At 37.7% G+C, this 144,179-nt stretch overlaps 5 protein-coding genes across 7 annotated transcripts in view; 2 read left to right on the plus strand and 3 right to left on the minus strand.

Annotated features, from left to right (window-relative positions):
• Positions 1–9,921: 9,921 nt before the first annotated feature.
• LOC145683075 (uncharacterized) lies at positions 9,922–10,377 on the minus strand. Its single transcript, XM_081754434.1, has one exon. The coding sequence runs from the start codon at positions 10,375–10,377 to the stop codon at positions 9,922–9,924; it is 456 nt and encodes a 151-aa protein (XP_081610560.1).
• A 161-nt stretch (positions 10,378–10,538) lies between these two features.
• LOC145683076 (uncharacterized) lies at positions 10,539–82,797 on the plus strand. The gene is made up of 5 exons (XM_081754435.1): positions 10,539–10,580; positions 11,003–11,189; positions 61,816–62,580; positions 71,904–72,023; positions 82,649–82,797. The coding sequence occupies exons 1-5, from the start codon at positions 10,539–10,541 to the stop codon at positions 82,795–82,797; spliced, it is 1,263 nt and encodes a 420-aa protein (XP_081610561.1).
• Positions 82,798–92,232: 9,435 nt separating this feature from the next.
• On the minus strand, positions 92,233–93,105 carry LOC145683078 (zinc finger MYM-type protein 1-like). The gene has a single exon (XM_081754436.1). The coding sequence runs from the start codon at positions 93,103–93,105 to the stop codon at positions 92,233–92,235; it is 873 nt and encodes a 290-aa protein (XP_081610562.1).
• Positions 93,106–95,128: 2,023 nt separating this feature from the next.
• On the minus strand, positions 95,129–105,497 carry LOC145683471 (uncharacterized). Its single transcript, XM_081754801.1, has 4 exons — positions 105,021–105,497; positions 99,402–99,620; positions 98,367–98,588; positions 95,129–95,745 (listed from the first exon to the last, which is right to left on the minus strand). Exons 2-4 carry the CDS (start codon positions 99,547–99,549, stop codon positions 95,651–95,653), a joined length of 465 nt encoding a protein of 154 aa, XP_081610927.1. The 5' UTR covers positions 99,550–99,620; positions 105,021–105,497; the 3' UTR covers positions 95,129–95,650.
• A 19,018-nt stretch (positions 105,498–124,515) lies between these two features.
• Positions 124,516–144,179, plus strand: part of LOC145683925 (uncharacterized) — a 32,209-nt gene continuing 12,545 nt past the window's right edge. For all 3 annotated transcript variants that reach the window (XR_014131214.1, XM_081755607.1, XM_081755608.1), the window contains exons 1-2: positions 124,516–125,414; positions 137,823–138,621. Coding sequence is in view for 2 of the 3 variants with exons in the window: in XM_081755607.1 (XP_081611733.1) it covers positions 124,704–125,414; positions 137,823–138,621 (1,510 nt within the window). In the remaining variant the exon portion in view is untranslated. The remainder of the gene's footprint in view (positions 125,415–137,822; positions 138,622–144,179) is intronic.

Raw genomic sequence — 144,179 nt, forward strand, 5'->3', positions numbered from 1 at the left:
CGGAAAATTAATTTAAAGTGTCAATCTTAATAGCACTTATTACACGTACAGGAGTTACGAGGAACAAAAACCTAGCAGCGTCTACGCTATGTACAGGAAGAGATCAGTTTGTATAGCTCAGAAGCACATTACACTTATTTCGAAACTGCTCTAAATTAAGAGATGTATTGGAAACGAAAGATACCAATCTCCCACTCAATTGAAAGTATAATGGTTAGAAATTGCAAGAAATAAATAGCAATTAGAAGATTTGAGAAAACAGAGTAGAGGAGGAAGAAAGCAAAAGAGGGAAGTTATAAAACGAAATGAATTCTTTCAGTTTAACGTACCATGATTATGCGACAAATGAATTATGAAGAAAGAATTGGTTGATTAAGAATTACAAGAATACCGCAAGATAAACTATATCCACTAAGAGGAATACGTACGGTTTGGAGTGGTTTGCTATGCAATGCGAGCGGGATCGGAATTTGTGGATTTTTGTGGGGAACAAGGCCAGTTTGGGTGGAAACATCGGACATTTGAGTTACCACAGATTTGCAAGAAATGACTGCAACGATAGCAAATGGTACAGAAAGCGAGCATCAGTAGCACAAATCTTCTCAATACCGATTACCTCACGGATACGTTTTTCACGTTGAAAGGGTGGACATTCCCGAGATTAAGCAGAATGGTCGCCTTGTAGTTGACAAGAAAGGACTTGGTTGCTGCAAAGGCTTCCTCACCGTGATTACCCCTGGCTACAATTCACACAAGCAGCAGCACTTGCGTTACACGACTTGCTGGTGGGCTCGAAGTCTTGACATTTGAAACAATGCAGGAACTGGGAATCCAGCGACGGACTTTAAGTGGATAACAACGAGCTTTCACGTAGTCCGGAAGTGTTGGCAAACTGATAGCAGAAATGAGACTGAGTAGCACAGAGTTCACTTGACTTCTTACTTTGGATGCGAGCTACCTCTACAATATGCTGGTCATCCAGCTCCAATTTAATCCTTGGGGCATTTAGGAGTCCCCAACATGATAACACACCGCGAGAGACGTTCAGTAGACCTTGCGGTTCTACCAACACATTAATTGGTCCAGTGGTAGTCAACTTAGGTAGCCCTTAAATTGGCTACTCTTTTGCTTTTTGTCTACCGTTTCCACGAACAAAGTACCATTTCGTAATTTTTTGATATTTAACATTTTGATGTTATAGGCAATAACTTTATTGATGGGGAAAGTGGACAAGCCCATAATACCACTCGGATGACTTCCTTCACTATTATTTGAAGGGCAGCATCACAACTGTTACTTACACCACTGCTTTGTTGATCATGCACTAAATCGAATTTCATTAAATGTTTGTTAACTCTATGATCAAGTTACGCTTACTGCATGCAGACCCAAAAGTTATAGATTTTATCTCGCAAAGTATTTGAAGAAAGTAAAGATTTTACCTCGTAAATGAAACAAAAGAATATTAATAATGTAATTGTAACCAAGTATACAACAGAATTTGAGCTTTGCGAATAGTTGATAGTTCGACTATAGTATATTTATAATCTGGGATAAAACTTGAATGAACCTGATTGCTAAATCAGGCTATATTCTACTAATAAGTCAATCACTGAACACGAAGTTCTGGTGTCTCGAAGTGTAACATGAAAATTAGTCTTCAAGAAGTGAGATCGAATTTCATTTTGGTATAACGCAAAGCAGAAATATTTAATTAAAAATCTCCATAGGTTGTAGTGCAATATTCCTATTATTTGACAATGATCCGTATTGAGAAAGAAAATATCAGAAATGTTTCAACGAAATATTTGACAGGATATTTTTATACAATAGATATCTTCATTACTCTACGGATATTTCAAACAACAATAGATAAAACCTACTATTTAGAAATGTATGTATATTTAAGACATACGATTAATCAATAAGTAAATAAATAATCTATTTCACTAAAATATAAATTATAAAATGCATAAAATTGACAACAAACAACATGCGAAAATATTTTGTTCCTTTCGATCTTACCAAAACATACACATAAGAGTTTATGTACATGTATGACAGTCTGTTCAGCTAAATGTAAGCAATTAACTGACAAAGAACTCATTTTTAGGCAGTATTTTGTTTCGGCAGAACTTATGGTTGAAATTTAATTATGCTTTCGAGTTTTATCATCTGCGTTGTATTCTAACTTCGGAATTAAAAGGCTAATAACAATGTGCTTCACTATCAGTTTTATCTGAATTCTTAATGTAGTTCTTGTACTGCATGAATTTGTAGGCTTGCAACAATCTATCTTTTCTTAAATTAATTAAAAACTGCTCATGAGCTTCTATATTAAAAGTTTAGTTTTGTTCTTTTCAATGATAGCTATCGTTTCGCATATGCATATGTCGATTAGGCATATTTGTTTCCTTAAACGCTAATGACAAGTACAGTTTCTTAAGCTTCAATAACATGTAACGGTGTACCATTCTTAGTGAAATTGTTGTATTGTTTACTATACACGTGTATTATAATGTATTGATAAAGACAGAATAGAAATAATTCTACTGGTGATTTTCCCTTTAAAACAAACTAAAGAAATCGTTATGATACTCTTTGTTTTCGTTTTTTTTTTAAAAAAAAAAAAGAATTAATATATGACGGCTTTCAAGGTATCTGCCGAAATTCTAATGTATGCTTACAATTCATGTCCTCTTTCTCATATCGCACCTACAAACATTGATTTAATACTTTATTTTATGTGTTTCCATTGTGCGTGTGTTTTCCTAATTTTTTTTAAATATTTTATTTGATTCATAAACAGACATAATGAAAGACATAAGACATAATGAAAGAAAAACTTCAGTAAACTTTACAAATAAATAAAAAATGAGAATGCTAGAAAGTATTTTGAATGCTGTGTGAAGAGTCTGTTGGACTAAGATTGTATACTTATTAAACAAACTGGTGTAATTTACAAGTCAATGCAGAGTTAACTGAAAGTAATTTACACTTAACTCTATATGTATTCATATTATTTACGTATATTTTTAGATTTATATTTAATTACTCTTTTTAATTTTAAATGAGAAAATGATTCGTATGTTGTACACTCCGCATAAAAAAAATGCGACAGCTAACGCCATGCAGCTAAACCACCCAATATAAACCTTCTTATCTCATAATTGTGTGTAGTAAAGAGACCCCCTCTCTTCCCTCCATTCTTCTCTCCCAAACTAAAATTAGCTAACAACATCAACGCAATTCTAATTTCAAACTACACATGAATTAGTATCGATAAAATGAAATAACAAAACCGAGACGAAACAAGGTTCATAAGTTAATTTAGGGAGAAACTGATACACACACAATGAAAAAATTGAAACCAATGGATGTCTATTACACAGAGGTTCACAAATTAGGCAGAGGGAAAAAGAGAGAGAGAGAAAACGAGAGAAGTAGAAAAAGAAAAGGGAGAACAAATAAAAATGTGGAAGTTTAAACTTAGTAAGAAAAAACCTAACATTATAAAGTTCCGTTTCCAGAAATCCAACAGTAATATAGAAATAACGTTTGCTTTTATATGTTTTTTCAGGAATGTTCGAATATATAGAGGATGCTTCAAACATTCATTAAGTCTCTTTCATAAAGAATAACATACTCAATTTCCAGTAGAACAGTAGATCTCAAAAACACATCTAAGATAATGTCAAAAGTTTAACACATGCTTTGTTTCCACGTGGTTCGGTTGTAAATTCGGTAGTGTTCATTGGACGTACTGATTCAAATTACATTCTAATAAACCCAGTAGGTAGCGTAGGTCATATCTTCCGTTCGAGACTACTAACGCAAAGTGAACAAAAAAACGAAAAGAAAAAGGAAGAAAGAAAGAAAGATAAAATTGAATGAGTGCTATTTTACTGCAAAATTTTTATCAGAAGTATTCTACATTAAAAGTCTAAACCGTATCATAATGGAAAGTTGCAAATGTTCAAATGGAAAATTGTATGTTCCTTATAGATGTAGCAGACCTTGCATATTTCAAATTTCATCGTGAAATTACATGAATTATTTCACATTGAATCATAGGATGGAAACAAATTGTGCCGAACTAGTGTAAATAAAATTTTGTTTTCAAATAACCAAAGAGGTTGCCATTTTCTAGACTTTTATGAAGATTTACCTGTTCCAAACATCCAACATCAGTTTTATCTCTTGCGGATATAACGTTTTGGGTGGGGATATATTTGCACAGATAGAATGAACACGCTAGAGCTCAAACGGATCATAGTGTTAATCGGATGATGTTGGTTAGCTTATGGACCACCACTGGGTCGAAGATGCAAACCCGTGATGACCCGGTAATTCCACTGAGACTCGGTACCCCAGATGATAAAAAAATTATTTTGCTTATTCATTGCGTTTAAACAGTATTTCTTTCAGAGATGATCAGGACCGGAGATATTATGCCCAGAGCATGAAAACTCGACGCTGAAGTTGCCAGCTAATTACATTCTCCAGACCACGTCTATCGGTCTCTTGCTCAGTTTTAACTTTGGAACACGCGCCGCACACCATGTGCGTGTGTACGTGAGAAAGAGAGGGAGAAGTGAAAGATGAAACGACAGGATAAGGAAACGTCAAGAAAGACAGAGAGAGACGAATATAAATGTGAAACATACTTATCATTACAGTGTATGATGAAGAACGCACACACTATTTATTCGAATTCTCGCCAGTGGTGCTATGTAAGTTCAACAGAAGGTAAATCTCTGTTTGCAGCCATTATTTTATGCGAAAAAGTTATACTACCTTACGGGGAATCAAACCCACATTTTCCGCTTGGAAGTCTGATACTTTACCACTACACCACCGATTACATCACCTAAACTTTTTTCAACAAATGTTGTAATATTTCATTTTGAGAACGATAACACGAAAAGTGTTTACTGCAGATCAATGAAGTGTTTCGAATATCCTGGTAAATCCATTGCCCTCTCCCAACCAACATTCGTAGTTCATCTCTATCATGATAAAGGTGTTTGCTTCCACATTCTTAAGCATTGCACGTCTAATATGAGAAATCGATTCTTCACTATCACTTTGTAAAAAATGCAACTTCTTCTTCTTCTTCTTCTTCTTCTTCTTATTATTATTATTATTATTATTATTATTATTATTATTATTATTATTATTAGCATCAATTGGCCGCTTTGCTGGGCTAAATTGAGGATAAATAATTATATCCTCCTTTATTCAGTCACGTTTTACTATAAGTAAAGCGCTCTTTGATATCGGCCATTTTCGATGAGTTTTATATATCCTCTCCTCTTGCCATGTTGCGAAGCACTGCATCTTCACTGTCATTTTTCATCTCAGCCACTCCGAAAACTATGAATTTGACAATGATATTGATTATTTTGATCATTTTTATGTCAACTCCTCCTCCATGTTGCGGGCTGAATTTCGATTTAAATAACATCAGATGTGTCACGGTTCATCTTAGCGACTCCAAAGATTATAGATTCGATACTAATATTGGTAATTTTTCGTTCTCTTTTAAATGTTGCTATCCTTCCCACTTCCTTTAGTTACACCATCAAAATGATACGAGGAAAAACATCTCGGGTTCGAACTTCATCTAGGTTGAACATTTTTTCGAGAATGGTAGTGGTTCAAGACTTATTAAATTTTATTTATGTTTATACTCTACGTTCTAGCGTCAAAGTGAAATAATAAAAACCATATGAGGCCCGAACCTCATCTATGATAAAAATTTGATTGAGATAATTCGCGTGGTTCCAGAGTTATTAAGTTTTATTTATTTTTATATATATTTCCCCTCCGCTCCACTCCCCTAAGTTTTACCGTCAAAGTGATATGATGAATACCACTCCAGGCCCGAACTTCATCCATGTTAAACATTTGACGCAGATCTGTCCGTTGGTTCAAGACTTATTAACTCATTAACATAGGCACTTTTATGTTTATTTACATTGATCTTTGTATATCTCCCGTCTTCCCCCTTATCTACATTCCTCCATCAAAGTGAAATGATTAAAAACATTCCATGCACAAACGTAATCTATGTTGAAAATTTCATCCAGATTGGTCGTTTGATTCAAGACTTAATAAGTTTTCTTTATTTTTTATATTTTTCCATCCTCCCCCTCCCCTAAGTAACACCATAAAAAAATAGATAAAAATACCCCCAGGTTCGAACATTATCAAGGTTGAATATTTAATCAAGATCAGTCGCGTGGTTCAAGAGACTATAAGCCACAATCACTTTCAGCTCTATAATATAGGTTATTATTATTATTATTATTATTATTATTATTATTATTATTATTATTATTATTATTATTATTATTATTATTATTATTATTCGAGTACTTTTGAATTTGAAGGGCGAAATGACTGCATAATATGTTCTGTATCTATTCCTGGATTGAATGTGGTTTCCTTCATTAGTTGGCACTAATTTCTCTCTAGGTCGTAGAATAAATGAATTTCGTTGTGCACTTAGGTGCAAATAACCTTACATGAAGAAGCTTGATCGTTCCCATGATCAAGGCTAAAGTAAGTAATATGTGGCTTCTAGTTTCAGGCGCCATGATAGTGTAACGGTAACGTAATGGAGTTACAACTACTAAAGCTATACAGCAGAGGTTCTAATCCTTTAACGCCCAAGTTGCATTTTTACAAAGTGATAGTGAAGAATCGATTTCTCATATTAGACGTGCAATGCTTAAGAATGTGGAAGCAAACACCTTTATCATAATAGAGACGATTTACGAATGTTGGTTGGGAACGGGCAAGGGATTTACCAAGACATTCGAAACACTTCATTGGTCTCCAGTAAACACTTTTCTTGTTATCATTCTCAGAAAAAATATTACAGTATTTGTTCTACAAAGTTTGGGTAAAGCAATCTGTGGTGCAGTGGTAAAGTACCAGACTTCCAAGCGGAAAATCTGGGTTCGATTCCCCGTAAAGTAGTATAACTTTTTCGCATAAAATAATGGCTGCAAACAGAGATTTATCTTCTGTTGCAGAACTTAGAAAGTATCACTGGCGAGAATTCGAATAAAGAGTGTGTATATTCTTCATCATACACTGTGATGATATGTATGTTTCATATTTATATTCGTCTCCATCTCTCTCTCTCTCTCTCTCTTTCTCTTTCTCTTTCTCTTTCTCTTTTTGACGTTTCCCTATACTGTCTTTGCATTTTTCACTTCTCTCCAATTACTCTCACCCACACGCACTTCATGTGAATGTGAGTGTTCCAAAGTTAAAACGGAGCAAAAGACCGATAGACCTGGTCTGGATGATGTAATTAACTGTCAACTTCAGCGTCGAGTTTTTCGTGCTCTGGGCATACGAATATCCAGTCCTGGTTATATCTGAAAGAAATACTGTTCAAACGTAAGGAATAAGCAAAATATCTTTCTTATCATCAGGGTCACCGAGACTCAGTCGAATTACTGGGTCACCACAAGTTTGAATCCTCGACCCAGTGGGGGGTCTATAACCTAGCCAGTATCATCCGACTGACACTATGATCCGTTTGACCTCTACCGTGTTCATTCTATCTGTGCAAATTACAACGTTATATTCGCAAGAGATGAAAGTGATGCTGGATGTTCGGAACAGATAAATCTTCGGAAAAAATTAGGAAATGGCAACCTCATTGGTTATTTGAAAACAAAATTTTATTTATAATAGTTCGACACAAATTTGTTTCTATCCTATAGTTCAATGTGATTTATTCACGTTGAAATTTGAAATATGCAAGGTCTGCTACATCTATAAGGAACATACAATTGATTGATTGATTGATTTTTGAGTTTTACGTCACGTTAAGCAGCGAGGCTATATGAGACGTGGACCTACTGATTAACGTGGAATCCGAACCACATGAGCTCCAACCGGGAATCGAACCCGTGTCTAAGGAACATTCAATTTTCCATTTGAGCATTTGTAACTTTTCATTTTGATACGGTTTGGACTTTTAATATAGGATATTTCTGATAAAAAAAATAGCAGTAAAATGGCACTCATTCAATTTTATCTTTCTTTCTTTCTTCGTTTTTCTTTTCGGTTTTTTTGTTCACTTTGCATTAGTAGTCTGGAATGGAAAATATGAACTACACTACCTACTTGGTTTATTAGAATGTAATTTGCATCAGTACGTCCAATGAACACTACCGAATTTACAACCGAACCACGCGGAAACAAAGCATGTGTTAAACTTTTGACATTATCTTAGATGTGTTTGTGAGATCTACAGTTCTACTGGAAATTGAGTATGTTATCTCTTTTGAAAGTGACTTAATGAATGTTTCAAGCATCCTCTATATATTCGAACAGTCCTGAAAAAAACATACCGGTATAAAAGCAAACGTTATTTCTATATTACTGTCGGATTTCTGGTAACGGAACTTTATAATGTTAGGTTCTTTTCTTACTAAGTTTAAAATTCCACATTTTTATCTGTTTTCCCTTTCCTTTTTGTTCGTCTCTCCCCCCCCCCCCTCTCTCTCTGTGCATAATTTGTGAGCCTCTGTGTAATACATATCCATTGGGTTCTGTTTTTCATTGTGTGTGTTTCAGTTTCTCCCTAAATTAACTTATGAATCTTGTTTCGCCTCGTTTTTTTTTTTTTTTTCATTTTATCGATACTAATATATGTGTATTTTGAAATTAGAATTGCGCTGATGTTGTTAGCTAATTTTAGTATGGGAGAGAAGAAAGGAAGAGAGAGGAGGTCTCTTTACCAGACATGATTATGAGATAAGAAAGTATATTGGGTGGCCTAGCTGCACGGCCTTAGCTGTCGCAATTTTGTTGATGTGGAGTGTACATAGATACTACTTCCAAAATATTATTTCAGCGAGGGACCAATGCTGTTATATCTGAGACTGCTCGATTTTAATAAGAATCATCGGATCAGTTAAATAATAGTTTTTATTCACTATAAAATTGCGAAGTATAATACAGTTTGTAAAAAAAATAACTGCATCACTTAGATTTATGGCAATAAATTTTCTTATTTTCTTATCATATAAATTGTATGATACAGCATAACATATTTAAAGTTTAACCAGCATGTTACTGGATGTTTATTGTAACTGCTAAATTAGTTCAAACACATTTTGTCTATAATTATTCACAAAATTAATGTAAAATGAAGTACCTCTAGAACACACATAACTATATTACACGACTATTTTGCAATAAACTAGTTGAAAAAATTATCTTATGAGGTAACATTTAGCAAGAAAAAATATTTTTTCTTGATTTCCAAGCGACTGAATAACACAATATCATCATTTTAAATACTGTCCTTCATTTAGTATTTTGTATGGCCTCCTTTAGCCTTCCTGACAGCCTGAATTCTTCTGGGCATACTAACATGTTAAGATTACGGCATGTTAACATGTCTAAATCATGGTACCAAGTATGTACAATTGCTGCCATTAGCTGGTTCCTGTTTTCAAAACACATTTTCCGCAGTTTCTTGTTCATAATATGTCACAGGTTTTCGATAGGATTTAAATCTGGTGAATTAGGAGGCCACCAGATTATCTCTCTATCCATCTCCTTAAACCAATTATTGACTGAACGAGATCGATGGCATGAGGCATTGTCATCCTGAAAGTAGAATTTCTTCAGATTTGCCCCTGTAAAATAAGTCCTAGCTGTTGGAATTAATTTATGATCAAGAATTTGTATGTACTTTTCGCTGTTAACTGAACCATTACGAAATTCAATTTTTCCAATTCCTCTCGATGTTAAGCAACCGCACAACATAACAGTTGCCGAAAACTTCTGTGTCTCGGATATACAATTATCATTTAATTCCTCCCCCCTACGCATCCAAAGCTTCACTCCTGCAACGTTTCCAACAATATTAAACTTCTTTTCGTCCTAAAAAATCACACGATCCCAGTCTTCCTCTGTCCATTCCCCATACCTTTGCACAAAAATGTTTCTTGCATCCTTATGTTTCTTTGTCAATTGCGGTTTTCTTCGCGGCTTTTTCTGGCCAAATCCAAAAGACTTCAGTCTAGACACTACTGTTGAATGGCTCACTCTAATACCTAACTCCATTTCCATTTGTGCAGCCAGTTGACGTGAACTCATGCTTCTTTTCTGCAACACTAGTGACTTCAGTTTTTGATAAACCCACGCATATGTTTTCTTCTTCCTTCCACACCTGTTTCTAAGCGAACAGTGTCCAAATTCTAGCTGTTTCTTAATGATTCTTGACATTGTAGACTGACGAACGTTAACTTTTCTACCAATTTCTCTTGGACTTACTCCTTCCTTGTGTAGGGCCAATATTTGTCCTTGCTTGCGAGGTGATGTGTCTTTCAAGCTCATTATTCGTCAAATCGATAACAATCTATTCGCATTAAGTACACTGCTTATATATTTATAAACTTCAGAACACTATAAAAGCAAACATTGCAACACCAATCAGGCAAACAATCATGCGATAAGAACAATGAGCATTACTTTATCAGTCTCCACCCGAGCTGCATATGGAGTTTTTCAACGACACTAGCCAACAACAGACCCACCTGGTGACAAAAAGTGGAAACAAATAACAACAAAACAAAAGACTGTGTAAGAGAACCACACGAAATTTGTTTTTATGAAAATCTATGAATGCATATCACTACTAAAAGTAACTACTGTTATTCTTTACATGTCCTGCCATACTTTTAGCAAGTGATGCAGTTAAATTTTTACAAACTGTACTACCAAGGTGTTTGTTAACGACGGAGTTTTGAGCTTTATCTAATTATATATAGCGAATTAAACACTGTCGCTTCATTTAATCTGTTTTCAATACATTGTTCAATTACAAGTTCATTACGAATACAGTTCTTTTAAAAAAAATTTCCTATTTGTGACAACTTCATTTACAATTTAACAAGAATAAAATCTATTTGTAATATATAAGGCTCATCCAATTATTAAAGTATAATTTGCATCCTTTCAGTGCTTTGGATATTCTCAATACCCACCGTTTGAACCTTATGAGCCGTACCAACCACAACCATACCCAATTAGTCTGTATCCAGAAAGACCATATAAACAACCAAAGCATCTACATAAGTTGAGATACAATTTGCGGAGACCTGGACCAATGCCACATAGATACATGCAAATGAGGCCTCACTACACAGGTAATTAATGTATAAAATGTAGCATAATATTATAAAGAGAGTGTACTACCAAAATGAATGCCATTTCTTGTATTAATCAAAATGTTTCTTAGGAAATATACATAAAAATTGCAGAAATCAAAGTTTTAACAATTAGATACAAAATTTCATTTTCCAAGTAAACATATGTTCATACGCTCTTCGTGTTATATTTATGAAATTGAGTAGCAATAAAGAAATGTTCACAGATTTACTACCGTAGCTAAAAATGTCAGTAGTGATGCATTCTTTATGTACGTCATAAACTGTTCTTCATGAGAAGTGCATTGAACATACATATCATATCCAGTGCTATTTCATCCAGAGGAAGAGAAAACAGCTCACCGAAAACAGCCATTCAGTACACCTAGTCTGATATACGATGAACATCGTTTCTTGAGTAGTTATCTACTGTGCTTTAACTGAGAACATGGTATTATAAATCATGCTTAGCATTTCTTTGTGCCACAAGCAAGAATTATCTAGCTTACTTCACATTGCCGAACCATTATATTATACTGTTTGCATACAGTAGGCTGAATTTTGTGACGCGTATTATCATTTAATATTCATAATTGACAGAAACTTTGTAATTTAATAATCTTGAAGGATGTCCGTTCCAAACAATTTTCCAGATCAAGTCTGATTACTCTCTGAACGTACCCAGAATGATCTTCTTTTGACCCTTAGAAGTCGCACCTCCTTTTGTGTCGTAAAAGCCGAGTGGGTTACATTTTGTACTCCTACTAATTTTTACCCTATTATTCGGGGAAAATACTAAAATTGTTATTTTCTTTACTTGCACAGCTTTTATTGATAATAGTAATAAATTTAAATAATATGATACCATATTTTGAAATGCAATAACCCCGTGTACACGGCATGAAACAGAATTCGATCAGCATCGCACACACTTATCTGTGACATGCTTTGTAAAATGCTGTTTTCATATGTAACGACCATATGTATCACACATAAAATGAGTTTTCTTGTCTATTTTTCTTTCGTGTACACTGCATGAAACAGAATTCGATTAGCATCTCACACACTTATATGTGACATGCTTGGTAGAATGCTGTTTACACAGGTAACGACCACATGTATCGCACATAAAATGTGTTTTCTTGTCCATTTTTCTTTCGCACAAGTAGCAACGTCCGCGCTTCATGCATCTACGTTCCTCTGTTGGGCGTGTCTCATTTCCCTCAGAAATGAGAAAAACCTTCATAGCCTTCTGCACTAGGAGAGGAAGTTGCGTATTCTCAGCATATCTTCTTTCTATGTACGGCTGCACGAATCTCCTAGACAACTGGAGCAAAAATTCTCTTCTCCTGTTTCGATATTCCGGTTTGACATGTGACCACAAGACGTGGGCATTGAGGGCAGCTGTATACAGTCTGTTGAAAAATAAGCGTAATGGCCGCTTTCTGGTCGACCTGCTGCACGTATATTATCGGATCATTTGATCGACATCTACATCAGTTTTTTTTTATTATAGTGGTCCCTAATTTCAGGTATTTTGTTCTTGTGATTCTCAAGAATAGTGGAATCGTGATGCTGTGTGGAAAGTAAAACAACACACTTATTAGGCTTTGGCACGAAAGATACAAGGGTCATGTCTTTTGTAAACGCAAATGTTGACGACTTCTCTTTTCTTTAGATCCATTAGTTCTGGGGGGATAATTTTCTTGTCTTTCCTTACAGTTCCAGTCAAAGTAAATTATTTGACAAAAGATCTTTGGCTAATTCAACACTTGTAAAAATGTTATCTGTGGTCACACACCTACCAGTACCTATCAATGGCTCCACAAATTGGTTCACTACACGACGACCTTGGCCTTTCTCAGGTTGGTGACCTACTTTCCTTGGGTAAACTTCGAAATTGTATGTGTAATGGTTAGTCACATCTGCTGCTACCCAAACTTTGATGCCGTATTTTCCTGGTTTCTTTTCATATACACTCTGAAGGGACAATTACTCCGAATGGAAACCTACTGTTCGTCCACTGTGACGTAAGGACCTGGCACAAAACACTTATAACAATTTCGGGCAAAATATTGACAAATATCGTCAATTGTTGCAAGTTTGCTATGTTTTCTTAGCCGAATTATCCGATTATCCGAACGTCGGTCAACCGAACGACCGCTTAACCGAACTGTGTACTCGCTCGCATCTGTTACTCTCCCACCCTACCGTCCATCATCCCCCTCACTCCCAAACCAAGTTTCCCACAGTAGTCGCCGCACTGAGCCACCGCTGGCGGAACATTGCTTCTAATGGGGCCTTCATAAGGCGCTGCTGACCGGCCAAGCCGCCAGTCGCTGTGTTTCAACAATCAGCAAACTTCTGTCGGTTTGGCACTGGCTGTAGAAGTAGTGGCAGTATCAAAGCTGTTCACAGCAACAGCTGCGCCAGCTTAGAGTTGAGGCGTGCCGCTCCGCGAGGTTTGAAGGATTATAATACTTAAAGAGATGCCTGTTTTTATGAATAAATTTACTGTACAGTACTTCTTTTTGGCAAATAAATATGTACAGTTCGATTATCCGAACAAACCAGTTTTCCGAACACCCATGTCCCCCAATTACTTCGGATAATCGACGGTCTACTGTATTTGACTTAGGACGTCACGACGACTTAAGATTCCTGTGCCATACTGTATCATCTCTACATTCAAATGTATCACCTACCCAGACAGCACAATGCACGTACAGTATCCGTATAGTACATGTACAATTGCACGGATGCAACATGTGCATCATCTGTATAAATGCACGCCTGTACATGTGATGCACATATACATGGCAGGTTCTATTCAACATCTTCACGTGCACAGAACATGTGCAATGCACACGTACACGTCCTGCACAAGTGATTTACACCTACCGCGCAGGTGGTTTACAAATAGCACGTATTCGATTTACATGTAGCACACAGGTGATTTACATGTAGCACACAGGTGATTTACACGCAGTAACCAGGTGATTTACATGTAGGACAGATATGATTTACACGTAACACACAGGTGATTTACACACAGAACCCAGGTGATTTACATCTAGGACAGAGGTGATTTACACGTAGCACATAGGTGATTTACACGCAGTACCCAGATGATTTACATGTAGGACAGAGATTATTTACACGTAACACACAGGTGATTTACACTCAGAACCATTTGATTTACATCTAGGACAGAGGTGATTTACACGTAGCACATAGGTGATTTACACGCAGTACCCAGATGATTTACATGTAGGACAGAGATGATTTACACGTAACACACAGGTGATTTACATGTAGGACAGAGGTGATTTACACGCAGTACCCAGATGATTTACATGTACGATAGAGGTGATTTGAAGCAGTACCCAGATGATTTACATGTAGTGCACAGGTGATTTCCTCGTAGTACAGAGGTGATGTAAAAGCAAATTCGAGATGCAACGAAAAAAGGAGTTTATATATTTGGTGTCTTACGCAGTAACACCATATATAGCACCAAAGACATCACCTTCAAAGTATATAACAAGTAACTAATAATTGTCAGTGAGAATTTAGGTTTGGAGTTTATTATTTGCAACGAGCAAAGCTTTAGGTAGTATCTTTGACATGTTTGCCAAGTAACAAATAACGCAACATATTCTGCTGTAATCGGTCACTACAATAATTTTGTAAACCTATGAAGTGCCTGACTGTAGTTACATCAGTACAATGCTGCCACCTGTTTATCTTGTATCCTAGCTCAGTGGACGTTATGGAGTTTTTACAATCATTCAGCTGTTATTCGTCGAAAAGTCTCTATAACACCGCCTGGAGGAAAAACGACACCTACTAAAAATGGAGGTTACTTTCTGTTGATGAGAATGAGAGTAAAAGAATGAAAGTAAAAGTATACACTTGCACGGTATTATGGACGTCTCATACATACGTGCAGTAGCCGTGCAAATACCCATGTGCACACAACGGCTTAAGCACCGGTAATTTAAATGTGCTTCATCCAAAAAATGCACATGTGCATATGCACGGCTCAAGCATGGGTTATGTACATGCGCTGCATCCACGCAAAAGCACATGCATACATAACGGCTACAGCACGGGTTATATAAATGTGTGCTTCACCCATGCAAATGCACATGTGCACATAACGGCTTAAGCACGGGTTATATAAATGTGTGTTTCATCCATGCAAATGCACATGTGCGCATAACGGCTTAAGCACGGGTTACGTACGTGCGCTGCATCCATGCAAATGCACATGCGTATATAACGGCTTAAGCACGGGTTATATAAATATGTGCTTCGTCCATGCAAATGCATATGTGCACATAACGGCTTAAGCACGGGTTACGTACGTGCGCTGTATCCATGAAAATGCACATGTGTACATAACGGGTTATATAAATGTGTGCTTCATCCATGCAAATGCACATGTGCACATAACGGCTTAAGTACAGGTTCTGTACGTGCGCTGCATCCACACAAATGCACATGCGTATATAACGGCTTAAGCACGGGTTATATAAATATGTGCTTCATCCATGCAAATGCATATGTGCACATAACGGCTTAAGCACGGGTTACGTACGTGCGCTGTATCCATGCAAATGGACATGTGTACATAATGGCTTAAGTACGGGTTCTGTACGTGCGCTGCATCCACACAAATGCACATGTGTACATAACGGCTTAAGCACGGGTTACGTACGTGCGCTGCATCCACACAAATACACATGTGTATATAACGGCTACAGCACGGGTTATATAAATGTGTACTTCATCCATGCAAATGCACATGTGCACATAGCGGCTTTAAGCACGGGTTCTGTACTTGTGCTTCATCCACGCAAATGCACATGTGTATGTAAGGGCTTAGGCATGGGTTATGTAAATGTGTACTTTATCCATGCAAATGCACATGTTCACATGCACGACTTAGTCACTGGTTATGTACGTGTGCATAACCCACGTAAATGCACATGTGCACATACAAGGGTTATGTATGTGTGCTTCATCCACGCAAATTCACGTGTACGGCTTATGCACGGGTTGTGTATGTGTTCATCATCCACACAAATGCACATGTGCAAATGTACTGCTTATGCATGGATAGTGCACATGTGTCGTAAACGTACGTGTTGTCTGGATATATTATCATTATCACTGTCACTTATACAAAACTCCAACTTCATCTCCACTCTCTATATTGTCGTCTTCTTCCGAACTCTCAATGATAACATCTTCGTCTGTTTCTTCTAATGTCGCTTCAATCTCGTCCTCTATCTGCTTGCCATTTTTATCACCACAGTTATAAATAAAATAGGCACCTAAATTGTTTGATTTCAAATTTAACGCCAAATAACCAGAGAAGGGACGTGAATGATAAGAAGAGGTTTTGTTGACTAAATGCATGTACCTAGAAAACTAAACTCCAGGAAGCAAACAAAAGGCAAAAGTCTGAAGGAAATAACCACTTACATTAAAATTTTATAAAGTTCTCAAATGTTTGCACTACTGGTGAATAAAATCTTAATGTCACAAAAATCAGAGCCATCTGTTGTAAACAAAAATAAACACATTCCAGGAAAAATTAAATGGAAGCCCAGAGGGGTACATTTTGGACCCCAGCAGTACAAATCTCCAACTATTGCAAAACTGAAATACTTCCACAGCAGATTTCATGTGACAAACGCAGAAAGGCCAAAAATATTCAGCTAGAAAAAGAATGGCTAAAATTGCGGGAAAAATACAGAAAAGAAAGTAAATCACAATGTTTTGGCATTTGAGATACGAGTGGTACAGTATGTAGTTGGGGTCTTGGAACCTTAGGTGAACGGATAGTTTGGTATAATGATTGCAATAATCAGTTTGATGTTTTATAGCTGTTTGTATTAGGAATTCTTATTATATAAGCGTTTATTTGTTATCTCGTCAGTTTGAAGGGACGCATCCCACTCTCAGTTCCAGGAGAATCTCTCTCTCTCTCTCTCTCTCTCTCTCCTTCTCTCTCTGTATGCATGTATATACAGAGAGCGGAAGAGAGACAAACTTTGAAAGTGAGAGTGGTTTTCGTCTCAGAGGGTGATGATCGGCAAAAGTGCACAGAAATGTTGCGGCGTTTCAGACATGATGGTCTATGCAATAGGCACATTTCTTAAGAAATTTTCCTATTGTAGAGACTCACATGTGCGAAACTCGGGAAAATTTCGTTTTTCTGATCACTGCCCTTTGAAACGTATCCTAGATTAGATATACCTGCTTCCTCGTATTCATTGTTTCACTTCTCTAATAAATGTCACTGGACTTTTTACCTCGTTTTCACTTCACATATTAAATGGACAATACGCTCTCTTTTGCCACCTCTCATGTGTTGTATGCATTATTAACAAATATAAAAAACACTCCATGGAACTGACGTTCTTTTCACTTATAAGGTAGCGTCTTAACCTCTACACCAAGATCCTTGCTTGTTAAGTATTCAGATGTTGGCATATTTGTTCGCATTTGTATTTTATGTATCCACTTCGAGAATTTTTACTTTTTTTGTTTACCTTATGTTTCTGCTTTTCTCTTTCGGTGTTGTCCTTTATTTACACCACGCACTATTTGTATTCACAGTTTGTACACATCTTCAATGTTTTATTCAGATTAGGCATTTCTCCTTACCCTTCACTACAATTTTTATTAATTTAAATCTCATATTCTCCACAGTTAGTGTGCAGAATGCCAGACTTAAAAGGAGGTGTACATTTACTATTCTGACAGAGTACGTACTTCGGAAAAATCGATTATCTATTCCCATTCCGCTTTAAATAGTAGTCCCGTTTCGATTCTGTAGATGTTTGAAACGACACTAAAGTCAACAAATTAAAATGCCAAAATATGTACTGTAAGGACACCTCGGTTAGTCTTAAATGTTGCTTCATATGCAGTAATTTAACTACTTACAGTTAGAGTACAATTTTCAAAGGTTTGTTTGCTTCCTAGCATTTATAAAAATTAAAACAAAATACAATTATGTCTCTTGAAAATACAATAACTCTTACAGGTCATTAGAAATTTAATGAAAATAATTGGAGTTAAAAATATGTTAGATATCTAAGTTGGCGACAGTGATGGTGTCAGGGCAACATTCGTCCTACGTGAAGAGCAGTAGAAAAGCAGTGTGCAATAAACTAAGAAGTTAATAGTGTCAAATGGGCAACGCATCTTATTTCCAAAGGGGGCAAATTGTTGGTGTTCAGTTATCATGTATGGTAGTGAAGAAAGTGGCAAATGTATTGAATGCGAGGGACAGCATCCAAGCTGACGCCATTCTACGAAATAACAACGAAACAACATCGGTGAAGAGAACAATGGTGGAAAAAAACCTTCAATGATAAGACTTACCGACCATGAATGTAGGTTATCACTCAGAACTGTCACATGGTAAAGCAAAAACTTTTAAAAGATATATATTTTTTTCACCCTAGCATATTAGCTGTCAATCGGTGTCACCTGAATCAATCGAACTCGAATTTCATAAGTCTATGCTGATTTCAATACCGTGAGAGTTGTTACGAAAAATTGGGGGAAACTTTCACAATATTTAGTATACATTCAAATAAAATGAAGTTTCGATTATTTTCTTGAGTTAGTTATGAGTCAATATAATTTGCCATAGTCAAAGTATAATACAAGAAGCGAGAAAGGAAGTTTTCATACATTTAAAAATATATATAGTTAGAGGCAGAACTGAAATATTGTTAGTTACAGGATTTGCATTCATTCTACAATTCTCGTACCTCTTCATGTCTTGTTCATGTGACATTCAAATTCCACTTTGAAATGTGCATACGGAGCCTCTATTGTGATTAGATGCACAAATTTTCACCCAGAATACGAAATATCGTATAAGCACGAGATATCTGTTCGCGTTCTCGGTATATAGTTAATCGGTCGGAGGAGGAGATGCATTCCAATGCATCACTGAGAACCCAAATAATAATTGATCAGTTGAAGGTGATGGAGCTGGAGAAACCGCAGCACGCCACCTAGGACTTTCAAAACTAAACCTATGCCAATCGTTTGTGCTACGTTTGTACCGGAATGTACCTCAAAAATTTTCGTTTGTACCACTTCCGGTACGAAGTTATAAGCGTTTTAAAGTGGGGGGCTGGAGAAACGGAAGCCTCCAAAATTGGAATTTCGAAACAAAAACTATGCCAATCGTTTGTGCTACGTTTGTGCCGGAATGTACCGGAAAAATTTTTGTTTCTACTACTTCCGGTACGAAGTTATAAGGGTTTTAAAGTGGGGAGCTGGAGAAACCGCAGCCCGCCACCTAGGAATTTAAAAACTAAACTTATGCCAATCGTTTGTGCTACGTTTGTGCCGGAATGTACCGCAAAAGTTTTTGTTTGTACCACTTCCGGTACGAAGTTATAAGGGTTTTAAAGTGGGAGGGCTGGGGAAACGGCAGCCCCCCACCTAGGAATTTAAAAAAAACCTATGCCAATCGTTTGTGCTACGTTTGTGCTGGAACGTACCACAAAAATTTTCGTTTGTACCACTTCCGGTCCGAGGTTATAAGGGTTTTGAAGTGGGGGGCTGGGGAAACGGAAGCCCCCTCCTAAAAATTTCAAAACAAAACCTATGCCAATTGTTTGTGCTACGTTTGTGCCGGAATGTACCGCAAAAGTTTTTGTTTGTACCACTTCCGGTACGAAGTTATAAGGGTTTTGAAGTGGGGGCTGGGGAAACGGCAGCCCCACCTAGAAATTTCGAAACGAAACCTATGCCAATCGTTTGTGCTACGTATGTGCCGGAATGTACCGCAAAAAATTTCGTTCGTACCACTTCCGGTACGAAGTTATAAAGGTTTTGAAGTGGGGGGCTGGGGAAACGGAAACCCACTAAAGTGAAATTTCGAAACAAAACCTATAGCAATCGTTCGTGCTACGTTTGTGCCGGAATGTACCGCAAAAATTTTCGTTTGTACCACTTCCGGTACGAAGTTATAAGGGTTTTAAAGTGGGGAGCTGGAGAAACCGCAGCCCTCCACCTAGGAATTTCAAAAAAAACCTATGCCAATCGTTTGTGCTACGTTTGTGCTGGAACGTACCACAAAAATTTTCGTTTGTACCACTTCCGGTGCGAGGTTATAAGGGTTTTGAAGTGGGGGGCTGGGGAAACGGCAGCCCCCTCCTAAAAATTTCAAAACAAAACCTATGCCAATTGTTTGTGCTACGTTTGTGCCGGAATGTACCGCAAAAGTTTTTGTTTGTACCACTTCCGGTACAATGTTATAAGGGTTTTGATGTGGGGGGCTGGGGAAACGGCAGCCCCCCACCTAGAAATTTCGAAACGAAACCTATGCCAATCGTTTGTGCTACGTATGTGCCGGAATGTAACGCAAAAAAATTCGATCGTACCACTTCCGGTACGAAGTTATAAAGGTTTTGAAGTGGGGGGCTGGGGAAACGGAAACCCCCTAAAGTGAAATTTCGAAACAAAACCTATAGCAATCGTTCGTGCTACGTTTGTGCCGGAATGTACCGCAAAAATTTTCGTTTGTACCACTTCCGGTACGAAGTTATAAGGGTTTTAATGTGGGGGGGCTGGAGGAAAGGAAACCCCCTAAAGTGAAATTTCGAAACAAAACCTATGCCAATCGTTTGGGCTCCGTTTGTGCTGGAATTTACCGCACAAATTTTTGTTTGTACCACTTCCGGAACTAAGTTATAAGGGTTTTCAAATGAGGGGCTGGGGAAACGGAAACCCCCTAAAGTGAAATTTCGAAACAAAAACCTATAGCAATCGTTCGTGCTACCTTTGTGCCGGAATGTACCGCAAAAATTTTCGTTTGTACCACTTCCGGTACGAAGTTAAAAGGGTTTTAAAGTGGAAAGCTGTAGAAACCGCAGCACGCCACCTAGGACTTTCAAAACTAAACCTATGTCAATCGTTTGTGCTACGTTTGTACCGGAATGTACCTCAAAAATTTTCGTTTGTACCACTTCCGGTACGAAGTTATAAGCGTTTTAAAGTGGGGGGGCTGGAGAAACGGAAGCCTCCAAACTTGGAATTTCGAAACAAAAACTATGCCAATCGTTTGTGCTACGTTTGTGCCGGAATGTACCGGAAAAATTTTAGTTTCTACTACTTCCGGTACGAAGTTATAAGGGTTTTAAAGTAGGGAGCTGGAGAAACCGCAGCCCGCCACCTAGGAATTTAAAAACTAAACTTATGCCAATCGTTTGTGCTACGTCTGTGCCGGAATGTAGCGCAAAAGTTTTTGTTTGTACCACTTCCGGTACGAAGTTATAAGGGTTTTAAAGTGGGAGGGCTGGGGAAACGGCAGCCCCCCACCTAGGAATTTAAAAAAAACCTATGTCAATCGTTTGTGCTACGTTTGTGCTGGAACGTACCACAAAAATTTTCGTTTGTACCACTTCCGGTGCGAGGTTATAAGGGTTTTGAAGTGGGGGTCTGGGGAAACGGAAACCCAGTAAAGTGAAATTTCCAAACAAAACCTATAGCAATCGTTCGTGCTACGTTTGTGCCGGAATGTACTGCAAAAATTTTCGTTTGTACCACTTCCGGTACGAATTTATAAGGGTTTTAAAGTGGGGAGCTGGAGAAACCGCAGCCCGCCACGTAGGAATTTAAAAACTAAACTTATGCCAATCGTTTGTGCTACGTCTGTGCCGGAATGTACCGCAAAAGTTTTTGTTTGTACCACTTCCGGTACGATGTTATAAAGGTTTTCAAGTGGGGGCTGGGCAAACAGAAACCCCCTAAAGTGAAATTTCGAAACAAAAACCTATAGCAATCGTTCGTGCTACCTTTGTGCCGGAATGTACGGCAAAAATTTTCGTTTCTACCACTTCCGGTACGAAGTTATAAGGGTTTTAAAGTGGGGGGGCTGGAGAAAAGGAAGCCTCCAACCTTGGAATTTCGAAACAAAAACTATGCCAATCGTTTGTGCTACGTTTCTGCCGGAATGTACCGGAAAAATTTTCGTTTGTACTACTTCCGGTACGAAGTTAAAAGGGTTTTAAAGTGGAGAGCTGGAGAAACCGCAGCACGCCACCTAGGACTTTCAAAACTAAACCTATGCCAATCGTTTGTGCTACGTTTGTACCGGAATGTACCTGAAAAATTTTCGTTTGTACCACTTCCGGTACGAAGTTATAAGGGTTTTAAAGTGGGGGGCTGGAGAAACGGAAGCCTCCAAACTTGGGATTTCGAAACAAAAACTATGCCAATCGTTTGTGCTACGTTCGTGCCGGAATGTACCGGAAAAGATTTTGTTTCTACTACTTCCGGTACGAAGTTATAAGGGTTTTAAAGTGGGGAGCTGGAAAAAACTCAGCCCGCCACCTGGGAATTTAAAAACTAAACCTATGCCAATCGTTTGTGCTACGTTTGTGGCGGAACATTCCGCAAAAATTTTCGTTTGTACCACATCCGGTACGAAATTATAAGAGTTTTGAAGTGGGGGGCTGGGACGCGGCAGCCTCTCACCTAGGAATTTCAAAACAAAACTTATGTCAATCGTTTGTGCCGTAATGTACCCCAAAAATTTTTGTTTGTACCACTTCCGGTGCGAGGTTATAAGGGTTTTGAAGTGGGGGGCTGGGGAAACTGCAGCTCCCCACCTAGGAATTTCAAAAAAAACCTATGCCAATCGTTTGTGCTACGTTTGTGCTGGAACGTACCACAAAAATTTTCGTTTGTAACACTTCCGGTCCGAGGTTATAAGGGTTTTGAAGTGGGGGCTGGGGAAAGGGCAGCCCCCCACCTAGGAATTTCGAAACTAAACCTATGCCAATCGTTTGGGCTACGTATGTGCCGGAATGTACCGCAAAAAATTTTGTTTGTACCACTTCCGGAACTAAGTTATAAGGGTTTTCAAATGAGGGGCTGGGGAAACGGAAACCCCCTAAAGTGAAATTTCGAAACAAAAACCTATAGCAATCGTTCGTGCTACCTTTGTGCCGGAATGTACCGCAAAAATTTTCGTTTCTACCACTTCCGGTACGAAGTTATAAGGGGTTTTAAAGTGGGGGGGGGGCTGGAGAAAAGGAAGCCTCCAACCTTGGAATTTCGAAACAAAAACTATGCCAATCGTTTGTGCCACGCTTCTCCCGGAATGTACCGGAAAAATTTTCGTTTGTACTACTTCCGGTACGAAGTTAAAAGGGTTTTAAAGTGGAGAGCTGGAGAAACCGCAGCACGCCACCTAGGACTTTCAAAACTAAACCTATGCCAATCGTTTGTGCTACGTTTGTACCGGAATGTACCTCAAAAATTTTCGTTTGTACCACTTCCGGTACGAAGTTATAAGGGTTTTAAAGTGGGGGGCTGGAGAAACGGAAGCCTCCAAACTTGGGTTTTCGAAACAAAAACTGTGCCAATCGTTTGTGCTATGTTCGTGCCGGAATGTACCGGAAAAAATTTTGTTTCTACTACTTCCGGTACGAAGTTATAAGGATTTTAAAGTGGGGAGCTGGAAAAAACGAAGCCCGCCATCTGGGAATTTAAAAACTAAACCTATGCCAATCGTTTGTGCTACGTTTGTGCCGGAATATTCCGCAAAAATTTTCGTTTGTACCACATCCGGTACGAAATTATAAGAGTTTTGAAGTGGGGGGCTGGGACGCGGCAGCCTCTCACCTAGGAATTTCAAAACAAAACTTATGTTAATACTTTGTGCTGGGTTTGTGCCGTAATGTACCGCAAAAATTTTTGTTTGTACCACTTCCGGTACGAAGTTATAAAATTTTTGAAGTGGGGGGCTGGAGAAACGGAAACCCCCTAAAGTGGAAGATCGAAACAAAACCTATGCCAATCGTTTGTGCTACGTTGGTGCCGGAATGTACCGCAAAAGTTTTTGTTTGTACCACTTCCGGTGCGAGGTTATAAGGGTTTTGAAGTGGGGGGCTGAAGAAACGGCAGCCCCCCACCTAGGAATTTCCAAAAAAACCTATGCCAATCGTTTTTGCTACGTTTGTGCTAGAACGTACCACAAAAATTTTCGTTTGTACCACTTCCGGTCAGAGGTTATAAGGGTTTTGAAGTGGGGGATGGAGAAACGGCAGCCCCCCACCTACGAATTTCGAAACTAAACCTATGCCAATCGTTTGTGCTACGTATGTGCCGGAATGTACCGCAAAAAATTTCGTTCGTACCACTTCCGGTACGAAGTTATAAAGGTTTTCAAGTGGGGGCTGGGCAAACGGAAACCCCCTAAAGTGAAATTTCGAAACAAAACCTATGCCAATCGTTTGGGCCACGTTTCTGCCGGAATTTACCGCAAAAAGTTTTGTTTGTACCACTTCCGGTACTAAGTTATAAGGGTTATAAAGTGGGGGGGCTGGAGAAACGGCAGCATCCAAACTTCGAATTTCAAAAAAACTATGCCAATCGTTTGTGCTACGTTTGTGTCGAAATGTATCGCAAAAATTATTGTTTGTACCACTTCCGGTACGAAGTTATAAGGGTTTTAAAGTAGGGGCTGCGAAAATGGCAGGCCCCCTACCTAAGAATTTCGAAAAGATACCTATGCCAATCGTTTGTGCTACGTTTGTTCCGGAATGTACCGCAAAAATTTTCGTTTGTACCAGTTCCGGTACGATGTTATAAGGGTTTAAAGGGAGGGCTGTTAAAACGGCAGCCTCCAAACTTGGAATATCGAAATAAAGTCTATGCCAATCGTTTGTGCTACGTTTCTACCGGAATGTACCGCAAAAATTTTCGTTTGTACCAGTTCCGGTACGATGTTATAAGGGTTTTAAAGAGGGGGCTGTTAAAACGGCAGCCTCCAAACTTGGAATATCGAAATAAAATCTATGCCAATCGTTTATGCTACGTTTGTGCCGGAATGTACCGCAAAAGTTTTTGTTTGTACCACTTCCGGTACGAAGTTATAAGGGTTTTCAAATGAGGGGCTGGGGAAACGGAAACCCCCTAAAGTGAAATTTCGAAACAAAACCTATAGCAATCGTTCGTGCTACGTTTGTGCCGGAATGTACCTGAAAAATTTTCGTTTGTACCACTTCCGGTACGAAGTTATAAGGGTTTTAAAGTAGGGGCTGCGAAAATGGCAGGCCCCCTACCTAAGAATTTCGAAAAGATACCTATGCCAATCGTTTGTGCTACGTTTGTTCCGGAATGTACCGCAAAAATTTTCGTTTGTACCAGTTCCGGTACGATGTTATAAGGGTTTAAAGGGAGGGCTGTTAAAACGGCAGCCTCCAAACTTGGAATATCGAAATAAAGTCTATGCCAATCGTTTGTGCTACGTTTCTACCGGAATGTACCGCAAAAATTTTCGTTTGTACCAGTTCCGGTACGATGTTATAAGGGTTTTAAAGAGGGGGCTGTTAAAACGGCAGCCTCCAAACTTGGAATATCGAAATAAAATCTATGCCAATCGTTTATGCTACGTTTGTGCCGGAATGTACCGCAAAAGTTTTTGTTTGTACCACTTCCGGTACGAAGTTATAAGGGTTTTCAAATGAGGGGCTGGGGAAACGGAAACCCCCTAAAGTGAAATTTCGAAACAAAACCTATAGCAATCGTTCGTGCTACGTTTGTGCCGGAATGTACCTGAAAAATTTTCGTTTGTACCACTTCCGGTACGAAGTTATAAGGGTTTTAAAGTGGGGGGCTGGAGAAACGGAAGCCTCCAAACTTGGGATTTCGAAACAAAAACTATGCCAATCGTTTGTGCTACGTTCGTGCCGGAATGTACCGGAAAAAATTTTGTTTCTACTACTTCCGGTACGAACTTATAAGGGTTTTAAAGTGGGGGGGCTGGAGGAAAGGAAACCCCCTAAAGTGAAATTTCGAAACAAAACCTATGCCAATAGTTTGGGCTACGTTTGTGCCGGAATGTACCGGAAAAATTTTAGTTTCTACTACTTCCGGTACGAAGTTATAAGGGTTTTAAAGTGGGGAGCTGGAGAAACCGCAGCCCGCCACCTAGGAATTTAAAAACTAAACTTATGCCAATCGTTTGTGCTACGTCTGTGCCGGAATGTACCGCAAAAGTTTTTGTTTGTACCACTTCCGGTACGAAGTTATAAGGGTTTTAAAGTGGGAGGGCTGGGGAAACAGCAGCCCCCCACCTAGGAATTTAAAAAAAACCTATGCCAATCGTTTGTGCTACGTTTGTGCTGGAACGTACCACAAAAATTTTCGTTTGTACCACTTCCGGTGCGAGGTTATAAGGGTTTTGAAGTGGGGGTCTGGGGAAACGGAAACCCACTAAAGTGAAATTTCCAAACAAAACCTATAGCAATCGTTCGTGCGACGTTTGTGCCGGAATGTACCGCAAAAATTTTCGTTTGTACCACTTCCGGTACGAAGTTATAAGGGTTTTAAACTGGGGAGCTGGAGAAACCGCAGCCCCCCACCTAGGAATTTCAAAAAAAACCTATGCCAATCGTTTGTGCTACGTTTGTGCTGGAACGTACCACAAAAATTTTCGTTTGTACCACTTCTGGTGCGAGGTTATAAGGGTTTTAAAGTGGGGGGCTGGAGAAACTGAAGCCTGCAAACTTGGGATTTCGAAACAAAAACTATGCCAATCGTCTGTGCTACGTTCGTGCCGGAATGTACCGGAAAAAATTATGTTTCTACTACTTCCGGTACGAAGTTATAAGGGTTTTAAAGTGGGGGGGGGCTGGAGGAAAGGAAACCCCCTAAAGTGAAATTTCGAAACAAAACCTATGCCAATAGTTTGGGCTACGTTTGTGCCGGAATTTACCGCAAAAATTTTTGTTTGTACCACTTCCGGAACTAAGTTATAAGGGTTTTCAAATGAGGGGCTGGGGAAACGGAAACCCCCTAAGGTGAAATTTCGAAACAAAAACCTATAGCAATCGTTCGTGCTACCTTTGTGCCGGAATGTACGGCAAAAATTTTTCGTTTCTACCACTTCCGGTACGAAGTTATAAGGGTTTTAAAGTGGGGGGGCTGGAGAAAAGGAAGCCTCCAACCTTGGAATTTCGAAACAAAAACTATGCCAATCGTTTGTGCTACGTTTCTGCCGGAATGTACCGGAAAAATTTTCGTTTGTACTACTTCCGGTACGAAGTTAAAAGGGTTTTAAAGTGGAGAGCTGGAGAAACCGCAGCACGCCACCTAGGACTTTCAAAACTAAACCTATGCCAATCGTTTGTGCTACGTTTGTACCGGAATGTACCTGAAAAATTTTCGTTTGTACCACTTCCGGTACGAAGTTATAAGGGTTTTAAAGTGGGGGGCTGGAGAAACGGAAGCCTCCTACTTGGGATTTCGAAACAAAAACTATGCCAATCGTTTGTGCTACGTTTATGCCGGAATGTATTGGAAAAAATTTTGTTTCTACTACTTCCGGTACGAAGTTATAAGGGTTTTAAAGTGGGGAGCTGGAAAAAACGCAGCCCGCCACCTGGGAATTTAAAAACTAAACCTATGCCAATCGTTTGTGCTGGGTTTGTGCCGTAATGTACCGCAAAAATTTTTGTTTGTACCACTTCCGGTGCGAGGTTATAAGGGTTTTAAAGTGGGGGGCTGGGGGAAACGGCAGCCCCCCACCTAGGAATTTCAAAAAAAACCTATGCCAATCGTTTGTGCTACGTTTGTATTGGAACGTACCACAAAAATTTTCGTTTGTAACACTTCCGGTCCGAGGTTATAAGGGTTTTGAAGTGGGGGCTGGGGAAAGGGCAGCCCCCCACCTAGGAATTTCGAAACTAAACCTATGCCAATCGTTTGTGCTACGTATGTGCCGGAATGTACCGCAAAAAATTTCGTTCGTACCACTTCCGGTACGAAGTTATAAAGGTTTTCAAGTGGGGGGCTGGGGAAACGGAAACCCCCTAAAGTGAAATTTCGAAACAAAACCGATGCCAATCGTTTGGGCTACGTTACTGCCGGAATTTGCCGCAAAAATTTTTGTTTGTACCACTTCCGGTACTAAGTTATAAGGGTTTTCAAATGAGGGGCTGGGGAAACGGAAACCCCCTAAAGTGAAATTTCGAAACAAAACCTATAGCAATCGTTCGTGCTACGTTTGTGCCGGAATGTACCGCAAAAATTTTCGTTTGTACCACTTCCGGTACAAAGTTATAATAGTTTTAAAGTGGGGGGCTGGGGAAACGGCAGCCCCCACCTAGGAATTTCAAAAAAACTATGCCAATCGTTTGTGCTACGTTTGTGCCGGAATGTACCGCAAAAATTGTCGTTTCTACCACTTCCGGTACGAAGTTATAAGGGTTTTGAAGTGGGGGCTGGGGAAACGGCAGCTCCCCTCCTAAAAATTTCAAAACAAAACCTATGCCAATCGTTCGTGCTACGTTTGTGCCGGAATGTACCGCAAAAATTTTCGTTTGTACCACTTCCGGTACAAAGTTATAATAGTTTTAAAGTGGGGGGCTGGGGAAACGGCAGTCCCCACCTAGGAATTTCAAAAAAACTATGCCAATCGTTTATGCTACGTTTGTGCCGGAATGTACCGCAAAAGTTTTTGTTTGTACCACTTCCGGTATGAAGTTATAAGGGTTTTAAAGTGGGAGGGCTGGGGAAACTGCAGCCCCCCACCTAGGAATTTAAAAAAAAACCTATGCCAATTGTTTGTGCTACGTTTGTGCTGGAACGTACCACAAAAATTTTCGTTTGTACCACTTCCGGTCCGAGGTTATAAAGGTTTTGAAGTGGGGGGCTGGGGAAACGGCAGCCCCCTCCTAAAAATTTCAAAGCAAAACGTATGCCAATTGTTTGTGCTACGTTTGTGCCGGAATGTACCGCAAAAGTTTTTGTTTGTACCACTTCCGGTACGAAGTTATAAGGGTTTTGAAGTGGGGGGCTGGGGGAACGGCAGCCCCCCACCTAGAAATTTCGAAACGAAACCTATGCCAATCGTTTGTGCTACGTATATGCCGGAATGTACCGCAAAAAATTTCGTTTGTAACACTTCCGGTACGAAGTTATAGTAGTTTTAAAGTGAGGGGGCTGGGGAAAGGGCAGCCCCCCACCTTGGAATTTCGAAAGGAAACCTATGCCAATCGTTTGTGCTACGTATGTGCCGGAACGTACCGCAAAATTTTTCGTTTGTACCACTTCCGGTACGAAGTTATAAGGGTTTTAAAGTGGGGCGGCTGGCGAAACGGCAGCCCCTCCACCTTGGAATTTTAAAACAAAACCTATGCCAATCGTTTGTGCTACGTTTGTGCCGGAATGTACCGCAAAAATTTTCGTTTGTACCACTTCCGGTACGAAGTTATAAAAGTTTTAAAGTGGGGGGCTGGAGAAACGGCAGTCTCCAAACTTGGAATTTCGAAACAAAACCTAGGCCAATCGTTTGTGCTACGTTTGTGCCGGAATGTACCGAAAAAATTTTCGTTTGTACCACTTCCGGTACGAAGTTATAAGGGTTATAAAGTGGGGGGGCTGTAGAAACGGCAGCATCCAAACTTGGAATTTCGGAACAAAACCTATGCCAATCGTTTGTGCTAGGTTTGTGCTGGAATGTACCGCAAAAATTTTCGTTTGTACCACTTCCGGTACGAAGTTATAAGGGTTTTGAAATGGGGAGCTGGAGAAACCGAAGCCCGCCACCTAGGAATTTAAAAACTAAACTTATGCCAATCGTTTGTGCTATGTTTGTGCCGAAATGTAACGCAAAAATTTTCGTTTGTACCACTTCCGGTACGAAGTTAAAAGGGTTTTAAAGTGGAGAGCTGGAGAAACCGCAGCACGCCACCTAGGACTTTCAAAACTAAACCTATGCCAATCGTTTGTGCTACGTTTCTACCGGAATGTACCTCAAAAATTTTCGTTTGTACCACTTCCGGTACGAAGTTATAAGCGTTTTAAAGTGGGGGGGCTGGAGAAACGGAAGCCTCCAAACTTGGAATTTCGAAAAAAAACCTATGCCAATCATTTGTGCTACGTTTGTGCCGGAATGTTCCGCAAAAAGTTTCGTTTGTACCACATCCGGTACGAAATTATAAGAGTTTTGAAGTGGGGGGCTGGGACACGGCAGCCTCTCACCTAGGAATTTCAAAACAAAAATTATGTCAATCGTTTGTGCTGGGTTTGTGCCGTAATGTACCGCAAAAATTTTCGTTTGTACCACTTCCGGTACGAAGTTATAAAAGTTTTGAAGTGGGGGGCTGGAGAAACGGAAACCCCCTAAAGTGAAATTTCGAAACAAAACCTATGCCAATCGTTTGTGCTACGTTTGTGCCGGAATGTACCGCAAAAGTTTTTGTTTGTACCACTTCCGGTACGAAGTTATAAGGGTTTTAAAGTGGGAGGGCTGGAGAAACAGCAGCCCCCCACCTAGGAATTTCAAAAAAAAACCTATGCCAATCATTTGTGCTACGTTTGTGCTGGAACGTACCACAAAAATTTTCGTTTGTAACACTTCCGGTGCGAGGTTATAAGGGTTTTGAAGTGGGAGGCTGGGGAAACGGCAGCCCCCTCCTAAAAATTTCAAAACAAAACCTATGCCTATTGTTTGTGCAACGTTTCTGCCGGAATGTACCGCAAAAGTTTTTGTTTGTACCACTTCCGGTACGAAGTTATAAGGGTTTTGAAGTGGGGGGCTGGGGAAACGGCAGCCCCTCCTAGAAATTTCGAAACGAAACCTATGCCAATCGTTTGTGCTACGTATGTGCCGGAATGTACCGCAAAAAATTTCGTTCGTACCACTTCCGGTACGAAGTTATAAAGGTTTTGAAGTGGGGGGTTGGGGAAACGGAAACCCCCTAAAGTGAAATTTCGAAACAAAACCTCTAGCAATCGTTCGTGCTACGTTTGTGCCGGAATGTACCGCAAAAATTTTCGTTTGTACCACTTCCGGTACGAAGTTATAAGGGTTTTAAAGTGGGGAGCTGGAGAAACCGCAGCCCCCCACCTAGGAATTTCAAAAAAAAACTATGCCAATCGTTTTTGCTACGTTTGTGCTGGAACGTACCACAAAAATTTTCGTTTGTACCACTTCCGGTGCGAAGTTTAAAAGGTTTTTGAATTGGGGGGCTGGGGAAACGGCAGCCCCCTCTTAAAAATTTCAAAACAAAACCTATGCCAATTGTTTGTGCTACGTTTGTGCCGGAATGTACCGCAAAAGTTTTTGTTTGTATCACTTCCGGTACGAACTTATAAGGGTTTTGAAGTGGGGGGCTGGGGAAACGGCAGCCCCCCACCTAGAAATTTCAATACGGAACCTATGCCAATCGTTTGTGCTACGTATGTGCCGGAATGTACCGCAAAAAATTTCGCTCGTACCACTTCCGTTACGAAGTTATAAAGGTTTTAAAGTGGGGGGGCTGGAGAAAAGGAAGCCTCCAACCTTGGAATTTCGAAACAAAAACTATGCCAATCGTTTGTGCTACGTTTCTGCCGGAATGTACCGGAAAAATTTTCGTTTGTACTACTTCCGGTACGAAGTTAAAACGGTTTTAAAGTGGAGAGCTGGAGAAACCGCAGCACGCCACCTAGGAATTTCAAAACTAAACCTATGCCAATCGTTTGTGCTACGTTTGTACCGGAATGTACCTCAAAAATTTTCGTTTGTACCACTTCCGGTACGAAGTTATAAGGGTTTTAAAGTGGGGAGCTGGAGAAACCGCAGCCCGCCACCTAAAAATTCAAAATCTAAACTTATGCCAATCGTTTGTGCTATGTTTGTGCCGGAATGTACCGCAAAAATTTTCGTTTCTACCACTTCCGGTACGATGTTATAAGGGTTTTAAAGTGGGGGGGCTGGAGAAAAGGAAGCCTCCAACCTTGGAATTTCGAAACAAAAACTATGCCAATCGTTTGTGCTACGTTTCTGCCGGAATGTACCGGAAAAATTTTCGTTTGTACTACTTCCGGTACGAAGTTAAAAGGGTTTTAAAGTGGAGAGCTGGAGAAACCGCAGCACGCCACCTAGGAATTTCAAAACTAAACCTATGCCAATCGTTTGTGCTACGTTTGTACCGGAATGTACCTCAAAAATTTTCGTTTGTACCACTTCCGGTACGAAGTTATAAGGGTTTTAAAGTGGGGGGCTGGAGAAACGGAAACCCCCTAAAGTGAAATTTCGAAACAAAACCTATGCCAATCGTTTATGCTACGTTTGTGCCGGAATGTACCGCAAAAGTTTTTGTTTGTACCACTTCCGGTATGAAGTTATAAGGGTTTTAAAGTGGGAGGGCTGGGGAAACTGCAGCCCCCCACCTAGGAATTTAAAAAAAAACCTATGCCAATTGTTTGTGCTACGTTTGTGCTGGAACGTACCACAAAAATTTTCGTTTGTACCACTTCCGGTCCGAGGTTATAAAGGTTTTGAAGTGGGGGGCTGGGGAAACGGCAGCCCCCTCCTAAAAATTTCAAAGCAAAACGTATGCCAATTGTTTGTGCTACGTTTGTGCCGGAATGTACCGCAAAAGTTTTTGTTTGTACCACTTCCGGTACGAAGTTATAAGGGTTTTGAAGTGGGGGGCTGGGGGAACGGCAGCCCCCCACCTAGAAATTTCGAAACGAAACCTATGCCAATCGTTTGTGCTACGTATATGCCGGAATGTACCGCAAAAAATTTCGTTTGTAACACTTCCGGTACGAAGTTATAGTAGTTTTAAAGTGAGGGGGCTGGGGAAAGGGCAGCCCCCCACCTTGGAATTTCGAAAGGAAACCTATGCCAATCGTTTGTGCTACGTATGTGCCGGAACGTACCGCAAAATTTTTCGTTTGTACCACTTCCGGTACGAAGTTATAAGGGTTTTAAAGTGGGGCGGCTGGCGAAACGGCAGCCCCTCCACCTTGGAATTTTAAAACAAAACCTATGCCAATCGTTTGTGCTACGTTTGTGCCGGAATGTACCGCAAAAATTTTCGTTTGTACCACTTCCGGTACGAAGTTATAAAAGTTTTAAAGTGGGGGGCTGGAGAAACGGCAGTCTCCAAACTTGGAATTTCGAAACAAAACCTAGGCCAATCGTTTGTGCTACGTTTGTGCCGGAATGTACCGAAAAAATTTTCGTTTGTACCACTTCCGGTACGAAGTTATAAGGGTTATAAAGTGGGGGGGCTGTAGAAACGGCAGCATCCAAACTTGGAATTTCGGAACAAAACCTATGCCAATCGTTTGTGCTAGGTTTGTGCTGGAATGTACCGCAAAAATTTTCGTTTGTACCACTTCCGGTACGAAGTTATAAGGGTTTTGAAATGGGGAGCTGGAGAAACCGAAGCCCGCCACCTAGGAATTTAAAAACTAAACTTATGCCAATCGTTTGTGCTATGTTTGTGCCGGAATGTAACGCAAAAATTTTCGTTTGTACCACTTCCGGTACGAAGTTAAAAGGGTTTTAAAGTGGAGAGCTGGAGAAACCGCAGCACGCCACCTAGGACTTTCAAAACTAAACCTATGCCAATCGTTTGTGCTACGTTTCTACCGGAATGTACCTCAAAAATTTTCGTTTGTACCACTTCCGGTACGAAGTTATAAGCGTTTTAAAGTGGGGGGGCTGGAGAAACGGAAGCCTCCAAACTTGGAATTTCGAAAAAAAACCTATGCCAATCATTTGTGCTACGTTTGTGCCGGAATGTTCCGCAAAAAGTTTCGTTTGTACCACATCCGGTACGAAATTATAAGAGTTTTGAAGTGGGGGGCTGGGACACGGCAGCCTCTCACCTAGGAATTTCAAAACAAAAATTATGTCAATCGTTTGTGCTGGGTTTGTGCCGTAATGTACCGCAAAAATTTTCGTTTGTACCACTTCCGGTACGAAGTTATAAAAGTTTTGAAGTGGGGGGCTGGAGAAACGGAAACCCCCTAAAGTGAAATTTCGAAACAAAACCTATGCCAATCGTTTGTGCTACGTTTGTGCCGGAATGTACCGCAAAAGTTTTTGTTTGTACCACTTCCGGTACGAAGTTATAAGGGTTTTAAAGTGGGAGGGCTGGAGAAACAGCAGCCCCCCACCTAGGAATTTCAAAAAAAAACCTATGCCAATCATTTGTGCTACGTTTGTGCTGGAACGTACCACAAAAATTTTCGTTTGTAACACTTCCGGTGCGAGGTTATAAGGGTTTTGAAGTGGGAGGCTGGGGAAACGGCAGCCCCCTCCTAAAAATTTCTAAACAAAACCTATGCCTATTGTTTGTGCAACGTTTCTGCCGGAATGTACCGCAAAAGTTTTTGTTTGTACCACTTCCGGTACGAAGTTATAAGGGTTTTGAAGTGGGGGGCTGGGGAAACGGCAGCCCCTCCTAGAAATTTCGAAACGAAACCTATGCCAATCGTTTGTGCTACGTATGTGCCGGAATGTACCGCAAAAAATTTCGTTCGTACCACTTCCGGTACGAAGTTATAAAGGTTTTGAAGTGGGGGGTTGGGGAAACGGAAACCCCCTAAAGTGAAATTTCGAAACAAAACCTCTAGCAATCGTTCGTGCTACGTTTGTGCCGGAATGTACCGCAAAAATTTTCGTTTGTACCACTTCCGGTACGAAGTTATAAGGGTTTTAAAGTGGGGAGCTGGAGAAACCGCAGCCCCCCACCTAGGAATTTCAAAAAAAAACTATGCCAATCGTTTTTGCTACGTTTGTGCTGGAACGTACCACAAAAATTTTCGTTTGTACCACTTCCGGTGCGAAGTTTAAAAGGTTTTTGAATTGGGGGGCTGGGGAAACGGCAGCCCCCTCTTAAAAATTTCAAAACAAAACCTATGCCAATTGTTTGTGCTACGTTTGTGCCGGAATGTACCGCAAAAGTTTTTGTTTGTATCACTTCCGGTACGAACTTATAAGGGTTTTGAAGTGGGGGGCTGGGGAAACGGCAGCCCCCCACCTAGAAATTTCAATACGGAACCTATGCCAATCGTTTGTGCTACGTATGTGCCGGAATGTACCGCAAAAAATTTCGCTCGTACCACTTCCGTTACGAAGTTATAAAGGTTTTAAAGTGGGGGGGCTGGAGAAAAGGAAGCCTCCAACCTTGGAATTTCGAAACAAAAACTATGCCAATCGTTTGTGCTACGTTTCTGCCGGAATGTACCGGAAAAATTTTCGTTTGTACTACTTCCGGTACGAAGTTAAAACGGTTTTAAAGTGGAGAGCTGGAGAAACCGCAGCACGCCACCTAGGAATTTCAAAACTAAACCTATGCCAATCGTTTGTGCTACGTTTGTACCGGAATGTACCTCAAAAATTTTCGTTTGTACCACTTCCGGTACGAAGTTATAAGGGTTTTAAAGTGGGGAGCTGGAGAAACCGCAGCCCGCCACCTAAAAATTCAAAATCTAAACTTATGCCAATCGTTTGTGCTATGTTTGTGCCGGAATGTACCGCAAAAATTTTCGTTTCTACCACTTCCGGTACGATGTTATAAGGGTTTTAAAGTGGGGGGGCTGGAGAAAAGGAAGCCTCCAACCTTGGAATTTCGAAACAAAAACTATGCCAATCGTTTGTGCTACGTTTCTGCCGGAATGTACCGGAAAAATTTTCGTTTGTACTACTTCCGGTACGAAGTTAAAAGGGTTTTAAAGTGGAGAGCTGGAGAAACCGCAGCACGCCACCTAGGAATTTCAAAACTAAACCTATGCCAATCGTTTGTGCTACGTTTGTACCGGAATGTACCTCAAAAATTTTCGTTTGTACCACTTCCGGTACGAAGTTATAAGGGTTTTAAAGTGGGGGGCTGGAGAAACGGAAGCCTCCAAACTTGGGATTTCGAAACAAAAACTATGCCAATTGTTTGTGCTACGCTTGTGCCGGAATGTACCGGAAAAAATTTTGTTTCTACTACTTCCGGTACGAAGTTATAAGGGTTTTGAAGTGGGGAGCTGGAAAAAACGCAGCCCGCCACCTGGGAATTTAAAAACTAAACCTATGCCAATCGTTTGTGCTACGTTTGTGCCGGAATATTCCGCAAAAAATTTTCGTTTGTACCACATCCGGTACGAAATTATAGGAGTTTTGAAGTGGGGGGCTGGGACACGGCAGCCTCTCACCTAGGAATTTCAAAACAAAACTTATGTCAATCGTTTGTGCTGGGTCTGTGCCGTAATGTACCGCAAAAATTTTTGTTTGTACCACTTCCGGTACGAAGTTATAAAGGTTTTGAAGTGGCGGGCTGGGGAAACGGAAACCCCCTAAAGTTAAATTTCGAAACAAATCCTATGCCAATCGTTTAGGCTACGTTTGTGCCGGAATGTACCGCAAAAATTTTTGTTTGTACCATTTCCGGTACTAAGTTATAAGGGTTTTCAAATGAGGGGCTGGGGAAACGGAAACCCCCTAAAGTGAAATTTCGAAACAAAAACCTATAGCAATCGTTCGTGCTACCTTTGTGCCGGAATGTACCGCAAAAATTTTCGTTTGTACCACTTCCGGTACAAAGTTATAATTGTTTTAAAGTGGGGGGGCTGGGGAAACGGCAGCCCCCACCTAGGAATTTCAAAAAAACTATGCCAATCGTTTGTGCTACGTTTGTGCCGGAATGTACCGCAAAAATTGTCGTTTGTACCACTTCCGGTACGAAGTTATAAGGGTTTTGAAGTGGGGTCTGGGGAAACGGCAGCCCCCCTCCTAAAAATTTCAAAACAAAACGTATGCCAATCGTTTGTGCTACGTTTGTGTCGGAATGTACGCAAAAATTATTGTTTGTACCACTTCCGGTACGAAGTTATAAGGGTTTTAAAGTAGGGGCTGCGAAAACGGCAGGCCCCCCTACCTGAGAATTTCGAAACGATACCTATGCCAATCGTTTGTGCTACGTTTGTGCCGGAATGTCCCGCAAAAATTTTCGTTTGTACCAATTCCGGAACGATGTTATAAGGGTTTTAAAGGGGGGGCTGTTAAAACGGCAGCCTCCAAACTTGGAATTTCGAAATAAAATCTATGCCAATCGTTTGTGCTACGTTTGTGCCGGAATGTACCGCAAAAATTTTCGTTTGTATCACTTCCGGTACGAAGTTATAAGGGTTTTAAAGTGAGGGGGGCTGGGGAAACTGCAGCCCCCACCTAGGAATTTCGAAACAAAACTTATTGCAATCGTTTGTGCTACGTTTGTGCGGGAATGTACCGCAAAAATTTTCGTTTGTACCACTTCGGGTACGAAGTTATAAGGGTTTTAAAGTGGGGAGCTGGAGAAACCGCAACCCGCCTTCTATGAATTTCAAAACAAAACCTATGCCAATTGTTTGTGCTACGTTTGTGCTGGAAGGTACCTCAAAAATTTTCGTTTGTACCACTTCCGGTACGAAGTTATAAGGTTTTTAAAGTGGGGGAGCTGGAGAAACGGAAGCCTCAAACCTTGGAATTTCGAAACAAAAACTATGCCAATTGTTTTTCCTACGTTTGTGCCTAAATATACCGCAAAAATTTTCGTTTGTACTTCTTTCGGTACGAAGTTATAAGAGTTTTAAAGTGGGAGGGCTGGGGAAACGGCAGCCCCCCACCTAGGAATTTAAAAAAAAACCTATGCCAATCGTTTGTGCTACGTTTGTGCTGGAGCGTACCACAAAAATTTTCGTTTGTAACACTTCCGGTGCGAGGTTATAAGGGTTTTGAAGTGGGAGGCTGGGGAAACGGCAGCCCCCTCCTAAAAATTTCAAAACAAAACCTATGCCAATTGTTTGTGCTACGTTTCTGCCGGAATGTACCGCAAAAGTTTTTGTTTGTACCACTTCCGGTACGAAGTTATAAGGGTTTTGAAGAGGGGGGCTGGGGAAACGGCAGGCCCCCACCTAGAAATTTCGAAACGAAACCTATGCCAATCGTTTGTGCTACGTATGTGCCGGAATGTACCGCAAAAAATTTCGTTCGTACCACTTCCGGTAGGAAGTTATAAAGGTTTTGAAGTGGGGGTTGGGGAAACGGAAACCCACTAAAGTGAAATTTCGAAACAAAACCTATAGTAATCGTTCGTGCTACGTTTGTGCCGGAATGTACCGCAAAAATTGTCGTTTGTACCACTTCCGGTACGAAGTTATAAGGGTTTTAAAGTGGGGAGCTGGAGAAACCACAGCCCCCCACCTAGGAATTTCAAAAAAAACCTATGCCAATCGTTTGTGCTACGTTTGTGCTGGAACGTACCACAAAAATTTTCGTTTGTACCACTTCCGGTGCGAGGTTATAAGGGTTTTGAAGTGGGGGGCTGGGGAAACGGCAGCCCCCTCCTAAAAATTTCAAAACAAAACCTATGCTAATTGTTTGTGCTACGTTTGTGCCGGAATGTACCGCAAAAGTTTTTGTTTGTACCACTTCCGGTACGAAGTTATAAGGGTTTTGAAGTGGGGGGCTGGGGAAACGGCAGCCCACCACATAGAAATTTCGAAACGGAACCTACGCAAATCGTTTGTGCTACGTATGTGCCGGAATGTACCGCAAAAAATTTCGTTCGTACCACTTCCGGTACGAAGTTATAAAGGTTTTGAAGTGGGGGGCTGGGGAAACGGAAACCCACTAAAGTGAAATTTCGAAACAAAACCTATAGCAATCGTTCGTGCTACGTTTGTGCCGGAATGTACCGCAAAAATTTTCGTTTGTACCACTTCCGGTACGAAGTTATAAGGGTTTTAAAGTGGGGAGCTGGAGAAACCGCAGCCCGCCACCTAGGAATTCAAAAACTAAACTTATGCCAATCGTTTGTGCTATGTTTGTGCCGGAATGTACCGCAAAAATTTTCGTTTCTACCACTTCCGGTACGATGTTATAAGGGTTTTAAAGTGGGGGGGCTGGAGAAAAGGAAGCCTCTAACCTTGGAATTTCGAAACAAAGACTATGCCAATCGTTTGTGCTACGCTTGTGCCGGAATGTACCGGAAAAAATTTTGTTTCTACTACTTCCGGTACGAAGTTATAAGGGTTTTGAAGTGGGGAGCTTGAAAAAACGCAGCCCGCCACCTGGGAATTTAAAAACTAAACCTATGCCAATCGTTTGTGCTACGTTTGTGCCGGAATATTCCGCAAAAAATTTTCGTTTGTACCACATCCGGTACGAAATTATAAGAGTTTTGAAGTGGGGGGCTGGGACACGGCAGCCTCTCACCTAGGAATTTCAAAACAAAACTTATGTCAATCGTTTGTGCTGGGTTTGTGCCGTAATGTACCGCAAAAATTTTTGTTTGTACCACTTTCGGTACGAAGTTATAAAGGTTTTGAAGTGGCGGGCTGGGGAAACGGAAACCCCCTAAAGTTAAATTTCGAAACAAATCCTATGCCAATCGTCTAGGCTACGTTTGTGCCGGAATGTACCGCAAAAATTTTTGTTTGTACCACTTCCGGTACTAAGTTATAAGGGTTTTCAAATGAGGGGCTGGGGAAACGGAAACCCCCTAAAGTGAAATTTCGAAACAAAAACCTATAGCAATCGTTCGTGCTACCTTTGTGCCGGAATGTACCGCAAAAATTTTCGTTTGTACCACTTCCGGTACAAAGTTATAATAGTTTTAAAGTGGGGGGGCTGGGGAAAGGGCAGCCCCCACCTAGGAATTTCAAAAAAACTATGCCAATCGTTTGTGCTACGTTTGTGCCGGAATGTACCGCAAAAATTGTCGTTTTACCACTTCCGGTACGAAGTTATAAGGGTTTTGAAGTGGGGGCTGGGGAAACGGCAGCCCCCCTCCTAAAAATTTCAAAACAAAACCTATGCCAATCGTTTGTGCTACGTTTGTGCCGGAATGTATCGCAAAAATTATTGTTTGTACCACTTCCGGTACGAAGTTATAAGGGTTTTAAAGTAGGGGCTGCGAAAACGGCAGGCCCCCCTACCTGAGAATTTCGAAACGATACCTATGCCAATCGTTTGTGCTACGTTTGTGCCGGAATGTACCGCAAAAATTTTCGTTTGTACCAGTTCCGGTACGATGTTATACGGGTTTTAAAGGGGGGGCTGTTAAAACGGCAGCCTCCAAACTTGGAATTTTGAAATAAAATCTATGCCAATCGTTTGTGCTACGTTTGTGCCGGAATGTACCGCAAAAATTTTCGTTTGTATCACTTCCGGTACGAAGTTATAAGGGTTTTAAAGTGAGGTGGGCTGGGGAAACTGCAGCCCCCACCTAGGAATTTCGAAACAAAACTTATTGCAATCGTTTGTGCTACGTTTGTGCCGGAATGTACCGAAAAAATTTTCGTTTGTACCACTTCGGGTACGAAGTTATAAGGGTTTTAAAGTGGGGAGCTGGAGAAACCGCAACCCGCCACCTATGAATTTCAAAACAAAACCTATGCCAATTGTTTGTGCTACGTTTGTGCTGGAATGTACCTCAAAAATTTTCGTTTGTACCACTTCCGGTACGAAGTTATAAGGTTTTTAAAGTGGGGGAGCTGGAGGAACGGAAGCCTCAAACCTTGGAATTTCGAAACAAAAACTATGCCAATTGTTTTCCCTACGTTTGTGCCGAAATATACCGCAAAAATTTTCGTTTGTACTTCTTTCGGTACGAAGTTATAAGAGTTTTTAAAGTGGGGAGCTGGGGAAACCGCAGCCCGCCACCTAGGAATTTCAAAATAAAACCTATTGTAATAGTTTGTGCTACGTTTGTATAGCACCTACACTAATGAAGCACAAAACTTAGGTATTGGTGCACTAGGAAGCACTAAAGTTACAAGGAAAGAAAACTTTCCAAATTATCGTGAACTTAGCCCCCACTACAAGCACTAACGAAAAAATTAGTTTTATACGTTAGTGCATTGTTAATACTTCTAGAAGATACAAGTAGTTTCGTTAGTGTTTCACCATTAGTGTAGAAATGGCCAATTATAAGTCTCAAAACTCCCATAAGAAACACATGGGGAATTATTCATTGTATCAAATTCCCATCGCATTCAAAAGCACTAATTACCTCTGTTAGTGCAATTGTTAGTGCATCGTAATTGCTTCTTAGAGCACAAACACCTAACGTTAGTGCTTCATTAGTGTAGGTGTTACAAGTAGAAAAAAACCTATGGGGAAGTCAGCGTGAATTTCGCACCGACACTTTAAGCACTAACGGAAAAAAAAGTCCAATTCGTTAGTGCTTCTATAAAGCACTAACAATTTCGTTAGTGCTTCACTATTAGTGTAGTTATGGCCAATTACATATCACGAGACTCACAAGAAATTTAGGCAAATTTTTCATTGAATCAAATTTCCGCCAAATTCAAAATCACTAATGATCTCTTCTAGAGCGATCGTTAGTGCATTGTTAGTGCTTCTTAGCACATCTACACTTAAGGTTAGTGCTTCATTAGTAAATGTGCTACAATTAAAATACCTTTTGAGGCCAGAGTGAACATAGCGCCCCCACTTCAAGCACTAACTAAAAACTTAGTGCCATTCGTTAGTGCATTGGTAGTGCTTCTGGAAAACACTAACAATTTAATTAGAACTTCAATATTAGTTAAGTTATGGCCAATTACATGTAACGAAACACATAATAAATTTATGGGAAATTTTTCATTGCATCAAATTTCCGTCAAATTCAAGAGCACTAATGATCTATTCTAGTGCAATCGTTAGTGCATCGTTAGTGCTTCTAAAAAACACTAACAGCTTCGTTTGTCCTTCAATATTAGTGTAGTTATGGACAATTACATGTCACTAAACTCCTATAAGACATTTATTGGGAATTTTTAATTGCATCAAATTTCCGCCATATTGAAAAGCACTAATGATATCTTCTAGTGCAATTGTTAGTGGTTCTTAGTGCACCAACCCCTAACGGTAGTACTTCATTAGTGTAGGTGCTACAGGTACAATATCTTTGGAGGGCACGGTGAACTTGCGTCAACTTCAAGCACTAACAAAAAATTAAAGCCATTCATTAGTGTATCGTAAGTGCTTCTAGAAAGCACTAAATGTTTGTATGGAATTTGATATTTCTGAAGTTGGCCCCCATCTAAAATCTTGAATAAATCCCAAAATATTGTAGCACTAACGTCAGTGTTTAGTATTTTAAGTGCACTAACGATGCACTAACGACTGCCGTTAACTCTATGTTCCTATCTCTATTTGTATAGAATTTGAAATTACTGAAGTTGCCCATCCCACCGAAAATATTGAATGAATTCCAAAATATGGTAGCAAAAACGATAGTGCTTAGTACGTTTAAGTGCACTAACGATGCACTAACGTTTGCCATTAACCCCATGTTTCATCCCTATTTGTATAGAATTTGATATTTCTGAAGTTGACCACCCCACCAATTTTTTGAATAAATCTCAAAATATAGTAGCACTAACGTTAGTGCTTAGTCCTTTTAAGTGCACTAACGATTGCCGTTAACTCAATGTTTCTGTCTCTATTTGTATAGAATTTGATGTTTCTGAAGTTTGCCCCCACTTTAAAACTATTTAACTTCGTACCGGAAGTGGTACAAAAGAAAATTTTTGCGGTACACTCCGGCACAAACGTAGCACAAACGATTGGCACAGGTTTCGTTTCGAAATTCCTAGGTGGGAGGCTGCCGTTTCCCCAGCCCCCCACTTCAAGACCCTTATAACTTCGTACCAGAAGTGGTACAAACGAAAATTTTTGCGGTACATTCCGGCACAAACGTAGCACAAACGATTGGCATAGGTTTCGTTTCGAAATTCCTAGGTGGGAGGGCTGCCGTTTCCCCAGCCCCCCACTTCAAAACCCTTATAACTTCGTACCGGAAGTGGTACAAACGAAAATTTTTGCGGTACACTCCGGCACAAACGTAGCACAAACGATTGGCATAGTTTTTTTTAATTCCTAGGTGGGGGGCTGTCATTTCCCCAGCCCCCCACATCAAAACCCTTATAACTTCGTACCGGAAGTGGTACAAACGAAAATTTTAGCGGTACATTCCGGCAGAAACGTAGCACAAACGATTGGCATACGTTTTGTTTCGAAATTTCACTTTTGGTGGTTTCCCTTTCTGCAGCCCCTCATTTGAAAACCCTTATAACTTCGTACCGGAAGTGGTACAAACGAAAAATTTTCCGGTACATTCCGGCACAAACGTAGCACAAACAATTGCCATAAGTTTTGTTTCGAAATTCCAAGTTTGGAGGCTGCCGTTTCTCCATCCCCCCCCACTTTAAAACCCTTATAACTTCGTACCCGAAGTGGTACAAACGAAAATTTTTTTGGTACATTCCGAAACAAACGTAGTACAAACGATTGCCATAGGTTTTGTTTCGAAATTCCAAGTTTGGAGGCTGCCGTTTCTCCAGCCCTCCCACTTTAAAACCCTTATAACTTCGTACCGGAAGTGGTAAAAACGAAAATTTTTGCGGTACACTCCGGCACAAACGTAGCACAAACGATTGGCATAGGTTTCGTTTGGAAATTCCAAGGTGGGGGGCGGCCGTTTCCCCAGCCCCCCCCACTTTAAAACCCTTATAACTTCGTACCGGAAGTGGTACAAAAGAAAATGTTTGCCGTACATTCCGGCACAAACGTAGCACAAACGATTGGGATAGCTTTCGTTTCGAAATTCCTAGGTGGGAGGGCTGCCGTTTCCCCAGCCCCCCACTTCAAAACCCTTATAACTTCGTACCGGATGTGGTACAAACGAAAATTTTTCCGGTACACTCCGGCACAAACGTAGCACAAACGATTGGCATAGTTTTTTTAATTCCTAGGTGGGGGGCTGTCGTTTCCCCAGCCCCCCACATCAAAACCCTTGTAACTTCGTACCGGAAGTGGTACAAACGAAAATTTTTGCGGTACATTCCGGCAGAAACGTAGAACAAACGATTGGCATAGGTTTTGTTTCGAAATTTAACTTTTGGTGGTTTCCGTTTCTGCAGCCTCCCACTTTAAAACCCTTATAACTTCGTACCGGAAGTGGTACAAACGAAAATTTTTCCGGTACATTCCGGCACAAACGTAGCACAAACGATTGGCATAGGTTTTGTTTCGAAATTCCAAGTTTGGAGGCTGCCGTTTCTCCAGCCCCCCCCTCTCACTTTAAAACCCTTATAACTTCGTACCCGAAGTGGTACAAACGAAAATTTTTTTCGGTACATTCCGACACAAACGTAGTACAAACGATTGCCATAGGCTTTGTTTCGAAATTCCAAGTTTGGAGGCTGCCGTTTCTCCAGCCCTCCCACTTTAAAACCCTTATAACTTCGTACCGGAAGTGGTACAAACGAAAATTTTTCCGGTACATTCCGGCACAAACGTAGCACAAACGATTGGCATAGGTTTCGTTTCGAAATTCCTGGGTGAGAGGGCTGCCGTTTCCCCAGCCCCCCACTTCAAAACCCTTATAACTTCGTACCGGAAGTGGTAGAAACGAAAATTTTTGCGGCACACTCCGGCACAAACGTAGCACAAACAATTGGCATAGTTTTTTTTTAATTCCTAGGTGGGGGGCTGTCATTTCCCCACCCCCCACATCGAAACCCTTATAACTTCGTACCGGAAGTGGTACAAACGAAAATTTTAGCGGTACATTCCGGCAGAAACGTAGCACAAACGATTGGCATACGTTTTGTTTCGAAATTTCACTTTTGGTGGTTTCCCTTTCTGCAGCCCCCCACTTTAAAACCCTTGTAACTTCGTACCAGAAGTGGTACAAACGAAAATTTTTCCTTTACATTCCGGCACAAACGTAGCACAAACGATTGCCATAAGTTTTGTTTCGAAATTCCAAGTTTGGAGGCTGCCGTTTCTCCATCCCCCCCTCTCACTTTGAAACCCTTATAACTTCGTACCCGAAGTGGTACAAACGAAAATTTTTGCGGTACACTCCGGCACAAACGTAGCACAAACGATTTGCATAGTTTTTTTAATTCCTAGGTGGGGGGCTGTCGTTTCCCCAGCCCCCCACATCAAAACCCTTGTAACTTCGTACCGGAAATGGTACAAACGAAAATTTTTGCGGTACATTCCGGCAGAAACGTAGCACAAACGATTGGCATAGGTTTTGTTTCGAAATTTCACTTTTGGTGGTTTCCGTTTCTGCAGCCCCCCACTTTAAAACCCTTATAACTTCGTACCGGAAGTGGTACAAACGAAAATTTTTCCGGTACATTCCGGCACGAACGTAGCACAAACGATTGCCATAGGTTTTGTTTCGAAATTCCAAGTTTGGAGGCTGCCGTTTCTCCAGCCCCCCCTCTCACTTTAAAACCCTTATAACTTCGTACCCGAAGTGGTACAAACGAAATTTTTTTTCGGTACATATCGACACAAACGTAGTACAAACAATTGCCATAGGTTTTGTTTCGAAATTCCAAGTTTGGAGGCTGCCGTTTTTCCAGCCCTCCAACTTTAAAACCCTTATAACTTCGTACCGGAAGTGGTACAAACGAAAATTTTTCCGGTACATTCCGGCACAAACGTAGCACAAACGATTGGCATAGGTTTCGTTTCGAAATTCCTGGGTGAGAGGGCTGCCGTTTCCCCAGCCCCCGACTTCAAAACTTTTATAACTTCGTACCGGAAGTGGTAGAAACGAAAATTTTTGCGGCACACTCCGGCACAAACGTAGCACAAACGATTGGCATAGTTTTTTTTTAATTCCTAGGTGGGGGGCTGTCATTTCCCCACCCCCCACATCAAAACCCTTATAACTTCGTACCGGAAGTGGTACAAACGAAAATTTTAGCGGTACATTCCGGCAGAAACGTAGCACAAACGATTGGCATACGTTTTGTTTCGAAATTTCACTTTTGGTGGTTTCCCTTTCTGCAGCCCCCCACTTTAAAACCCTTGTAACTTCGTACCGGAAGTGGTACAAACGAAAATTTTTCCGGTACATTCCGGCACAAACGTAGCACAAACGATTGCCATAAGTTTTGTTTCGAAATTCCAAGTTTGGAGGCTGCCGTTTCTCCATCCCCCCCTCTCACTTTGAAACCCTTATAACTTCGTACCCGAAGTGGTACAAACGAAAATTTTTGCGGTACACTCCGGCACAAACGTAGCACAAACGATTGGCATAGTTTTTTTAATTTCCTAGGTGGGGGGCTGTCGTTTCCCCAGCCCCCCACATCAAAACCCTTGTAACTTCGTACCGGAAATGGTACAAACGAAAATTTTTGCGGTACATTCCGGCAGAAACGTAGCACAAACGATTGGCATAGGTTTTGTTTCGAAATTTCACTTTTGGTGGTTTCCGTTTCTGCAGCCCCCCACTTTAAAACCCTTATAACTTCGTACCGGAAGTGGTACAAACATAAATTTTTCCGGTACATTCCGGCACGAACGTAGCACAAACGATTGCCATAGGTTTTGTTTCGAAATTCCAAGTTTGGAGGCTGCCGTTTCTCCAGCCCCCCCCTCTCACTTTAAAACCCTTATAACTTCGTACCCGAAGTGGTACAAACGAAATTTTTTTTCGGTACATTTCGACACAAACGTAGTACAAACAATTGCCATAGGTTTTGTTTCGAAATTCCAAGTTTGTAGGCTGCCGTTTCTCCAGCCCTCCCACTTTAAAACCCTTATAACTTCGTACCGGAAGTGGTACAAACGAAAATTTTTCCGGTACATTCCGGCACAAAAGTAGCACAAACGATTGGCATAGGTTTCGTTTCGAAATTCCTAGGTGGGAGGGCTGCCGTTTCCACAGCCCCCCACTTCAAAACCCTTATAACTTCGTACCGGAAGTGGTACAAACGAAAATTTTTGCGGTACACTCCGGCACAAACGTAGCACAAACGATTGGCATAGTTTTTTTTAATTCCTAGGTGGGAGGCTGTCATTTCCCCAGCCCCCCACATCAAAACCCTTATAACTTCGTACCGGAAGTGGTACAAACGAAAATTTTAGCGGTACATTCCGGCAGAAACGTAGCACAAACGATTGGCATACGTTTTGTTTCGAAATTTCACTTTTGGTGGTTTCCCTTTCTGCAGCCCCTCATTTGAAAACCCTTATAACTTCGTACCGGAAGTGGTACAAACGAAAAATTTTCCGGTACATTCCGGCACAAACGTAGCACAAACAATTGCCATAAGTTTTGTTTCGAAATTCCAAGTTTGGAGGCTGCCGTTTCTCCATCCCCCCCCCACTTTAAAACCCTTATAACTTCGTACCCGAAGTGGTACAAACGAAAATTTTTTTGGTACATTCCGAAACAAACGTAGTACAAACGCTTGCCATAGGTTTTGTTTCGAAATTCCAAGTTTGGAGGCTGCCGTTTCTCCAGCCCTCCCACTTTAAAACCCTTATAACTTCGTACCGGAAGTGGTACAAACGAAAATTTTTGCGGTACACTCCGGCACAAACGTAGCACAAACGATTGGCATAGGTTTCGTTTGGAAATTCCAAGGTGGGGGGCGGCCGTTTCCCCAGCCCCCCCACTTTAAAACCCTTATAACTTCGTACCGGAAGTGGTACAAAAGAAAATGTTTGCCGTACATTCCGGCACAAACGTAGCACAAACGATTGGGATAGCTTTCGTTTCGAAATTCCTAGGTGGGAGGGCTGCCGTTTCCCCAGCCCCCCACTTCAAAACCCTTATAACTTCGTACCGGATGTGGTACAAACGAAAATTTTTCCGGTACACTCCGGCACAAACGTAGCACAAACGATTGGCATAGTTTTTTTTTAATTTCTAGGTGGGGGGCTGTCATTTCCCCACCCCCCACATCAAAACCCTTATAACTTCGTACCGGAAGTGGTACAAACGAAAATTTTAGCGGTACATTCCGGCAGAAACGTAGCACAAACGATTGGCATACGTTTTGTTTCGAAATTTCACTTTTGGTGGTTTCCCTTTCTGCAGCCCCCCACTTTAAAACCCTTGTAACTACGTACCGGAAGTGGTACAAACGAAAATTTTTCCGGTACATTCCGGCACAAACGTAGCACAAACGATTGCCATAAGTTTTGTTTCGAAATTCCAAGTTTGGAGGCTGCCGTTTCTCCATCCCCCCCTCTCACTTTGAAACCCTTATAACTTCGTACCCGAAGTGGTACAAACGAAAATTTTTGCGGTACACTCCGGCACAAACGTAGCACAAACGATTGGCATAGTTTTTTTAATTCCTAGGTGGGGGGCTGTCGTTTCCCCAGCCCCCCACATCAAAACCCTTGTAACTTCGTACCGGAAATGGTACAAACGAAAATTTTTGCGGTACATTCCGGCAGAAACGTAGCACAAACGATTGGCATAGGTTTTGTTTCGAAATTTCACTTTTGGTGGTTTCCGTTTCTGCAGCCCCCCACTTTAAAACTCTTATAACTTCGTACCGGAAGTGGTACAAACGAAAATTTTTCCGGTACATTCCGGCACGAACGTAGCACAAACGATTGCCATAGGTTTTGTTTCGAAATTCCAAGTTTGGAGGCTGCCGTTTCTCCAGCCCCCCCCCCCTCTCACTTTAAAACCGTTATAACTTCGTACCCGAAGTGGTACAAACGAAATTTTTTTTCGGTACATTTCGACACAAACGTAGTACAAACAATTGCCATAGGTTTTGTTTCGAAATTCCAAGTTTGTAGGCTGCCGTTTCTCCAGCCCTCCCACTTTAAAACCCTTATAACTTCGTACCGGAAGTGGTACAAACGAAAATTTTTTCGGTACATTCCGGCACAAAAGTAGCACAAACGATTGGCATAGGTTTCGTTTCGAAATTCCTAGGTGGGAGGGCTGCCGTTTCCACAGCCCCCCACTTCAAAACCCTTATAACTTCGTACCGGAAGTGGTACAAACGAAAATTTTTGCGGTACACTCCGGCACAAACGTAGCACAAACGATTGGCATAGTTTTTTTTAATTCCTAGGTGGGAGGCTGTCATTTCCCCAGCCCCCCACATCAAAACCCTTATAACTTCGTACCGGAAGTGGTACAAACGAAAATTTTAGCGGTACATTCCGGCAGAAACGTATCACAAACGATTGGCATACGTTTTGTTTCGAAATTTCACTTTTGGTGGTTTCCCTTTCTGCAGCCCCTCATTTGAAAACCCTTATAACTTCGTACCGGAAGTGGTACAAACGAAAAATTTTCCGGTACATTCCGGCACAAACGTAGCACAAACAATTGCCATAAGTTTTGTTTCGAAATTCCAAGTTTGGAGGCTGCCGTTTCTCCTTCCCCCCCCCACTTTAAAACCCTTATAACTCCGTACCCGAAGTGGTACAAACGAAAATTTTTTGGTACATTCCGAAACAAACGTAGTACAAACGCTTGCCATAGGTTTTGTTTCGAAATTCCAAGTTTGGAGGCTGCCGTTTCTCCAGCCCTCCCACTTTAAAACCCTTATAACTTCGTACCGGAAGTGGTACAAATGAAAATTTTTGCGGTACACTCCGGCACAAACGTAGCACAAACGATTGGCATAGGTTTCGTTTGGAAATTCCAAGGTGGGGGGCGGCCGTTTCCCCAGCCCCCGAACTTTAAAACCCTTATACCTTCGTACCGGAAGTGGTACAAAAGAAAATGTTTGCCGTACATTCCGGCACAAACGTAGCACAAACGATTGGGATAGGTTTCGTTTCGAAATTCCTAGGTGGGAGGGCTGCCGTTTCCCCAGCCCCCCACTTCAAAACCCTTATAACTTCGTACCGGAAGTGGTACAAACGAAAATTTTTCCGGTACACTCCGGCACAAACGTAGCACAAACGATTGGCATAGTTTTTTTTAATTCGTAGGTGGGGGGCTGTCGTTTCCCCAGCCCCCCACGTCAAAACCCTTGTAACTTCGTACCGGAAGTGGTACAAACGAAAATTTTCGCGGTACATTCCGGCAGAAACGTAGAACAAACGATTGGCATAGGTTTTGTTTCGAAATTTAACTTTTGGTGGTTTCCGTTTCTGCAGCCCCCCACTTTAAAACCCTTATAACTTCGTACCGGAAGTGGTACAAACGAAAATTTTTCCGGTACATTCCGGCACAAACGTAGCACAAACGATTGGCATAGGTTTTGTCTCGAAATTCCAAGTTTGGAGGCTGCCGTTTCTCCAGCCCCCCCCTCTCACTTTAAAACCCTCATAACTTCGTACCCGAAGTGGTACAAACGAAAATTTTTTTCGGTACATTCCGACACAAACGTAGTACAAACGATTGGCAAAGTTTTTTTAATTCCTAGGTGGGGGGCTGTCGTTTCCCCAGCCCCCCACATCAAAACCCTTGTAACTTCGTACCGGAAGTGGTACAAACGAAAATTTTTGCGGTACATTCCGGCACAAACGTAGCACAAACGATTGGCATAGGTTTCGTTTGGAAATTCCAAGGTGGGGGGCGGCCGTTTCCCCAGCCCCCGAACTTTAAAACCCTTATAACTTCGTACCGGAAGTGGTACAAAAGAAAATGTTTGCCGTACATTCCGGCACAAACGTAGCACAAACGATTGGGATAGGTTTCGTTTCGAAATTCCTAGGTGAGAGGGCTGCCGTTTCCCCAGCCCCCCACTTCAAAACCCTTATAACTTCGTACCGGAAGTGGTACAAACGAAAATTTTTCCGGTACACTCCGGCACAAACGTAGCACAAACGATTGGCAAAGTTTTTTTAATTCCTAGGTGGGGGGCTGTCGTTTCCCCAGCCCCCCACATCAAAACCCTTGTAACTTCGTACCGGAAGTGGTACAAACGAAAATTTTTGCGGTACATTCCGGCAGAAACGTAGAACAAACGATTGGCATAGGTTTTGTTTCGAAATTTAACTTTTGGTGGTTTCCGTTTCTGCAGCCCCCCACTTTAAAACCCTTATAACTTCGTACCGGAAGTGGTACAAACGAAAATTTTTCCGGTACATTCCGGCACAAACGTAGCACAAACGATTGGCATAGGTTTTGTTTCGAAATTCCAAGTTTGGAGGCTGCCGTTTCTCCAGCCCCCCCCCCTCTCACTTTAAAACCCTTATAACTTCGTACCCGAAGTGGTACAAACGAAAATTTTTTTCGGTACAAACGATTGCCATAGGCTTTGTTTCGAAATTCCAAGTTTGGAGGCTGCCGTTTCTCCAGCCCTCCCACTTTAAAACCCTTATAACTTCGTACCGGAAGTGGTACAAACGAAAACTTTTCCGGTACATTCCGGCAAAAACGTAGCACAAACGATTGGCATAGGCTTCGTTTCGAAATTCCTGGGTGAGAGGGCTGCCGTTTCCCCAGCCCCCCACTTCAAAACGCTTATAACTTCGTACCGGAAGTGGTAGAAACGAAAATTTTTGCGGCACACTCCGGCACAAACGTAGCACAAACGATTGGCATATTTTTTTTTTAATTCCTAGGTGGGGGGCTGTCATTTCCCCACCCCCCACATCAAAACCCTTATAACTTTGTACCGGAAGTGGTACAAACGAAAATTTTAGCGGTACATTCCGGCAGAAACGTAGCACAAACGATTGGCATACGTTTTGTTTCGAAATTTCACTTTTGGTGGTTTCCCTTTCTGCAGCCCCCCACTTTAAAACCCTTGTAACTTCGTACCGGAAGTGGTACAAACGAAAATTTTTCCGGTACATTCCGGCACAAACGTAGCACAAACGATTGCCATAAGTTTTGTTTCGAAATTCCAAGTTTGGAGGCTGCCGTTTCTCCATCCCCCCCTCTCACTTTGAAACCCTTATAACTTCGTACCCGAAGTGGTACAAACGAAAATTTTTGCGGTACACTCCGGCACAAACGTAGCACAAACGATTGGCATAGTTTTTTTTAATTCCTAGTAGGGGGGCTGTCGTTTCCCCAGCCCCCCACATCAAAACCCTTGTAACTTCGTACCGGAAATGGTACAAACGAAAATTTTTGCGGTACATTCCGGCAGAAACGTAGCACAAACGATTGGCACACGTTTTGTTTCGAAATTTCACTTTTGGTGGTTTCCGTTTCTGCAGCCCCCACTTTAAAACCCTTATAACTTCGTACCGGAAGTGGTACAAACGAAAATTTTTCCGGTTCATTCCGGCACGAACGTAGCACAAACGATTGCCTTAGGTTTTGTTTCGAAATTCCAAGTTTGGAGGCTGCCGTTTCTCCAGCCCCCCCCCCTCTCACTTTAAAACCCTTATAACTTCGTACCCGAAGTGGTACAAACGAAATTTTTTTTCGGTACATTTCGACACAAACGTAGTACAAACAATTGCCATAGGTTTTGTTTCGAAATTCCAAGTTTGGAGGCTGCCGTTTCTCCAGCCCTCCCACTTTAAAACCCTTATAACTTCGTACCGGAAGTGGTACAAACGAAAATTTTTCCGGTACATTCCGGCACAAACGTAGCACAAACGATTGGCATAGGTTTCGTTTCGAAATTCCTGGGTGAGAGGGCTGCCGTTTCCCCAGTCCCCCACTTCAAAACCCTTATAACTTCGTACCGGAAGTGGTAGAAACGAAAATTTTTGCGGCACACTCCGGCACAAACGTAGCACAAACGATTGGCATAGTTTTTTTTAATTCCTAGGTGGGGGGCTGTCATTTCCCCACCCCCCACATCAAAACCCTTATAACTTCGTACCGGAAGTGGTACAAACGAAAATTTTAGCGGTACATTCCGGCAGAAACGTAGCACAAACGATTGGCATACGTTTTGTTTCGAAATTTCACTTTTGGTGGTTTCCCTTTCTGCAGCCCCCCACTTTAAAACCCTTGTAACTTCGTACCGGAAGTGGTACAAACGAAAATTTTTCCGGTACATTCCGGCACAAACGTAGCACAAACGATTGCCATAAGTTTTGTTTCGAAATTCCAAGTTTGGAGGCTGCCGTTTCTCCATCCCCCCCTCTCACTTTGAAACCCTTATAACTTCGTACCCGAAGTGGTACAAACGAAAATTTTTGCGGTACACTCCGGCACAAACGTAGCACAAACGATTGGCATAGTTTTTTTTAATTCGTAGGTGGGGGGCTGTCGTTTCCCCAGCCCCCCACATCAAAACCCTTGTAACTTCGTAGCGGAAATGGTACAAACGAAAATTTTTGCGGTACATTCCGGCAGAAACGTAGCACAAACGATTGGCATAGGTTTTGTTTCGAAATTTCACTTTTGGTGGTTTCCGTTTCTGCAGCCCCCCACTTTAAAACCCTTATAACTTCGTACCGGAAGTGGTACAAACGAAAATTTTTCCGGTACATTCCGGCACGAACGTAGCACAAACGATTGCCATAGGTTTTGTTTCGAAATTCCAAGTTTGGAGGCTGCCGTTTCTCCAGCCCCCCCCCCCTCTCACTTTAAAACCCTTATAACTTCGTACCCGAAGTGGTACAAACGAAATTTTTTTTCGGTACATTTCGACACAAACGTAGTACAAACAATTGCCATAGGTTTTGATTCGAAATTCCAAGTTTGGAGGCTGCCGTTTCTCCAGCCCTCCCACTTTAAAACCCTTATAACTTCGTACCGGAAGTGGTACAAACGAAAATTTTTCCGGTACATTCCGGCACAAAAGTAGCACAAACGATTGGCATAGGTTTCGTTTCGAAATTCCTAGGTGGGAGGGCTGCCGTTTCCACAGCCCCCCACTTCAAAACCCTTATAACTTCGTACCGGAAGTGGTACAAACGAAAATTTTGGCGGTACACTCCGGCACAAACGTAGCACAAATGATTGGCATAGTTTTTTTTAATTCCTAGGTGGGGGGCTGTTATTTCCCCAGCCCCCCACATCAAAACCCTTATAACTTCGTACCGGAAGTGGTACAAACGAAAATTTTAGCGGTACATTCCGGTAGAAACGTAGCACAAACGATTGGCATACGTTTTGTTTCGAAATTTCACTTTCGGTGGTTTCCCTTTCTGCAGCCCCCCACTTTTAAACCCTTATAACTTCGTACCGGAAGTGGTACAAACGAAAAATTTTCCGGTACATTCCGGCACAAACGTAGCACAAACGATTGCCATAAGTTTTGTTTCGAAATTCCAAGTTTGGAGGCTGCCGTTTCTCCATCCCCCCCCACTTTAAAACCCTTATAACTTCGTACCCGAAGTGGTACAAACGAAAATTTTTTCGGTACATTCCGAAACAAACGTAGTACAAACGATTGGCATAGGTTTTGTTTCGAAATTCCAAGTTGGGAGGCTGCCGTTTCTCCAGCCCTCCCACTTCAAAACCCTTATAACTTCGTACCGGAAGTGGTACAAACGAAAATTTTTGCGGTACACTCCGGCACAAACGTAGCACAAACGATTGGCATAGGTTTCGTTTCGAAATTCCAAGGTGGGGGGCTGCCGTTTCCCCAGCCCCCCACTTTAAAACCCTTATAACTTCGTACCGGAAGTGGTACAAAAGAAAATTTTCCGTACATTCCGGCACAAACGTAGCACAAACGATTGGGATAGGTTTCGTTTGGAAATTCCTAGGTGGGAGGGCTGCCGTTTCCCCAGCCCCCCACTTCAAAACCCTTATAACTTCGTACCGGAAGTGGTACAAACGAAAATTTTTGCGGTACACTCCGGCACAAACGTAGCACAAACGATTGGCATAGTTTTTTTTAATTCCTAGGTGGGGGCTGTCATTTCCCCAGCCCCCCACATCAAAACCCTTGTAACTTCGTACCGGAAGTGGTACAAACGAAAATTTTTGCGGTACATTCCGGCAGAAACGTAGCACAAACGATTGGCATAGGTTTTGTTTCGAAATTTCACTTTTGGTGGTTTCCGTTTCTGCAGCCCCCCACTTTAAAACCCTTATAACTTCGTACCGGAAGTGGTACAAACGAAAATTTTTCCGGTACATTCCGGCACAAACGTAGCACAAACGATTGCCATAGGTTTTGTTTCGAAATTCCAAGTTTGGAGGCTGCCGTTTCTCCAGCCCCCCCCCCCCCCCCGTCTCACTTTAAAACCCTTATAACTTCGTTCCCGAAGTGGTACAAACGAAAATTTTTTTCGGTACATTCCGACACAAACATAGTACAAACGATTGCCATAGGTTTTGTTTCGAAATTCCAAGTTTGGAGGCTGCCGTTTCTCCAGCCCTCCTACTTTAAAACCCTTATAACTTCGTACCGGAAGTGGTACAAACGAAGATTTTTGCGGTACATTCCGGCACAAACGTAGCACAAACGATTGGCATAGGTTTTGTTTCGAAATTTCACTTTTGGTGGTTTCCGTTTCTGCAGCCCCCCACTTTAAAACCCTTATAACTTCGTACCGGAAGTGGTACAAACGAAGATTTTTGCGGTACATTCCGGCACAAACGTAGCACAAACGATTGCCTTAGGTTTTGTTTGGAAATTCCTAGGTGGGGGGGGGGCTGGCGAAATGCACCTCTTTAATGATGTTATAATATTTTCAATTTGATCTATTTTAATTAGAATTAAATTTTTATTTTGTTATTCTTGGAGAAAGTATTATATTGTTAAATATATTTAATTCGAGTAATAAAAATCTTGGGAGTAATGTGTTGAAAACACATCAAACAACTAAAGCTCAGCTAGCTGAACATAGCTTTTGCAGACTGTAATGACAGAATTTAATTTAGTTTTCAGCTGTAAGGAGTTTATGACTGAGTCAGTTGTGAATTGTTAATGGAAGTTTGAATAGAATATCTACCTAGGTATTGGAATTATAGACTCAAAGACTGATAAGAAACTTACATCGTTTGGTCCAAAACTTCCCCTTATGCTCAACAATGGTGACGCTAGATGCAAATTTAAGGCAAAACCATAACATGAGCCTAAAAGTCTGGGGCCTTATACGGATGGTAGGACAAGCTAATTATTTCTTTGTGCCAACATTGGAAGGCCCAAAAATCATTAGTCCAATAAAGTAAAATCACTATTGTTTAGTGTGGCGAAACGTAAGGTGCGTGAGTGTCAATCAGGCGATCAGAGGTCAATAACCAGCAAGGATTTCATTGTTTTATTATTTCAAGTTTCACTACTTTAAGATTCGAAATATTACAGCAAGTTAAATATAAATGGAAGCAATGAAACAATGTAGGTGTAGCTCGAAGAAACAAAAATAAGTAAATGTTCGTACTTGTAAATGTATGAACATCTTCAATTTGGACTATAAAATGGAGTTTTGGATCCATACAGTATATACATCCTCGAGCTCCAAACGGCTAGGAGACTTACCTTCAATGAGCATGAACTCTCTTGTGGCTATATGATTAACATACATGCCTTTGGTGTGGGAGACCAGGGATCCATTTTACACTTTAATATGTAGGTTTGTGTCTCTGCAGCTTCGGAACTAACAGAATGTTAAACTGAACTACAATCAACCAATTTAGAGCACGAGTCTGGGACCGATATTGGCATCTTCATATATTTATATGGCAGGGTTTGTCCTTAATGTACTTATTTTTTCTTCACAAAATTCTTACATTGTGTCCTTGTTTCCTTTCGCAATTGCTCGCAATACTGTTTTGCACCTTTAAGTAGAGCAATTTATGGTGAGTTTTGAACACAAATGAACGACTCGTCAGCCACACACGTTACATTTTTTGGACACATATTGATATTTTTTTCCTCTGTTCGTTACTTACCTCGTAATGTGCTATGAAGTGCTGCCGATTTGTCATATCTTTATCGAGTCCTCCTATGACCGAAACAAGGCTACGTAGGTTAAAGAATACATTATGTTTTGTCTTCTTTGTTTCACCTAGCATTATCTATGCTGAGCACGGCCGCAAGGTGTATACCACTTGAAAAATCAAAGGAGAGTTACACATAGATGTTGTTTCTTGCCAACATTATTTAGTATATATCTAGGGGTATACAATAAGAGAATATTTAAGTAAGACAGAACAATCATTAGTTGAACATTGTTTGCAGGTGATATGCCGCTTGTTAAGGAATCTGAAATGAAAATTATTGAACTATTTAGAAACTTCAAGGAGGGCAGCGAAAAATGTGAGATGAAAATAAACACTAGAGAAGCAATGGTGATTGATAAGTGGCCTATAAAGGATTGGAAAAACATTTACAAAGAAGAAATGTCTATTTAACGGGATCTGGGATGAAGATAGACATTACACGAAAGCAACAAAAAACATAGGAGACTGTCAAAATAAAGGTGGAAAGAAGAATGGAAAGAATCAGCTTGGTCCAATGAAAAACAATTGAGATATTATAAGTAGTAGGGACGTACTTGAAAAGAGAAAGAATATCTAGTATGGACGTTAGCTAAGAAGGAACGTTTCGTGATGGACATGGCGAAAAAAAACATTCTGACATGAAAAGGAGAGAAGGGGGTTAAGATGCTATAGTTGGTGTACGATATTAAAACAAAAACTGTACGTGAAGAGGAAGACATTTATTGAAGACGGTGCGTGGGAGAGTCCCAGTTTGCACCAACTACCCTGCCAACAATGATGGAACACCTGTGATGATAATAATGTAAATATATCACTCTAGATTGTTAATACAGACATCTAGAGATATATTTTTTGTTAAAAACTTACTTCACTCAATATACTTAGAAAAGAAAAAGAAAGAAAAACAAATCAGGTCACTAAAATAATAATAATAATAATAATAATAATAATAATATAATGAAATAGAGAACTGAACACAGACGAACAGTTGTGATCTAGTTTGGATCCTTTACGCCACAGAAGAACTGATGCTCATTGTGACTATGAAATATGATTCTGCTTAAGTTGTGAGAGAATATAATAACTTATTGGATTTGCTTTTACTTCCCTTGATTTTTGTTTGCATTAGTATTATTTTTACTTTGAGCGACAATTGCAGAAAACGAAATGTAGTCATATTACGAAAATTGAAACTCAACCGATTTACACGTTTCATGGCCTAAAATATATGAATAGAGGGTACGTGCTACACACTAATTATCTCAATCCTATCTCTTAAATTAACTTGTGTCATGCCAAGGTTATTAATGAAACATTACTTTACGAAATAAGAACAAGTTATTGTAGTACGAGTTTCCACAAGACCGTCCGAAGGAAACTCATCCCAGGAAAATTATTTATGGAATACTATAATATAATTAGATAAATGTCTATGCATGAAATAATAACAAAATCAACTGATCTGTTTTCCAGAATACTGACCAGAAAGTATTCACTCATCATCCCTTTCATGAATTTATGAAATACGGGGTAAATAAACTAAACAATCTGTCAAAAATAATCCGAGGAACTCAAAACAGGCAAACTGACATCAAAGAATCATTTTTGGTATGCAAGGGCAATAAAGCGTGTAATTTCATAAAAATCCTAAATTCGTTTTATCTACTATTAGTATACTCTTTTTCTTCTATTGTCACTAGAAAGTAAAAATACATTTTTAGATATAAGCCGTCCTTTTTTCGTCTCGATGTATGAGTAGAGAGCTACATTCGTTTTAAAATCATAATATTCAACATATCGAGACAATGTTTTCATAAGTTTATGCAGAGGAGAGCTTCGAATTGTCTTTCCACTTCCCAAAACAAAGGAAGTTAATTAAAGGATAAAAATCAAGTTTTGCAATTTTGTCCTAAACTACTGTTACGATTTGGTTCATATTTCACGAAATAATATTCGATTAACAGCCCTATAATACTGTATTGTATATACTGTTTTTCTAATAAAATTCAGAATAGGCAATTTTCTTTGGATAATTTTCATAAATGTTATTCTTTCAATATTGTTCATATTTCATAAATAAATGTTCCATTAATAACTCTCTAATATGAAGAACGTCACTCTTATGATAGTGTCTACAATAGTAGCTTACGTTAGGGGATGTTTTCATAAGAGTTTTTCGTTCAAAAGAAACATCTACCAAATTCGTTTATGTTTTTAAATATATATTTTATTATTAATACTACAGGGTGGCTTAAATATTGTCTCAGTTACAAATTTGCAAAGGGTAGATTATTTTTAAGAGTATGTTTTTTACAACATGATTTTCTCAAAAAAAAAAAAAAACATTTTGACTATGTTGTTCATATTTCATAAGGTGTATATTTACTTGTTAACACTATACTTCGATATAGATGATTTCACTTCAAAAAGTACACAAGGGGATACTTAATAATAGCATATTGATTGTATTGTCAGTTTGCTGACATACAACACAATTCTATGATGTAATTAGAGGAAAATTAACAAAAAAGTTGATAAATTCGAACAAATGAGTAAGTGTCCAAGAGAAAAAATGTCACCAAAGAAAAGGAAGCCTTGGTTGATAGGATTTTCCTGAACGCTGTAACTCTAGTTTTTTTTTTTTTTTTTTTTTTCATGTTAACGAAAACCTTTGGTTCGATGTAAGAAATTAGTTACAAAGAAATGAATTCTATTGGAAAATATGGAAAAGGTTACATGCCTGTGCGACTTCTTATTCTTAGTTTATTTAGAAAATTCTCAATCGTCCCGTGTTATATATATAAGAAAAACTGTCTAAGAAAAACTAAAAGACAAAATATGATAGCACAAAACTTAGTAAAAATAATATATCGCAGTGAAATTCGAACCATGTCCAAATGAATTGCATCCTCAGAGAAAAGAGAACTTAACACGCATGTCTATCAAAGCAACAGTAAAAAATTGCTTCAGTTGTATTAATAGATAATGAACTTCATAACCGACTGCATTGTATTTGTACAATTGTTGTCCGGGAGAAAGAGTGTGTGTTTCCCTTAACTGTAAGAGAGCGTTCTGTATTTACTAATATACTATTTTGTTCTAAAAGTATCATTGTAATTTGTAAGAAAAGAATAGCTAAATATTTTAAGCAACAAATTTTCAGCTGTTTTAGAAAGCCTGGTTACTCTATTCTCCTACTACATCCGTTCTTAATACTTCTATTGCGTTGTTGATAATCTAGAAATTTTAAGAGATTCAGAAAAATTAAAGTATGGCATTATATTTTGGAGAAGTATGTATAATTGCTTACTATAATTTGTACTTAAATATTCATCAATGAATATTGGAGCCTTCACGAAGTAGTTAGATACACATAATTATCAGTACTGAAAAAATAATTTGTGCTAAATAATTATGTATATACATAAAATGCAATTTAATAATTATCAAAAATGCTCAAATATCTTACTCGACGTCATTCATTTGCGCACATACATTTTCAACTCTGCACAGTAAGGAAAAATGCAAGATTATAATATTTCCAACTGAAACTGACATTTATGGTTTGAGAATTACAAATATAGCCTTTTAGCAATGATATGATGCCAGCGCCGCCTTACAATACATTTAAATACATCTATTGAGTAAGATATTAACATCAAATTTCAATGAATAGTTACGTAACAGAAAAACGAAAAAATATATTACAGGTAGGAAGTAACTGTGAATAAAATTTACACTTGTGTGTATGTGTGTGTGGAATTAAAATGTACAATCATATTTTTTTTCTCACATGACCTTATTTGGCCTTAATTTCTTAATGGATCTGCTACAACAGGACGCAAAATGTCCGGTCGCCAGGTCGCCATTGGCAACTAGAAATTTAGAGCTGGCGACCAGTACTCAGTAGCAATTATTCCTGTGTAAACTCATAGGGATGCAAAGTTTCTGTTTCGCATGAAAGTAATTCTGACTGGGTGACAAAATAATTGTCACTGATATGAATTGTTCAATCCAATCCTGATTAAAATTGTCTGTTTTTTTTTTTTTTTTTTAATTTTATGCCCTGATGTAATCTCTTACTTTGTTAAACAAGAAGGCTGGGGGGCAGGGATTTCTCATAATTTGTACGTGAGATATACTGGCGACTTTCATTTTTGGATTTAGGAGTGCTTCTGACTTTGAAATGTTGCGCCCTGCGCCACAATGTATATTTGTGGTAGGTTACCGACTAATTATATTAACTACTCGATAGGTTTATTTCTCAGTATGCTATTACTAACTCACTAAACAAAACTCCAGATATTAGTCCCATTATCTTAGTTTTTTTTAGAGTGAAGGAGGATATACTACGCTAATATAAGTACTTCACGTATCCCATTTGTAAAGTGTCTTCTATTGATTAAAACATAGACTGTTTGGATGGATACTGGTGTAACTCCAAAATATAAATTTCCAGGAAACAAACTTTCAACCTCATATAAATCGCATCAAGAGAATGTTATTCACTATCAGCATTAAAAAACTCATAATTATATTTTAGATTGCAACCATAAAAGAAATATGATTTTTTCGTGAGAAATTGAAGTTCTAAGTTTTGCAATGAAAAATTATCATTTTTAGTTACACTACTTGAAGTCGAAGTAGTTCATATACCTGATATATACCTTTCAAAATCAGGGACCGCTATTGATTCCACTGTCTACCCTAAGTGACGCTCTGTAGTATCAATTTGGAAACTTGTCTAAAAACATATACTGCATATTTTATATGTCAGGTTTTGTTCAATGAGTACCTAATGTTAGAAGCAATTTACATCTTTTGGTCCAAAAGATCGACGGATGATTCTTCAAATGCAGTTATTTAAACAAAAAAGCATGAACTAGTTTTAATCATTAACAGAAACATGGCTACCTACGTATTTTAATGAAGTAATTTTACTTGATAACATCAAACATTTTTACTTTCAGACACATATCATCAACCATATTACGTAATACATGAAAAGGAGTTTTATTTGTTTGTGCTTATTTCACTGAGATCATACTTTATTATTTTTATTTATTTCAATAATATGTTTATTTCCGTCAGAAGTGACCACTGCTAATACAAACTATATCAAATGTAATTAATTTAAACTTGTCTCATTAGACTCTTAGTACGTTAGATCTAAATAGTGTTTATATATATGTGTGTGTGTTTGTGTTTGCAATGAGAGGTTTTGGTGAAAACTATTCCAATACTTTATTTTGCAGATTTCCTTCCATGGATATCAGATGATAAAACAACTTCACCAAAAGTATCACTACTCCCATCAATATTACCTGGATATCCATATTATAGTCCACCGATATCTTCACCTTTTTCTCCTCCATCAAAAAAGTCCACAATATCCACACCGAAACGTACAAGAACAATGCCGACAAAACTACCATTTACATTTCAAAATAAACTACCATCTATAGTTTGCACAAAGAAACCATTTCCAATAATGCCACCAGTTACAGTTCATACAGAGAAACCATTTACAATTCCGAAAAAGTCACAATTTGTACATTTCCAAATTAGTACAGTGCCACCACTTAGAAGTAAGGGAAACCCACCATTTATATTTTCGACAACTTCACCATTTTCAACTAAGACAATGCCATCACTTACATTACTCACAATGCTACCATTTACAATTAAGGAAATGACACCATTTGCAATCTTGATAATGTCACCAATTACAATTCTTTTAATGCCACCCTTTAAAATTCCAACAAAACCACCGTTTACAATTCCAACAAGGCCACCACTTACAAGCCCCACAATGAAAACATTTACATTGCCTGCATACCCCAAAATCACAATGCCAACATTTACATGGCCTACATTCCCAACAATCAAAAATCCAACATTGCTAACAACTCGAAAGTCGGCAATGTCATCAATTACATTGTCAACAGTATCAACAACAGGTAAACCTCATACGCTTCCAACTGCGGGACCTGATTATTGTGGTGATTTTTTTCAGTGTTGTAAGTAGAAACAATTTCAATAAAATTCAAACGTTAAAATTAGTTAGCATAATATATTAATATTATTTGATAGTCTGACTCCGTAATAGGAATGTGGGTACTTCTCTTCTGATTTGATATATAGGTTTCTACATTACTTCCTCTAACTAGTAATGAGTAGTACTTTTCCTTTGATGGATATAATATTAAAAGTAACAACCCACGAGGAATGTCTTGCTTTGGGAAACGTAATGTGTTAAATGTTATTTTAAATTTCATAAACATGGATTTGTTGTAAGCAAATGCCTCAAATCACTCCATAAATCTTACTCATCTTAATAATTTTCAAGTGAGATTCACTTTGGATCTATTTTGTTGCAATAAAAGTGTTTAGGAATTACAATTATGCTAACATAAATGCATTTTGCTATTCAAGAGGAATAATGAAATCATATTGTTTTTTCTCACGATATTTAAATTAGTGACTACAGATTTTATTAATTTTTCAACATGTCATTCATTCGCTAATATGCTTAATGTAACATTCAGGTAGCAACATCTGTAGTGTTACTAACAACTTAAAATATGAACCAATATTTAATATTATTTTTAAGATATAATCATTTTAAAGCTTCGTTCATTAGAAACGTGTGAAATACGAATAACATTTGCGGTATCAAATACTTGTTTCACGTTGGGTAGTTTGCTTTGAATGCTACAGTCTTGCTGGAAGTCATCTCAGGAGAAATTACCTGACATATGTGATATAAATAATTAAGAAACAGCACGAACTTCAGATTGAAATGTTCAAATACAAATATTTGAAAAAGGTAGTGTAAATTTAGTTCATAATAGTTACAAGTGGTTCAATCAAGTTCCTTAATTAAGTGAGAAAATAATATTTCAGTTTTCAGTAACACGACAGTAGAGTATCCCATAATGAAAAAGAATATAAATAAAAAGATTTGTAATGAATATTGTAATTATAGTGAAACGTACAACAATTTTAAAAGAAAATTTAGATTAATTGTTTACATTACTTTTAGATCATCACAAGGAAAGAAATATTCTAAATGTCCCAAGATGGAAAGCAAAAAATATACACATCGAAATAGGAATAAAATTCATAATACAATTTTTGCTATACATTTATTCAGATTTCATAATATATCGCTTTCCTCTCAATCATTCATCTGATTAAGATATGATTGGAATTTTGATCTAGGTACCGTAAGTGTGAGGAAAACTTGGCCGCATTTCATTAGTTTGGTTAATCCATATTATGAGTTCTAACTATATAATGTTGTGCAATAGATATAATTTTCTACGCTGTAAATTATTTATTAAAAACTCATAGACTAGTACTTGCTGTCCGTACCGAGTAGCACAATAAATATCATATTGATGCCTTTTGAACAAGAATGCACATTTGGTTGAAAGTACACTAAATATTATTTGATTGAAACCTTTTTTTCTTTCTTTGAAATATGGCTAATTGAAATATGATGGAATTAAATTCATATATCAAACGACTACATGCCGTATGAGTACATACTTTACCTAGTAGAAAACAATTTAGTAATAGATAATATGAAGATGTTCACCACCAGCAGACCATAAAACAATGACCCGCGTTTAGGAAAGTTAACATTATAAGTCCTCAGAAGTCAACTATAATATCTTGCTGATAGCTTCAATACAGCCATTTTTTTTAAAAAGTGCCACCTTACATTATTAAAAGAATCTTTATGTGGATATACACACTCCTGCATTGAGCAAAGCATTATCATTTACTATCGCACAATCCAATGGCAGGTCGGTGTATACACAGCAACACGAAACATGGCTCTTTATCTCAGTCGTTGTTCTCATGGCACCAGGAATTTGAATATTAGTTTGCGCAGAAAGTACTCAATGAGGCGCACTCAAACCGTAGAGAGATAAATAATTTTATTTAGTTATGATAATTTTATCTTTAAGGATGTAGCTGAAATATATTTCTGATTGACAAATCTAGTACGTAAAGAATCAAATTTGCGTACATCTACATATGATAGTCTGCTGTACTAATAGAGAATTTTTAAGGAACTTTGTAAACAATATGAGATATCTGACTCCGTAATTGGCTACACTTAACATTGCATTAGCATAAATGTTTAAAGAATTTATGTTAATATTCCACAGTACTTAGTAAGTCCTGCTTAGGTGAGACTTGTTTCATCACTTCGAGTGAGGTGTAAATGTTGACCGTTAACGATCAACACAATTTCATGCAACCGAAAATTTTGCCAAAACTAGTAGTCCGGATGGTGCTAATCATATACAAGAACTTTCTGTGAATTCAAGTCACTCGCAATAAACTTCGAGTTGAACATAGGCATGATTAAATTAACAGAACTAAAATCAAGACTAAGAAGCTCACAATTTCACTAAAAAATGTCATCAAAACTGAAAGCTCATTTAAAACATTAACGAAGTGGTAGCCAAGGAGTTAAACAGTCTTCACTTTATCTGACACACTTCATTTTATGGTAGTTTGATTCAACTTACGATCGATCACGGTGTATGCACTAGGGATGGCCACATTTTCCGGAAAGACGGAAAACGGAAAATATTTTTTCCGGAAACCGGAAAATTGAAAACGGAAAACGGAAAATTTTCCGGAAAATCGGAAAACGGAAAATTTTCCGGAAAATCGGAAACGGAAAATTTTCCGGAAAATCGGAAGGCGGAAAATTTTCCGGAAAAACGGAAACGGAAAATTTTCCGGAAAATCGGAAACGGAAAATTTTCCGGAAAAACGGAAACGAAAAATTTTCCGGAAAAACGGAAACGGAAAATTTTCCGGAAAATCGGAAACGGAAAATTTTCCGGAAAATCGGAAGGCGGAAAATTTTCCGGAAAAACGGAAACGGAAATTTTTTCGGAAAAACGGAAACGGAAATTTTCCGGAAAACGGAAGACGGAAAATTTTCCGGAAAATGAAAATGTTCACTTGGAATAGTGACATTGGTCGTCTTACATTAAGAAATATAACGAAAAATGCTACGCGAAAACAACCTGTAAATGAGGCAATGCTCTTCACCATCTAGTGCTAAAGAAACGCAACTCAAACTTAACATTGGACAGGAGAGAAAAGGTCGAGTAAATCAGCGACGAAACATTCCTTCCTCCTACATCTATTTGTACACTTGCTTAATCATGTACTTTTTTTGTTTGCGTGAGGGCTTGCAGATCATTCGTTTGCACCGGGAAATTCCCATCATGCGTGTGTTTCGGGGAATCCCCGATTATGCGTGTACCTGAGGGCAGAACTCTGGCAGTAGAGCTGGCAGTGTGTTATTAATACAACTGGTATGTTCATATTCCAACCATTTCTTCATTGCTTATCGTGATCACGGTGATCTGTCAAGGTCACAGATCCTGGGGGGCAGCCCCCTCAAAGTTCATGTGGATCCCGCATTCTATTTATAAATATACAATATTTTGCACAATTTGAATTCAGTTTGTCTTAAAACCCTCATATATACCTTCTGCATCTGAATGGATCCCCAAAGTTACAGAGAAATTGGTGCCCTAGATTGATTCTATAGAATCCACACGCAGTAGTATTGGCGGGAGTACACTACGTATTCCAACTGAGCTCAGACGTTAGAACATCGGATTAACATTCAGAAGGCCGATGTTCGATTCGAGCACCCTATCGTCCGATGTTTTTTTTTTTTTTTTTCTGTAAGTTTATTACTCAGTTACATCCGACCTGTGCCATAGACTTTTCAACCCTAAGATAAATTTAATTCTACTGATGTAATTAAATTTTACACTTTACCCTAGTGTTACCATCTTGCAACTATAAGCGTCACAAATTCCAAATACCAGTACTATTGAGATAAATACCATAGTATGTAGCACTACTTGAAACTAGCGCCAGCTATTCATATAATGATCTATTCCACATAATTCTCTTCGTAACTTTTTCCGCTACTTTCTCTTAAACTGAAGGACGATTCCACCTAGTAATCGATACATCAATTCAGTTCTCAATGATGACTTATTATCTATGATTCTGTATGCATTTGAAAGTTTTACTTATTATTAGAGCAACCCAAAAGCATACAAAAGCATAAAAAGCATTATAGCTATTTACACATATGGTTGGTACCTTGAACATGGTTGTGGCTGTCTAAGGGTCCAGAAGAAACTAATTTTAAAAGCATAATTTTAGAAAATAAAGCATAAAACATAATTTAAAAGATATAGCACAATTCTTTAAAAAAAATCTCTTTAACTTCAAGTTTAACATATTGTATTAATATTTTTAAGAAACAATATCTACAGTGCAAAATCATTGAGAACATAACAATGCAACAATGAAAAGCTTATTTTTATTTTTGTAAACTTTTTGGTCTAATCTTTTGACGTGGAGAAAAGAATAAAGGACAAAAAGAAGAAAACTTCCACCAACAATGAATAGTACACAAGAACTCCACACTATAATGTTATGTGTACCTCTTGAAGTTGAGCACTTTCTGTACTTATTGGTGGCATCTTTTACTTTCCCTTTCTGTATATATGCACCTCTAAGGCGCACACAAGTGATTAAAAAAAAAAAACTGACTCGAGTAAAGCCTCTCTTTACAGTGCATTAGGTAGAAAGTTCATTAAATATGAAAGAAACTGGTTGCATAAAATATTAATAAATAGATCAAGATATTTAGAATATTTAATGTATAGTAAATATTATACGTTATACACGATTGATGTAAAACAATGATTGAAATTAATAATAAAGCATAATAAAGCATAATTTGGAAAAAAATAAAGCATAATGTGGGTTGCTCTACATATTATTCTACATTCATGTTTTGTTACTAAATTGTGAACTCCTAATGCAATCAAAGTGTTTTATTATTATTATTATTATTATTATTATTATTATTATTATTATTATTATTATTATTATTATTACTTATTATTATTATTATTATTATTATTATTATTATTATTATTATTATTATTATTATTATTATTATTATTATTTCATAAACGTAGATGATAATCTAGGTGCTGCTACTTCTATATCTCAGATTATCGCTTCACCTGGCGCACGCTCAAATGCATCTAAAGTAACAGAAAGATCCCAGAAAAAATGTTTTACAAATAAGGGAACATAGTAGTACGTAAGAAACAGAAAAGAATTCTGTCTTATCTCAGAGACCCTAAACCTTGTTCTTCCGCAAGAGCAGAGGTGCTTGATAGTAAAATAAGTAATGTGGTACCAAAGGATTCTTCTTCCTTTGTCTTTCGTTGAAGCAATTCGGTTTCTTGAATTTATGAATGAAGTAGAACCAAGTTACCACTCACCATCCAGGCAAACTGTGACTCGCCGTATTGAGGCCTTGTTTTCTAAGGAGAAGTGTGGCTGCGGAATCGATTGATTTGACAACAGATAGCTGGGCTTCGCAGGCTACGGAAAGTTATATTACAATCACAGTCCACTATATGCTTCCATCTAAGTTCAATAAGTTCAGTCCTTCAAATAATTGAAATAGAAGTGAGGCACACAAGGGTAAACCTAACTCAGCACTTAGCCCATGTTGCAGAGTAGTGGAATATTTTAGATAAAATACATGCAATTGTCTATGACAATGCTAGTAATATCACAAGTGCGGTACGAGAACTTCCGTATGCAAGCATATGTTGTTTTGCTCAGACCCTAAACTCTCTATAATTAAGGGACTTGCAATAGAGAAAATCGAGAAAATGTTAACCCTATATTGCGCAGTGTTAATCCAAATTAACAAACCATGTTGAGTGTGATACTTTGAAAGTCATACCGTAGGTGGTGCCACTTCTGTTTCAGATGGTTTCCTTTATGCCGTGCCATCTGTTATGCACACTCATAATTGCATCTCTTTCGGAATGAGAGGTTTTCCAGCAGTTTCTGTTGCGAGGGCGGATACAGCGTGGGTGAAATGCATTGCTTTGTTTATTTTTGAAGCAAGAGGAGTCGAAAACAGGGAAATTTTTCTTTGAAAAAATATTTTTCTAGAAGGTATGTGTCTGTTGTTTATTTTAAGTGCTTGTAACTTATCACACTAATTTCGTTTTGTATTTGATCGTCCGAAATATGTTTGTATATTCTGATTAACATTGAGCAACTACGAACCTCTTTTACTAAGAATCAAACATTTCTTTGATAGGCCTAATGGAAAGTTTTAAAGGTTGGTTTCTTACCTTCTTTTCTTTGACTTTTGTTGGAATTTTTATTGGCTCATGGAAAGCATTGTTGCGTGTAGTGTATGCTTTCAGTGTTACCAACTTATGAATAAAAATAATATGAAGTTGAACCCGAAAAAAATACTAAACGTAACAACGTCATTTCAGACATCTTTCTCTATTTTTTTTTTTTTTTTTTTTTTTTTTTTTTTGGATTTTGTGTTACTTTGAAAACCTCAGTTACTCTTTCTCTCTCTTTCCTTTCTGTTACTCTTTAGTATTATTTACCGATTTATTGCCCGATAAAGATTCTTGAAGACTGTAAAAGCTTATATTACTTTAACAGATGAGCAAGAATATATTTCGGAAAAACGACTCGTTCAGCCATACATACCTCCTGACAACAGTGAGGATGAGCAGCTCCAGGTAAGCGATAGAGTTAGGAGTTCTAGATTCAGACGATGAAGAATGGCGTCATAAATTTGAAACTTCAAATGGATCAGAAGATATGTTCAAAACTATTGTACTCCAGTATTTTACATTGATTTCATTGAAATAGATACTTTTAGATTAGTAAATTGAAAGAATCATTTGCTTTTTTTCTTTCTTCAGATGAAATAGTAAATGCCAATTCCAGTCAGGCTACAACTGCTGCCAGTCGTCAGCCCCAATGGAAAAGAATAACAAGAAATTATCCACCTCTTCAGTCACCACAATAGAAATCGCGTTTGTCTTCTCCAAATAAAATCAGATCTCTAATTGAATATTTCCAAATGTTTTTAGTGCTGATATTCTGGATGTAATCGTTCGTGAAAGTATTTTATATTCTAACCAGAAGGACCCCAATAAATCTTTGGTACTAACTAAGTTAGAATTAGAAATATTTAAGAACCGTAATGTTCATGTCCATTTTCGCATACCAAGGACAAGATTGTATTGGAGTTCGTCCTATAGAATTCGCCAAGTTGCTAATAACATGTCTTACGGCATTGTGTTTCACTTCAAAGAAAAATTGTTTACTGTCATTCTATACATAATAGGTGTGATCCACGAAAGATATGTTAGTAATTTCAGATTAAACATACAATGTTTCAGCATACCTTAGAATACATATTGTTTACTAAAGCATGTTATGAAAATGTGCGCAATACTATGTGTAAAGAAAGTCTGTAACGTCTAAAAAAATTCTGTATTGGATATCAATGAAAAATTAAACAAATAAAGTTCATAATTGCGCAATGTTAATTCAAATACACAATTCTCCTGACGTCATATGGTAAATGTGAAAGTCAAAATTTATTATTAGTTCGGTTTAGATACGCGAATGCAGTAAGAAAAAACATCTAAATATTTTTTCTCGAAACAATTAATAAATTGCGCAATATAGGGTTAAGTGTTGTTAGTCGGAATGTTTCCCACTTTAAATATAGTACGTTGGCAACGTCAGAACTGGGAAAACAGTAAAGGTTATTAGGATTGGAAGTACATTTCCTTATACAGCAAGTTAAAACTCGGTGGAACAGCATACATGAAATGCTTGAGAGATTGATAGAAAAAAGAAGAGCTCTTAACAATGAATTATCAGATAGAAATGTAACAAAGACGTCAGATTGCAAGAAATTTAACCCTTTAAGGATGTCCAAAATTTTAGACTTTCACTCAAACAGCTACTGTTTCCTTACTATTTATCATAGAATCATGGTTCATACCTCGTTTTTCTCACGATAGAGCATACTTACCAACGGTACCACGTGTCGGTATCATAAACCTTAACCGGAAAATCGAAAAAAGCGGAATTTTTCTGAAAAAATCACCCCTTCGTAACACTTGCGCCCCTCGGGCCCGTCCCCGGTTTCACGTAGGGATCTAAAAAAAATTGATAAATACCCAAAGGTAGGTCTACACATAATCCTTATGCAAGTTTCAATCTGATATCTTGAAAACTAAAGGCGTGAAAAAGTTTTGAAATTTGCCTTAAGACAAAAGTCACGTCCCTTCGCACCACTTGGCGCCGCCAAGTTGACTATCCGGTTCCAAAACGCATCTGCGGTGTTCTTTGGTCCATCCTTGACTTGAAAAATAAAAAAAAATCCCGGCTTAAATACCTGTTATAGAACCTAAATAAGCGGTCAAAGACGATAGTACGCCATGGTATATAAATATACCAGAACTCTTTAAAAGGTTAAACTTCCTACAGACTAGGGATGACTACATTTTCAGGGAAAACTGAAAACGGAATATAATTCTTCCGGAAACTGGAAAATTAGAAAGACGGAAAATTTTCCGGAAAAACGGAAACGGAAAATTTTCCGGAAAATCGGAAGACGGAAAATTTTCCGGAAAAACGGAAACGGATAATTTTCCGGAAAATCGGAAGACGGAAAATTTTCCGGAAAAACGGAAACGGAAAATTTTCCGGAAAATCGGAAAACGGAAAACTTTCCGGAAAAACGGAAACGGAAAATTTTCCGGAAAAACGGAAAACGGAAAATGTGATTTCCGGAAAATCGGAAGACGGAAAATTTTCCGGAAAATCGGAAGACGGAAAATTTTCCGGAAAAACGAAAACGGAAAATTTTCCGGAAAACGGAAGACGGAAAATTTTCCGGAAAAACGGAAACGGAAAATTTTCCGGAAAATCGGAAAACGGAAAACTTTCCGGAAAAACGGAAACGGAAAATTTTCCGGAAAAACGGAAAACGGAAAATGTGATTTCCGGAAAATCGGAAGACGGAAAATTTTCCGGAAAAACGGAAAACGGAAAATGTGATTTCCGGAAACCGGAAAACTCTTTTTCCGGAAATGGCCATCCCTAGTATGCACGAGCATCCTCTTGGAGATGTGCAAATATTTTTAGCCACGTTTCACATATTTTGTAGTTATTTGATGTATATAAAATATACAATGTTTTGTGGAATGAGTAATTATCTCCAAAAGAGTACATGGAGGCTTAACGTGTGTTTTTGTGACACACTAAGAAAACTATAAATTTATATTGTATATATTTTTGTCATAACCATAAATAAAAATAATGGTATCTTTAGATGTAGTTACAACTAAAACCTTGCTGTTAACAGTCTAATAACAGTATTATTTAATAGTAACATATACGAATATTATTACAGTAAAAAGATGTGAAAAACCATACAATGGTACGACAAATAATAATAATATCTGCATAATCATTGGATGTGATGCTGATAAAAATCCGACTCCACGTTATCCTAAAGAAGTATGCGATTGTGGTAAGTTTATAAGTATTTGTTTCTATGTTTTATACTTTTTTTATTATGTTATATCTTGAACAGGAAAACTTTATGTACCCTTGATGGATATAATTCCATTAGGTTGTGTGCCGTATAAACAAGTGGATAGCTGCTTAATAATATGCACAAAAAATTTCTCTGAACAGAAGAATTCGGTAATACAGAATAAGGCCTTTATGCTGCGCGCGTTCATGTTGCACAGAACAATTCTCTACTCTAAGGTGAATCTGCATTATTTGGACAGTGTTTTTCAATGAGCACTGTATATCAATGACATTATAACTTGTTGTACTCGTAATGTATTATTTCATTACATACTGCATGTGAAAAAAATAATACTGATCATATATGAGTTATAAACAGGTTAAGTAAACTGAAAATACTAAATCAAGAACAGTTGAAGGATATAAGCATGTGGTTTGGGTACAAAACCTCGCGGCCAGAACCTCGCGGCGACAACCTCGCGGACCAAAACCTCGCGTGGCCAAAACCTCGCCTCCCAAAATCTTGCCGGGCCGAAACCTCGCCTGGCCAAATCCTCGCCGCCCAAAACCTCGCGGGACAAAATCTCGCCAGGCCAAAACCCCGCCTGGCCAAAACCTCGCCGCCCAAAACGTCGCGGGCCAAAATCTCGCGGGCCAAAACCTCGCCTTGCCAAAACCTCGCGCCCCAAAATATCGCCATACCCAAAATCTCGCCTCGTTGTAATGATCTCGCGACACAGAATCTCGCCTGGTCTAAATTAAGCGAGACGTAGTGTCGCCTGGGAAGAAATGTCGTCAGGATAAAACTTCTTCACTACGATTTCTTCAATGTAGAATGTTCTATCGCCAGATTTACAAAACTTATTAGGTTTTGAAACTTGACATTTTGTATAAATCTTCTTGCTCCACAAGGGCACAAGCTCCAGATAAGACAATATTTTGCGAAATGCATGCCCTAAGGAGGAATGGAATGGAAGGCCTTAAATGAATTTTGCCGTTCTCCAGATCTAAAAAAAAAAACTACTAAGCATAGAACCTTTACGTTTTGGTACAAATCTTCTCCTTGTACCATAAGAAGGTATGTTGCAAAATGCTCCTCGTAAGAAAGTGTTGAAGTTTGGATAATTCTTGAGCGTTGGCTTGATCTCAGGACCCACGAGGTTTTGGCCACGCGATGTTTTGGATAGCGAGGTTTTGGCTCGGCGAGATTTTGGGCGGCGAGGTTTTGGCAACGCGAGGTTTTGGCCCGGCGAGATTTTGGCCCGCGAGGTTTTGGTCGGCGAGGTTTTGGCCACGCGAGGTTTTGGGCGGCGAGGTTTTGGCCACGCGAGGTTTTGGCCCGGCGAGATTTTGTCCCGCGAGGTTTTGGCTCGGCGAGATTTTGGCCCGCGAGGTTTTGGGCGGCGAGGTTTTGGCCACGCGAGGTTTTGGCCGGCGGGATTTTGGGCGGCGATGTTTCGGCCGCGAGTTTTTGTCCGTATCCCTAAGCATGTACATATTTGTTTCCAATTATTAGTCTACTCCAATTCTCCTTTGTTATTGCACTTTGAGCACCTTTTTCCGTCTCCAAATAAAGATAGATCGCTTAAGCAACATTGAGTAGTGATTGTAATTTAAATTGAAACGTCTTAAAAATTTATAAACGGGTTGTGTTCGAAGGTAGGTCACCCGACTGAGAGTTCAGTGTAGTAACTGTTTACCTAACGCTTCTAACCATTTGGTTTGAATAAAATACTTAAACTAGTTAACCTTTTAAGCAGAGGCGAAGCTTACTATGAGGCTCTGAGGCCGGGCCTTCCCTGTTTCTTACCGTATATTTTTTTTATCTTTGGTTTCTTATAAAATAAAGTCAAAACTTCAATATTTCTGTTTTTTCAGTAACAAAATAGTGGGTTGGAAACACTCGAAGTCCCTTCCATCTGAGCCTCACCAGCACGCTAGACAGGTTTACGTGTTATGCTGCTCAGGGAGAGAAGCTTTTTTCGCTTTTGACTGCACGCATTGTTGGGAAGGTGGAAAGGCTCGCCTCTGGGAGCTTAGTTTTAATGTTGAAAGCATCTTTCAATACTCATATGTTATAAATTGATTCTATTAACAATGACTAAGAAGTCTGTGTAGAATTACGTATTTCTGTTAGTGATAACTTGTTTAACTTAGGTATGTACTCTCAGGAGTTATTCATAGTAGCTGTTCATTTTCCTACATGGGACATGGTCCATTATAGCATATGGAATATAAGTCTGATCCATTAAACATATGTATAAATTTACAAACGCTACTGTACCGGTAAAATAATTATATTTGTGTGTAATTTTAGTTGAGTTTTCCATTTCATAGAATCAGTGGAGTATTTACGATTTTGTTTCGGGTGGTTTTGGTTGTTTCGGGAGGGGCTTATTCCTGGAAATGTGAAAATTATGTAATACTGTATGTATAAAACAATAAAAAGTTGCTACAAAATTTCGATGAGTGTTTAAGTCCAGAAGCCACCCCTTTAAATATGCCACTACATAGAATACAATATTAAATATCTTGGTTTGATTCAAATGAACTTCGTTCTGAGCATCAACATTTCTAGTGAAGTCATTATCACGTGATGCATTAATTAATTAAATGCAGTATTGTACTTATTTTAAAGTGAGAGATACAAGTAACAAACGCTTATCAACAAAATTTGAGAGTCAACTGTAAGATTGTACTTTCTCTCTCCACTTTCAATATGCAGGAAATGAAAACATTCAGTGAGGAGAAAATTCCCCTCATCCACCATGCAAATCCTAGCCAAAAAATATGAACTAAATTTCAAAATATTTGTAGTAGAGCTAAATGCGAATATTCCATTAATACATATTGTTTGTTTTCCTCATGTAAATATTTCTTTCGTAATAATAATAATAATAATAATAATAATAATAATAATAATAATAATAAGTATTATTATTATTATTATTATACTGTATACTACTTTTCCTTATATAAATATTTACTTTTTCTTGTTAAACAGCAACAAACCTACTATGTATGCATGCACATAAATTCAACTCTAAACAGTATTAGAAATACAGCTAAGAAAGTTCTTTAAAATAAACAGGTTTGGTATTTTTTGTTTAACTCAATAAGGAAAATATAATTTTGAATGTAATTTTAAACATTTTATGATACATTAAATGTTATTTGTGTTATTAGTTTGTTGGGCCTACCGTACTTGTGGGATTACGCTTCGCCACTACTTTTAAGTAACATTACACGAGACACTAGAGCTGTTTGAAGACACTTTCATTTGTTGAATTATACAAAGAGTTACTCATTATTTTTCTTCAAGTTAGAAGTAGGTTATATAGAAATTCTTCAATGCAGGAGATATCTTAAAAACTTTCTGAAGTTGAGAACGAGATTTTGGAGTTGGTACGAGAGCCTAACTTTTACTTTAAAAAAAGCAAATGTTGTAGATATTTTTGACTTTATGTATTCTGTCAACGTACAAGAAAGTATTTGTGGAAATGTTTTATTGCATTTATTTATTATACTGAACGTCACGAAAGGTTAAAGCATGTCAAAATATTCAATTAGTTTCAGTTCATATAGGTTTTGTAGATTAGTGAGGATTTGTAACCTAGGTAGCATTAATCCTGTGATTCTTTTCACAATCATAATAAATATTAGATCATTTAGCTAGTGTTTACTTTCCTCCAGGACGAAGCGCTAATATTTATTGTTTAAGAAATAAATGAACGCCAACATTGTTTAAAAATATTTCCTTACTTGTAGGATATTAAGTACTAATCAGTCAATACATGTATATAATAAAGCTAATATTTGAACTTTTAACTTTTTTCTTATACGTTTAAGTATTAATTTTGGAAAAGATAGTAAGATTCAAGTGTTGAATTGAGAATAAACTACTGAATGTTTGCTGTTACTGTCATTGTACACTCATGTCCAAAATGATTATCGCATATCTATAACTGTCTTCTTGTGAGAATATAATTTGATAATGATTTTGCAGGGTATTTTAATACTGATACTATGTGTATAATCGGGAAATGTATATGTGTGGCAAATTTCATAGGAAAAGAATTATAAATACGAAAATTAGAATGAGTAAAATAAAATGTTGCTAAATAGACAAGAAAATTTTATTATCGTTTTATTGTTCTTATTTACTGCTCTTTTGACATAAAATTTACCACATACGTGTCTTTGTCGATTATACACAAACTAACATTATAAGAAATACCGGGCGAATTCGTTATCAAATTATATTCCTAAAACAATGTATTTATAGACATGCGACAATAATTTTGGACATGAGTGTACATAACTATGAGTTATAAACAACACCGTTGAACTCATGATATGCATTATATTTTACACTTCTAATGATATTTATTTATTTCCATATCTTAAACAAGAAAACCTTATGCTAAGTTGCACCGGATTTTGTTTAACTCATTTTATGGAGTACAGATACAAAGAAAGGATTATTTCACTTACGTCACATGAAGCTGTAAAAGAATGCACGGAGGCTCAATTGTAAGTAATTCACCTCTGGTGTGAAGGATCCTAGTTCGTTTTTCTTATTCTTTCACCAAAGAGGAAATCAAACAAATGTGTTGATTTTGAGTTTAACGTCCCGTTCAGTGGCAAGGCTATATGAGATGTGAACTCACTGATTAGGGTGGAATTAGAACCACATGAGCTCCCGGGAATCGAACCTATGTCTCCCATGCCAAAGGCGCCTTCGGTAACAGTTTAGCCAGAAAGAGCTTTTCAAGCAAAAGAATCTACATATAGTTACTTAAAAGTGTTTTATTGATTGGTATAGTGAGGTTACAAATAAAAAAGTTTATGTTCTAAGTACAATTAATTACCATCAGCCAAAAAGGTGAACAGTAAAAGGAATCTTAAAAACACAATTAGGCCTCCTTCTAGAAAATGTTGTCTGGTTTGGCATACGGAAAGCTTGAGAGAGTTGCTATTGAGCACTTCAACCCAGTAGTCGATTCAAGGTCGAAACGGTTCAGTATTTACGCAGTCTAAACGATAATCCATTTACAAAAATGCATTCATCCAATACACATTTAAAAGATGTTAATAACAGTAAAACCAAGGTAGGGAAATTTGAATGGAAAAATATTTCCAAATGCTAACATAAGTACACATGTTATTACTACTATTTTTCTACTATGTAGGCGTACCGTGTCTAATTTATTGGTATGTTTTTTTGAAAAACTGATTAAATAATTAAGTACCACGTTCGTTTTAATTTTAGCCTTTTATGTCAGACGGAATTTGTTTTACTGCGCAAACTGAACTCTACTCTTCTTTAAACTAATGTACGTAATTCCACCAATGTAATACTCTTTATTAATGTACACAAAATTTACAATTTTGCCTTTCAATATATATGTAACAAGAAACAAATGAAATATTGAAGTATTAATAAATATTTTATAATATAATATGAACCTAGTTAATTTTAGTTTTTTCAGCAATAGCATTTAGAAATATATTCTTATAATATTCATTCCTAACTGAACTCTGAAAAAAACGAAGTTACTACATGGTGATTCGAAAAACTTATAACCTCCAGGATAAACATACGGAAAAACATATCTTTCTAAAGTGTTATAACAAAAAAATCAACAGACCATTCACTCACACCTCTTAACAGTTTTTTTTAACTAACTTATAACCATAGTTGACTTTTGTATAAATTGAATTTCTGCTAGACAATAGCCTTAGTTTATACTCTAACATGGCTTAATTTATAGCAAATAATTAAAAGTTATAGATTTTAAACTGTATAAACGTGCTTGTCTTACAAATTACATTTTGTTTTATGTCACAACCTATTGTGTAAAGCAGGTTAATTCCTTAAAGTGATTTGATCTTGAATGGCCGTAAATAATAACAATAATATATTTCCATTAACAATTACATAAATATTAAAATTTATTGATGATAATTAATTGATACGATGAAAATCGAAACCCTGTTTTCTGACTTGGAAGTATCGTACAGTACGATTGTGTCTTAGATCTTTCATTTAAAGCTAACAGATTAAATATTAGTAGTTTGGAACCACATGCTTTCGCTAACTATATATTTTACCTTAAATACCTAACTACTCTTCCTGCACAGATTTAAAGAATTTTTTTAAAAAATCTAAAATTTCGTGTTCATTTCTCAAATTCTACTGTGGAATTCACGGTGTGTGACCAACTCTAAAATTTCATCCTAAACTTCAGGTTTATTTCGAGATATTTTTCGTATTGATGAAGTTATATGTAAACTATTTCTAGTTGAAGAAAAAATGATCAGTAAGTCATTGGCTATCTTAACTAAGGAATATCTCTTCATATTATTTCGTCTAGCACTATAGGAAAGGTTTCTCTACCTAATCGTTATGAGGAATACCAAGTAACTGATTGGGGTAAGGTAAAAGTTAGTTGTATTGTAGTTGCAGTCGGAAGACATGGCTTTGCATCCTACACCAAGTCCAAACCTTTTCACATGTTTCAATCTAAATTTCAGATCGTAGTAGTGTTGTAAACAAGATATATATATTATATGGAGAAAGGAAAATATATTACAATGAAAATAATGAAGGGGAATTTGCATAGGCAAATGAATGTAGGAAAATTAACAAACTTATTTGCTTCCATTGTTTTACTTTAGATATTTTCAGTTTATTTTAATCATTTTAGTCATGTGCGTGTAATCGTGGTTCTAATATAAAATATTATTTCTCATCACAGAATATCTAGTGAAAAAATATACTTAACATATTAAAGTTATAAATCATTCACATATAACGTTAGTAAGACAACATGCTCCAAACAATAATGATTCATCATAGAAAAGTGTTATGTAAATCATTCACTGTGCAGCATGGAGTTTGTTCAGTATTAGCAACTCGTTTAGTTGACAAGAAATATATTGTGTGTGTTGGGTGTCACCTATCCAGGGTTTTTACAGCGATAGCTAAGACAGTAAGAAACTAATGGAATTAGAGCAGTCAGTGCGAACCAGTCTTTTTCTCGGGACTGGTTTATGTATACTACTTTGAATATGACATTACAAATAAGTGTAAACTAACAGGTCTTAGACCCACAATAATGTTTTGAATGAATAATCATAAATCTGATTAATTTTACGGTAAGATTTAGTGTCTTTCTAATTTAGCTATTCCTAATTTGGTTGTAATGTTTATTCAGTACTAAGAGAAGTCGAGGTACACTGTCTGATTCTGAATGTTAGTAAATTTCGACCAATTAATCATAATATTTGGACCATAGACTGCTTGTCCAGGAAAAGAGCTATTGTTACCTTAATAGTTAGAATGAGACAATCTTTGTAAAATGTGAGGTAATTCAAAGTTGTTTATCACAAAGAAGAAATGGTGATCAAAGTGTAAGTGTACTATATTGATAAGTTTCTCGGAGGTAGAATTCACATTTCAATGCAATGTAAATTTTGAATTTCCAACAATGTAATAATATATAGCGCTAAAATAATATTATAATTTTATTAATTAATGTGTGCGAACTATGTTCTCGAAAACTATAGTAAATATCCTGGATATCAAAAAACTAAACACAGAAGCTCTTTTTGTATTAACTATGAATGTTGTTTTGTGAAATATTGATATAGTACGTTAACGTAGTGTTCCTTGTTACATATGTTCGTATTACGTATGTATTAACTCCCAGTTATGTTTTAAGCGTATTTTCAATTCGCGTATATTTCATTACTGCGATTGTCTTAGCAATTCATTATACTACATTTCTTAGTATAAATTTCCACAGTACGTTATCGGAACTATAAAGTATTAGTTGCTTATTACGGCAATAGCATACAGTAAATCTACGAACAATTTACTTTGAACTTTCACACTAAACAAACTATTAAATTCATAATTTTTGAGTTAGCTATTCCAATAAATATGCTAAATTCATGAATATAGTTATAGAAGCCAAACATTATTAATAAAATTGAGCAGCTGTTTATTCTCGACTTATCGTTAAGACTGTTTCAAAATATAAGGAATTGCAGATATTTAAAATAATATTATATCCAGATATGCATATTTTTACATATAAATATTTATATATACCAATATTATATGTAAATATTTAATCATTCCGAATATACTTTTTACTGTAAATGTTATAGTACCTAGAAAGCACATATATTTCAAGTTTCGGTTTTAAATTATTCTTACGCCAACATAAACACAAAGTTCATGATATTCAAAATCGTCTGTAAATGAAAGGCCTGGTAGGTAGTTCATAATTTAATTTCCGATAGATCGTTTTGTACTTGATATTTAACATAAATGTTCTTATGTAAGATAGTATGTCATACCATTGAAATATTTAAAACCTTGTTGAATCTTCGTTAGTGATATGGAAACAAGGACAATTTGTAAGTAGACTTTTCATTTCTAACAGTTACGTCCTACAAATGAAAGGCAAAGTAAATGTAACAGCTTTCTTGTTAAACTTTAAAAGTTTTCAGACAGTAGTAATATTAATTTGAAAACCTAATACTAAGAAATAGGTATATGAGTTTTGAGAAAGAAAATAACTAAAAAATAATCGTTTTCGTTTCAGTATATGATTGCGTAAATAAAAAGTCGAGAGGTTAAAGTATATGCATATTGCAGCGTAAGTAAGTAAATATTCTTTAATGCTTTAACAAGTTTAGCGTGTTCTAATTATAAAGGAGAAAGGCTTCAGTCTGACAATCACGCTCAATTCCAATTGTAAACACATAATAATGGCGCAATCTTTTATTTATTTATTTATTTATTTTGCCTGCCTAACTCCTATAGATGCTGGTGGCTCATTTCAGTCCCCGATGAAAATTAATGACTATTAAATTCCAACTCAATTATTGTATTATAAAGATATAATTACTTTAAAATAACAAAAGAGCAGTAGCCAAATTTAGATTTGAACATTAACATTTATATAAACTACGTTATTAGATACTGAAACTGAAAACTCTAAATTTAAACATTCAGGTGTTTACTTAAGTAGGGTTTTAAACTATTGTGTACAGTGTGACTGATAATAAGTGACAAGTACTGGTAATAATATTGAGATATGATTATAATAATATTGTGATATATGCTTATCTTTTCACGATCCATACCAAGTAACGGGGGGTAATCACAACTTACTGGTGAAAAACAGGAGTATAAAATACGCATTTAATTTAAGCAAAATAAATAATTTGTAATTAACTACATAATTGCTATACGTGTACCAAAATGCCAAAAGTCATAGGATACCGGTGGTGTACTAGTTCTTGAAATATCGCAGAAACAGCTCGGACGGCTCAAAGAAGCTTTTGTGTTGTCAATTGTACTTCTTTGGGTGTAGTGAAAGGTTTTGCACTGTAATAATTGAAACCTGATATTAAGTAATGTCGTTTGTACATGGGACTATAGGTGCTGCTAGATGAATGGGAAATTCCGTTTCAACATCCATCTTTCCATTGAGCATTTCTCTCCCCAGAATGACAAGGATAAGCATTAAGCACAACATTGCGGGCACTAGGAACTATCAGGGAGAATGCGGTGGTTATCCACGTGGTTTGAAAGACCGAAACCGGCGACGTCTGTATAGTAGCTAAACAGACAAGCAACAGAGTATGAAATGAGAACAGAAATCAATCCACAACGCCATGCAGCGTGTCTCGAAGATTAACATAATGATATTTCTTCTACATGTATATCACAACCCTATACCCACGTTCGACTCACTACTAACAGTTGACTATCAACAGTGACAAATCGAGTAGGCTCGGGAACATAAGAATTGAGCCTTACATGACTGCCAACGTGTAGCATGGATAGATGAGATACGTTCCACTTTGAGCCTATAAGTTGTATGGTCCAGTTATTGTGCAAATATCACGAAATTATGGACCAAAGTTTTCAATAGGTGAATACTATAAAATAGAAAATAATCATTTTCTTAGCAGCTGGTGACTCCGTAATGATTTGTGTCTTGTTTGGGTCCTATGGTCTACTTGAAAGAGACATTCCGTGTCTATCACTACGTTCAGCTGCTTAGCGATTATCTCCAACTCTTTATTAATTTTCTGTACTCTGCTTATAGTAACACTTTTCATGGTAACTGTACTGCAATCGTGCCCGACTGAGTTGACAAACTTCTGGTCTCATCTAACAAATAATTTAGTCCTCTAAATTACCCAACAGAACTTTGTTAAGCACGTGGAAGATACTCTTGAACAGACAATTTTACTCTGGTCACTCCACCTGCATCAACGACCGAATAGAGGACGTTTATTGAGGCTGCAAGACTGCACACCATTCCAGCGTATTATTAAGAACTGGCAGCGTTCCTGTCATGTGGATTTGTTGCACTTCTCCGTGCTAGAATATGTCCCACGTATCATTAGGTATCGTCACTTTTGGCACACTTATGTTTTGTATAAATCATGTTCAACTCAAATTATTTTTCAATAGGATAGCATACAAAATGTATTAAAACATTATCCAATGCTACTGTCGTAACACATTCATGCAGACTGGAACTAAATTATAATTTGTTAAATATAAGGTATTCTTGTATACCCCTATAGATCCAAGAAAACTTAAAATCGATGGTCTCATAGACTGGATTAGTTTCAAACGGATTGGATTTAAGTTTAGTTCCCTTTCAAAAGCGAGACTATATGATACGCAGATCTACAGCTTAAAGTGGGACCCGAATCACATGAGCTTCCGCTAGGAGACCAACTCAGGTCACCCAAATGACCTCCTACAGATAGCCCCATTCTGTATTATCTATTTTCAAAGACATCAAGCACACATACATCACGTACGACAGTAAAATTACAGAGAAGGAAATTAGGATTTATTATAAAAGCTAATATTTTTAAATTTATTATTTAAATTTTAAATTTGAGGAAAATCATTAACTAAATTCAGCAACAAGAAATAGAAAGTGTCAGGAATCAGAAACATTCGGAAACAACACATGTGCCAGCCACCAATAACCAGGTCGAAGGTCATGTGTCCCTTCATGGAAATAATGATCAACGGAAAGTAGTAGAAGCGTCTGATTCTGTCTAGGAAGCTAGCTTCGGGTCCCAAAACCGAAAAGAGCGATTAAAAGTAACGGATATGCCCCGGTGAAGGATATACAGCAAACTTGGAACGAAGATCCAACTAGTAGGGACAGTGACCAAGGGTAGATGAGAAGAATTAAACATAGGAAGTAGAGTCACAAAGTTCATCACAGTAATTCTAATAAGAAGAATAGTAATTTACGCTTAAAATTAAATGATATTAAGTCATTTACTAAATTTAGTGAAGTAGTAGACTATATCCCAGCGAGCTCACTTTTAGATAAATTTGATTCTGAATGTAATGTATTAGAACTAAGTAAGGATAAATATCTTAAATTTATCCCACATATTCATATGCCACCTAGTTCCACTTGGTTCGATTCCGTAAAAAGTACACTATGTTCATACGAAGATTTCAAGTTAATATTTTGTGTACTTTCGCAAATGATTATGTTAGCGAATAAAGATGCTGAGATAAGAAATCGGAAATAAGATCCCACGATTGACAAAAGTATCACTGATTTTGTTGTGTCTGTATATAATAATTTAAAGCGAATTAATCAGCATCAACTTGACTCAAGAATTATCGCATGTATCCGCATGTTGTTGCCTTTTAAATTACAGCAAATGTTGTTGACTAGACAATGCATGAGTTTCAGTCACCTCTTATTAATAGTACAGACATACGTAAGCATGTTGATGCACAATACTAACTTTTCTAGGAATCAGCATACGAATAAGGCGGTAAAAGGGCAATCCAATTTTACAGTACGTAGCATTAAAGTCTCTAGTTTGGACTAATAATTCGGGTTGCGGAAGTAATATTGGATCAATGTGGAATTGTAGTAATATTAAAAATAATAGACCGAATCGGCATAGTTCACGTATGTATTACAATCAGAATTGTATGTTGAACGTCCCAAGATTAACTGAGATATGTAATAATGAAGCCAGATGTAATACAAATGTATGGTCTGCACCGGAAGGTGGAACACAATATACATTTATTGATTGTTCTGAAAATACCTCTTTAAACTAGTAAATGTTGGCTGCAACGAGGATAATTCCAGGTCAGCAGATATCAGAGATCATGTAGATTCCTTGAGGCGAATGCATGATTCAGGAAGAAAGAATATGATAGATAATTATAATAATGACACTATTCCTAAAGTTTTAGAAAATATTAACTCAATATATATCTATCCGTAATTGTTTTGGGATTTTGACAATAGTGTTGAAGATGATAATATCACAAATAACGACTTGGTATTTTTGAAATCGTATAGTACAGCCCGAATACAAATTATGGTAAATTGTAGATACACACAAACATTAATTGATACTGGAGCTTCTGTTTCATTGTTGTCATATTCATTTTGGCTAGAATTAACGATGAATATTTCTAATCCTACCTTACAAAAGGTTGATAATCTGTTTCTTGTTGACTATACGGGTAAACATAAAAAAGGAATAAAACGAAAACAATTAATTATCACGTTCCAAAGTTTAGATATGAATATCCCTATATTAATAATTTCTGTATGAAAGGAGAATTTATTATAGGCTTTACATTTTCTTACACAATAAAAGGCAATTTTAAATTTCCAGAATGAGACATTTTCAGTTCATACGATAACAGATTAGGTTATTCTGGATTTAATTCCAGAAACAGAGAATCTTATAGGTTCGGTACAGCTGATGGTAATATTACATATACATGTTTTTCTCTAGAAGGTAATCCAGTAAACAATAACTCTGGATTTACAAGAAATAATATGACAAATAATGATACAAGTATAAACCTAACAGACAATCAAGATTTTTATTTTATGAAACTGTTTACAAAATTGCAAAATCTTCATGTATGAAATATCGCCATCATTTTATTCCTGAATTTAAAGTTATCCTTATCAAGCATCAAAATGTATTTTCTAACCAGCCGGGATGTCGTGAGGATTTCTCATACTCTATCCAAGTGGAAACTTGTTACCAGACCCTATCTTATACCTTACAAATATAGAGAAGAAGTTCGAAAGCAAATTCAAGAGATGTTAGATAACAGAATAATACGTCCATCTCAAAGTACACATTTGAATCCGATTCATGTCGTACCTAAGAAGGATGGAAAACGTACCCGGATAGTTTTAGACCTCTGAAATTAAACAGATATAAAAATTACAACAGGTTAGATATCCTCTTATTAACGAAATATTGAGCTTGTTGCAGGGAAACTCTGTATTTGGACATCTTTACTTGGTATCAGTATATAATCAGATATTATGAGATGAAAATTCGAGATAGTATACTGCATTCTCTTTCGAAGGTCAATTGAATGAGTTTGATCGAGTAGTATTTGGTTCAAATAATGGAAGTGCTGCGTTAGCCACATGTTTAAATCAAGTATTAGGACGAGGCATGCGATTAAATGTGATAAGTTATGCTGATGACATTTTAATAATGGGCAAAGCATCAAATGAGTATTTGAGATGTTTGAATATCTTGCTAGAACGTTTAGAGAAAGCTGGCTTGAACATTAATTTAGAGAAATCAGTATATTTTAAAGATTCTATTGAATTTTTGGGGTATACTATTAATTCAAAAGGGGCATGTTTTTCAGAAGCAAATTTCAAGCTATAAAGAATTTGCCTCAACCTACTAATTTGAAACAGACACGTCAATTTCTAGAACTATTCAATTGGTTTCGTAAAGCTATAAGACACTTCGCTGAAATTGCAGAACGCTTATTTAGTATTAGTAGAAAGGAAACTCCCGCGGCGTTGGTGTAAAGACCAGGAACATAGTTTCTAAAAGTTGAAAACCTGCATAGCGAATAATATATTTTAATTCATCTGAATTTTGATCGTATATTTTATGTTCAGTGTTATGGATCTCTATCCGGAATATCTGGAATATTGTGGCAACCTAATCTTACCAATAATAAACCTGCGGTCATCTATTGTGTAAGTAGAACTTTGAAAAACTCAGAAAGGGATATACAACAACGGAAATTGAACTATTAGCAGTTCATTTTCCCCTCAGAAGTTTGATCCTTACCTAATCGGCCGACACTTTCTTGCCCTGACTGATCATAATTCGTTCAGATACATTAAAAAAGTACAAGGATATAACATATGTTTATTCCGATGGTCTTCGGAATTGCAAGCTTTTGATTTCGAAGTTAGGAACATAAAAGGAAGTCTGAATGGCCCAGTAGACGCACTGTCTAAATTCTTTCCGAATGAAGGGCATAGAACTTTGTTCATACATACACTGAAAGTACTACAGAACAAGATAGCGCAGATTTCTATCGAGGATTTAATAGATCAACAGAGGAAACGTGAAGAATATGCACAAATCATAAGCATCTGACATCATGTGCGAGCAGATGTAATTGTCCTTGCAATCGGATTGTACTGTATTCGATGGAGAATAATGTACTTTTAATGAAAGATTTTAAATTTCCATCTCGAAAGAAAATATGTGTACCACCAAAATTTGTACCTCATATTCTCAAGGCATAGCATAATGATTTTGGACATCTAGGATTCTTGAAAGTTTATGCACTGATTACTAAATCGTTTTATTGGAAGGGAATGCAAAGTCAAATAAAAACATATATTAATGATTGCCAAGAATGTATAAAGATTAAACACAACTGTCAACCTATTTATAGGCCAATATTATTTGAGTTATCGGTAAATTCTCACGATTGAATTTCTGTCGATTTATATGGGCCATTACCTAGAGCCAAGACTGATGACACGTATCTATTTACTGTTATAGGCAACTTTTCAAGATATTTGGTAGCTTATCTATTGAAAAAGGCAACTTCTTCTGCTAAAGTGCATAGAATTTTAAATATCTATGTTCCTCATTGTGGTCCAGTTGAGTATAATAATTGAGATAATGGATGCCAATTTCGTTCTAATGTATTTCTTACAGCCATGAACAATGCTAATATTAAAGTGCATTTTGTGACACCAAATCATCCGCGTAGTTCACTCGTGGAAAATCCAAATCGTAGCCTGGGAATGTTATTTCGACTTTTATGTAAGTTAAAACACTCAGATTGGATTAGTCATGTGACAGAAGTCACATATTTTTTTAATTAGTCTATTTCTGAAACTCTCGGTGTTGCTCCAGCAAATCTTCATAACGGTACAATTCATTAACTGCCGTTGAACAGCACTTCGGAATTAAGTTTGATGAAACGAATGAAGTCGACTATTCAAAACTAATTAGTATGGTACAGTATCGTCAAAAGACAAGGTTTGACTGTCGTAACAAAAAAATGAGCAACAAGAAGATAGTAAACCATAAATCACTGTCAGTGATGTATTCTCCCTTTTACATCCACAAAGCGACGCATCTTTGGGGAAAGTTTTAAAATTTTGCGATTTATATGCAGGGCCATATACTGTATATGCATGAAACAGATTAATCTCGAAGCATTCGAATTATATGATGCACAAACAGGAAAATGTTTTGGTCTACGTAATGTCGATGAATTAAAGAGATGAAAGCACACGAAGAGTTCCAAATGTAAATGGCTACAACTTGTTAGAAAGTTATCATAGAAGACATACTAAATAAAGTAGATCTGGAGATAGATTAAACCACTACTTATATTAATAACCAACAGTAACAATGTCCTTTTGTTCATGTTCATATGGTTTGTTATGTCTTAAAACATTTTAATTATAATGGTTTATATGTAATTTTAAACGCGTTTATACATTGAAAGACAATATTTGGTAAATATTTCAAATCATTCATGTATTATTATACGAGGTTTGATCAATTTTTGAAATTACTTGTATATTAATATACGAGATTTAGTCAATTTTTAAATCACGGTCCAGGATAGCTTGTAAAAATAGTATTTCGGAATATTTTAAATACATTTTATACAATTTCCATCCTTTCGGGAGCCATCTATATAACGATAGGTAGTACCCGTTGGCTACACGTGCCCGCATATAATTCATGTAGTTAGAAGATGAACAAATATATTCTGTATGAATATAGAGGTTAGTTGTTGAAATTGGATGATATATAAAAACGAGTGTAATATCTAAATTATTAATCTATAGATCAACTCACATTCTGCTTTATTTTTTGTGTAAATATGCTTTATTTTTCCCAAGTTATGCTTTATTATGCTTTATTGTTAATTTTAGTCATTGTTTTATATTAATAGTGTATAATGTAAAATACTTACTATACATTAAATATTCTAAATATCTTGATCTATGTATTAATATTTTATGCAACCAGTTACTTTCATATTCAATGAAATTTCTACTTAGTGCATTGTGAAGAGATATGCTTTACTCAAGTCAGTTTTTGTTTCACTTGTGTGCGCCTTAGAGGTGCATATATACAGAAAGGGAAAGTAAAAATATCATCAAAAGATACAAAAAGTGCTCAAGTTCAAGAGGTACACATAACAATATAGTGTGGAGTTCTTGTATACTATTCATTATTGGCGGAAAGTTTTCTTCATTTCCTTTTTTCTCCACATCAAAAGATTACACCAAAAAGTTTACAGAGATAAAATTAGCTTTTATTTCTCAATGATTTTGCTTTGTAAATATTGTTTTTAAAAAACATTAGTATAGTATGTTAAACTTGCAGTTAAACAGAATTTTCCAAGAATTGTGTTATATATTTTAAATTATGCTTTATGCTTTATTTTCTAAAATTATGCTCTATTATGCTTTTAAAATTAGTTTCTTCTGGATCCTTAAATAACCACAACCATGTTCAAGGTACATACCATATGTCTAAATTGCTATTATGCTTTTTATGCTTTTGAATTGTTCTATATATTAGAGGTGGAATATTAAATAAATTAATTAATCAAATCTGAAATTGTGTTGCCACGTTTAGTGTTAAAAAATAGTAGACTTGGGAGTATAATGTATAACGAAATTAACGTTATAATGTTATGGTTCCTTGCATATTAACTACCTAAAATATGGAGAATTGTTAGTTACGTTCAAGTAGTAACCTAAAATAAAAGGAAATAATTTGCTGAAAAATAAATAAAATTATTGATAATTCTATAAGAAACTTTAATAACAATGGCAAGTTTTACATGGTAACCGCTATATTAATCAGTTCTTCGTTTCCTTCTTTCAACTTCAAAACAAATATTTAACAGAAAACTTATAAGCAGAAATTCGATTTACAATATGAGCGAAAAAATCTGTAAATATCTAGAAAGAAGTGTGGCTCAGAAAACACTTTCTAGGACCTAGGCATATCTAAGGAATTATATTCTTTCTTCGTATATATTTGTGATTAAAATACTAGTTTCGAATTATACAATCGCCATTGCGAAAGCTAGTTGGTACTTGGATACGTTAAATTAATTTCAAATTTGCATACGTTTTTAAATAACAAGGTTATAAATGTTATTTACTCCTTTTTCTAAGTTATATTCTTCCTTTAAGTTGAAGTACATCAAGAAATCCAGTGATATTGATAAATAAGTTAACTAATTATGCATCAACAACTCAAGAAATAGTATTATAATACCTTAGTATAAATTAAATATAATTTAATGAAAAGTAGTGGACAAGTCTCATTTAGTCATACTTTTTTTTTAATTTTAGGTATTACTGTTCCGAAGCAATGTTTGAAGTTGTAAGATAAAAATTATATAATCAGCATGTCTTCAACTTCATAAATAAAATATTTAAATGCAACATAACGTATGAACTTTCATTACAATTTTCTTTAAAATACCTATCTTATATATAATACACGTTAAATATAAGTTTATGAATAATTTTGCGGATTCCATTAGTTAAGGAAGTTACATTTGTCATCTAGCACTTTCAAGAAAAAGAACAAAACAGCAAGCATATTGGTATATTTTTCTCGTACCAACTAACGTACATATCCTCATTTAAAATAGTTTTGAGACATCCAGAATATAAACGACATATCCAACAATTTGTATATAAGTATACTTTATGAGACTTACATTATAATCACTGATCACTTCATTGGTTCATATATTGCGAACACAAGTGAAATTTTCACTCAAATACTAGCACGTGAAACTTATCAACTGCTTAATTCTTCATTTGTCGATTTAAGGTTGTCTGTAATTGATGAACTTATTCTTTCCGTCAACTCATACATTAATGTACCAACAACAAGAAAATAATCATTCTTTCTGTCATTGGCTTTGAGGATAAGCATAGCTTTAATTTTTATTTGTATTTTTGGTCTACAGCAATCATGGTTGCTGTTCGTACGAGACGATCACTGTTGAGCGCCCTATCGGGAAGGAAGACGCCTGGCGGAAGAGGAAAAACCCAAGAAAATCTATCCGTATATTTTCTCACATTTTAGACTGATTGTACCCTCTAAGAATTGAAAGTGGATTCGCTTGAGCGGAAACCAAGATCATTATCAAATTGCGCTACGGAAGATCCCAACGTAGAAAACACACTATTGTAAATAAATGTTATGATAACAATGACAATAAATTGTGCAATCAACAAATAAATTGTGCTAACCTCAACTACTAATGGTTTTCGGTTGATTAAAATTTTCGATATCTTAATGGTAACATTATCCGAAAACATTGGAAGATTTCACAGCACAAAAAAAAAAAAAAAAAAAACTCCTAACGGAACTATCTTACCACAAAAGGAATCGATAATTCGATGAATTTCATAACAAAAAGTACTCGCCCAAAAGTCAAAACAATTTTTCACTATGAACAGCAATACGAACAACCATTGCTAATCGAATTAGGAATGAATTTTTCCTTTTGAAAGCATTATACAAGAACGAACTAATTACTCTACCATGGTAAAAAAAAATAATACGTTTATTACTTATGTAAATTTAAGGCTTCTTTTTTGAAAATGATCATTTCCTGGTAGGTTGCTCAGCCTACGTTTGGCCGATTTCGGGCAGAATGGACTCATCCGACCTGGCTCGTGGCGTCCTGCAATGTTGTGCAGTGGCTTCCTGAAGTTGCCTAGAAAGCGGGAATGCGCCAAGGCCACCTCCAACATACAGAAGAAACTTCGCAAAATTGCAATGCATGGAAGTCCGCCAACACAAATTTGTATGGATAATCGTCTTGACCTGTCTTTGCGGACCGGACGTTACACCATCAACTCAATCTGGAAAGAGTCATGAAAGCTCGCGGTCATCTTCTCACGGATGCTCACCAAAAGGAACGAAAGTGTAACGCCCGGAAGCTGTACGAACGGGATCTGGCAAAACAAAGTTGGATGTACGTCGTAACGCTCGATGAAGCATGGATTTACCTTTCCGACTGCGGCAAACCGAGAGCCATCATGTACCAAGATGCCAAGAGCTTCAGAAGGTGGGTCCGTGTCTGTAAAGAATCCTTCTCAAAAGGGTTCATGGTCGTTACTGGCTACTGTTACCGAGGTAAACTGAAGATTCGTAGGGTGGCGAAGAACTGCAAAATAAATTCGCAGTATTTTCAGGAGCAGATCATGCAGCCGATCTACGAGCATGAGATTCCAACAACGTACGGAAATGACGCCAATCTGGTGCGCATTCACATGGACAAGGCCTCATCACATACCTCACGATCGTCCCTCGCATTCTACAGGTAGATGGAGGAGGCAAGTAGTATACAGGTGATATCTTTCAATGAGGTACCTGTTAAATCTCCAGATGCAAATTCTATGGACTATTGTGGATTTGGATTGCTGAAGCGGGCTTTGGGGAAACGGCGTGTGACAACTGTAGAAGGACTTTGGAAAGCTGTGCAAAGAGAATGGGACAAGATTCCCCTCCCAGTTCTTCAGAAAAGCCTATTACAGTGGTAATTACGCTGTCGGGCTATTGTTAAGAACCAAGGGAAACACATCGAACACTTACGGACCTCGCACCATGGATTCTTCTAAATTTAGGTAAGTCGAAATTGGCGAAATGTAGACAACAACCTCTGTAAAAATGTATATATAAACACCAAATGTTCGAAATGTTTAAGATACAGTAGAAGCTGTTTATACATAAAAAAAAGTCACGAATTATATCACTATCATTCGCAGTTCCCAACACACCATATATACACAATAGTTTTTGCTTCAGAAACAACCAAATGTTTTTTTTATTATTATTATTTCTGTCTTTAATATGAATTCATTTGCTATATCACGCAGATTTAATTTTTCAAGTCTTTCCTGGTGAATCTGAAGAACAGCAACATGATTAAGTCTACTCTGAGTCATAGTGCTTCTAAGATTGGTCTTTAATCGATGCAGAGCTGAAAACGTTCTTTCAGCAGCAGCCGTTGTAGCGGGTAAAAGTAAATGTAGTTGCAGCAAAGTTTTAATTTCAGAGAAGAGGTACGACATATTCCGCATGCTACTTAGGATATCAACGACGTCTTGCACTGAAACAACATCTCTGGCATCGTTTATAACGACATCACGGAACATTCTTAGCTGAACTCGAAGTCTACTCTCGTCTAAATCATCGTTATATGTATCAAGTGCATATCTCAGTTCTTCTTCATATTGTATATCACATGCTGTTTTCACAATAAGTTTCTCTGTGTGTAACGCTATATTAACGTCCTGTTGGTCAAACCGTCTTTGGATTTCACCACAAACTGTATCTAATAGTCTATACCAGATTTCTACTTTATACAAGTGTTTCACATCATTAAAAATGTGGTTTGCAGAGCCATCGTCCAGTCGTCTCGGAATTTTTCGCTGACGCGGCAGATTTGGTTCTTCCACGCCTAACAACTCTCTTTTTGTCGTAGCATTAGCCCAAACTCTGTTAAAATGTTCATCTGTTCGAAGATTGGTGAGAGTATCTCTTGTTCGTTTCGCTGCTTCAATAGCCTCAGAAAGAGACAAAGCAGGATATTGTAGAAGTTTACACAGTTCTTCACAAAGCTCAAATACAATCCTGACACCCTCCATGGAGAAAAATGTTTTAAAATCCTTCATGTTACGCATCAAGCCACCAGCGATAGACCCACCAGTACTTGTATCATCATCATGTATATTTACAGGGTTTCCAATAACGGCGCGTAGTTCTTCAGAACACTGTCAAATGACAGAGCTTTTACAGTCCATCTGTTCGGACATAAAGGTCTAAACGAGACACTTGAAGAACAACTGTAATTAGTTTCCGACAACAACTTCTGAATATTCGTAAAATTAGCTAAACGCTTCGGTGAGTCACGTATTAAATTTAGAAGCGCACGCATGAATTCGAGAACATCTCTAATACAAGGAATTTGTCGTGCTGCCCACTGTAAAGCTAAATGTAAGGAGTGGGCAGTACAGTGAATATAGAGCGCCTTTGGTTGCACTTCTTTTATTTTAGCTTGTATTCCACAGTAACAACCGGATATATTACTAGCTCCATCATAACACTGTCCCCTGAAGTTTTGTAATGATAGATCAATTCGTACAAGCACATCTGTAATCACTGCTGTTAATGTAGATGCATCCCCCTTAAAGAATTCTTAAGCAGGCCCAGGTTGGACCACCAAACGTATTCGTTGGCCCGACAGCGACGGCCGCCTACGGCCCACCATACTTTTTTGTAAAAAAAAACCCACCTATTGAGCCGCCATGGCGGCTACAAGTAGGCAAGCCACCATGCAATAGCGGCTACAAGTTGGGATGTCATCATGCAGCTGCGGGCCTATTTCGGGCCACCACATTGCAATAGCGGGCCTGCTTCGGCCCGCCATCGGCCTCACAATGTTGCCACTTTCAAGCCCCCATGGTGAGATGGCGTGCCGCCTTCGAGCCGCTCTTCAGCATATTTATGGAATCCTTTAATAAACTCATTAATCCTTCCTCTCGCATTGTGCATACTTTTTCTCCATACTTTTATAACCTACAAACCTGTATCAGGGGAAATACTTTTATACACTACTCCATAAAGGGTTAAAGTTTGAATCGAAGGAGCCTCTTTAAATGAAACTTCGATTCAAACTTTAAACTTTATGGAGTAGTGTGTGTAGAAGTATTTCCCCTGGTACAGGTTTTTAGGTTATAAAAGCATGAAGAAATAGTATGCACAATGCGAGAGGGAGAACTAATGAGTTTATTACGGGAGATTTACAGCACAAGAAAAATATCTCATGTATGAATTACATACGTGAATATGTGACAGAATTTGGTGCTAGACTAACTGCATTTACCGTAATCTTAACATAGCACACAGTAATTATTTGTAAATCTATTAAATTTTAGCAACAATAACATTTTTTTGCCAAGTAGCTAGTGCGCGTATATGTAATGCACGATATTCGTCTCGGTGCGAAAATTGAGTGTACTATTGTGGCCGGGTGCGACTTCAAATGTAGGTCTGAGTTGCAGTGCTAAACAACAAATATAGGTACAGATAAGATGTTTTAATCAGTAGCGTCGTTTGAGATTTGTTTTTTTTTGGGGGGGGGGGTCAAGACCTCTTGATATATGTAAAATTTCGCGTTTTTCACTGACTTACTACTATTCTGTTAGTAAAATCTATATAAATCTCAAACTCATGGGGGGCAAATGCCCCTCCCTGCCCCCCCTAAATGACGCCCCTGGTTTTAATGAATTAACAATTCAAGTAAACATCACTATGGTGGCACAAATAAATCATAAAATGATGTAATAAAGTGTTTCTCAACCTTTGTCAAGCAGTAACCAAGAAAGTGAGACGTCCCACTAGTAGTATATAGAACTACTCTATCTGTATTACATGTGTTGACTACTATAACGTTGCAATGTTTTTTTCCCATATTAATTAATATTGAATTTCTATATTTTCTATAAACGTACACATACCATGAACGTTGGAAGGAAATTGTCTGTAGTGGACAAAGTCGAGCGACGTTGAACCCAGTTATAAACACAGTACTAACTACATTAAAAATATTGAGATGGTATAATAAATAAAATGCATATTTCTAACTACTGTATTTTTTATTAACACATACATATATAAAATAGTAATATACACAGCTGCCATCTTTCAGTGGTACAATGATTATTTAAATACGTATATACATTCTCATAGACTTTAGGCCTATGCTACAATAAAAAAAAAAAAATTCGTCGTCTGAGTGTTACACAAACTAAACTAAATATATGACTTTAATGTAAAAAGAAGACAAACTGGGAAAACGTTTCATATCCACATTGGATGAAAATGAAACGAAGTCTCTAGTTATACGTCTCACGATTATGAACATTAGAATAAAGGAGATGGGTGGTCAATGAATGTTAGTGATGCTGAAATAATTGGTGAAATGAGAATGCGGGAGAAAATGAGAGGCGAGAAAATCCACGGATACGATATTCTCCACCATAAACTCGTGCTACAGGAGACTGAAGTAGGGACTCCTAGTGCCAGAGGTAAGTGCTTTACTAGGACTCATCATGGCCTCTATAGCTAAGTGAAATACCTCATTCAACATAATATCAACGTTTTTCGAAAAACCTCCTTCATGTTCAAGAACACGGCGGACGTTTGTGGGAGGCGTTATCAGAATGTTGCAATGTCTCCAGTGGTATGCTCATACACTCGGTTCATGCTCCAAAATCTGGTTAGGGATCTGATGTGCTTGCGTGTGTTTCTACCTGTTAAAAAAAATAAAATAAAATAAAATAAAATAAAAAATAAGAACAATCATCAACATCATATGAGCTGTACCTGCATAAATTTGAAAGAGAATTCGTTTTTAATTTTGTGAAGGCTACACAATGCAAAAAATGAAATAGTAAAAATCTAAAAAGTGAAATTAGCAATGCAGAAATGATCACTGACTCAAGATGGTTCACGACATTACATGTAATTTAATTCTTCAATATTTCTGAGATTATCTATGTTAGCGATCTTATCTTTTACCGAATCTTATACATAAAATAACTACAATTTTAAACATATGGAACATTGTAGAGTACCATAAATAATTCATTATTCCTTCTTCATTAGGAAAAATATTTTTTTATCATAAATATATCTGTTAAAAGCACATAAAAAAATTCGAATTTCACTTAATGTGTTAAATACAAGTAACCAAACAAGTTCTTGCTGTTTCAGAATAAGGATATACAAAGTGCAATACGCTGGATGGTACGTATCTTTAGGTTTCGAAGTAATTTCCATCAGCATTCAACACCTTATGCCAACTTTCCCGGAGAATAAGTGATCTCAAATTAAAAAAAAAAAAAAAAAAAAAGAAAAGCGTACCCGACATCGTGTTTTGTCAAGAGGAGATCCAAATCTTTCTATGAGTACAATCAGTACACTATTCATATTTTATACTTATAACAATATGTGCACAATGTACAAAACAATAATCATTGTACTTCACTTAATACGTAATTTATCATAATACAACTAAATAACGACAAAACTTTCTCATGCAATGACATGGCATGGATTTCTTTAACATTGTTTTGCAACGATAATGCCGTGCCCCTCTAGCGGGCTTTAAATTGTTAATTAATCTAAATGCTACATACACTGAACACCGTGCTGTGCATAGCACACTGCCCTACTAACCCACTAACCGTTAGTGCTTTATTCGGATTTTGGACAGAATGATCCAATAATGACAGAGTGATTTTTTAATAGTTATTTATCGGCATTAATATGTGAATGAATCTGATAGTAAAATCTTGCTACAACAAGTACAATCCGGAGAAATCGTACCGAAACCCGGAGCCCGGAGATAAGGTGTTCAAACCCGGAGAGGTGGTCACCCTACCTGGTGATAAAAGTCGGCGACCTTAGATGCAAGTCCGTGAGTGCGTTACGCAGATCTTCCTAATTAGCGAATGATCTTCCACGGACATAGTTCTCGAGGAAATGAAGCAGATGGTAATCAGTTGGCGCAAGGTCTAGTGAATATGGTTCATGCAGTATCTCCCAGCCAAGTTGATTAAGGACCTCCCGGGTCCTGCTTGCCACATGTAGTTTGGGATTGCCATGCAGGAACAACATAACATTGCAACATATAACGCTGTGTGTTCACATTGCCTACATTACTGAAGGTCGATGGTTAGACTAACTCCCGATCGCTTGGCAAGCACGTAAGTCATTTCGTTTCCTCTCTGTGAGCGCATGATGAATGGAATGTCAAAAACGGCAAGAACTTTTTTGGTTACCTTGTAAAATGACTACACTGTTAGTCAGGGATGTTTACTGTGTATCAGTTTTAGAAATAACACAGGAATTCAATCTGCTTCTAAAAATTCATATTTTTTTAAACTATTGCTCTTTTTACTATTACGCACCATTTATCAAATTGAAAATGTTAAAACTCCCCGCCCGCAATTGTTGAAATAGGTTCTGGATTGCTTTTGCGAAGCAACTACAATAAACAGTTGAGTACTCCTTTCAACATTCAACATTCTAGTGGTTACCTTGTGTTTATTTCCAGGAATCAGGAAGACGCATATTTTTTTCTATCTTCATCTGACCCTTCGGAGATAAACTGAACGAAAAAATATCCGGGTATTGGCTGTGGCAAATGTCAAATCTTTAAAAAAAAGAAAAAAAGAAAAAAAGTAAGTTGCAGTGAACAAAACAGGGCCTTTCTAAAATAGTTATTATGAATCTGTTGTCTTCGCAAGGAAGCTCGACAATTTTTTTTTTCTGAGTAATGATTGCAATCTGAAACTAGGGGGTGTTAAAGGTGTGTGGAGTGAATTTCTTTGGGGGGTGTCCATCAAAATTTGGGGGTGTTAGGGGGATGTAGGAAAATCCCTGCACACTGGGACATTCCCATGGTCAGAATCTCATCCCTGAAACACACTAAAAGATCAAGGCTTCATATAGTGGCGGAGTAAGGGCGGGGCGAGCGGTGCCTCCGCCCCGGGAAGAAAAATAGCAGTGTATAAGCCGATAAGGGGGCCCATCTACTTAACTGGCCCCGGGCACCAATTCACCTTACGCCGCCACTAGCTTTATACACTCGGCGCCCGAAAATTTCACTGCGGACAGCACAGGTAAATATTTCCGTTTTGCAATGTAATGAACAAACTAGGGAATCCTAACCTGAGCTAATACAACCTATTTATAGCGCTCGTAACGATTTATAGAGCTTATCTGAGCATGGTAGTCTATTACCGAAAGTTAAATGCAACGATTTCACAGAAATGCCTTGTTTCCGTGTAAAAAATATTTAATTTCACTAGATAAATAACAATCATGGGCATAGCAGGAAAACGTCACATTTAAAAACTGAACTTACGGGTGCAATGTCCATAGGATTCAACTACATGCTGATGAATTATTTGATCTATGTTCTCATATTCTCCAGATCTAGAAGGCGTGGTATCATTGTTAGGACTCCTCCGTTTAGGGAGTCTTTTGGTTATATATGTGCCTTCGGTACTCCTAGTCTCCTCCGGTGTTGTTATATCAGACGTTTCTCCAGAAAGTCTTTCGCTTACGTTGACTGTCACATACGTAGCTATAATGGAAACAAGAAAATCAATCAGGTAAGAATTAATTGTATTTCTTTAAAGAACTTCCTGTAATTGAAATAAAAAAATGAATGAGGTGGGAATCAAGTGCAATTAAAAAATAAAATAAATAAAAATAAGAAATAAGAAAATGAATGAGGTGGGAGTCAAGTGCAATTAAGAAAAATAAATAAAATAAAATTAAAATAAAAATAAATAAAAAATCAAAAAAGCTTTTTCCATAATATCAGGAGATGGAAGGATATATTCCTAAGCTGAAATACCAATAAAAATCCTTTGAAATGCGGCATCTATTTATATTCTTTTTGTACTGTGGTTGGAAAAATATCATTGGACCTTTCGATAGAAGAAGCGGCTTTTCCTTCCGTACTTATTTTCTTTCCAAACCATAATCCATAAACATATTTCAGTTTTAATTCACCAAAACCTTTAGTCTGACTAATTTAACAAAGGAGAATGAACATTCTGACACACTGGGACATTCCGGTAATCAGAATCTCATTCCTGAAACACACTAGAAGATCAAGGCTTTATACACTCGGCACTGGAAAATTTCATTAAGGAGAGCAGAGGTAAATACTTCCGTTTTGCAATGTAATGAACAATCTAGGGAGACCTAATCTGAGCTAATACAACCTCACTATTTATAGCGCTTGTAACGACTTATAGAACTTATCTGGCGCAATGGTAGTTTATTATCAAAAGACAAATGCCGTGTTTCCATGTAAAATATTTAATTTACTAGATAAATAAAAAAATGTGTATTATACGAAAAAGTTAAATTTCAAATATGAACTTACGTGCGCACTGTCCATTGAATTCTACTGAGAGCTGAAGAATTATCTGATCTAAGATCTCATACTCTCCAGATACACAAGGTGTGGTTTCATTGTTAACACCTGCCTGTTCTGGGTGTTTTTTGGTTATACAAGTGCCTTCCGTAGTCATGATATCTTGTGTTTTTCTAATATCAGACAATTCTTTAGAAAGCCTTTCGTTGGCATTGCCTTCACACAAAGCTGTAACGGAAACAATAAAAATTATAATGGAAAATTTACATTACAAATAGTCTACATTGGCAGAACAATTTCTAAACAACGTGGTAAGAGAAAAATTGAGTGAAAGTAATTTTTGCTCAACGTCGTGGAAGAAAAATCTTGTGAAAGTAATTTTTGTTAAGTTAATATGAATATTAACATATAAAATATGTGAAATCTGCATATAAATCTCACATTACACAAAAAATCTTTACATGACATAAAAATACATGTTTTACGTTAGGCACCTCTTCGCAACACTTCTATGATTATTTAATGTCACCTGATAGAATTGGTTATGGCCAGGTTAAAATCAGTTGGCTATTTGGGGAGGGGGCGGAAACTCCTCAACTATATCGTTTGTCTTAGTACAGATTCCCTGCAGCCAATAAAAGCGCATCAATATGGAGTGAGATAGTATTATCTAAATGCAGATTACGCATACATTACAAACATTTAAACTAATCAATCTGCTCACAAAATTTTCTACGAATCCATTTCCGCGGAATAAAAGCGCATTTCGCACTGTCGTATGTGTATTTATATCCCTAAAGGCCAGGGCACGCCCTCCTAAAGTAAACCTGAAAGCTCCAATACTATGGGACCCACCCTAGTCAGATCAAGACTTCACTTACGAACTAATATGTGCGTTATCCAAAAATATATGTTTCAGAATTCTGCGGTACTTTCGCAGGAATTTTTATAGAGGAAATTGATGAGTACTTCAAATTCCCTCTAGAAAAAATGTTGCTTGAGTACCTTAAGATTCTGAAACATGTATTTTTGGATAGCGCACATATTATTTATTTATTTACCGAGCGAAGTAGCTCAAGTGGTACATCATTGGCGTCGCATTCGGGAGGTCGTGGGTTCGAGTTCCGCTGCCGACCATCCTGACTGAGGTTTTCTAGAGTTTCCGTCAGTCCTACCAGGCAAATGCCGGGATGGTACCTACTCAACAGGCCCTGGCCGATATCTTCCCAAATCCTTTCCATTATTATTGTTGTTGTTGGATATCCAGTGTAAAATGGCCTCGGAACTGTATCTGGTGATTGTTAAATAAATAAATAAATTGTAAACACTTTTTAAGGGACTTAGAGTAAATCTTTTGATAAAGGAAATTAAAAGTTATAAAATTATGCTAATTTTTGCACCAATATTATTAGCACCCCTTTGCGAACGAAAGGCCTGACTTATGATAGAAAGTAGTACGTGGTGGACAACATCATGACTGTGGGTTTTCTCGGGTTTTTCCCAACTCCGCCTACTTTCTCATTCCACCATTTCTTTCATCATCATCATTCACTTGTTATTTCATCTATCTCCTTTGGCACTTCGCTTGCGTAAATGTGGGACGTTAACTTACAGATTTCATTTCATTTCATTTTTATGGTAAGGTTGGACTCACACGTGTAATGTTCACTGAACTGAAGTGACGATGGAGGAACTATTTCCTCTTCACTTTCATCTTCATCAGGTATAGGTGTCGCTATCGTAACGGCGTACCGGTCTACGGCGTCTTCTTTTCGTAAAAGTGTCTTTTCTTACACTACTTTCATTCACTGTTGCAATATCAGAAGTATCTTCAGCAAGTCTCTCTTTTTCTTTGGCTTTCAAATAATAATCTTTCAAATAAACAAGAAAAAATGTGAGGTGAGAAGCAAGTACATTTCTCTACCGCTGAGAAAAGAAGATACCGTATTTACTCGAATATAAGCACTCTTCAAGTGTAAGTGCAAGTGGCCGGCTTTGAGAATTCATAAGCATTCTTCATAAGATTAGTAAAGAGAATTCACACAACTAGCAACTATCATCAGCTGCAAAACCAATGACTAGTAGGTTCAAGCAATACCTTTAACTTGCATGCAATGTTATGAATGAACTGAAAAGCAATAAATAAAGGAATTTACATTGTCAAATTGTGGTAATGTTAGGCCTATTGTTGTTAAAGGCTATTTACTATCTTGGGAAAAAAAGTCAGGACACCTTTTGGCAAGACTAAATTAAACAAATGTTGATTTTCTTTGCCAAATGAAGATTTTCATTTCATTTAGCCTTACAATGGGGCCTGTAGAAGGTAAAATTTGGAGGGCCAGCCAGATTGCAGATTATAATAGGTATATCTTGATTTACGCAAACCATTTTAATTTTAAAAAGATTTATAACTGATAGCTTCGATTATTTTTGATGTTCAAAACTTTGGGGAGCCTAGGCTCCCCGGCCCTGGGCTAGATCAGCCACTGCTGTAGATCTTGGCATTAAAGAAAAAAAAGTTGATTTTGCTTGTGTGCGAACTTTAGTAGAGTCTTTTTAGTTAGTAGCAAAGGATAGTATATATCAATAAAATAAAAAGGCAGAACAACAGCAACAATAAAATAAGCTTAAGAAAAAGGTAACAATTAAATAGCATATTCAGGTATTTCTACCACTTATACCGAAAAACGTTTTATGCGATTATACGTGCATATCACGAATTTTACGCTTAGACTTTAATAAATGTGGCACTTATATCCATGTAAATAAGGTATGTTAAATGTTACTCATTAAGGGTTGTAAATATACATCATTGTACGTATTTTAATTTCAAAACCGTTCTACCTCCACTGTGTAAAGAATCTTCTGCTACCTAAAAAATTGTGATTGCTAATCTCACTTGTGAAATAGATTTATCAGCTGGAAAAAAGCACAGTAAAGCAGTTATGTTTATACGTAGCGAAGCACGAAAAAAGGAGCTATCAATTGGTTAAATGATGCCACTGTTACAAAGAATTATTTGCTTGTTGCAGTTTAACATCCCATGGTTATGCCTTGGTAGCTAGGACGACGTGGGCCTTACGGAATTCGAACCACTTTTTTCGTTCAAATATATTCCACCGGGAATCAAATCTGGGACCTCGCGCACTTAAGGCAAGTGTGCTACCTACTAGACCAAGCGGGGGTCCTTATTTATTTGACACTCATCAGGAGGTACAAGAGAATTGAGCTCTCTTTCCTTCAATAACATCAGCAGTACGTCATGTCTTTCAGAAAATTGTTGGTCTTTTTTGTGTATAAAATCCCTGCACCTACGCTTGGTCTAGTGGCCAGGACGCTTGCCTTCGGTGCGCGTGGTCCCGGGTTCGATTCACGGTGAGGGTACGGTTCAACGAAACAAAGTGGTTCGGATTCCACTATAATCAGTAGGTCCAAGTCTCCTTTAGCCAACATGGCATAACCATGGGACGATAAACTCAATACCATATCGATAAAATTCTTATTCAATGCACATATTTGCATAATTTAATATTGGTACCAAAATAATTATTGGGGCCTTAGAATTAGCGATCGGTTTGATTCCAGGCTTTAGACATTGTAGTTTTTGTGGTCCTCATGTTCGATTCCACCTTATCATTCCACTAATTATACCATGATCATCTGTCCCATTTAGCCTACAAGACACATTGGTGGAACATAAAACGGCACAAATTTACTTTGGATCACTCAGTGACTTCAGCTCCAGCCCTTCGGCTGTCAAGGATGCCTTTTTTTTGTGTAAACTGTGATAAAGGTAGAAAACAACGAGCCCTGCGGAGCTTCTAACCTCCTTCGCTAGCTCAGCAACATTTTGTTAAGTATCACTGGAGATCTTACATGTGCCACCTAGAGTTACCCATAAAACTGAAGGAAATAGATTTTATATTAACGTTCCACGTTTTATGCTCCGAGGCTAAAAGAGACGGCGCTAAATACTGAATGCTGCAATGAATAGTGGAAGTAAATGGGAGGACCCCCAAAAAAACTCACACATCGGCGTTTGTCCACAACGAATGGGATCGAATCAACGACTGAATACTGGATCTAAACTAACCTGCTACTGCAAATACTACCATCACTATTGCTACTACTATCCCTAAACAGGCCCTACCTTTCAGGGGAGATTGGAGCATGTTATCTTTGGTAGGTGGAGTTCTAGAACACTGGTCCCCCTCTCCATTGGGTTGTAATTTAATATTGACAAAACAACGTGCCCTGCGGGGCTTCTAACACGCCTTGTCTCGCTGTCGCTCGCTCGGCAATACTGTGTGAATTAAGTAGCTATAGAGCTGTGATACACAAAGAAATCAACTGGCTATTAATCTGTATGTTGGGATCAAGGTTCTAGAACCTTCCCGTAATCTGTAGACGCAAAATAAGGTTTTAACGTTAGCAGACAGCTCCGTAACTCTTCACTTTGGGTTATACATTAGAAACAGATTACGGGAGTAGTAGTAGGGCGAGTTAAAAGAGCCGCAGTACTGGGTTGTATTCTATTCTCGAAATTAATTGCACCAATAGTAGCAGTAGAAGTAGTATTGGTAGCAGCAGCAGTAATAGTAGTAGCAGACGGTACTACCAAATTAAAAATTTATGTGTTAATAAATCTTATTTAGGAATGAACATACAGAGAAAAATAAATATTTTATGGTGGAACTATTTAGTGAGGCGGAAGGCAGAAGAATACCAATAGGGAAGTTGCGTATAAAAATGGCAGGAACTGTCAGTAACCGCGATTATTTAACAGAACAAACCCTACCAAAACCTAGGCTAACTGAACCTTCTTCTCCTACTACTACTTCTACTTTCTATCCCAATAATATTCTCACCTAACGTATGGTAGATCTCTCTGCTACCATAATGCCAAAATAAGTTACTGAAGAATGAACAACGTATGTCAGATTGTTAAGTAATTAGGACTTTCTTGTCCAGAGAAAACTGCATTTGGATGGCATTTAGTATCTCCGAGTACCTTGTTTTTGTCTAAATTGTGATAAAGGTAGAAGGACAAGGGCCCTTGGGGGCTTCTAACTCCCTTCGCTAGCTGTCCCTAGCTCAGCTATATTTTGTAAAGTAACACACTGTAAATCTTGTATGTGCAAGATTGGGGGATATACTAAATATCATAGCCACTGTATTTATAGTCATCCTTATTACGTACTTCTAAATACACCTAATCTGACCCCTGCAACATCGCTTACAAAATACAGTTTTGGAGGTAGGCCCTACTAACAAATAAACTTTATTCAAATAGTAAGATATGATCTACTACTGTGTACACATATTCCCATTGACTAAAACTTGCAAAATGCAAATATATTAAGATTATATCTTAATCTATAATGGACAGCGGGGTGTGAATCCCATACTGATAATATAAACCGCCACGCCAATAATAATACATATTTGTGAAAGGAACAAATATATACACCTACTTCTTGAATATAATACGTGGCATTGATGGTTTGTCCAAGAAGTCTCCGGCGGAGTATATAAAACAACAAATATGCTCAACTTCGTTTTGTCTTTTTTCAGAATTGGCCATTTGCAATGGTTATTTGTAATCCAGCACTTGGGAACAGTACTTACGCTATTATCTTCGGAAGTTACTGCATCAAAAAGTTTACACATGTTGTTGAAATAACAAAGCGACTATTTATTCCTCTTTCAAAGTTACTGATTACACCTATACAGTCATTAAAAGTGACACAACACTCGATTCTTGACTGTGACTCTTACGTACTTGACCTGCCACTTCGATGCACTATTGGAAAAACAATTGAAAGGAAGGATGGGGTTAAAGTAGGTGGCATCTTTCTAACCGAAGTTAGTAATTGACAAGGGATGGGATACAGATGGTTTCCAACTCGAAGCCGAAGTTAACAATTGACAATTGTTATAAGGGTGGTACATAGTTGGCTTCCAACTCCAAGCCGAAGTTAACGATTCAAATTTCAGATCTGGTGGTAGCAAGGACGGGGGCAAACCAGCGGCTGCCTACCAACAGCCACCAACAGAGTCGGCTCAAGAGGGGACTGCCACACCTACAGTTTACCTCCTTAATGCCGACCCGTAGCCTCCATATGGTGGCACGTCGCCGTTGGCCCGCCATGCGAAAATTCAGGCCTTGGCAGCCATTCTGCAAGGGGTCCATTCCTTCTACTTTATAGAAACCGATGAAATCGTCGTATACTTCGAATACTTCATTTACATAACGAATACACAAGCTCACTTGCTCCTTACGCGAAATGTTTGAAGTTTCGTCAACAATAAGAGAAAGATACTTTTGCCGTTTAATATCAGATGCTACGCCACGAAGAACGAATTGCGCAAGTTCTAGAATTTCATTTTGAATGTCAGGGCCGAGCCATTTATCTCGACGAAGAAGCCACTTGCTTAAATCTTCGGAATCTTCTGTTCCAACCGCAGAAGCTGGTATAAGTTTCCTGCTTCCTCAGAATGTCCACGTAAAGCACATCCCTGTCTCGGCAGGTAGCGAATTGAGGAAATCACCTTAAGAAGAGCATTTTGCACAAAAGCCACATTTTCGGCTATTTGTTTGTTCCATTTACTGTTCACGTTCACTTTTTCACTAACGACTAATTTTAATGCTCCTTCTCGATGAACATGAGAATTTTCGTGACAAGAAAATTTTTCAAGTGTTTTTTTCCAGTTCTTGAAACCATTTTTAGTAAACCCTTCGTCCATATTTTTTGAAAACGAAAGATTTTTCTCCGTAGCTTTAATGCAAGTGAAACAAAACACCCGCTCTGACAATGGATCCGAATGAATCCAAGGGTAGTTATCGATCCAACAAGCCCGAAAGCATCGGCGTACTTTACCGAAATACACTTGAGGGAAAGAAATGTCGCGTGGTTGATTGGGAGCACTAATATCTTGCAATTTTATAGTATCATTGTGTACGTGCGATGTGTTAAACAGCTGTTGTTTGTCAGACAAATTATCGACATTTGAACTTCCCGGTCTCGATTCCACACTTACACTAGAAATGCTATCTTCACTGTTGATACAAGATGATTCAACAGTTTCGAGTGTACTCTGCGTAGCATTCATACGTGAGGAGTTCTCTCCACTTATTTTTGAATTGACACTACTACTGTCGCTGATTTTTTAAAAATACTTTCAAGAGAGACATTTCGTCTCGATTCAAACACACACCACAGTTTAAGATACGATATTAAAGAGCACCAGCCGGACCCGCATGATACAGAAATACAGACATACTATCCCAAAACTATGACAACTCACTTGCATTCTTTCTTTTCTATTTTTTAGAAAATTATAAAGATACTTCTTTCACGTAATTGCCCTAAGGGGAGATAAAAGAGAAGAAGAGAAGAGAGAATGATGCGTATTCTTATTTCCATCCACATGTGCAATTGTACGAAGATAATCCAAGGCAGCAAAATGTTACTGGTTCTTTTACCGTATACTTGCTTTGTTCGGAAGTTAAAAGATCAACAGATCAACATGGACTGTCACTTGATAGTAGAAGTGTCCACCCTTCTTCTCTACTTTTCTTTGGCTTCACAGGACACCGGCAGAAGTTGACCTAATCTCGCTTTTCTATACAGAGGTGCCCACAAAGGGGAGCTATGATGCAAACTGCGTCATTGAAATATTTGGGGGGGGTTAAAAATCTATATAAATATGTTTGAGGGGGTGTAAAAATTAATCGAAAAGATTTTTTCATGGAAGAACACCTACGGATAGACAATTGAGGGGGGCTGCGTCATGGACATGAGGAGGACTGGGCACCACTGTTCTATATACCATGTCCTTTCTTCTATTACGGCACGGGACACCCTGAGGATGTGATTGACAGGTTATTGTACCCATTTTTCCATCTGCAGTCGTTTTAGTCCTCCACATTGTTTTGGACATGAGCATTTTAAAACTGACCTAGGATTAAAAGAATGCTGGAATCTAGCTCTTTGTATCGATGGTTTACCAAAATCTGAGAATTTTGATTTTTTCTTTTCCAGCTGTTGCCTATGTATGGTTCACTAATTTTGACCCAAGCATCTTGGTGTCCCGTGGATTTTGACCATCTTGGTGCCCTGAAAGTGGGGGGACAAAATGCCCCCAGTCTGGGAAGTGAGGGGGACAAGTGACCCTTTTTGCCCCATGGCTCAGGTGCCTATGTTTGCAGTTTTTATGCATACATTCGGACGCCGTATTTACACGCAAATCCTAGAAGAATTTTAATTTTTCAACAATCGATTATGATGGTCCCCTTGAAATTTAACTATGCCATTTGACATGTTTCCATGTCGGTCAGCCCAAATCATTTAGTAAACAATAGGAAGGAATTTATGAAAGAATTGTAATTTTTGAACAATTATTTGGAGTGGTGCGTCAAAAGTAAAGCTGAACGAGAAATATCCTAAAATTGTGCTTAAAACATTATGTCGAGCTTCCCATGAAAGGCAGTAGCGCGTTTCAAACTTATTCGATGATTTGTAACTACACATTCAATAAATGAGCTGACAAATACACAAGATAGCGTGCAGTTGACAAGTTGGCGGCAAAGTAGAAATTTAAAAAATACACGAATTTTATGGTACACTCATGTCCAAAATGAATGTCGCGTATCTATAACTATCTTCTTGTAAGAATATAATTTGATAATGACTTTGAAGGGTACTTTTAATACTGATATATGTGTGCAATCGGGAAATGTATATTTGTGGTAAATTTCATAGGAAAAGAATTATAAATACGAAAATTAGAATGAGTAAACAATATGTTGCTAAATGGACAAGAAAGTTTTATTTTCGTTTTATTGTTCTTATTTACTGTTCTTTTGACATGAAATTTGCCACATACATGTCTTTCGTTATCAAATTATATTCCTACAACAACATGTTTATAGATATGCGACAATAATTTTGGACATGAGTGTACATATAACTATTTATTTCCTGAAAAATGACTATTTCATTGGTGCATACAGGCTACAACTCATACAGCTAACCGTTGCAGAGATTTATAATATGATAGCAAAATAATAATAAATAAAAAAGTACGATAAAAAGAAATTTGTTTCGTAACCTGATGGGTAATGCGAGATACTTGGGGAACTATTCCGATATGAATTGCGTCAACGCAAGGCAATATTTAATATTTTGTTAGTGATCATCGGCATAGCCGTTAGAATGACTTCTTGCATTTCTTGTATGCAAGGTCGCCAATCCCAGCGAGGCCGAGCCCCCCAAAGCTTATGTGGTCCCGCATTGTATTTATGAATATACAATATTTGACATCATTTGAATGAAATTTGTCTTAAAAATCCTCATATATGCCTTCTGCATCTGAATGCCCCCCAACCCGAATTTACAGAGAAATCGGCGCCCTTGTTTGTACGTACAATTTCTTGCACATTGCTTCGAATGATCCCCTTAGACGTGCAAACGAAGGAAAAGAATAATTATCTTGGCTACACCCATTGGCTACACCCACCAGCTACAACACAGCCAAAGAAATTGTGCTTGCAAACCATCCTTTGTATTGCTTCAATTGCAACAAACTGTTACTTATTTCATTCATTCGTGTTTAAAAAGGAAATGGTAACAAGTCGTTAATATTTGCAGATAAAATTGAATTGTTTCGATATTACTCCCCTAAAGTTGCACGAGAATAAGTATATTTACCGCATGAAATAGGTATTAGGTAACTCTCGTAAATGTATTTCTACCATTTTGTTGAAATGTGAATTCGTATTACTAACTCAAGAACAGTTTATATCCACATTACGTTTAATTAGTCCCTTCAAGAACTCAAATGGATTTCATTTCATTGTATCTCCATTCATTAATGTTCTATTTTGTTTTAATCATTTCACGATTTCTCCAGCGCTGAGGGATAAAAGGGAATTTTGATACAGCGTTACCATCTTGTACAGCACAAAATTCTCAGCTTTTACAGAGTACCGAATACCTCGGTAAGTACTTGACTTATCGATCTCAAATAAATGTGACAATAATCCTTATGACATACTGATTTGTTCTATGAATTTTAAACCAGGGGTGCCCACAAGGGGGGGGCTATGACGCACACTGCGTCATTGAAATATTTGGGGGGGTAAAAATCTATATAAATATGTTTGATGGGGGGGTAAAATTAATCGAAAAGATTTTTTTCATGGAAGAACACCTACGGATAGACAGTTGGGGGGGGTGCGTCATGGACATAAGGGGGGTGGGCACCACTGTTTAAACCATACTGTACTGGGGACCTTTTCCAAGTTATTGCAGTAATTATTTCCAAATTCAACTTTTCTCTCTTCTGTTGTGGCAACACTGTTTAACTGATCCTTCTAAACTTGAAGTCATTTTAAAGAGTTCTTCCCAGTATTTCATTCAATGTGCACAAATAGTTACTACTTCATTCGTTGTGTGTGTTAAAGGCGTTTAAATTTGACACATGTTTAACAATATCAAAAACATTGATCTGCGAGCTTCATCTCTTTCGTCTTTGTTTTCATTGCTGGTTCGAATTATGAAATTAAATTTAGCTCATTCCATTTAAAAAATCATATATTTATATTGGGTTGGCAACACTGTTCATCTGGTGATGTTACGCAATATATGGATAGATGTCTCCCCCCCCCCTTCCTGTAGTTGCTTTGTGCAAAGTTTCGCTTCTCTCTCTCTCTCTCTCTTGGTTCCTCTGTTATAAAAGTGGGACATTATAAATCGTACACCCGATATATGTCCTATAATATATACGTTCTACGACGCGCGCACCCAGAAACTTCAATGGGGATTGGTCCAAACTTTGAAGGGGGGATCCAATACTACAGCCAATTACGTCTATGTACTATTGAACAGGTATTATTCTGCAACCGAAAGGTTGATAAATAATGGTAAAATACTTCTACCTATATTTTTAGAAAAAAATGATAGAACTATTGTGCTGCCAAAATGTCTTGAGCCGTGGCAAAAATGCGAACTAAAGCTCACACCCTCACACATCCACGCGTTGAGCCAATAAGGGTTCAGCTGTTGTTAAGCGAGAGAAGGCGAGTGGAATTCCTTCAGCCGATAGCAGCGCTTGTAACGGAAGACTAGGGATCAAGTCAATGTGGCATTAGTATAATTGTTTTTGTAAGAAAAAGCGTACAGATGAAGTGTAAGATCAAATTTTCCTGTTACATCCATCATTTCCTGGTAAATAAATATAGTTTTATTAGGAAAGTGTACCTTGTGTTAGGAAGTTTTGTGGAAAGTCCGGACCTCGTGGACCCCCGCTGGTGCGCCCCTGGCCTACGACATGCAGTATTTTTCGAACTACCATTTGTGCAGGTACTCGGTTGTGGAACTCCGTAAAGGGCGCCCAAATAAAAAAAAAAATCAGAAACATTTTGAAAAATTTTCCCAAGTTCCTATTTATGAAGAGTGACGCATGGTATGGTATCGTTTGAAAGTCTACTCACTTACCAGACATAAAGTACAAAGCATGAATCTATCATAATTAGGGTACAAGAAGGAATTTCTTAGGTGAATTTTAATTTTCACTTCTTCCTTTTAGCTTTGTAAAGGAAAGTATAACATGCTATCTTCATATGTACTACCCGTACTTCAATAAAATTTGGCAAATCTATAGCCTAGATAATAATTTCCAACTGGAAGCTCTGAGACGTCACAGTTTGATGCCCTTATTTTCAGTAAACCACATAGAGAGCGCAAGGAGAAGACAACAACTCAACGTTGATAGAAGACAGTGGTGACGGGTAGGCAAAGCGTAGACGATGGTTCAGCTGATGTATTAGTTGTGGCTTCATGGCTAAAATCGAACACTGCCTACCTTTTTTTATTCCATTCCACTTACGTCGTTCCGTCCAGTTCTTTGCTCATCTTGTTCTCTTTGTCCTGGCTCTGATAGTAAAAGCTTACGGCTATACAGTAGCGAATTAGAAGCGACTGTTCTAGAGCAGTGGTTCTCAACTTTTTTCCACAGACGACACACTTTAGGAGAGACCGGGGCACGTTTTCTATAGGGGCACGTTTTCCAACTGGCTTTAGTTATAAAAGTATCCGGTAGATCGCTCCTACGAGTAGACTGACTGAAGCAGCAATGCTTGGCACGCCATCTACGCAAGCTTCAGTTGAGTAGTTGTGTTGACGTAGGCAGGAGATCTTGTGAAATCATTTTTTCGAAAATGTATAAAGTATCAGGTCTGTATTATAACTTAAAACAAATATACTAGTGTTAAACGTACTGCTTTGACATTGAACGTACTAAAGATGGTGTTCTTCCTTTCTGTAATGATGTGTTTGTTTTGCAAATAATATACTCGTCAAGGTTATATTGAAGTTCAAAAATAGCGATGGGGCAGGTTTGCCAACAACATACGGGGCAAGTATTCTAATATTTTTCCGGTCTCAGTCAGTTTCTCTAATTGTAGTAGAACTATAACAAATGTATGTAGGGCCTACTGTGTAAAGAAGTCTCCGAAATAACAATGTATGGTACAAAATACTTAGACCTTGACTAGGCACGCAGCCGGGGAGAGGACGTAAAAAGCTAATGTTATTCTATGCTGACATATTTTTTTTTTTCAAAAATGACGTCCAAACAACCCCTCGAAATATCGAAGCTGTTGTGATCCTATCCCTCCCCCTAAAAAAATACTGAATACGTATTTGACCACATAGTCTATTGTGTAAGAAACTTTAGTTCAAATGATGAAGATGATGTTTGATTATACATTTATTGCTTGAACCTTTCTCGAACTCTCAGGCAAAGGAAAAGTGGGTGAGGTGTACAAAATGCAACAACTGGACACACGAAAACTGTACAAAGGGAGATGATGTATTTTTTGTTCGCGTTCATTGCGATTCAGACAATGGTGACTTTTGTTAACTTGTTGATTAGGCCTACCATAATCTCACTTCTCTATACAGGTACTGTCCGAGCAATAAACAAATGCACATTTTCAGTAAAAGCAACGATTAATTACCTGTGTTTTAGCATCTGAAGTAGTTGGAACACTTGCCCCTGTATAGTTTTAGTAGGTTGGTCAACTTGCCCAGCATACGGGGCACATTTTCCAACGTCATATGATCACACTTAATCATTGGTAGTGAAACTCAATATTCATTTTGGAAAAAAAAAAATACCTGTTTGACTTCGTTCATAAAGATATAAGGAAGAAAATTATATCCTGTTTACCTCTAAATAGGTTTCAGATAAAATACCACACATGCAATTAAAAAAAAAAAAAAAAAGTGGTCAAATGTGCCCGGGTCTCTCCCACTGAACGTCGGCATCGTAACACACTTGTATTATAAATAAAAATATATGTTGTAATAGTGAAACTAATTAGTTTTTATAATGACTCTGTATAACACTATGCCTTCGGTGCGAGCAGTCCCGGGTTCGATTCCCGGTGTGGTCACTTGGTCGAAAAAGTGTAACACGCTTTTTCAGGTCAGTCACCCTGAATGAGGTTTTCCTGGGTTTTCCTCATTCACAGCAGGCAAATGCCGGGGTGGTACATAACTTATACCTAACGTCCCAGGCCGCTTCCATCCTTCCCTTTCCCCGGATAGTGTGTTCGCCGTGGGACGTCATCCCTCAAATCGTGAAGGGCTAAATGCCCTTAGATGCCGAAAGCCCAGAAATCTAAATCCTAAATCCCTAAATCTCTATAGCACTGAGCATTATTGTTACAGCCGGAGGTATTGATTGGTACAGTCTGTCTTCTTTTTACTAATTATTATTAAATTCTTCCTGATTTTTAAATTTTAAATTTGGTGATGGACTTTGGGAACTGTGTGACAAAACAGTATGTTGCGACACATCAGTTGAGAACCACTGCTCTAGAGGATAAAGTATTTTTCGAGTTACCTGACTCTCGAATCCCACTTGAGGTACACAAACGTTAAAAAAAAAAAAAAAAAAAAAAAAAAAGACTTTTGGGAAATATCAGGAAATATTTCCCCAATTTCTCCCTAATTTATGGAACTTTCGCACAAGCGTATAGTATCATTCAAACACATAGCAGTCCACGCGTGTACTTCACGTCAAGGAGTTTGGTTTACATTATATGATATTTTTTCAATTAATGCTGAAACTGGAAACGATAGTAGATATCTGGTACTTCCGACTCTAGTACAAAAGTTAAAATGGAGGTGGCATATATTATTGGAATGCTTAATTGATTTCAGAAGACATTTCCTGGGAACATATTACAGCTTTTACTATATAGCGATCAATGTTAAAATGGAAGTGGTTTGTTTTCTGTCACTTCTGGTTTGAATACAGGGTTAAAAGAGAAGATAGTATCTCTTATTAGAACACTAAATCGATTCCAAAAACTGCTTCTCGCTGCTATCCCTTGTCGTTTTTGCTTATCTAGATCATTATTGAAACCAGAAACTGTAGAGAATTTCTAGCACTTCCAATTTTAATACAGAATTAAGGATGGAGATACAAGTATTGTTGGGACGTTTAATCAATTGCAGAAAACCGCTACCCGCTATCTATTACCATCTTTGCTTTATAGTGATCAATGTTAAAACCGGAAATGGTTGGTTTCTGCCATTTCCGGTTTCAATAGCACATCCATCAACAAACTCGATTATTAACTTTTTAACTCTCAATATCACAACCAAAATTGATAATAATTCATGGAGGTTTTTTTTTGGGGGGGGGTCTCTCGAACAGATGGGCGAACACACGAACAAAGTAAATATACAAGTGAGTTTTAGTTGCTAAGCCAAGCTCTTTAAACATTGCTTTCTAGCTCTATCCGTAGGTCTAGCAGCTAGCACGTGTGCCTTTAGTGGAATAGGTTCAGGGTTTGATTCCTAGTGAGAGAACATTGAAATTCTGTGCTTTGGATTCAAATTTAAACTGTAGATCTATATCTCTCTAGCCTGGGTGCTGAAAAGAGACGTCAAGCTTCATCAAACAAACAAAAGATTGTCTTATTCTAAAGAAAATGAGATATGAAGCATGAATGTAAAGTAAACAGGGGACGGGCAGGATGTTCCTAAGTGCTTTCTATTTTTATTTTACAAATTTACAGTCATTGTAGGAGGTACGAGGTGGTATCAAAAGTTTCTGTAACACGCCAACAGATGATAGTGAAACGCTGCACGCACAAGCATAGAGAACACGGGCCTTCATAAGCCAGCTTGAGTGACGTATGCTTGGCAGAAGTCAGTATGCCAAGAGTTATTATCCTGTGTATATCGGGAGCTGTGTAGCTGGTGCTACTCTGACCACGTGTGTTATCACGTCTGAGATTCTATCATGGACAGCAAAGTAGAACAACGAGCTAACGTGAAATTCTGTGTGAAACTGGGCAAACCAGTGACAAGGATGCGTAATGTTATTCGGCAAGTGTACGGCGATGTTGTAACGCGTCGTTCGAGGTATTTTGAGTGGCACGCGCGCTTCAAGAACTGAAGAACATCACTGGAAGATGAGTTATCAGGACGACTTTGAACTAGCACAACACTCGAAAATGCCGAAACCATTCGCCAGCTTGTGCATGAGGATCGTCCTAAAATAATCCACAACCATTTTCGTGCCATTGTGGATGTGCCGTACGGAACGTCTGATTCGAACATGCGCCGTGTTCCTGCCAGTTCGTCCCCAGACTGCTAATCCAGGAGCAGAAAGAGCTGCTCAAGAACTTACTCATCAGCGTGCTATGTATGACGCGTCCTTCATATCGGATTATTACCACTGACGAAAGTCTAGTGCACGGGTACGGCCCTGAGGCAAATCAGCAGTCTTCATATTGGATGATCCCATTATCTTCACGACCGAAAAAGGCCAGGCAAGTCTGCAGTTCGACCAAGTACATACGAAGTTCGTTTTTTTCGACATTCACGGCGTTTGTGTATTGAATTCATCCCCACGGGCAGTGATTTATCTATTTATCTACACCCACAACACCCTCCTAAAATTTTCGGACACCCCCAAAATAAATTCCTTACGCCTTCCAACTAGGGGAGTGCAATATTAAAAAGGATTCATTCTCGTTCTACCTAAAGGCCCTCCAGGACTTTGTAGAAAATATTTTAAATGATTTTATCTGTAGGCAGAACAGGAATTCCCGTTCTGCCTAATCTTTGAAGAAAGGGAATTCTATGCGAGGAGGAAATTTTTAGGGAAATGCACCACCAAAAAGCTTGACTCCTAGCGTGTTTGTATGCAGATCGAAACTCGTGTATAAAATGACCGTAGTAATGAGGGTGGGAACTAAATTCAAGTGGTCAAAATGCAAGGAAAATTCTGACTAGGACAAAATCCAAGGGAAAAATCACAGGTATATATTGAATGCATCAGTGCACACCTTATATGATTATTTTTTCCTTTCAACTGTCACATAAGTATGTTTTCCTCTGAAATAACTTTTTCTTTCTTTAAAAATGTTGAAAACTGAATAAAATGTAAAAATGTTTCAATAAAAGGGCAGATTGTCTTTAATTACTTTCACACATACCCATATGAGAAATTCTGGGTATTCCTATTTATTATACCTTTAACACATTTGAAATACGTTTAGCACATTACGGTAATACTATTCATTTTAATTACGAAAAATAACTGTAATGCTATTTAATTTTAAAAAGGTCGTTCTTGTGTGGTAACATACAGCAGTCTTTTATTTTGAGTAATGTATACATATTTATTTTAACCCTTTTAGGATTTTTGGTAACTTTTGTTACCATGGAATAAAATGACATCTTTGAGTTTTACGTCCCACGTTTATGCCGGCTAGGCTAAAGGAGACAGTGATGACGAGAAATGAATGAATGAAATGGTGGATTGAAGAAAGTGGAAAGAAACAGGAGAACCCCGAGGAAACCCACGCACACGGTGTTTGTCCAAGACAAAGTTCACTTGCGGGGGCTGGAATCGAACCCGGGACCCCAAGCACTTATCATGGCGTAGTATGGTCTTTGATCGCTTATTTAGGTTTTATAACAGGTATTTAAGCCAGGTTTTTATTTATTGGTCAAGTCAAAGATGGACCAAAGAACTTCTCAGATGTTTTTCGGAACCGCATGGTCAACTTTGCGGCGCCAAGTAAGGGCAGAGGAGCGTCAATTTATTTTTCTTAAGGCAAATTTCAAAAATTTTTCATGCCTTCAGTTTTCAAGATATCAGATTGAAACTTTGCATACTGATTGTGTGTATCTCTGGGCATTTCTCATTTTTTTTTTTTTTAGATCCCTATGCGAAACCGGGTAGGGCCCGAGGGACGCAGGTGTTCGAGAAGGTAATTTTCTTCACTAAAAATTCCGATTTTTCCGGTTCAGATGTATGATACGGACATATGAATGGTGTCGTAGGAAAGGGCTTATTATATTGAAGAAAATGACGTTTGAACCATGGCCATAGGTCAAATGATAGTGACGCAGTATATTTTTGAATTATATATATATATATATATATATATATATATATATATATATATATATATATATATATATATATATATATACAGAGAGAGAGAGAGAGAGAGAAAGAAAGATGAAAACATGGGTCACCCTCAGACTTTCAAAAATTTCTCCTGAGCTTAGTTTCCAAGATACAAGATTGAAATTTTGCACACGTATTGTGTATATAACAGTGTACTATTTTTTTAAAAATTCTGATCCCTACATGAACCCAGGCTTGGACCAGAGGGCCGCAAAAATTTCGAAACATATTCTTTTTTGAAAAATATCCCGGTTTTACCCGATGTTCATGTTTATGGTGTATAATACGGACAAGCAAGTAATGCCGGTGGACAGTATGTTCAATGCATAAAAAAACTAGGTATGAACCATGGTCCTACGATAAATAGTAAGGAAGCAGTAGCTGTTTAAGTGAGAGTCTAAAATTTACCTCAAAAAGTGGAAATCCTAAAAGGGTTAATTCTGAAATACTGATCAAGAATTTTTTTAAAGCAAAGATCGAAAAGTGAAATATATGCTTACTATAACAGTCTTACGTCCTTTATTGAGTTTTCAGCATTTTTTAAAATGTTATTTCCGTTGAGTGAAGATTTCAGATAACATTTTAGATGCATAACTGTTGAAGAAAAGAATAATCATTCTTTTATTAATCTAAGCCAACGATTCTGTCGCTTGACTTTAGTCAGTTTTGTCTAAATTTTCCTTTGGGTTTGTCCTCTTGAATTTTATCCTGCATTCGTAATTATCTGTTTGGTAATTTTAACAGAGGCTGTAAGAAGAAGAACTATTTCTTCAAGTTTCATTTAAAATTTTAGATGTTATTCTTCTTGTTCTTCTCGGGAAAATGACGTTACTTTGGTAAAGATGAATGTGATTTTTTTAAATACCTGTGGGCAAATGGAAAATTGATTGACTCTTTTGCAAGAAAGCCGCTTGACATTGTAACTGAAACGAACATAAAATAAACTTAATTCAGTATAATATCAAATTATTTCACATCAAGATTTTATTCACTTTTTCAATAGTTCATTTCTAACATGCTAAGAATCGCACTACGTAAAAGGTGCCACAGTTCACATCCTCAAGACATGTTTGGCCATATATTAAGTATACAGCGCAAGAGGATGCATATGGCGACTCTTAAGAAAGAATGTTAGTGTTCTACATCACAACTCCTTTTTCGACATCACTTTATCAGCTGATTTGTCTTATATACATACAGTGAAACCTCTACTAACGGACACCTCTATAAAGCGGACACCTCCCTTAACGGATATATTTTGAAATCCCCAAACACTGTAATAGGAAAAAACATATTGGCAAACCTCTCTAAAGCGGACACTCTCTAGTACGGACAAGGACAGTCTTTTCTGTCTTTTATAGGTATTATTTACCTCCTTATTACGGACACTTTCTCTAGAAATAAGTTTAAAAGTGTAGTAAAAAACATTTTTAGTAATTCATATATGTGTCACCAAGGAAGCATTGTGACAACATTTTGTCTCCTCAACTGTCTGCCCAGCAACTCAGATGAAGCGTCTCTGTTTAACAACACTCTTATGTCCTTTGCTTGCATCCCACTCCCACCTAAGCTGTTTTAGGCGCAAAAGTGATTGACAGTTGCCCGCCGTTAGGGATGACACGTTATGCTACTGTCCCGTTGGAATCTCTAACCAACCAGAAGACAAGTTTAGTATTTTTTGCCCTCAGGTATATATATTGTCTCAAAAAGGACCCTTCAGGACTGCAATTACCCCACAAATTAAAGCGCCATACTGAAAACGAAGGAAGTACTGATAAGTGTAAAGTGCAGAGAACTATAACATGTTATTTCCATGTTGTGCCTCGAACATAGAGCATTGGATGACAGAGGATAATGCATGTAATATTCGTAAATACGTGATTTATGCAAAAATATTTTTTTTTCTAATTGTATATTACCTTGCTCACTAATTTACATAACAAAATACTGAAACCTCTTGAAGTAGGACACCTCTCTATAGCGGACAATTTTTGATTCCCCACGGCTGTCCGCTTTAGAGAGGTTTCACTGTAATTCTATACTATATGCAATAGTATCATATATGTATACTTCTATGTTCATATTTATATTGTGAATGTAAATAACATTACAAAATAGCAATATCAATATTGAAATACTTATGTTTTTTGTAGTTTCATTCAAATTAAAAGGTCAGATAATCGGGGATAAGGCCGTCTTAAGCATCCTTTTGCATTGTTTGCTTAATATATGGCCAAACATGTCTCGAGGATGTGAAATGTAGCATTTTTACATACTGCGAGCAGTGCCGGTTTTAGCATGTAGGTACTGACCTACCGCAAAATTTTGAAAAATATATAAACACTAAAAGATACAATAAAGAGTAAATGTATTTTCCACTTTTTGTATTAATGGTAAATAAGTATTTAATAAACAGCATCAAACATACTATAAAAGTAATTTCCTATTGTTAATTAACGTGGGTTCCTGTCACCACGGCATGGCGCGTCCTCAGGTTGCGGATCGAGGAGAAGGCCTCTAGATATAGAGGTTAGCTGCGAATATACTGAATAAGCAGTCGCGGACAGACGACTAGGAGTGGTCCTCCAGCTTGGGGGTTTGGGTAAGGCTAACACCCTCATCCTGTAAAAAAAAGGTACTTGTTCAGAAACATTCACAAAAGCCTCGGACAAGGACTGATAACTTGGCACGACATCAGCAAAAGAAAATGGACATGAGATTTGGAACATGGAATATTAGAAGTCTTTATAGGGCAGGCGCGTTAAAATCTGTAACGAGTGAGTTAGAGAAATACAGGATGGACTTAGTAGGAGTTCAGGACGTTAGGTGGGAAGGAAATGGATCTGAGAATTCCGGAAATTTTACGTTCTTTTACGGGGAAGGAAATAAAAATCACCAGTTAGGAACAGGGTTTTTCGTTCACAAACGAATATTACCAGCAATTAAACGGGTTGAATTTGTTACTGACAGACTTTCTTTTATTACTCTTAAGGGACGGTGGTGTGATATTGTTTTAAATGTACATGCTCCAACTGAAGATAAGGGTGACGATATAAAAGATAGTTTTTACGAAGAAGTGGAACGGATATTTGACCAACTCCCGCGATACCATATGAAAATTCTATTAGGGGATTTCAATGCGAAGGTAGGACGAGAGGATATTTTCAAACCGATTATAAGGAACGAAAGTTTGCATAAGGAAAGTAATGACAACGGTGTTAGACTCATGAACTTTGCAACATCCAAAAACCTAATCGTGAAGAGTACAAAATTCCCACATCGCGACGTTCATAAATACACTTGGACATAACCAGACGGAAAAACACATAATAAAATTGATCACGTTTTAGTAGATAGAAGAAGACAATCTAGCATAATTGACGTCCGGTCGTTTAGAGGGGCTGATTGTGACACTGATCACTACCTGGTAGTAGCGATAATACGGGAGAGATTATCGTTGAATAAAGGTAATATTCAATGTCCGAAAACGGAGAGATTTAATTTAAAGAAATTAGAAGAGAGCCAGGTAAGAAAGGAATACCAGATTGAAGTTTCGAATAGATTCGCGGTTTTAGAAGACTCGGAGTGCACTAGTGTTGAGGATACTTGGATTGAAATTAGAGATAGCATTAAAAGTTCAGCAATAGAAAAATTGGGACACGCGGAAATAAGTATGAACAAATCATGGTTCGACCAAGAATGCATTAAACTAGCAGAGAAGAGAAAACAGGCAAAATTACGGTGGCTACAAAATCCGAATGAAACAACTACACAAAATTTCGCAGATATCAGGCGGGAAACTTCCAAAACTTTTAGAACAAAGAAACGGGATTTTTTGAAAGCTAAAATTAAGGAACTTGAAGATAATAGTAAAAATAAAAATATTCGGGACATGTATAAGGGGATCAGCGAATTTAAGAAAGGCTATCAACCTCGTGCTTATATATTAAAGAAATCTGACGGAACAGTTCTCACCGATACGGATAGCCTCTTAAATAGATGGAAAGATTTCTTTGACGATTTGCTAAACACGCAGCCAAAAACTAATGTGCGTGGAGAAAAGGAGATACACACCGCAGAACCGTATATTCCAGAACCCAATCGAATAGAACTGGAAGCCGCTATAAAGAAATTAAAGAAACACAAATCTCCGCGTGTAGATGAAATTCCGGCTGAGTTAATTTTAGCTGGAGGCGAAAAATTGTGGAACAAGATACACAAACTCATTCTCCTTATCTGGAACAAGGAAGAATTGCCATAAGAGTGGAAAGAATCAATCATTGTTCCAATTCACAAGAAAGGCGACAAAACTGACTGTAATAATTATCGAGGCATTTCTCTTCTGTCAACATCCTACAAAATCCTTTCAAATATTCTGTTAGCAAGATTGACCCCATACGCAGATGAAATTATTGGAGATTATCAGTGCGGATTTAGACGAAATCGATCAACTATCGACCAAATATTTACCATTCGCCAAATACTCGAAAAGAAGTGGGAATACAATACCCCGGTACATCAACTATTTATTGATTTTAGAAAGGCTTACGACTCGGTTAGGAGAGAAACATTATACAACGTTCTTACAGAAGTTGGAATACCGAGAAAGCTAATTAGATTAATTAAGATATGTTTAAGTGAATCCCAAAGTAAAGTCCGGGTAGGGAAGTTTTTGTCCACGAGCTTCCACGTCGAAAATAACCTTAAACAAGGAGATGCGTTGTCGCCATTATTATTTAACTTTGTGCTGGAATACGCCATAAGGAAAATCAAAGATAGCAACCAGGGCCTACAGTTGAACGGCATTCACCAGGTTATGGCATATGCTGATGATGTAAATATAATAGGGGATGATAGGAGAACAGTAGAAATAAATGCAGAGATCTTATTAAACGCTTGCAGGGACATGGGTTTAGAAGTAAATGCAGAGAAAACTAAATACATGGAAGTGCGTCGGGACCGTAATACGGCAAATTGTGGAGGCGTTAAAATATTAAATAATGTTTTTGATAAAGTGGATACTTTCAAATATTTAGGATTAATATTAACAGACGAAAATCATATTCACGAAGAAATTAAATGTCGACTAAAAGCAGGGAATTCGTGTTACTATTCGGTTCAAAATCTCTTGTCGTCGCGAATTCTGTCGAGGAATTTGAAGCTTAAAATATATAAAACGATAATCATGCCTGTTCTTCTGTATGGTTGTGATACATGGTCGCTTACTCTGAGGGAAGAACATAGACTGAAAGTATTTGAGAACAGGATTCTGAGAAGAATATTCGGACCCAAGAGGAACGAGAATGGGGAATGGCGGAAGCTTCATAACGAGGAACTACATAGTTTATACGGTTTACCCAACATTGTTAGGGTCGTCAAGTCTAGGAGGCTTAGGTGGGCAGGTCATGTAGCTAGAATGGAAGAAAGTAGAAACGCTTTCAAAGTCTTGACTGGTAGACCCATAGGAAAACGACCATTAGGAAGACCTAGGCGCAGATGGGAGGACAATATTAAGATGGATCTCGCAGAGATAGGAATACAAAGTAGAAACTGGATGCAATTAGCTAAGGATAGAAGTCAGTGGAGAGCTTTTGTGAACGCGGCACTGAACCTCCGGGTTCCATAGGCCATAGAGTTAGTTAGTTAGAGTTATTAATGTGCATATGTATCCATTCATCAAATGTGCATATGTATCCTTACGCGAGGGAGCGGGCCTACCCAAAATTAAAATCCTAAAGCCGCCCCTGACTGTGAGCTTTAATATTTTGGAGGTGAACTACGGGAAAACTGAATATAATTTTGTTGTAAAATGACTTTATACTTGACCAAAGTAAGTTTGTTTTATCTTAGTTTCAGCTACAATGTCAAACGGCTTTCTCGCAACTGAGTCAATCAATTTTCTATTTCCCTGCAGGTAGCTTTTTTTTTTTTTTTTTTTTTTAATCACATTCAGTTTTACTGAAATAGATGTGAGTAACACTGTTAATAACAGAACTGTATGCAGTCATTTTTCCGATAGGAACAAGTAGAATAAGATCTAAAATTTACGATAGAACTTAAAGAAATAGTTATTCTTCTTACAGAATCTGCTACAATTACTAAAGAAAAATTCTCTTGAAGAAATCTCTTCCTGGACAGAATTCCTCGTCTCGAAAGATTAGGCAGAACGGGAATTCCCATTCTGCCTAAAGATAAGATCATTTAAAATATTTTCTACAAAGTGCTGGAAGACCTTTAGGCAGAACGGGAAAACACCATTAAAAATCTTGCTACCTTGGTTTTTAAAAGATTTTGAATTCTTGTTTTTAAGAGCCAATATCATAAAACAACTTACTTTCGAACAGATAAATTTTCAAGCCAAACACGCAACGCAAGAATGAATGGAAATCAACCTTTACACGCCTGTGATCGTCACAACAACGTTTGATCAATCGATTGCCAACAATTTCATCTCGACGTCACACCAAGCATGAGAAAGTTGACCCTAATTGGCTCTGGCTGAGAAAGAAATCCAATGGAAACGTTCGTTGCAATAACAAATTTTAGTTTGAAAAAAAAAAAAACTAAATAAAAGACCATAATAGTATACGACCTTAATGCAAGATTGCACCCTCCCAGATTTCTTGAACACCCCCTAAGTTCAAGATTCTGGATAAATTACTGCCCAGACTGTAAATAGCGAGTTTTACTGCCAGGTTTTAAGGTGTCTGAAGGAGGGCATTCGGCAAAAGCGGCTGGTTCTGTAGCACACGAAAGACTGACTGCTTCAGATGACAATGTACCTTGTCACCGTGTTCTCCTAAGATGTGAGTTTTTCACAAGAAACAGGATTATCGCACTTCCGTACCCACGTTACTCGCCAGATTTGACTCCTGTGGACTTTTCCGTCTTCCCGAAGCTGAAGATCAGCTGAAAGGCCACCGTTTGGAAACCATTACGAAGATCCAACGCGAATCGCAGAAGCTACTTGACACGCTTTGAAAAGAAGAGTTCCAGAACAAATTCCAGTTGTGGCAGAAACTCTGGAAACACGGTATTGCTACACAAAGGGAATATTTTGAAGGTGATAGTGTATTAATGTAGAGAAATAAAGAACTTTTTTTTTTTTTTTTTTTTTTTTTTTTTGTAAACAGAACCAGTTTCGAAACTTTTTGGTACCGTGTCATATTTGTATTTATTATAATATCTATAATATGTATTCCAATGACACTTCAGATGCAATTAAATGGGCAAGATGTTTTATCTTTTAAAAAAATGAGAGATGGCTTTCGATTATTTTAATTTTTGATCATTCCTCGTAATGATCTCAGCAATTCATTTCAACGTTAATTCATAATTTTAGTTATTTATTAAGATGTCCTTTATTTAATTTTACATTAGAGTTCCTTTAAAAGTTTAAAAAAAAATAGATTATTTAAAAACGAAATTTGGAAAATGTACTTTTGATTCTGTACAATTATGTAGCTTATATGAATTGTGCTTTATATAAACTTCAGAGTTAAATGTCTTCGTTTAATGCCACCACACAATTTAATACATTAAATAATTTACAAACAAAAAGAGGGGGGAGCAACGATTTGTCTGATTAATTTCATTGTTGTGAGTGATACGCTGTGAAAGACTGTTTTGTGATTTATAACAATCATCAACCAATAGTGGAATTTGTTGTAAAGTGAGAGTAAGGGGTAATATAGATTTATCAAGAATAGGAATAGCTACTTCAGTTCAACTGTCATTTTTGTTTGGGGTGATCGCTAGTGCTTCTTAAAGTTGTCAAAGAACGTGTTTAATTCAGCCTTCTAAATGTCGAGTGATAATGGATGCATGTCCGCAAGCAGTGAAGATCTTTCAGTGGATCAGGATAACTTTGTAACTGATATAGCTGTTACTAAAAGGCTGTTAGATTTGATGAACAAAACCAGATACACAATAGTCCAAGTAAATGGACAAAGAAAATATGGAGGCCCACCGCCTGGATGGGAAGGCCCTCTACCTGCAAGAGGTAGTGAAATATTTGTTGGAAAAATTCCACGAGATTGTTTTGAAGATGAATTGGTGCCAGTGTTTGAAAGTATTGGTTTTATTTATGAACTACGACTTATGATGGATTTTAGTGGGTCTAACCGAGGATATGCGTTTGTGATGTACACAAACCCAGAAGATGCCGATCGAGCCATTCTCAAGTTAAACAATTACGAGATACGAAAGAATCGACACATTGGCGTGGTAAAGTCTTTAAATAGTTGTCGATTGTGTTTTGATGGGATTCCTTGTAATAGAACACGCGAAGAAGTGAAGCAGGAATTATCTAAATTAACAGAAGGTGTTGTCTCTGTGACCTTACATAACGCTGCTCCAGATAAAGCGAACAGAATGTACGCTGTGGTCGAATATGATAGTCATCGCTCGGCAGTCCTGGCAAGAAAGAAGCTTATCCCAGAGAAACTGAGTCTGTGGGGTCATGACATTGTGGTGGGTTGGGCACAACCTGACCCACAAGATAAGATACATAAGGTAATCTTGCATCTCATCTCTTAATATAGGAAATATATTTAGTATTAATTATTCTGATATACAGTAGATTCGAAAACATTTGTTTTTCTGTGCTTAGTAATAAGTCCATATTTCTAATGGAAAGAAAAACCACAGCATATTTATTATAAGCAATATTTTAAAGGAGGAAATTGACATTTATATTTGGTGTAGAAATTACAATGATATAATCTAAAATAGAGACAAAATATTATGGCAGAGCTCCTTCGTGGGTAAGCGGTTAGCGTACGCGCCTTTGGCGTAGGACACAAGTGTTCGATTCCCGGCAGGAGCTCATGTTCGGATTCCACGTTAATCAGTAAGTCCACGTGTCATATCGACTCGTTGCTGAAAGGGATGTTAAAAATTATGGCATTGTTTTAATGTGGATTAAAGTACTTTTCCTTAATTTTCGATCAAAGAAACTCAATTTTAACACAGCTACAATTTGGAAAATTAACGTTTAGTTTAATAAAAATAAGTAGATTTTTTTAAAATATAAAGTTAAATGTTTGTACCTTATAAAGCCACAGCATCGTCTTGGCTTGGAATACTTTTAGGTAACTGTAGGGGTGATTTTAGTTTAGCGTCCCTTTCAGCAGCGAGGCTATATGAGACGTGGACCTACTGATTAACGTGGAATCCGAACCACATGAGCTCCCTAGGTAACTGTAGAGAAAGTACCGTAGACGAAATAGGATTTTATTATGCATGTCATTGAATAATATGTATATCGTGAGGAAAGGAATGGAGGTTCAAAACGTAAGCCAAAAATAGCATTTCAAGGGCCTCTCAAGTAAAGGAAACGAGATTCTTTATTAAATAGGTGTAAGTTGAAGTGTGTCCATTGTATTTCGAAAATTCTAATGAGAAGAAAGGACAATTTCTATAGTATTTTACCTCTGGTACATGGGGTCCCTGGCTCGAGCCCCGCCCAAGTAAGTTTGTGGTGGACCCTTTCCAACAACAACAACAAAAAAAAAAAAAAAAAAATCTAGGTGCGCGCCTGTATCAACTCAATGAGTTTCAATATTAGTTTTTGGTACCAGCAACGCATCCTTCAGAGAATGTAAGTGAAATAAAAATAATAATATCAAAAAAATCTTGGTAGCTTAGTAATAAACCTCTCACTCTCACAGTAGCTAACATTTCTGATTTGTTGATTCGATATTAGACTATCTGATAGTGAAAACAGTTTCCGAGCAGCATGAGGATCTTTGGTTGTATCCAAGTTGAATATTAATCTGCCAATTATTTCCTTACATCCCGAACGAATTATAAGATGTTCCAATATAAACTAATAAATAATAATAATAAAACAGTTCGTAATGTAATATTTGACTATTTTATGAACAACAGCAACTAATACTACCACAACTAGTGCGCTTTCCCCGCTGGTTAGTGCGTGAGCCTTTGGTGCACGTGATCCTGGATTCGATTTTCAGTGGGAGAACCTTCAAATTTGAGCGCATAACGGTGGTTGGGACTCCAACTTTAACTGTAAGCCCATGTCTCATATAGCCTCGTGCTAAAAAGAAAGGCTAAACTTCAACCAATGTCAACTGCCCTCTACTACTACTACTACTACAAAGGGGGCAAGTTACCTCAGTACTATATCAATCACCTCTGGTCCGAAGGGCCTCTGATTCGATCCCAGATTATGTGAGTTTGTGGATTTTTTCGGCATTCTTCCATTTCCTCCTGAATTTTCATTCTACCAAGTCTTATTAATATACACTTTCATTAATTATTCTTGTCCTTTAGCCTAAAGGGATATAGCCTACGACAGGCGCGCACCCAGAAATTTTTGATGGAAGTCAGAGCTTTGGACAGGTCCAATACTACAAAAACCATTATGTCTATGTAGTATTGAATGGGTATTATTCCACACCTGAAAAGACGATAAATAATTCTAAAATACTTTCACCTATATTTTCAGAAAAAAAAATAGCATTGGATTGTTCTTTATAAGAGAAAGAATACAGACGAAGTGTAAGATCAAATTTTTATGTTAGATCAATAATTTCCCAGTTAAGCAAGTATAGTTTTATTGAGAAAGTGAACGAAATGTATGTTGAGTTACGGATATTTTTGGGGGGGAGGACCCGGTGGACCCCTTCGAGGGTGCGTCCCTGGCCTACGAGTACATAGGACTATAAATTAGAAATTTAATTTCATATTATTATTATTATTATTATTATTATTATTATTATTATTATTATTATTATTATTATTATTATTATTATTATTATTATTATTATTATCAGCTGCGTAACAACATTTCAAATATAGGAGGAGGCAAGTCTTTTTGTTGCGCCCCTCTCTCAACAGCGCCCCCCTCCCATCACAGCGCGTAATTCAAACTAATCCTTACAGTATTACTGCTATGATTTTTTTTTTTTTTTTTTTTTTGAGTGTGTGGGAAAATAATTGTAATTTACGAAAAGAGCTATACATTTGAAAAATTAAAATATTATACTTACTTGAAGTAAAGACAGCTTCTTCACCCACTCAATGTATTCATTCGATACAAGAGTCGTACATTAGTAAAACTAGTAGACATTTGATTTGTGTCGGGATACGTATGAAGTACAATTTACTATTAATTAATCACTAAATAGTACGATATGAGTGTTCCGTATACGTTCGTCACTAAAGCCACATTCTCACTCTCCAGAACTCAGAGGCTGAAGACATATCACAACCACAAACATTTTTTCTAAAGTGATCAACAGATTCTCACAATACACCTACGCGCACACTTTTCTTATTTTACTTTCACACCACATTAATCTTCAAATGTTTCAGTACATAGATCGAACTGCACTTTGTATTGATATACCGGACTAGAGATACAAAATAGCCGGATATTTGAGATGTGCTTTATTTTCATTTAAGAAAAAACGGCTTTTGGAATGAAAACGGAAATTTTCGTTCTTTTGACACAACTAGCATCTCATAAGCCCCACGTTGGTTGCCTAACCATGATATCAAGTTCTTGACATTTATACATTTTAAAATTTATTGTTTGGGTTGCTTAAAGTCAAACTGGCAGACAAGAAAAAAGTATCACCGCCGTTCTAGAAACACTATTGTTTCAGATACTCTTCAATACCTCATATTAGAGCCGAAAAGGCTTCATAAGTTTGTTCATATTTCAGAAGAAAATGTTTCACTAATAGCAGCAGCATAATATCATTTAGTTTAAGGAACTGCAGCAACAAACTTAGTGCGGTGGCTCTTACCTTTCTATTTTTCTTCAGAATACAGTATTTTTTTTAAAGTTATGATGGGAAAAGAAAGCTGGAACACACTGTTGTTTCTTCACTAAATATGAAATATTAAAAGAAAAGAAAATCTCAAGCCAAAAAAGCATGGAAAAGATATGTATTTAAAAAAAAAAAAAAAAAAAAAAAAACAGTTCTTCTTCGAGACCTTAAACCACTATTCAGAACAGTTATTGTTCCCACCACTAACTTTTTACTAAAACTTTTTTTTTTTTCGTTAAACTATTCTAAGAACTGTACAAACAGTTCGTTCGAACTAGAAAACCCTATACATTAACCCTTTTGAAATTTCCACTTTTTTAGGTAAATTTTAGACTTTCAGTCAAGCAGCTACTACGCCGAGACTATTTATCGTAGAATCATGGTTCATACCCCGTTTTGTGCGGAATGAAACAGTTTTTTCCTAATTTATAAATTTCCCTAATATGTACGTAAGGCAATAAAATTCCTGTCCAAATTGGGAAAAAAGGATTTTTTTTTTAATTCCCCATTTTCTGCGAATTTCTTCTCTCCGGTACACAACATGGACATGCGAATATCACAAAAAAAAAAAAAAAAAAAAACTGCTTCACTGCAAACGAAACGAGGTATGAACCATGATACCATGATATATAGTCTTGGTGCTAAAATTCATTTACTATTTTTTCCTAATATCTACTATTATTATTCAACAAGCTCTAGTGTCAAGGCTCTTTATCGTAGGATCATAGTTCGTAACTCTTTGTATTTGTAATGAAGGAATGTTTCCAACTGTACCATTCAAATTTCCTCATTATGCACCAGAAGTGAAAAAATCCCGCTCAAATTGGGAAAAAGAGATTTTTGTCAGGAAAAAATAACCTTTTTGAGAATTTCTTCCCCAGATACATGCTAACGCCATGGCAGTGGTACAGTTCGAAACGTTACTTTATTACAAACAAAATGAGGCACGAACCATGGTCCTGCAATGAACACTCTTGACGCTAGAGCTTATTGAATAACAATACATTAGTAACTATTACCCTAAAATGGGGAGGGGAATTTAGTAAATCAGCTCTAGCACCAAGACTATTTATTCTAGAATTATGGTTTGTATCTTTTTGTTTGTAATGAACCAGCGTTTTAAATCGTATCACTTGCATGCCCCTATCGTGTACCTGAGGAGAGAAATTCCCGCCCAAAATGTATAAAGAAAAGAGGGAAATTCAAATTTTCAAAAGTTAACTTTCTTGGAAATTTATCTCCTTAGGTACATAACAGCGCAATGGTAGTGGTGCCGTTGGAAATGTTGCATCATTACGAACAAAATGAGATACAGACCATGATCCTATGACAAATAGGGATGACCTGTAGCTACTTTACTAAACACATTGACTAAAGGTGTGCAATAGGGGAAAAATTCAGATTTTGTTTGGAATTTTGGTAGGTTTTGAACGGTGCCACTCACATGTCCCTGAGGGGAGGAATTCCCGAAAAAAGATAAGGATCTGAAAGATTCCCTTTTTCCACTTTGCGCGGGATATTCCCGCTTCTGGTACATAATAGAGAAATTTGAGTGTTACAGTTGGAAACATTTCTTTATTATGAACACAACTAGGAATGGACCATGATCCTACGATAAATAGCGATGTGTTAGGATTTAAAAAAAAGAGAGCTCTAAAATTTATCCCTTTCTTTTTTCCTTCGTCTATGTTCGTGACGTCACTGCCCCCAGGCATCGCAAGCGTGATTGCAAAATGCCCATGAAACACATTCTTTGATGCTTCCCCACTTGAATGAATGCAAAAAAAAAAAAAAAAAAAAAAAAAAAAAAAAAGTGTGGAAAGCTTTACTAGAGATTTATAAAGCAAATTCTGAAGGTCAACGCCATGGTTCAGATCTGTATCAAATGTTCCCAAAGCGTTAATATATTTGTCCTTCTTTTTTCTTATGAGTGATCGATTATTCTTGATTGTTGAACTTCTCATATTTATTTTTCTTTAGAATGCAGTAATTAAATCTCTTTTTCTTCTTATAGTGGGGAACAAAGGTGGAGTGGAAAGTACTTTCTTTATTAAAGTTGAAATATTAAAAAAAAAAAAAAAAAAAAAAAAAGTTCAAAATTTGACAGGCATAAAAGCGATGGAAAAAACTTTTTAAAAGCCGTTTTTTCAGCCCTTGCGTACGTAATATCCAACTTTTAATGTATTTAACAAGAACGGAATAATATAGTTTCAATTTGATTAAATGTTCAATGTAAAAAATAACGAGCCACTGTGATCCTGTAGCTCATTTCGACACAAAAACTGCACACTTCAAAGAGCAGAATTCACACTTTTCCGAAGACAGTCGCACGATAGGAGCTATTTGTGAATCCTCTACAGTTCTTTCACGTCCAGTGACTCAAGCCTGTTTGGGTATGCATTAAGAACTGCAAAATGTTTCAGTCTTACCTGGGTAATTGTGGACCTCAGATAAGTTTTGAGACGCTGCAACATTGAGAAACATCTCGGCAGTTGCAGATGTCGCCGGGATAAAAAGCAGGAGACGAAGGACTTTCAACACTTCAGAAAACAACTCTTGTTTCTTTACAGAGTTTCTTGAAGTTCTCAAGCAGGCCTCTTAGATTTTTTGAAGTGGGAATAGAGGTGAGTAACTATTGCATCTGTAGCTGTAGTCAGTCCGGATTGACATTGTATTCTTTTAAAATGTCACTAATGTCTTTAGAAAAGTTACCTTCCAGAATTGCATCCTCTATTGCACGATACTTCTTCAGTTCAGACTGATGGAATCGACTCAATTTTGGAAATGATATTGTCCAAACATTCATAACATTTTGCGCGTAATTTCTCTTCTGCGGTGTTGAATTAGTAATTTTTCGCGGATGTCTGCGAGTGTTCTAGTCTTTTCGGGGTCTGTTTCCTGCGTGGTAGCTGAGGAGATCCTTGTTTGTTCTATCGAAGGCCCCCTATACAATCAGGGGCGACAAAATGAATCATTAATATATCTACAGTGCCCTTGGTGCAATAGGCTATTACATTTTTTTTTTTTGTTCTATCGGAGGCGCCCCTATACAATCAGGGGCGACAAATTAATATGTCTACAGCGCCCTTGGTGCAATATTATATCTCTTTTTGTTCTATCGAAGGCGCCCTATACAGTCAGGTGCGACAAAAAGAATAATTAATGTATTTACAATGCTCCGTCATTGTAACATTTCCTTTTTTATTCTATTGAAGCATTATGTCGCCAGTACATAATGAGCGGCGACAAAGGATTAAGAAAATGTTTATATCGCTGTTTGACTGTCATATACAGTAGGTAATTTTTATTTGTTTATTTTATTGTATCAAGGGTGCCCTAGACAATCAACACAAAAGAAACACAAAAAGTGTCCATTAGTCATAATAATACAAAGCACTGCACTCTATATTTTGTCGAAGATTTGGCAGTGCATACAAAGCATTGCTTTTGTACATAAACTTTTCATTCTTCAATCGGCTTTAAAAAAGGCAAAGTAATCATTAGGCGCCTTCGACGCCCAAAATCTCTACCAAAACTTGGGGGGCGTTGCCCTCTTGCCCCCCGTCTTGTTACGCCACTGATTATTATTATTATTATTATTATTATTTCTTCAATAGCATAGGTAGAATGTCTCGGTTTGAGAAAATTAAAGTATTTGTTACAATTAGCCTAGAGGGTATATCTAAACGTAGAATATGGAGAACCTGGTTCGATTCCCGGTGTGATCTCACGTGGTTCGGATCCCACGTTAAACTGTAGATCCATGTCTCATATAGTATTGCTGCTGAAAACGACGCTAAACTCCAAGTTAACGAACTAATAAAGGTGGAATATGTTAAAACTAAAGATGCTAATAATGACTAGCACACAGTGATATTTCCTTTCAGCAGTGAGACATGGTCTACAGCTTAATGTGGGATCCTAACCATATGAACTCATGTACATGCGTTTGATATGCAAGGTTCCAGGTTTGATTTCTGGTGGGAGAACATCGAAATACATTTTAGCGGCTGATATTTCAGTCTAGATGCCAAGAAACGACATAATACAGTCCATACAATTCAATGATTAAAGCTAAAGGTTTCTCGGTTTCATTCAAAGGCAAAACTCGTCTCCAAATCAGACGAAAATAGAATATATCTCGTTTCGAAAACAAGACTATAGTTGCAATATATATATATATATATATATATATATATATATATATATATATATATATATATAGTCTCGAAAACAAGAAGATAATTGGAATGTATCTCGTCTCACCTTGAATTTTAAATTAGACTTCTCATGTCGACTCTCGTCTCGTTTTCGGGACGAGAAGAAAGTGAAAACGAGAAATTTCTCGTCTTGTAGCAACACTAAAACTTATAACTCCAAATAAAACACTAAAACTAATCGAAAGACAGATGAAATGGGCAGTCATCTACTGATTAGCACTCCATTAAACTCACCTTAAGTCAATCACCTGGTGAGCTACCACACAGACTGCGAGATGAACTCTAAAATACCCTATGAGTCAGAGCAGCAATTGGTCGCCTAATGTATTGAACCATTGGTGGCCTACGATTGTCCCGAATTAGCTCAATGTCGGCTAAAGGCGGCGCGATTTGTTTATGGGCTATGTTTTCTGGATCTACATTTTCAATACTGTATTTTATAATAATGTTACATGTTCTTATTGCGTTACTTTTACATGTACAATCAGTAAGCAAATTAAGGGACTTTTGTATGAGATTAATCAAGATTGTCTCAATTTTTTTAAGTTTCTCGTTACATAAGAGATGGAAAAGTGAGAGCTACTTTAAAAGAATGAGGTCACACACGTAATGGCAATACCATCTTACAGAGTTCAACCTTTCTATATATTTTGAAGGACTGTCCAGTAGGACATCTATTTCTTACTGTAAGAAACATTGATTTCTATTTGTTTATTGATAGAGTTTCTATCCAATTTCATATTCTCAGTTATATTTGAGGTATAACTAATTAAAGTTTGAAAGTTCAAGCACCAATTTTTGGATTTTTCTTACAGGTTGATTCAAAAGTGCCGTTACCTCTACAAATTAGTATAACTCAATATATTTTGACTATTGACACACTGTAAGAAACACTCACGACCCTCACGACACAGATGTTTAATTTATTATTATTATTAATAATAATATAAATTTTAATAGTGTAAGCCTATCAGTTTCTATAAAGTAGTGCTGGGCCTCCTACAACTGAATTTTACACTTAGTCCAATACATGTAATTCTGGTGTATTCCAAAACATCTAATTCTGGTCATGGGGCGCCCGTGCAGTTAACCATCGAGTTCATGCATTAGGTCGCCCTGATTGGCATTACTCAGTGTTCATTGGATAATATTTACTCAGTGTCGTGAGAACATGTAGGGGATCTACTTGAATCAGCGTCGAATTCCCGACTAGGCAAATAAGGCAAACTGCCTACGGTTGTAGAACTCAGATAGACCGCAAAAGAAACTGTCAAAGAAATGAAACAGTTGTTATATCTATACAGTAACATTCGTGGAAAGCTATCATACACATCATACGAGGTACGTTCCGAAAGTAAGTTTCGTCATTTGTTTTGAACGAGAAGATGGTACACCAGATGTAACAATCGCCATAAGAAACCACACCCGTTGCTAGTTCAATTATGAAAGGAGCGTCAGCGGAGGTGGAATGACGCATGCAGAGAGCGATGAAGATAGATTAGCAGCAGGCCAGCGTGCCCGAGGTTGTTCGAGTACAAATCACGATGGTAGAAGGATGTGTGTTGACAACGTGGTTGCTAATGGAAGTTCGTGCTGTTATCCGGTATGAATCTGCACGTGGGACTAATGTGTCCGTCATCCCCGAACACTTGCAGACCGTGTATGGTGAAGAAGTCACGTTTCGTCCATTGGTTGGTCGCTGTTGTTGCATGTTCGGTGACGGAAGGCTGAGTGGGAAAGATGAAGGTCAAGTGGGCGTTCCTCCATATTCACGAATGAAAACAACATTGCTAGAGTATAGGAGATGGCGTTAGCGGACAGTAGTAGAACGATGTCAGACGTAATGTCCAGGCTGCGTATTGGTCGTGCTCAGGCTCATCACATTCTCTATGATGTGTTGGATTGCCGAAAAGTGTCTGCAAGATGATGTCGAGAAACCTGATCCTGGATCACAAGAGTGCAAGAATGGGAATCAGCCTCGATCACTTGAAGCGGTACGCACGAGAAGGAAATGAGTTTCTTTCAGAATCATCACAGGCGATGGGACATGGGTGCACCATTTTACCCCGGAAACAAAGGCCACCTCAATGACATGGAAGCATCTCAGTTCACCAGTGAGGAAAGAATTCAAAGTGTCACCCTCCACATGAAAGGTTATGGCTATAGTGTTCTGAGACGCTAAAGGTGTGCTTCTCCTTGATTTTCTCCATGAAGAGACCATCAATACGGCACGCTACAGCGATACCCTCACCAAACTCAGCTCCGCGATTTGAAGAAAGAGAAGTCAGTGTTTTTAAGTAAAGGTGTTGTGCTCTTAGACGATAACGCAAAGTCACACACAGCAAGGTTTACACAAGATCAGATTCATCTCTTCGGATGCAAGAAATTGTATTATCCTGCCTACAGCTCCGATCTTACCCCATCGAACTTTCATTTATTCCCTGCACTTAAAGCCGCACTCTCGGAACGTCACTTCCAAAACGATGCTGAGGTGGAGCAGCCTGTGTGGTCTGTAAGGTGGAGCACCTGTCAGACGTTTTATAGGTGTGAAGAAAGTAAATTTAACAATACACGCCAAAGGACATCTCGAGATGCTAAAACAAAATATCTGATCTGGTTTTAGGTCTTTCAAAACATTTAAAAGATACTAAAAACAATATTGCGGAGTTAAGAATTTTATTTAGAGCCAAATTGAAACAGAAAGACAGTTTTTGAAAAGGGGACGGCGGTGGCTCAGTGGTAGAGCGTTCACCTCTGGTGCTAGGGGTCTCGGGTTCAAACCCTGCTCCCGCCAAGTGAACTTTGTGGTGGACAAACACCGTGTGCATGGGTTTTCTCGGGGTTCTCCCGTTTCCTCCCACTTTTTTCATTCCACCATTTCATTCATTACTCATCATCACCGTCTCCTTTAGCCTAACCGGCATAACCGTGGGACGTAAAACTCAAAAATTTCATATAATTTCATTTCATTTCAGTTTTTGAGAAAAAAAAAAGGTAACTTTATTCTTGTACAAATTAATGCACGATTGGACCCGCCATTTCAAAAGTACCACCGCCACTTAACGAGTACCAGCAGCAATCGGTACGACAAGGTGAATCTTCACTGCTCTTCACCGGTGTATACATTCTTTTATATTTCTTTGATGGTTTTATGTCTCCCACTGCTATTTTATCGCCCGTGAATAAGGCTGTAGGGACAGTAGAAAGCTTGGAAGTGAAAAGTGAAGTGAAGTTTTCAGGAACCAGAATTTGAAGTGAAATAATTAAAGAATAGCATGAGTATTTTATAGCTAATTTATATGGAAGTTTAACGTAAAAAAGGCAAGTCTTTACTTTAGGCAAGGCAGTGACAATAACCAATTAATCTGAGCCGGATCACGCAATTATAGTTACAGTTCCCAAGAAGGAAAGATAGAAAATAACGCGCCCTGCGGGGATCTAACTCGCCTTCACTCGCTGACGTTCGTTTGGCAGGTTTTCTTTATGATAAAATAGTTACAGTGAATATTGTATTGTATGTTTATAGGTTTTTGTATTTTGGTAATTGCTCTTAAGAATAATGGTTGTAGCAAAGTGATTATGTTTAATGTCGGATTGGGTTCATATACAGTTGTTGTGTTCATATTGTTATTGTTAAAAAAAATCTCACAAGATATTAGAGTGAGTAATATTATGTCTACACCTTTTATGTAACATATTCTGGGAGTCCTATATACGTATTAATTCGTATTTATATATATTTGTAGGTGTATAGTAGCTGTCTTTACGAATGTTGGTCAATATTATATTCTTATGTGCAATCATAACAGTCTTGTTCAAAAGAATCTGACTACGTTCTGTCTTTCAAAAGCCATTCAATTTTGTGTAAGCTTTTTCAGCAATCTCTGTCGCCTTCGTCAGTAGCTTTAGGAAGCTCACATGAGTGTCTTTTCATTTTTCAGTGTTATTTTACATTTATTTGGTATGCGTAGTTGAAAAATTATAATATGCAAACTCTTGCTGATGTAACTCTTTTGTATTCAAACAATTCTTCTTTTGAGCGATCTACTGAGCCTCCAAATACTTTGCACTACAACTATATGGAATGTAGAACTATTTTATAGAGTTATATAGCCATTGAAAAAACACTTGTTAAGTTACTGTTATTGACTAGAAACCTTTAAGATTACGTGCGTTTTAAACTTACTGCTCAATTACTTGAAGCTGTAACAGCTACTTAGAGTTATGACTTGGCGTATATGGACCTTTTGTGTAAATTTCTGCTGATCTCTGACACTACAGGAAACTTGAATTCGATTTTGTTTTTAATTTTTTTAATACACATGAACCTTTTAATAACTTTGATCTACACTAGCATCAAACACCTACATCTTTTTTACACATCATATAAATGAATATGTGTCAAATGTTATCGTTAAATAACAATAATAATAAATGCAAATCTTGTTTGGTCGATTGAGATCTTCCTTCAAACCAAAATTATATCTAATAGAAAATTGTGCGCCTAGTTTTTTTCTTTCTTTCTTTCTTTTTTTTTTTTTTAACAAGACTGTACCCTTGAAGCACTTTTCTAATAGTGTAATGCATGTTATTAAATTATTTATAATGTATTTATGAAAAAAGTACTTGCCCCTAAAGTAATCAAAATTATCTAATAGTGAACGTTTCACCAAAAAGTTATTGTCTTTCTTAGCACACAACCTTTCAGAACGTAGTTTCACACACATCGTTAGTTTTCTGGAAGGATATAAGGTGAGGAAGGCAGTAACTTTTTACCGAAATATACACAATTAAATCATTTCGGGTAATGAATATTGAATGTGAATCGTATTAGATAAAATAGCTATTTATCAAGTAATTAAGACGATACTTGAAACGTTTAAATTTTCAATTTATCCAAGGTCACATCACAAAGCAGTTTGTCTTCTGGAAGCAGAACACCTCAGTTACCTATTTCTGTGGAATCACCTTTGGCTAATTGGATGATGCAGACAAGTATTGCCACTCAGTGTCCTAATCCTAGCATCCTTCTGTCAGATCGCAAGTCTTTAGCATCAGAAATTCCAAATGGGTATTTCATGTGTGTGAATAAACTACCACAACAAAATATCCTGAATGGTAGACTCTCATGTGTTACTAACGGCCACCAACAGGAATCTCAAATTGCTGGAACGCGCTTCAAGAACAGTCTTCACTCTTCAGGAGTTCCCAACAATAGATACCTTTTAAGTACCAATAATCATTCTCAAGATGTTTCCAACCAGAGATTGCCATACCCAACCAATTTTCCGATTAATATTCCAAACGGCAATGGAAAGTTATCTTACTTTAACAATTATCCCTATGAGCTGCTGAATGGTAGTATGGCCAATCTGAACAATAATATTATTAATAGTAACAACGGGCAAAATGAACATTACCATCAGAATGGTTCAATGACATCACCTGGAAGTAATTTTCAACATCATATTGTTATGAATGGTAGTGGCAATCTATTGGGAAACGATCTTCTTCAGAACCAAGATGTAGCAGACAAAACGGCGCTTATCGCCGCGTCACATGCTTTTCCTATGACGCCGGGAAATCTAGGAAATTTGGTTCGACCCCCGTCAGTGATAACACTATGGCCGACGCAAAGGATTCCCACGTCAGTCCATGCGCAGGACATTGAAATGCCCATGGCAGGACTTACTAACACAGGTAGGTTCCATTTTTTAAAGATTTTCCTTTTAGTAATAAGTTAAAAGTTACACCATTAGCATTTTTATCTGATGATGATATAATAATGCGCTGAAATTCTGTTTTTCTCTGCAAATTAGACTTAATGAACGAAATGCTACATATTTAGATCATTGGATAGTCTAATTCGAGAAGGTTCACCTTTTATAAAACTGTGGAATACTTTTGTGGTATACATAATCTGATCCATAAGTTCTGGGAAAGCAATAGAATAAATAAATAATAATAATAATAATAAGATCTGTTTTTCTTCCATGTGTTCTTGTACGTAGTGAGGATTTAATTTATACATATGCAAATAAATTAGTACGAAGATAAGTCAAAAATTATCCGCAATTTTGACATAACTTTTCTTCCATTATTTATATTGACCCTTGTCCTCGTTTATTTTTATTGTTATGCTGTTGTGGTTATGCTATAAAAGTTTGATCCTGATTCCTCCACTTGTCTTCCTTTTGTTGCAGATAGATCATTGCCACTCCATTAGAAGTTTGCACCAAAGAGGAACAACGAGTAGTGATCCGTTTTTTGAGGTCGGAAAGTGTGTCAGAAATCACGGCTGATTTCCAGACGATGTGTCACTTCATCAGTAGTCACTCGTCTGTCCAACAGAATTATGTCACGTACACGCACAATGTTATCATTTGTGGCCATAGATGATCTCCTTCCGGCTCCTTCCTCGTGCGTAACACTTGTGCGACCATTTTTGAATCCATTCATAGACACTCCGTTGCGGCAAGACACTGTTCCCGTATTGTGCCGGAAGTCTTTGATGGATTGCGGTTCCTGATATAACCTTTCGACCACAAAAACCGGATTACTTCTCGTTGTTCCTCTTTGGTGCAAACTTCTAATGGAGCGACCATGATCTATCTGCAACAAAAGGAAGACAAATAGAGGAAATAGAATCAAACTTCCGTAGCATAACAGCATAACAATAAAATAAACGAGGACAGAGGTCAGTGTGAACAATGAAAGAAGAGTTATGTCAAAATTGCTTTTTTTTTTTTTTTTTTTTTTTTTTTTTTTTTTTTTTTTTTACTTATCCTCGTATATTCAGTAGTTTGGTTGAAATTCGTTAGCGTTGATCACGAACATACGATAAACTCATTTTGCTTTTGGGAACGAAATGAACAATAAAAATTTTAACACTATTCTGTGAACATTATTGTAATCCAGGTGAGCGCTGTTTGATATTTAGTACGCCCGGAATAGTTGGAAATAATGAATATCTTACAGCCATATAACTTATCAGTGCTCATCTGAATCACATCAGTCTTTAAAATACAGTTTTAAAATCTTCGTTGTCTATTTCTGTTCTTGAAACCTCTAAAACAATCTCATCGTGTCTTCCTGATCAAGACTGACGAAATATTGAGAAAATTACATTTGCTTCAGGCAGGATTATTATATTTCACGAAGTAAAGTGAAAGACACATGACAGAAACATTTATTTACAAAATGTGGATAATAAATGTCCCGTTATTTCTTAAAGGGCTGCTTCTTCAGACGTATTTTAAACAACAGACATCAATTTTCATTATATCCATCTAGTGATGTTATTATTACTGGACAAATTATAACTTTCTCTTTCGTGCGCTGTATTAGTAGGCCAGCGCCTTTCGTGCTACATTCGATTATTACACACTTCCTTTGTAATCGACAGATACATGTGGAAACATTTGAACTTTCTACTTTCCTCGAATTGATAGAAAACTCGGACAAATTCATAGTGAGAGAATATTCGCTTGGACGTTTATTTTATTCTTGAGGTAAAAAGGATGCATGGTAAGACAGCTTCAAGGATATGGTGAGATGAGTGACTAGAATGAATGATGTAACTGCTTCAAGGATTTGGGGAGGTGAATGCCTAGGAAGAATGGTGGGTCTGCTTCAAGGATGTGGCGAGGTGAATGACTAGGAAGCATGGAGCTGCTTCAAGGGTTTGGGGAGCTGAACAACTAGGAAGCATGGTGGAGTTGTTTTAAGGATGTAGGAAGGGGAATGACTAAGAGTAGTATACGAGGCTGAACCTGTTCAGTGTAGCTTGTTATGTTACTTGAGACCTGTAGGCTGTTGGAATTCTTGAGATGCAATTGTGTACATAATCTTTTACTGACTATTCTCTGTAAACCGTACGCGTTTATTTAAAGAACTAAAAAAGTCAATTCTAAACTTTTCGAGTCAGACGAATGAACTTTGCAACAAACTAGTGTTGCAACATTTTTTTTTTTTTTTAAATAACGTGAGAAAATATAGATTGTACGAAACGCCGTGTTTCGTAACACCTTAACTCATATTAACGCTAATCGGTACATTCATCAATGAGAGGTGTTTACTATGTAATTCTACTGCACTTAGGTAAATGGAACTAGCAGGAATATGGTAACTAACAGAATTTTAAAACATGAATTTGATAGAGTATATAGAATAGTTTGTAATGGTAATTGTACGTACACCATGTTCAGAAAATCTGTGAAATGACAATATTTTCATAGAGAGACACAGACATCCGCTTAATATTTATAAAAGGTGCATTCATTGAATTATGAATTCGAACGCCATGTGTTTCAATGTTAACCTGTTGTCCACTAGAGCGTGGATGTGGTAATTGTGGAAAGCAGAGATAGTTTCACTGGGACTACAAATAGTGGAAACAATGATCCTTTTCGGGTTTCCAAGTCTCGCATCATAAATACATAAACAAGTTCCTATCCATTTTATTTGCTCATCATCTAACTTTTTGCCTCCAAATACTATTGTAACTTCATTGTACACCCACTGTTTCCCACCCACTGTTTCAAACATTCACAAGCTAATTCGCGAAAGGATGGTGATGTTAGTGTTGTCTCATCTGTTATAGCATATGGAAGCATCTGCCTAAAGAGGTTTGATCATACATCTTTACCAGCGTACCCAACATCTCCACCATGGCACTGTTATAGGGATGAAAGAGCTTAAATACTACAAAATCAGTGATACAGGTTTAGTGATGGACTCCATGATCATTCGGATATAACAGCATGCAATCATCAATTCCGTGCTGTGAAACGTGTGACGCCCATCAATATCCACCGTCACATGAGTGTTGAGCATGGGAAAGCATGTGTGGACATTAGTACAATGAGGAGGTGGGTTCGGACAGTGCGCACAGAGAGTCCAGCCACGTCGTATGTGCATGACAAGGACTGCATTGGACGGTCAAAGACTGCATTCACTTCAGAGAAAATGGGGCAGGTTGATGCGCTGGTTCACGTTATCTGCGCATTAAACAGAGAGTGGTTGCAGACATTACTGGTATATCACTTCGAACAGTGAATCACATCATACATGAAGAGCTTGGGTTCAAAGAAGGGTGTTCAAGGTGGGTTCTACACAGCTTTAAAAAATAAGGAATCCGGCAAAACGAATATGAGCAAAATTTGGCCCGTTTCAACACCCAAGACGACGCCTTCTTCATACGTCTCGTGACTGGGAACGAGTCCTGGGCTCACTACTTCGAGCCCGAGACTAAACACCAGTCCGTGAAATATCCATCCTCTTCCCGTCGAAAAAATTTCAAAACGTAACCATCAATAAGGAAAGTCATGATCACTATCTTTTGCGATAGTGAAAATGGGTGTGTGGTGCTGCTTGATATTTTGGAACGTAGCGCTACTGTCAACTTCGAGCGCTACGTGCAGACACTAAAGAAGTTGCGATTACGTCAGCGTGGATTTCGTCCGCACATAATTGTCATTCTTTTACACGACAACGCAAGGCCGCATACAAGCCGGGAGACCACTGCCGCGTTGCAGAAAGTCCAATCCAGAAATGTTTTGCCGCACCCACCCGTCAGCCCTGTGATTTTGGCTATTCCCAAAGCTTAAGAAACACCTGAATTTCCAGCATTTCTCATCCGAAATGGAAGTCATCAGGTCAGTGCGTTCTTGTGTCATCAGCAACCGGCCTCATTTTTCACCGTCAGTATGCAAAAAGAAAAAAGAAAAGAAAAAAAGAGAAAAAGAAATTTTTCAGTTTTACGTCCCACGATTATGCCGGCTAGGCTAAAGGAGACGATGATAATGAGTAATGAATGAAATGGTAAAATGAAGAAAGTGAGAGGAAACGGGAGAACCCCGACAAAACCCACGCACACGGTGTCGTCAGTAGGCAAGAAGGAGTGCACTGTTGGTGCAAGTGAGTCGACGCCAATGGTTGCTGTATTGAAAACTGAAAGATGACTCCGAAAGGAGAACGTTCAAGCTTTCGTTTAAAGGTAAAATTATTCGCGTACAACCATTAGTAAAAGAAATTAGGGAGTTGGAGACAAAACTTATGGAATAGTCCTCGTATCAAGGTATAGTTGCAGGGGTGATAGTCAAGGAAAGTAGTGATGCGTTCTGTAAGGTCGTCAATACTAGGAACAGGGTTTTGGATTGTAGGCAGATCTTACTGTTGATTTATTACCACCTCGCTGTCCTATGTTCTTACGGAACCACCAGTTCCATTGGTTTTATTTTTCTCTACTAAACTCCGCATCCGGCCTGTTACTACTATCATTTGACCCTAGACTCCAACATGATGCTAATGTGGATGGATACTTCGCAGCTACTTCTCTGTTCCTTATTTTATTTTATTTTATTATTTTTTTCTTTTACACTTACTTCTATCTCTTGTAATCTGATGAAGATTTTAGCGAAAGTGCTAATAGTGTACCTTTATTTTTTTAATTGGGGAAACGGTGGCTCTGGTACAGTGCTTGTCTCTGGCCTCTGTTTCAACCCCACTACATTTGAGTTTGTGGTGGATGATACTGTATCCATGGATCAGTTTCCTTTCACGTTTTCATTCCTCCACTTATTTAATACTCATTCATCGTATTCTTTAGCCTAAAAGGCATAATCGCAGTACGCAAAACTGACAGATTTCATTTTCTTTGTTTTCTAGTATGTAATTATGTTTTCACCATTTTCTGGTTAGAAATTTACTTTTCATTTCTGTTTCGGGATTCCTTTGTTTATAAGATTGAGGTGTTCTGTTTTGTGAATATGATATGTTCTATGCCGTACAGTAAGTTACCACAAATCATGTGTTATTTGTCTTCCACTTGTTTTTTTAATCCTACTTCTTTCACTCCCAGTCTGATGATTTTAGCCTAAGCGCTGATGGTGCACTTTTATTTTTTTAGTGTATGTGATAATGCTTTCACAGTTTTCTAGTGAATAATTCATTTTCTATTTCCATTTGTTGAACGCAAGATAGTTATGTTTTCGCTAAGTAGAAAATTAGATATTTACCGTGTCTGTTAGGACATTGACTTTGAAATCGCTGTTAGAGAGACGCTGGGCGTCTTCTTTAAAGAATAGAAAAATATACGCTAAAATCCGTTAATTTGGACACTTTTATAGAGAGAGGATTTTCTATTAACTGGTGAAAATGTTTTTTAAAACTCTCATACAATGAATTGTTTGAATGAAATACTCACCAGAAAATGTGTGCTCCCTCGTGACTAAGCAGTTAGCGTAAGCGCCTTTGAC

Source organism: Thermobia domestica, chromosome 4, assembly GCF_964235325.1.
Source record: "Thermobia domestica chromosome 4, izTheDome1.hap1.1, whole genome shotgun sequence".
NCBI classification, from domain to species: domain Eukaryota; kingdom Metazoa; phylum Arthropoda; class Insecta; order Zygentoma; family Lepismatidae; genus Thermobia; species Thermobia domestica.

What these genes read in the sequence shown, in the direction of transcription:
- LOC145683075 (XM_081754434.1), bottom strand. Translation starts at nt 10,377, where the DNA reads ATGAGCTTGAAAGACACATCACCTCGCAAGCAAGGACAAATATTGGCC.
- LOC145683076 (XM_081754435.1), top strand. Translation starts at nt 10,539, where the DNA reads ATGGAGTTTTTCAACGACACTAGCCAACAACAGACCCACCTG. An exon ending in AATGAGGCCTCACTACACAG is followed by an intron (nt 11,190 to 61,815) that starts GTAATTAATGTA and finishes TTTATTTTGCAG; the next exon opens with ATTTCCTTCCATGGATATCA. An exon ending in TAAAGAAGTATGCGATTGTG is followed by an intron (nt 72,024 to 82,648) that starts GTAAGTTTATAA and finishes ATACCCCTATAG; the next exon opens with ATCCAAGAAAACTTAAAATC.
- LOC145683078 (XM_081754436.1), bottom strand. Translation starts at nt 93,105, where the DNA reads ATGAAGGATTTTAAAACATTTTTCTCCATGGAGGGTGTCAGGATTGTA.
- LOC145683471 (XM_081754801.1), bottom strand. Translation starts at nt 99,549, where the DNA reads ATGACTACGGAAGGCACTTGTATAACCAAAAAACACCCAGAACAGGCA. An exon ending in ATTCAATGGACAGTGCGCAC is followed by an intron (nt 98,589 to 99,401) that starts GTAAGTTCATAT and finishes TTTCCATTATAG; the next exon opens with CTACGTATGTGACAGTCAAC. An exon ending in ATCCTATGGACATTGCACCC is followed by an intron (nt 95,746 to 98,366) that starts GTAAGTTCAGTT and finishes TTTTTTTAACAG; the next exon opens with GTAGAAACACACGCAAGCAC.